This window comes from Cnephaeus nilssonii (assembly GCF_951640355.1).
Source record: "Cnephaeus nilssonii genome assembly, chromosome: X".
Classification (NCBI taxonomy): domain Eukaryota; kingdom Metazoa; phylum Chordata; class Mammalia; order Chiroptera; family Vespertilionidae; genus Cnephaeus; species Cnephaeus nilssonii.
The window spans coordinates 69,435,237-69,574,762 of record NC_137071.1 but is presented as its reverse complement, the minus strand read 5'-3'; the positions used below and the strand labels follow the sequence as shown (position 1 = coordinate 69,574,762).

The 139,526-nt window shown below is 40.1% G+C and overlaps 2 protein-coding genes across 3 annotated transcripts; both read left to right on the top strand.

Moving 5' to 3' along the window:
* Window positions 1-32,774: 32,774 nt before the first annotated feature.
* On the top strand, window positions 32,775-34,951 carry BEX5 (brain expressed X-linked 5). The gene is made up of 3 exons (XM_079765936.1): window positions 32,775-32,890; window positions 33,935-34,001; window positions 34,405-34,951. The coding sequence occupies exon 3, from the start codon at window positions 34,429-34,431 to the stop codon at window positions 34,768-34,770; it is 342 nt and encodes a 113-aa protein (XP_079622062.1). The 5' UTR covers window positions 32,775-32,890; window positions 33,935-34,001; window positions 34,405-34,428; the 3' UTR covers window positions 34,771-34,951.
* A 30,242-nt stretch (window positions 34,952-65,193) lies between these two features.
* Window positions 65,194-122,725, top strand: ZMAT1 (zinc finger matrin-type 1). 2 transcript variants are annotated; one of them, XM_079764382.1, is made up of 7 exons: window positions 65,194-65,289; window positions 103,690-103,796; window positions 108,429-108,530; window positions 108,608-108,782; window positions 111,280-111,342; window positions 119,699-119,798; window positions 120,970-122,725. In XM_079764382.1, the coding sequence occupies exons 1-7, from the start codon at window positions 65,226-65,228 to the stop codon at window positions 122,291-122,293; spliced, it is 1,935 nt and encodes a 644-aa protein (XP_079620508.1). In that variant the 5' UTR covers window positions 65,194-65,225; the 3' UTR covers window positions 122,294-122,725. The 2 variants fall into 2 exon arrangements, with proteins under 2 accessions (XP_079620508.1, XP_079620507.1); XM_079764381.1 differs by having other exon boundaries at window positions 111,277-111,342.
* The last annotated feature ends 16,801 nt before the right edge of the window (window positions 122,726-139,526 follow it).

Genomic DNA, 139,526 nt, shown 5'->3' with positions numbered 1-139,526 from the left:
GAATCCTTATTTCTTTTCAAAATAAATAGTGATGTTGCTTGTTCTGTAACTGATATTATATATTGTATGTTGTATATCCTGGATTACTCTTTCCAACCATGAGCCAACAGGACCAGGACCAAAGGCCCTGACTCACCACTCAAACTGGGGCAGTTTCTAGCAGTTACATATGTCAATGTAGTCCTAGAGAGTTGTAAATAAGACCTGATGAGTGGGAACACATGTTGTTTCTGTAGAGGAGCCTTTGAGTCAGTGTGACTAAGCCAGAGGTCATACCTGGAGGCTGGCAGAAACAGAACATACCTGACTAACAGGATTTTTTCAAGGGATTCCCACTGACTAAGGGAGGCAGTAAAAGTGAGGAAGGCAGTGTCCACATTGTTACTTCACACACTTTTTATTATTTGGATTATTTTTCAGAAAGCATGTAGTAAATATTTCTAAGATTTAAAAAATAGGAATTGAATAGGCCTTATCACATCTTTCACATACCTTTCATCAGACTTCCATCTTAAATACCTACCTACTAGGTCATTGAACGAATAAAATATTGCATTCTAGCCCTCCAAGTACATTAGAAATTTGGACACAGAGCCATATGAATAAAGAACATTAGTAGAAGTAACTACATAGATAAAAAATAAAAGTCAGCATTTTATTATAGTTTTAGTTTGTAACTCCTCTATTTTCCCTATAATTATAAACACATGTTAATGGGCAAAAAATGTATAAATATGTATTTTGTAATAATAACTACATGAGAGACTTTTCTTGGGCTGATGGGCACATGATGCAATATGCAGATGCTGTTCTATTGAGTTGTACACTTGAAACCTGTATGATTTTGTGAACCAATGTCACCCCAATAAAATCAATAAAAAAACATAAAGGGGAAGGAATGGAACTGTATAGAAGGAAAATTCATATAAACTATCAAAACTAAGTTGGTATTAATTCAAACTAGAGTGTTATCAATTAAAGATACTAATTGTACTACCCATTGTATATATATAAAACACAAAAGAAAGAACTCATGAGGAATTGAAGAAGAACAATATATGTAAGAGATATAGAAATAGATAGTGAAATGACAGAGGAAGTACAGCCCAAGTGCCCATCAATACATGAGCAGGGAAAAAAAAGATGGCGACCGGCAGGAAGGTAGGGAGAGAGAGAGTGTGAGTGAGGAACCCATAGAGGAGAGTGTAGATGTGTGTGGTGTGTGTGTGTGTATGAGATAGGGTCAGTTAGATTCTGCAGGTCTTCCAAGGGGCTCCCGAACAGGGCAGCCCTAGACGGCGGAGCCCCCCGCACAAAGCGGACACTTCTCGGCGGCTGGTGCGGACGCAGAGACCACGCCATCTTGAGAAACAGAGCTGCCTGAGACTCAGATCCTGGCTTCTGACACAAACCAGGACCCTGCAGCCACCGGGGACAGAGAACTGCTATCACAGCTTCAGACAAACAAACAACAAGAATCCAGACTTCCCGGCAGATTTCCGTGAGTCAAAGAGCCTATCCCCCTCCTCGCAGGCGCTGATAGCGCCATAGTAACTGATAGACCTGCCCCTCCCCCAAGCTGCTGAGCGCCCACAGCGCGCGGAAAGCGCCATAGTAACTGATAGACGCGCCCTTCGCCCTAGCTGCTCACAGGAGCGCGCACAGCGCGCACAGACAGCGCCATAGTAACTGATAGACCCGCCCCTGGCCCAAGCTGCCGAGCTTTGCGCAGGGACGCGCTCCCTCTTAGGGAATTTGGCGCGCCCTAGCGCACGGGACAGAAGCAGCTCCCCGTCGGGGAAATCTGTCAGTGCGCACAGAGGGCTCCCCTTCGGGGAATTTGGGGGAATTTGGCTCGCGGGTCACAGCTCCCCCTTCGGAGATTCTTAAGAGCCAGCACAGAGGGGCTTCCCTTTGGGGAATTTGGCGCGCAGGACGGACTCCGCCCCCCTTCTGGGACTTTGGGAGAGTGCACTGAGCCGGCTCACCTTCAGGTTTTTAAGAAAGTGCGCTCTAGCCGGTTTGGCTCAGCAGAGAGAGCACACACAGGACGCAGCTCCACTTCAGGGAATTTGGCACGCCGGACACAGCTGCCTGGGATCCCTGACTCACAGCGCATTCACACTAAGAGCCAGCGACCCCAATTGTTGGTGCGTGCACACACAGGGACCCTGATTCTCAACGAGAAACCGCACAAGGCAACAGAGACTTTGACAATCGAGTCTTGGTGCAGACACAGGGAAACTCTGACTCCTGGCACATGCTAAGGATCTCATTCTCGGCACATACCAACAGTGTGGTGCAGACAGGGCCCCTGATTCTAAATGTGCACACGAGACCACACAGAACACTGGGGACACTGATCCTGGGCAAGTCTGGTTCCCACCAACCAAAGACAGCCACACGTCCTAGTGTCAGAGCACTTCAGTGAAACTAGGGTGGAGCGAAGTCCCCACAGCACACGGCCCAGGTCCACGCAAACAGAAGCTTAAGCTTTCTGGTAATAGCCAGAATGGGGAAACGAAATAACTCACAGAGGAAAGAAAATGTGGAGTCGCCAAGAAAGGAAATTAGTGAAAATGAAGCTTGCAACATGACCGAAAAGGAATTCAGAGTAATGGTCATGGAATTTATACATCGGATGGATGAGAAAATCAACAACTTATGCAAGAATCAGGAAGAAATGAAAAGTGATATAGCTACAATCAAAAACACCATGGAAAGTTTCAACAGTAGACTACAAGAAGCAGAGGACCGAATTAGTGAGTTAGAAGATCAGGTACAGAAACAAGCTCAAGCTGAACAGCAATTGGAGAAAAAAATTAAAAAGCAGGAGGAAAGCCTAAGGGAGCTTCGGGACAACATGAAACGAAGTAACATGCGTATAATAGGGCTGCCAGAAGGACAAGAAGAGCAGCAGGGATTAGAAAATCTATTTGAAGAAATAATGACAGAAAACTTCCCGGATATGGGAAAGATAAAAGTTACGCAAGTAAAGAGAGTCCCAAGCAGGATCAACCCCAAAAGACCCACGCCAAGACATGTCATAATTTCAATGGCAAATATAAATGATAAAGAGAGAATCCTAAAGGCGGCAAGAGAGAGACAGAGAGTTACCTACAAAGGAACACCCATCAGATTGTCAAATGATTACTCATCAGAAACACAACAAGCTAGAAGTGAATGGAAGGAGGTATACAAAGTGTTGCAAAGCAAAGGACTGAATCCAAGAATACTATATCCAGCAAGACTATCAATCAAAATTGAAGGGGAAATCAGGAGCTTTGCAGACAAAAAAAGCCTCAGGGAGTTTATCACCACCAAACCAGCAATGCAAGAATTGCTAAAGGGAATACTGTAAAAAGAAGAAATAAACAGGTAAGAAGGAATACAGACACAAAAATAGATATGATTGCAAACAAATACCTTTCAGTAATAACTTTAAATGTAAACGGACTAAATGCTCCAATCAAAAGACATCGAGTAGCTGAATGGATAAAAAAACACGACCCATATATATGCTGTCTACAAGAGACCCACCTCAGAACAAGAGACTCACACAGATTGAAAGTGAAGGGATGGAAAAATATCTTTCAGGCAAATGGAAATGAAAAAAAAGCTGGGGTAGCAATACTTATATCTGACAAAATAGACCTCAAAGTAAATGCCATAACAAGAGATAAGGAAGGCCACTTCATAATACTAAAGGGAGAAATCCAACAAGAAGAAATAATTCTGGTAAACATATACGCTCCCAATATAGGAGCACCCAAATACATAAAAAAACTCCTGGAGGATATCAAGGGAGAGATTAATAGCAACACAATCATAGTAGGAGACTTTAATACCCCACTATCACCACTGGACAAATCCTCTAAACAAAAAATCAGCAAAGAAACAGCAATCCTAAATGACTCACTAGACCAGATGGAATTAATTGACATCTTCAGAACATTTCACCCCAAAGCCACAGAATATACATTCTTCTCAAGTGCACATGGGTCATTTTCAAAGATAGACCATATGCTGGGTCACAGGCAAAGTCTCTTCAAATTCAAGAAGATAGAAATTATATCAAGCATCTTCTCAGATCACAGTGGCATAAAACTGGAAATCAACTACAATAAATACAATCCAAAGAAATCAAACACATGGAGACTAAACAGCATGCTATTAAACAAGGACTGGGTCACCAGAGAGATCAAGGAAGAAATAAAAAACATCATGGCAACAAATGACAATGAAAACACAACAATCCAAAATCTATGGGACACAGCGAAAGCAGTCTTGAGAGGGAAGTTCATAGCTCTACAGGCCTATTGCAAAAAACAAGAAACAATGGTAATAAATTACTTAACCCTACAACTCAAAGAGCTAGAAAAAGAGCAGCAAGAAAAGCCCAGTGTAACCAGAAGGAAGGAAATAACAAAGATCAGAGCGGAGATAAATGACATAGAGACCAAAGAAACAATACATAAGATCAACAAAACCAAGAGCTGGTTCTTTGAAAGGATAAACAAGATTGATGGACCTCTAGCCAGGCTCACCAAGAAGCAAAGAGAGAGGACCCAAATAAACAAAATCAGAAATGAAAGAGGTGAAATAACAACAGACCCCGCTGAGATACAAAGGATTGTAACAAAATACTACGAACAACTCTATTCCAACAAACTGGACAACCTGGAGGAAATGGACATATTCCTAGAAAAATATAACCTTCCAAAAATCAATCAAGAAGAATCTAAACAGCTCAATAGGCCAATAACTATGGACGAAATTGAAGCAGTCATCAAAAAGCTTCCGGCAAACAAAAGCCCGGGGCCTGATGGCTTCACAGGAGAGTTTTACCAAACATTCAAGGAAGAACTAAAACCTATCCTCCTCAGACTATTCCAAAAAATTCAAGTGGAAGGAACACTTCCAAGCTCCTTCTATGAAGCCAGCATCACCCTAATACCAAAACCAGATAAAGACAACACAATGAAAGAGAATTACAGACCAATATCCCTCATGAACATAGATGCCAAAATCCTCAACAAAATTCTAGCAAATCGGCTCCAGCAGTACATCAGAAAGATCATACACCATGACCAAGTAGGATTTATCCCAGGAATGCAAGGATGGTACAATATCCGCAAATCAATAAACGTGATACATCACATAAACAAATTGAAAGATAAAAATCACATAGTCATATCAATTGATGCAGAAAAAGCATTTGACAAAATCCAACACCCTTTCTTGATAAAAACTCTCAACAAGGTGGGAATAGATGGCTCATACCTCAACATAATAAAAGCTATATATGATAAACCCACAGCAAACATCATACTCAATGGACAAAAACTAAAAACATTTCCCCTAAGAACAGGAACAAGACAGGGATGCCCACTCTCACCACTCCTGTTTGACATAGTACTGGAAGTATTAGCCATTGCAATTAGACAAGAAGAAGAAATAAAAGGCATCCAAATTGGAAAAGAACAAGTAAAGCTGTCTTTATTTGCAGACGACATGATATTGTACATAAAAAATCCGAAAGACTCCGTCAAAAAACTAATAGACTTAATAAATGAATTCGGCAATGTAGCAGGATACAAAATTAACGCCAAGAAATCTATGGCCTTTCTATACACCAATAGTGAACTTACAGACAGAGAGACTAAAAAGGCAATCCCATTTACCACCGCACCAAAAAAATTAAGATACCTAGGAATAAACTTAACTAAGGAGGTAAAAGACCTATACACGGAAAACTACAGGACACTGAAAAAAGAGATAGAGGAAGACGTAAACAGATGGAAGAACATACCATGTTCATGGATTGGTAGAATCAACATCATTAAAATGTCCATACTACCCAAAGCAATCTATAGATTCAATGCACTCCCCATTAAAATACCGACGGCATATTTCACAGACCTTGAAAGAACTCTCCAAAAATTCATCTGGAATAAAAAAAGACCCCGAATAGCCACAGCAATCCTGAGAAAGAAGAATAAAGTAGGAGGGATCTCAATACCAGATTTCAAGCTGTATTACAAAGCCACTGTTCTCAAAACAGCCTGGTACTGGCACAAGAACAGACATATAGATCAATGGAACAGAATAGAGAATCCAGATATTGACCCAAACCACTATGCTCAATTAATATTTGACAAAGGAGGCATGAACATACAATGGAATAAAGACAGTCTCTTCAATAAATGGTGTTGGGAAAATTGGACAGATACATGCAAAAAAATGAAGCTTGATCACCAACTTACGCCATACACAAAAATAAACTCAAAATGGATACAGGACTTAAACATAAGACGGGAAACCATAAAAATACTAGAGCAATCCACAGGCAGCAAAATCTCAGACATATGCCAAAAGAAATTCTTCACTGACACTGCCCCTAGGGCAATGGAAGCTAAAGAGAAAATTAACAAATGGGACTACATCAAAATAAAAAGCTTTTTCACAGCAAAAGAAACCATCAACAAAACAACAAGAAGGCCCACTGCATGGGAGAACATATTTGCAAATGGCATCACTGATAAAGGTTTAATCTCCAACATCTACAGGCAGCTTATACAACTTAATAAAAGGAAGATAAAAGATCCAATAAAAAAATGGGCAACAGACCTAAATAGAATCTTTTCAAAAGAAGACAGAAGGAAGGCCAAGAGACACATGAAAACATGCTCAACGTCACTAATTATCCGAGAGATGCAAATCAAAACAACAATGCGGTACCATCTCACACCTGTCAGAATGGCTATCATCAACAAATCAACAAACGACAAGTGTTGGCGAGGATGCGGAGAAAAAGGAACCCTCGTGCACTGCTGGTGGGATTGCAGACTGGTGCAGCCACTGTGGAGAACAGTATGGAGTTTCCTCAAAAAACTGAAAATGGAACTCCCATTTGACCCAGTAATCCCACTCCTGGGAATATATCCGAAGAAACTAGAAACACCAATTAGAAAGGATATATGCACCCCTATGTTCATAGCAGCACAATTCACCATAGCTAAGATTTGGAAACAGCCTAGGTGCCCGTCAGCAGATGACTGGATCAGAAAACTGTGGTACATCTACACAATGGAATACTATGCTGCCATAAAAAAGAAGGAATTCTCATCATTTGCAGCAACCTGGGAGGAATTGGAGAACATTATGTTAAGTGAAATAAGTCAGTCAATGAAAGAAAAATACCACATGATCTCACTCATTTATGGATAATAAAGAACATTATAATCTTGAACAAAAAGATAGATACAGAGACAGTAAAGCATCAAACAGACTGTCAAATTACAAGGGGAAGGTTAGGGAGAGGTGGGGGAGATAAGAGATCAATCAAAGGACTTGTATGCATGCATATAAGCATAACCAATGGATGCAAAACTCTGGGGGGTGGGGGCACATATGGGAGGGGGGTGTGGGGAGGGCAATGGTAAGATATGTACACATATAATACCTTAATAAAAAAATTGAAAAAAAAAATACATGAGCAGATAAAAATGCTGTGGTACATTTTCACAATGGAATATTACTTAGCCATAAAAAAGAAGGAAATCTTATATTTTTTGACAGCATGGATGGACTTGGAGATTATTATGCTAAGTGAAATAATTCAGTCAGAAAAAGACAAATGCCATATCATTTCACTTATATGTGGGATTTAATGAGCAAAATAAACTAACAAACGAAATACAAACAGACTTAAAAAAATAGAAATAGACTCATAGATACAGAAAACTGACTGACAGCTGTCAGAGGTGAGGGTTATGGGGGACTGGTAAAGGGATTAAGAAAAAAACCTTATAGACAAACAATAGTTTGGTGATTACCAGAGGGAAAGGTGGGTGGGGGAGGTAGAAGCCAGTAATGGGATAAATGGTGATGGAAGGAGACTTGACTTGGGATGGTGAACACACAATACAATATATATACGATGTATTATAGACTTGTACACTGTGAACCTATATAATTTAATTAACTAATGTCACCCCAATAAATTCAATTATAAACACACAAAAGAAAATCTTCATGCTAAACTGGTTAGTTGATAAACAAGATTGTCAAAAAGAATAAAAGAAAAAAAAGAATAAAAGCAAAGAAGAGAGTTGATCTCTAGTCATAATAATAAAGACAGTAGGTCAAACAGATATACTAGTATACAGAACACTCTACCCAACACCACCAGAATGCACATTCTTCCCAAGTGCATTGAGAAGAATTCATAGATCATTCTCCAGGACAGACCATGTTTAGGCCACATAATAACTCTTGACACATTTAAAAAGGTTAAAATCATACAAAACATCTTCAACAAGAATGGATAAAACTAAAAATCAATAACAAGAAAAACTGGAACATTTACAAATATGAAGAAATTTTTTTTCAGTTTTATTTTTTTTATTAAGGTATATGTCTACATATCTTACCATTGCCCCCCCACCCCACTCCCATATATGCCCTCACCCCCCAGAGTTTTGCTTCCATTGGTTATGCTTATATGCATGCATACAAGTCCTTTGATTGATCTCTTATCTTCCCCACCTCTCCCTAACCTTCCTGCTGTAATTTGACAGACTGTTTGATGCATTACTGCCTCTGTATCTATCTTTTTGTTCAAGTTTTTAATGTTCTTTATTATCCATAAATGAGTGAGATCATGTGGTATTTTTCTTTCATTGACTGGCTTATTTCACTTAACATAATGTTCTCCAATTCCATCCAGGTTGCTGCAAATGATAGGAATTCCTTCTTTTTTATGGCTGCATAGTATTCCATTGTGTAGATGTACCATAGTTTTCTGATCCAGTCCTCTGCTGATGGGCACCTAGGCTGTTTCCAGATCTTAGCTATTGTAAATTGTGCTGCTATGAACATAGGGGTGCATATATCCTTTCTTATTGGTGTTCCCAGTTTCTTAGGATATATTCCTAGGAGTGGGATTACTGGGTCAAATGGGAGTTCCATTTTCAGTTTTTTGAGGAAACTCCATACTGTTCTCCACAGTGGCTGCACCAGTCTGCATTCCCACCAGCAATGCACGAGGGTTCCTTTTTCTCCGCATCCTCGCCAACACTTGTCGTTTGTTGATTTGTTGATGATAGCCATTCTGACAGGTGTGAGATGGTACTGCATTGTTGTTTTGATTTGCATCTCTCGGATAATTAGTGACGTTGAGCATGTTTTCATGTGTCTCTTGGCCTTCCTTCTGTCTTCTTTGGAAAAGATTCTATTTAGGTCAGTTGCCCATTTTTTTATTGGATCATTTATCTTCCTTTTATTAAGTTGTATAAGCTGCCTGTAGATGTTGGAGATTAAACCTTTATCAGTGATGCCATTTGCAAATATGTTCTCCCATGTAGTGGGCTGTCTTGTTGTTTTGTTGATAGTTTCTTTTGCTGTAAAAAAGCTTTTTATTTTGATGTAGTCCCATTTGTTTATTTTCTCTTTAGCTTCCATTGCCCTAGGGACAGTATCGGTGAAGAAGTTCTTTTGGCATATGTCTGAGATTTTGCTGCCTGTGGATTCCTCTAGTATTTTTATGGTTTCCCGTCTTATGTTTAAGTCCTGTATCCATTTTGAGTTTATTTTTGTGTATGGCGTAAGTTGGTGATCTGGCTTCATTTTTTTGCATGTATCTGTCCAATTTTCCCAACAGCATTTATTGAAGAGACTGTCTTTATTCCATTGTATGTTCATGCCTCCTTTGTCAAATATTAATTGAGCATAGTGGTTTGGGTCAATATCTGGATTCTCTATTCTGTTCCATTGATCTATATGTCAGTTCTTGTGAAAGTACCAGGCTGTTTTGAGAATAGTGGCTTTGTAGTGCAGTTTGAAATCTGGTATTGAGATCCCTCCTACTTTATTCTTCTTTCTCAGGATTGCTGTGGCTATTCGGGGTCTTTTTTTATTCCAGATGAATTTTTGGAGAGTTCTTTCAAGGTCTGTGAAATATGCCGTTGGTATTTTAATGGGGAGTGCATTGAATCTATAGATTGCTTTGGGTAGTATGGACATTTTAATGATGTTGATTCTACCAATCCATGAACATGGTATGTTCTTCCATCTGTTAACGTCTCCCTCTATCTCTTTTTTCAGTGTCCTGTAGTTTTCTGTGTATAGGTCTTTTACCACCTTAGTTAAGTTTATTCCTAGGTATCTTAATTTTTTGTTGCAATGGTAAATGGGATTGCCTTTTTACTCTCTGTCTGTAAGTTCACTATTGGTGTATAGAAAGGCCATAGATTTCTTGGCATTAATTTTGTATCCTGCTACATTGCCGAATTCATTTATTAAGTCTATTAGTTTTTTGATGGAGTCTTTCGGATTATTTATGTACAATATCATGTCGTCTGCAAATAAAGACAGCTTTACTTGTTCTTTTCCAATTTGGATGCCTTTTATTTCTTCTTCTTGTCTAATTGCAATGGCTAATACTTCCAGTACTATGTCAAACAGGAGTGGTGAGAGTGGGCATCCCTGTCTTGTTCCTGTTCTTAGGGGAAATGTTTTTAGTTTTTGTCCATTGAGTATGATGTTTGCTGCGGGTTTATCATATATAGCTTTTATTATGTTGAGGTATGAGCCTTCTATTCCCACCTTGTTGAGAGTTTTTATCAAGAAAGGGTGTTAGATTTTGTCAAATGCTTTTTCTGCATCAATTGATATGACTATGTGATTTTTATCTCTCAATTTGTTTATGTGATGTATCACGTTTATTGATTTGCGGATATTGTACCATCCTTGCATTCCTGGGATAAATCCTACTTGGTCATGGTGTATGATCTTTCTGATGTACTGCTGGAGCCGATTTGCTAGAATTTTGTTGAGGATTTTGGCATCTATGTTCATGAGGGATATTGGTCTGTAATTCTCTTTCATTGTGTTGTCTTTATCTGGTTTTGGTATTAGGGTGATGCTGGCTTCATAGAAGTAGCTTGGAAGTGTTCCTTCCTCTTGAATTTTTTGCAATAGTCTGAGGAAGATAGTTTTTAGTTCTTCCTTCGATGTTTGGTAAAACTCTCCTGTGAAGCCATCAGGCCCCGGGCTTTTGTTTGCCAGAAGCTTTTTGATGACTGCTTCAATTTCTTCCATAGTTATTGGCCTATTGAGCTGTTTAGATTCTTCCTGATTGATTTTTGGAAGGTTATATTTTTCTAGGAATATGTTCATTTCTTCTAGGTTGTCCAGTTTGTTGGAATAGAGTTGTTCGTAGTATTTTGTAACAATCCTTTGTATCTCAGCAGGGTCTGTTGTTATTTTACCTCTTTCATTTCTGATTTTGTTTATTTGGATCCTCTCTCTTTGCTTCTTGGTGAGCCTGGCTAGAGGTCCATCAATCTTGTTTATACTTTCAAAGAACCAGCTCTTGGTTTTGTTGATCTTTTGTATTGTTTCTTTGGTCTCTATGTCATTTATCTCCGCTCTGATCTTTGTTATTTCCTTCCTTCTGGTTACACTGGGCTTTTCCTGCTGCTCTTTTTCTAGTTTTTTGAGTTGTAGGTTTAGGTAATTTATTACCATTGTTTCTTGTTTTTTGCAATAGGCTTGTAGAGCTATGAACTTCCCTCTCAAGACTGCTTTCGCTGTGTCCCATAGATTTTGAATTGTTGTGTTTTCATTGTCATTTGTTGCCATGATGCTTTTTATTTCTTCCTTGATCTCTCTGGTGACCCAGTCCTTGTTTAATAGCATGCTGTTTAGTCTCCATGTGTTTGATTTCTTTGGATTGTATTTATTGTAGTTGATTTCCAGTTTTATGCCACTGTGATTTGAGAAGATGCTTGATATAATTTCTATCTTCTTGAATTTGAAGAGACTTTGCCTGTGACCCAGCATATGGTCTATCTTTGAAAATGACCCATGTGCACTTGAGAAGAATGTATATTCTGTGGCTTTGGGGTGAAATGTTCTGAAGATGTCAATTAATTCCATCTGGTCTAGTGAGTCATTTAGGATTGCTGTTTCTTTGCTGATTTTTTGTTTAGAGGATTTGTCCAATGGTGATAGTGGGGTATTAAAGTCTCCTACTATGATTGTATTGCTATTAATCTCTCCCTTGATATCCTCCAGGAGTTTTTTTTATGTATTTGGGTGCTCCTATATTGGGAATGTATATGTTTACCAGTGTTATTTCTTCTTGTTGGATTGCTCCCTTTAGTATTATGAAGTGGCCTTCCTTATCTCTTGTTATGTCCTTCACTTTGAGATCTGATTTTCAGATATAAGTATTGCAACCCCAGCTTTTTTTTTCATTTTCATTTCCATTCGCCTGGAAAACCTTTTTCCATCCCTTCATCCTCAGTCTGTGTGTTTTTTGTTTGTTTTTTTTTCTGATGTGGGTTTCTTGTAGACAGCGGATATATGGGTCTTGTTTTCTGTTACCCTATGTCCTTTGATTGGGGCATTTAATCCCTTTACATTTAAAGTTATTATTGATAGGTACTTATTTGTCACCATTTTTATTCTTTACCCCTGTGTTCCTTCTTTGCTTCCTATTTCTGTTTTTTTTTTTTTTTTTTACAGCAGACCCTTTATCATTTCTTGCATTGCTGGTTTGGTGGTGATAAATTCCCTTAGTCCTTTTTTGTCTCTTTAGCTCCTGATTTCACCTTCAATTTTGATTGCTAGCCTTGCTGGGTACAGTATTCTTGGATTCAGACCCTTCCTTTGCATGACTTTGTATATTTCATTCCATTCCTTTCTGGTCTGATGAGTTTCTGTTGAGAAATCAGTTGCTAGTCTGATGGGGGTTCCTTTGTATGTAACTTTCTGTCTCTCTTTGGCCATTTTTAAGATTCTTACTTTGTCGTTGGTGTTTGCCAATTTAATTATAATGTGCCTTGGTGTCGGTCTTTTGGGGTTCATTTTGCTTGGGACTCTGAGCTTCTTGGATTTGTGTGGGTTTTTCTTCCCTATATCAGGGAAGTTTTCTGTCATTATTTCTTCAAACAGGTTTTCTATTCCTTGCTCAGTTTCCTTTCCTTCTGGAACCCCTATTATGCAGATGTTGTTTTATTTCATGTTGTCCCAAAGTTCCCTGAGGTTCTCCTCCTGCTTTTTAATTTTTTTTCAGAAGCTGCTTTACTTGGGTATTTTTTCCCATCTTGTCTTCTAGCTCACTGATGCGGTCTTCTGCTTCTTCTAGTCTACTCTTGATGCTTTCTATTGAGTTCTTTATAGCAGCGATGTCATTTTTCATTTCTTCTTGGTTCTTCTTCATTTCCTCTTGGTTCTTACTCATATTGTCGAATTTGTCTTTCATTCTTTTCAGCCAGCTTATGACCATTTCTCTGAATTCTTTCTCTGACAGGTTGCTTGCCTCTATTTTGTTTACTTCCGTTTCTGGTAATGCCTGCTTTTCTTTCATATGCGGGCTGTTTCTTTGTCTCCCTATAGTCTCTCTTCTCTGGATGTCTGGTTATGTACTTCTCTCTCTCCTTATCCCAGGCAAAATCTGACCTTTCTGTGGTGGAGTGAAGAGCTCCTTTGATTTTGCGTGTTTGCGCCAATTGGGGACCGGTGTTCTGGGGCTCCTAGCTGTTCAGTGGTTGCTGCAGTTGTGGATTTGCAGGCTTCTGATAAGATCCACTTTCCCTTTCAAGATGGCATGTTTTCCGCGTCTGAGCCCGTAGCTCTGGGAGGGGACACAGCTGCAGTGGGGGCTTCCAGGTCAGGGGAACCCCATCTAGCAGTCCCCCACCTTCTCCTGGAGTTTAGCTGTCCCTTAACTTGCTAACAAACACTGCCCGTGCAACCCTCAGCTGTTCTTTCTTTCTGCTCTGGGACAAGGCTTGGAACACATTTGTCTATTCTGCCGCCATTTTCTCCCCTTGTTTATCTTTTCAAAGAAGCAGTTCTTGGTTTCACTGACCTTTTGTACTTTTTAGACTCTATTTTGTTTACTTCTGCTTTGATCTTCATTTTCTTTTTTCTACTCACTTTGGGCTTTGTTTGTTGTTCTTTTCCCATTTCCTTTAAGTATAACGTTATATTTTTTATTCAAGATTTTTCTTGTTTCTTGAGATAGGCCTATAATGCTATGAATTTCCCTCTTATGACTGCTATCACTGTGTTGCATAGATTTTTGGTTGTTGTGTTCTCATTTTCACTTGTTTCAAGGCATCTTTTGATTTCTTCCTTGATCTCATAATTAACCCATTCATTGTTTAATAACATGTGATCTAACCTCCACATCTTTGTGTGAGTTTCAGTTTTTTTATTGTGATTGAGTTCTAATTTCATACCATTATGGTCAGAGAAGATGCTTGATATATTCCAATCTTCTTAAATGTATTAAGACTTGTTTTGTGTCTTCACATGTGGTCTGTCCTAGAAAATGTTCCATATGCACTTGAAAAGTATGTATATTCTTCTGCTCTGTGGTTAAATGCTCTGAAGATATCAATTAAATCTATCTGATATACTGCGGCATTTAATGAATCTGATACACCCCATAAACAAAATAAAGGATAAAAGCCACATGATCATATCAATAGATGCAGAAACAGAATTTGATAAAATCCAGGTCCCATTTATGTAAAAACTCTCAGCAAAATGGAAATAGAGGAAACATACCTCAATGTAATAAGAGCCATATATGACACATACACAGCTAACATCATACTCAATGAGTAAAAACTACAAGCATTTCCCTTAAGATTTGGAACATATCAATAAACAAGTGTTGGTGAGGATGTGGAGAAAATGCAACATTAGTAGACTGCTAGTGGGAATGCAGACTGGTTCAGCCACTGTGGAAAACTGTATGGAGCTTCCTCAAAAATTAAAAATTGATCTGCCATTTGACCCAGTGATCCCATTTCTGGAAATATAACATAAGAATCCCAAGGCACTAATAATAAAGAATATATGCACCACTATTTTCATAGCAGCATTATTTACAATAGCTAAGATCTGGAAACAGCCCCAGTGCCCATCAGTAGAGGAGTGGATAAAAAAGTTGTTGTACATTTACACTATGGAACACCATGCAGCTGTAAAAAAGAAGGATCTCTTATTCTGTGAGACAGAATGGACCTAGAGACTATTATGCTAAGCAAAATAAGCCAGTTAGAAAAAGAGAAATATCACATCATCTCACTTATAAGTGTAATATAAAGAACAAAACAAACTCATGAACAAAATATATCCAGAGGTATAGATGCATGGAACAGAATAACAGACCTTATTGGCAGCACTTAGAGGGGAGGGAACAGGAAGAGATTAAATAAAGAAGATATAGGCATATATATGCATAACCCATGGACACAGACAATAGCACGGGCAAGGCCTGGGGTGGGGCAAGGTTTGAGTGGAGGGGGGCAAAAAGGGAGAAAATTGGAGACATCTGTAATACTGTCAACAATAAAATAATTTTTTAAATGTCAGGAACAAGACAGGGATGTGTGCTTTCACCACTCTTATTCAAAATAGTACTGGAAGTTTTAGCCACAGCAAGCAGACAAGAAGAAGAAATAAAAGGCAACTAAACTGTAAAGGAAGAAGTAAAACTGTCATTATTTGCATGTGCTATCATACTGAATTAGATAACCCTAAAGATTCCACTATAAACTACTAGAACTGATAAATAAATTCAGTAAAGTAACAAAAAATGAAATAATTATCCAAAAATCAGTTGCATTTTTATACACCGATAATGAAATATCAGAAAGGGAAACTAAGAACACAATTCCATTCACAATTGCTTAAAAAATACCTAGGAATAAATTAAACCCAGGATATAAAAGAAATCTATTTAGAAAATTATAAGACAATGAAGAAATTGAAGAAGATACAAATAAGTGGAAGTATATACCATGTTCATGGATAAGAAGAATTAACATTGCCCAGTTGGTGGTTGAGCATGGACCTATGAACCAGGAGGTCACAGTTCGATTCCAGGTCAGGGCACATGCCCAGTTGTAAGCTCAATCCCCAGTAGGGGGCATTCTGGAAGCAGCTGACCAATGATTCTCTCTCATCATTAGTATCATTAGTGTTTCTATCTCGCTCCCTCTCCCTTCCTCTCTGAAATCAATAAAAATATATTTAAAAAATTAACATCATTAAAATGTCCATACTATCCAAAGCAATCTATAGATTCAACACAATTCTTATCAAGATACCAATGGCATATTTCACAGAACTAGAACAAATATTCCAAAAATTTATATGGAATCATGAAAGACTCTTAAGATCCACAGAAATTCTGAGAAAGAACAAACTGGGAGGAATCATGCTACCTGATATCAAACTATACTATAAGTCCATAGTAATCAAAACATGATGATACTGGCATAAATACAGACATATAGATCAATGGAACAGAATATAGAGCCCAGAAATGAACCTACACCTTTATAGTCAGTTCATATTTGACAAAGGAGGCAAAACATACAATGGAATAAAGATAGTCTAGTCAGTAAATGGTGTTGGGAAAATTGGTCAGGTATATACAACAATATGAAACTAGACCAGTAACTTACACCATACACAAGAATAAATTCAAGATGGATGAAAGTCTTAGATGATAGACTCAAAACCATAGAAATCCTAGAAGAAAACACAGGCAGTAAAATCTTGGACATTTCTTGTAGCAATTTTTTTTCTGATATATCTCCTTGGGTAAGGGAAACAAAAGAAATAAACAATCAGGACTACATCAAACTAAAAACTTTTTGCACAGCAAAGGAAACCACCAACAAAATGAAAAGAAAACCCATTGAATGGGAAAACATATTCCCTGATACATGTGATATGGAGTTAATATCAAAATTTTATAAAGAAATTATAAAACTCAACACCAAAAAAACCCCCAAACAATCCAATTAAAAGTAGGCAAAGGATCTGAATAGACACTTTTCCAAAGAGGACATTCAGATGGCCAATAGATATATGAAAAAATCCTCAATGTCATTAATCATCAGAGAAATGCAAATTAAAACCACAAGGAGATATTACCCTAGACCTACCAAAATGGCTATCATCAATAAATCAACAAACAATAAGTGTTTGTGAGGATATGGAGAAAAGGGAACCCTTGTGCACTGTTGGTGGGAATGCAGATGGTGCAGCCACTGTGTAAAGCCATATGACATTACCTCAAAAAATAAAAAATGGGTCTTGACTGATGTGGCTCAGTTGGTTGAGCATTGTACTGTGGACTAAGGGGTTGCCAGTTCTATTCCAGGTCAGGCACATGCCTGGGTTGCAGGCACAGGGGAGGCGGGGGGGGGGGGCATGTGGGAGGCAGCCAATAGATGTTTCACTCTCACATTGATGTTTCTCTCTATCTCTAAAAAATCAATAAACTATTTTTAAAAATTAAAAATGGATGTACCTTATGACCCAGTGATTCCACTTCTGGGAATTTATCCAAAGAAACCCGAAACATCAATTCAAAATAATATATGCACCCTTATGATCATAGCAGCATTATTTACAATAGCAAAGATTTGGGAGCAGCCCAAGTGTCCATTAGTATATGAGTGGATAAAAAAGCTGTGGTACATATACATAATGGAATACTACTCAGCCACAAAAAGAAGAAAATCTTACCTACCCTTTGCCATAGCATGGATTGAACTGGAGAGTATTATGCTAAGTGAAATAAGCCTGTCAGATAATGACAATTATCATATGATTTCATCACATGTAGAATCTAATGAACAAAATGAAGTAACAAGCAAAATAGAAACAAATTCATAGATAGAAAGCTGGCTGTCAGGTGGGAGAGTGGGGAGGGCTGGGTTGGGGGGTGGATGGAAGGACTGAGCAAGAAAGAAAAAAACTCATGGACAGGATTGGAAAAAAAAGATGGCGACCGGCAGGAAGGTAGGGAGAGAGAGAGTGTGAGTGAGGAACCCATAGAGGAGAGTGTAGATGTGTGTGGTGTGTGTGTGTGTATGAGATAGGGTCAGTTAGATTCTGCAGGTCTTCCAAGGGGCCCCCGAACAGGGCAGCCCCAGACGGCGGAGCCCCGCGCACAAAGCGGACACTTCTCGGTGGGGCGGCTGGTGCGGACGCAGAGACCACGCCATCTTGGGAAACAGAGCTGCCTGAGACTCGGATCCTGGCTTCTGACACAAACCAGGACCCTGCAGCCACTGGGGACAGAGAACTGCTATCACAGCTTCAGACAAACAACAAGAATCCAGACTTCCCGGCAGATTTCCGTGAGTCAAAGAGCCTATCCCCCTCCTCGCAGGCGCTGATAGCGCCATAGTAACTGATAGACCCGCCCCTCCCCCAAGCTGCTGAGCGCCCACAGGCGTGCAGAAAGCGCCATAGTAACTGATAGACGCGCCCCTCGCCCAAGCTGCCGAGCTTTGCGCAGGGACGCGCTCCCTCTTAGGGAATTTGGCGCGCGCTCGCGCACGGGACAGAAGCAGCTCCCCGTCGGGGAAATCTGTCAGTGCGCACAGAGGGCTCCCCTTCGGGGAATTTGGGGGAATTTGGCTCTCGGGTCACAGCTCCCCCTTCGGAGATTCTTAAGAGGGGCTTCCCTTTGGGGAATTTGGCGCACAGGACGGACTCCACCCCCCTTCTGGGACTTTGGGAGAGTGCACTGAGCCGGCTCACCTTCAGGTTTTTAAGAATGTGCGCTCTAGCCGGTTTGGCTCAGTAGAGAGAGCACACACAGGACGCAGCCCCACTTCAGGGAATTTGGCACGCCGGACACAGCTGCCTGGGATCCCTGACTCACAGCACATTCACACTAAGAGCCAGCGACCCCAATTGTTGGTGCGTGCACACACAGGGACCCTGATTCTCAACGAGAAACCGCACAAGGCAACAGAGACTTTGACACTCGAGTCTTGGTGCAGACACAGGGAAACTCTGACTCCTGGCACATGCTAAGGATCTCATTCTCGGCACATACCAACAGTGTGGTGCAGACAGGGCCCCTGATTCTAAATGTGCACACGAGACCACACGGAACACTGGGGACACTGATCCTGGGCAAGTCTGGTTCCCACCAACCAAAGACAGCCACACGTCCTAGTGTCAGAGCACTTCAGTGAAACTAGGGTGGAGCGAAGTCCCCACAGCACACGGCCCAGGTCCACGCAAACAGAAGCTTGAGCTTTCTGGTAATAGCCAGAATGGGGAAACGAAATAACTCACAGAGGAAAGAAAATGTGGAGTCGCCAAGAAAGGAAATTAGTGAAAATGAAGCTTGCAACATGACCGAAAAGGAGTTCAGAGTAATGGTCATGGAATTTATACATCGGATGGATGAGAAAATCAACAACTTATGCAAGAATCAGGAAGAAATGAAAAGTGATATAGCTACAATCAAAAACACCATGGAAAGTTTCAACAGTAGATTACAAGAAGCAGAGGACCGAATTAGTGAGTTAGAAGATCAGGTACAGAAACAAGCTCAAGCTGAACAGCAATTGGAGAAAAAAATTAAAAAGCAGGAGGAAAGCCTACGGGAGCTTCGGGACAACATGAAACGAAGTAACATGCGTATAATAGGGCTGCCAGAAGGACAAGAAGAGCAGCAGGGATTAGAATATCTATGTGAAGAAATAATGACAGAAAACTTCCCGGATATGGGAAAGATAAAAGTTACGCAAGCAAAGAGAGTCCCAAGCAGGATCAACCCCAAAAGACCCACACCAAGACATGTCATAATTTCAATGGCAAATATAAATGATAAAGAGAGAATCCTAAAGGCGGCAAGAGAGAGACAGAGAGTTACCTACAAAGGAACACCCATCAGGTTGTCAAATGATTACTCAACAGAAACACAACAAGCTAGAAGTGAATGGAAGGAGGTATACAAAGTGTTGCAAAGCAAAGGACTGAATCCAAGAATACTATATCCAGCAAGACTATCAATCAAAATTGAAGGGGAAATCAGGAGCTTTGCAGACAAAAAAAGCCTCAGGGAGTTTATCACCACCAAACCAGCAATGCAAGAATTGCTAAAGGGAATACTGTAAAAAGAAGAAATAAACAGGTAAGAAGGAATACAGACACAAAAATAGATATGACTGCAAAGAAATACCTTTCAGTAATAACTTTAAATGTAAACGGACTAAATGCTCCAATCAAAAGACATCGAGTAGCTGAATGGATAAAAAAACACGACCCATATATATGCTGTCTACAAGAGACCCACCTCAGAACAAGAGACTCACACAGATTGAAAGTGAAGGGATGGAAAAATATCTTTCAGGCAAATGGAAATGAAAAAAAAGCTGGGGTAGCAATACTTATATCTGACAAAATAGACCTCAAAGTAAATGCCATAACAAGAGATAAGGAAGGCCACTTCATAATACTAAAGGGAGAAATCCAACAAGAAGAAATAATTCTGGTAAACATATACGCTCCCAATATAGGAGCACCCAAATACATAAAAAAAACTCCTGGAGGATATCAAGGGAGAGATTAATAGCAACACAATCATAGTAGGAGACTTTAATACCCCACTATCACCACTGGACAAATCCTCTAAACAAAAAATCAGCAAAGAAACAGCAATCCTAAATGACTCACTAGACCAGATGGAATTAATTGACATCTTCAGAACATTTCACCCCAAAGCCACAGAATATACATTCTTCTCAAGTGCACATGGGTCATTTTCAAAGATAGACCATATGCTGGGTCACAGGCAAAGTCTCTTCAAATTCAAGAAGATAGAAATTATATCAAGCATCTTCTCAGATCACAGTGGCATAAAACTGGAAATCAACTGCAATAAATACAATCCAAAGAAATCAAACACATGGAGACTAAACAGCATGCTATTAAACAAGGACTGGGTCACCAGAGAGATCAAGGAAGAAATAAAAAACATCATGGCAACAAATGACAATGAAAACACAACAATCCAAAATCTATGGGACACAGCGAAAGCAGTCTTGAGAGGGAAGTTCATAGCTCTACAGGCCTATTGCAAAAAACAAGAAACAATGGTAATAAATTACTTAACCCTACAACTCAAAGAGCTAGAAAAAGAGCAGCAAGAAAAGCCCAGTGTAACCAGAAGGAAGGAAATAACAAAGATCAGAGCGGAGATAAATGACATAGAGACCAAAGAAACAATACATAAGATCAACAAAACCAAGAGCTGGTTCTTTGAAAGGATAAACAAGATTGATGGACCTCTAGCCAGACTCACCAAGAAGCAAAGAGAGAGGACCCAAATAAACAAAATCAGAAATGAAAGAGGTGAAATAACAACAGACCCTGCTGAGATACAAAGGATTGTTACAAAATACTACGAACAACTCTATTCCAACAAACTGGACAATCTGGAGGAAATGGACAGATTCCTAGAAAAATATAACCTTCCAAAAATCAATCAAGAAGAATCTAAACAGCTCAATAGGCCAATAACTATGGACGAAATTGAAGCAGTCATCAAAAAGCTTCCGGCAAACAAAAGCCCGGGGCCTGATGGCTTCACAGGAGAGTTTTACCAAACATTCAAGGAAGAACTAAAACCTATCCTCCTCAGACTATTCCAAAAAATTCAAGTGGAAGGAACACTTCCAAGCTCCTTCTATGAAGCCAGCATCACCCTAATACCAAAACCAGATAAAGACAACACAATGAAAGAGAATTACAGACCAATATCCCTCATGAACATAGATGCCAAAATCCTCAACAAAATTCTAGCAAATCGGCTCCAGCAGTACATCAGAAAGATCATACACCATGACCAAGTAGGATTTATCCCAGGAATGCAAGGATGGTACAATATCCGCAAATCAATAAACGTGATACATCACATAAACAAATTGAAAGATAAAAATCACATAGTCATATCAATTGATGCAGAAAAAGCATTTGACAAAATCCAACACCCTTTCTTGATAAAAGCTCTCAACAAGGTGGGAATAGATGGCTCATACCTCAACATAATAAAAGCTATATATGATAAACCCACAGCAAACATCATACTCAATGGACAAAAACTAAAGACATTTCCCCTAAGAACAGGAACAAGACAGGGATGCCCACTCTCACCACTCCTGTTTGACATAGTACTGGAAGTATTAGCCATTGCAATTAGACAAGAAGAAGAAATAAAAGGCATCCAGATTGGAAAAGAACAAGTAAAGCTGTCTTTATTTGCAGACGACATGATATTGTACATAAAAAATCCGAAAGACTCCGTCAAAAAACTAATAGACTTAATAAATGAATTCGGCAATGTAGCAGGATACAAAATTAACGCCAAGAAATCTATGGCCTTTCTATACACCAATAGTGAACTTACAGACAGAGACTAAAAAGGCAATCCCATTTACCATCGCACCAAAAAAATTAAGATACCTAGGAATAAACTTAACTAAGGAGGTAAAAGACCTATACACGGAAAACTACAGGACACTGAAAAAAGAGATAGAGGAAGACGTAAACAGATGGAAGAACATACCATGTTCATGGATTGGTAGAATCAACATCATTAAAATGTCCATACTACCCAAAGCAATCTATAGATTCAATGCACTCCCCATTAAAATACCAACGGCATATTTCACAGACCTTGAAAGAACTCTACAAAAATTCATCTGGAATAAAAAAAGACCCCGAATAGCCACAGCAATCCTGAGAAAGAAGAATAAAGTAGGAGGGATCTCAATACCAGATTTCAAGCTGTATTACAAAGCCACTGTTCTCAAAACAGCCTGGTACTGGCACAAGAACAGACATATAGATCAATGGAACAGAATAGAGAATCCAGATATTGACCCAAACCACTATGCTCAATTAATATTTGACAAAGGAGGCATGAACATACAATGGAATAAAGACAGTCTCTTCAATAAATGGTGTTGGGAAAATTGGACAGATACATGCAAAAAAATGAAGCTTGATCACCAACTTACGCCATACACAAAAATAAACTCAAAATGGATACAGGACTTAAACATAAGACGGGAAACCATAAAAATACTAGAGCAATCCACAGGCAGCAAAATGTCAGACATATGCCAAAAGAAATTCTTCACTGACACTGCCCCTAGGGCAATGGAAGCTAAAGAGAAAATTAACAAATGGGACTACATCAAAATAAAAAGCTTTTTCACAGCAAAAGAAACCATCAACAAAACAACAAGAAGGCCCACTGCATGGGAGAACATATTTGCAAATGGCATCACTGATAAAGGTTTAATCTCCAACATCTACAGGCAGCTTATACAACTTAATAAAAGGAAGATAAATGATCCAATAAAAAAATGGGCAACAGACCTAAATAGAATCTTTTCAAAAGAAGACAGAAGGAAGGCCAAGAGACACATGAAAACATGCTCAACGTCACTAATTATCCGAGAGATGCAAATCAAAACAACAATGCGGTACCATCTCACACCTGTCAGAATGGCTATCATCAACAAATCAACAAACGACAAGTGTTGGCGAGGATGCGGAGAAAAAGGAACCCTCGTGCACTGCTGGTGGGATTGCAGACTGGTGCAGCCACTGTGGAGAACAGTATGGAGTTTCCTCAAAAAACTGAAAATGGAACTCCCATTTGACCCAGTAATCCCACTCCTGGGAATATATCCGAAGAAACTAGAAACACCAATTAGAAAGGATATATGCACCCCTATGTTCATAGCAGCGCAATTCACCATAGCTAAGATTTGGAAACAGCCTAGGTGCCCGTCAGCAGATGACTGGATCAGAAAACTGTGGTACATCTACACAATGGAATACTATGCTGCCATAAAAAAGAAGGAATTCTCATCATTTGCAGCAACCTGGGAGGAATTGGAGAACATTATGTTAAGTGAAATAAGTCAGTCAATGAAAGAAAAATACCACATGATCTCACTCATTTATGGATAATAAAGAACATTATAAACTTGAACAAAAAGATAGATACAGAGACAGTAAAGCATCAAACAGACTGTCAAATTACAAGGGGAAGGTTAGGGAGAGGTGGGGGAGATAAGAGATCAATCAAAGGACTTGTATGCATGCATATAAGCATAACCAATGGATGCAAAACTCTGGGGGGTGGGGGCATATATGGGAGTGGGGTGTGGGGAGGGCAATGGTAAGATATGTACACATATAATACCTTAATAAAAAAATTGAAAAAAAAAACAAAAAAAAAAAAAAAAAAAAAAACTCATGGACATGGGCAACAGTGTGGTGACTGCCAGGGTAGGGGAAGTGGAGGAAGGTATAGGGGGAGATAAATGGTGATGGAAGAAGACTTGACTTGAGGTGGTGAACACATAATACTGTGTACAGATGATGTGTTGTGCAATTGCACTTGAATTTTTTAAACCAGTGTTACCCCAATAAATTTAATAAAAAGGAAAAAAAATTAAATAGACAATTTTCTCCAGCTGGAGAAGTGGAAGTTAAAGAAATTCTAAGTGTTAGAGAGATTTGAAATAAGGGCTGTTCACTCTTGCTGGGATTGAGGGGGCCAGATGTAGTTGCTAAGAGCAGTCCCTGGCTGACAGCTAGTAAGAAAACCTGGATCTTGGTCATATATCCCCACAGAATTGAATTCTGCCAATAATGAAAATGCGCTTAGAAGCAATTCCCTGGGTTTACCACCAGATGAGGACGCAAAAAGCCAAATCCTTGATTTTCTGAGCAGAGAACCCAGTCATTCTGTTCCTGATTTCTGTTCCATAGAAACTGAGATAATAATTTTTTTGTATATGCCTCTAAGTTTGTGGTAATTTGTTACATAGCAATAGAAAACAAATACAGATTTTATTTATTTACTGATATGGATATATGCTCAAATATATTGTTAAGTTAAAAAAAAGAAAGCAAATCTCAGAAAAGTATATACAGGGGTGGGCAAAACTAAGTTGTCTAGTTTTAAAATTGTCTATTTAAATTTTATTATTTTGTATGGAAAATAATACAATAATTAATAAATAATAATACAAGAATAAACTTTGTGTTTCATATATCCAAAACTGTAAACTTACTTTTGCTGGCCCCTGTATGGTTCAATTAAAATATATGCATATGTAAAGTATGTGTTATTTTTAGTAACATATTTTTATAGAGCAAACAACTTTTGTGATGTGTTTAAGATTTAGGAAAGACAGTAGAATCATCTTTATTTCTACTATAAAAGAGAGGTTTATCTTAAACCATGTTTATTAATATTATCAACAAAACCCGAGTTTTAGTAGCATTTGAACACAGAGTTTTCTGTAATAAAATCTTACTAAACTTAACAAAGGGTTGTTTTACATTTGCTGATATAATTTTTAAAACAACAAACATTTTCCCACTAATCTTTCTGTATGACCCATGTTATATTACAATGTTTCTAATGTCTTAAAGTAATTGAAATAAAAAGACAATCTTTTATTTTAAAGCATTTGAAATGAAAAAGGACAAATAATCTTTTATGACCATGAAATTGTTACAAGTTTTAGCATTAGAAAATAAGTTTTAAAAAAACTTAGTTGAGTAGCGAACAATAGTTTCTTTTGCAGAGAAATAGAAAAACTGTAGTGAGTTTAAAATGTTATTTTCTTCAAACTTTCATCTTGCTCTGAAGCATAATTTTGTACTATCCTTAAAGAAGAAATTCACATTTATTATGTAATTCTCCCCTGATTTAATAAAATTTTCCTTTACATATGTATATGCATACAAAATAAATTCCAGTAATATACACCAAACTGGATGGATTGTTTTATTTTTTTTTGAAAAACAACTCAATCACTAATGTAAAAGGTATAAAAAGAACAGAGACTGAAATAAAAACAGAAGAAATCAAAATTACATATCAATGATGGGTGTGTGTGCGTTAACACTTTTCAGGGTTTAGGAAAATAGATTGTTTGCTTGTACAGAAAACTTAAGGAAATGTATTCAGTTTGAAAATTTTCCCTTAAACTTAAAATTTTGTTCTTAAACAAAATTTAAGAACTCTGTTTAGAAGCTATGTAACATCCTAAATATTAAGAACAATTTTAAGTATTATTTCATCCTTAATACCCAATCTTTAAGGACAATAAATAAGTTTAAAAATAAGAGTCTGAACTACACTAAGAATTAAAGAAAATAAATTAGCAAATTAATAAGATGATTTTTTAAACCCATCAAAGTGTTTCCCAAACTTGCCTAATCTTATAAGTTACCTGGGGTACTTCTTAAATACAAGCTCTCATGTGTCATCCCAGATACACTATTAAAACCTCCTTAGGATGAACTTTCATATCAAGGTGTTATTTATATATCTAGGATGTCACTCAAGAATGGGCAGATTTGGGAAATCCTGGCGGATTAGGTTTACAAAAGCAAAAGAAACAAAACAAAACAAAACAAAAAACCATCAACAAAAAAACCTAAAACTTAAAAACAAAACAAATTTTATTGTTCAAGTGAGGGAAGTGCAAAGGAGCCATGCACAAGAACGTTCATTGCATCTATGCTTGTAATAGAAAAAATAGGGGGAAAAATCTAAATGTACATCAGTAAGAAAACAAAAGATGAATGACAATGCAATTGTGCAATGGAATACTATCTACACTAGTAAAAGAGAAACATGCAAATTGAGCGCCTCTCCACTACACCCACCAGCCAATCAGGAGTATGCAAATTAACCCAACAAAGATGGTGGCAGCCACAGAGCTGGAGCAAGCAGGAGGCTTGGGTTGCCCCCGGTGACTGAGGAAGCCAAGCTTCCCGCCCACCCTGGTCTCCACTCAAGGAGGGGCTGGGGGCCTGGGTTGCCAGGGGGCGTGGCCAGCCTGAAAACGGCCCTCAGCCCCTTACCCAGGCTGGCCACACCTCCATGGAGTAAGAGTCCCCACTGGGGGGGCGTGGCCAGCCTGCAAACAGCCCTCAGTCCCTCACCCAGGCTGGCCAGGCACCCCAGTGTAACCCCCACCCTGAAGGGGCTGTGGCCAGCCTGAAAACGGCCCTCAGCCCCTTACCCAGGCTGGCCATGCCCCCATGGGGTGAGGGTCCCTGCTGGGGGGCATGGCCAGCCTGCAAACAGCCATCAGCCCCTCACCCAGGCTGGCCAGGCACCCCAGTGGGAACCCCCACCCTGAAGGGAGTGTGGCCATCTTGAAAACAGCCCTCAGCCCCTCACCCAGGCTGGCCATGCCCCCCCAGTGGGGACCCTCACCCCATGGGGGCATGGCTGGCCTGCAAACCACCACAGGCCCCTCGCCCAGGCTGCCCCACGCCCCAAGGGAACCCCTACCCCGATCTGGGACACCCTTCAGGGAAAACTAGCCGGCCCCCACCTGTGCACCAGGCCTCTATCTATACTAATAAAAGGGTAATATGCTAATTAGACTGGGAGACCTTCCAGGAGACCTTCCAGATGTTCTTCTGGACAAAGCCATGGTGGCGGGGCCGAGGTAGATGTGGTTAGAGGCCAAGAGGGGAGGGCAGTTGTGGGTGATCAGGCCAGCGGGGGGGGGCAGTTGGGGGTGATCAGAACCGTGGGGGGGCAGTTGGGAGTGAGCAGGCTAGCAGGGGGGCAGTTGGGGGAGAGCAGGCCAGTGGGGAGGGAAGGTGGGGGCGAGCAGGCCAGCAGGGGGGCCACACTGGCACGAGGGGCAATTGGGGGTGATCAGGCTGGCGGGGGAGCAGTTGGGGGCGAGCAGGCCGGCAGGCAGAGTGGTTCGGGGCAATCAGGCAGACAGGCAGTTGAGCGGTTAGGAACCAGCAGTCTCGGATTGCGAGAGGGATGTCCGACTACTGGTTTAGGCCCGATCCTTGTAAACTGGCAGTAGGACATCCTTCGAGGGGCCCCAGATTGGAGAGGGTGCAGACAGGGCTGAGGGACCACCCCCTCAGTGCACAAATTTCGTGCACTGGGCCACTAGTACTTCTATAAAAATAAATCACCTACATCTATATACAGTAGTTCTTCATCATTTGCGGTTTCAGTTATCCATGGTCAGCCAAGGTATGAAAATATTAAATGGAAAATTCCAGAAATAAACAATTCATAAATTTTAAATTTTAAGCCATTCTGGGTTGCGTGGTGAAATCTTGTACCATCCCACTCTGCCCAGCCCCACTCCCAGGGATGAGAATCATCCTTTTTCCAGGGAATCCACACTGTAGACACTACCTGCCAATTAGTCACTTAGTAGCTGTATGGGCTAGCTATCAGATCAACTACCTAGATATATCAGTGTTTGTGTTCAAGTAACCATTACTTTACTTAATAATGGCCCAAAACACAAGACTAATATGCTGACAATTCTGATATGACAAAGACAAGCCATAAGGTACTTCCTTCAAATGAAAAGATGAGTATAGTACAATGAGATATTTTGGGAGAGATACCACATTTACATAACTTTTATTACAGCATATTATTATAATTTTTCTATTTTATTATTAGTTATTGTTGTTAATCTCTTACTGTGTCTAAATTTTAAATTAAACTTTATCATAGGTATGAATGTATAGAAAAAATATAGTATAGGGTTTGGTACTATCTACTGTTTCAGGCATCCACTGGGGGATAAAGTACATAAAATATGTACATAAAATATATAAAATACTTGTACATAAAATAACTAAAGTACATAAAATAACTATGTATGTGTTAATATGTATATATATATGTGTGTGTGTGTTTATATGTTTTTTCAAACTATATACAGAATAAAACAATAGATCTATGCTAGTATAAAATAATGGATGATTGATTACAACCTGTGTTGGTGATGGTGCAAACAAATAATTTTGGAGGGTAATCTGCATATGTAAATTTATTTAAACAATATTGGTAACTATATATATATAAAATGCTAATATGGATTAATTGGGGATTGTTCAAATAAATTATGATAATTTAAACACTCTTGAGACATTAAAAACAGGTGGAGTCCTTAAACTGCTACTAACCTGAAAATACTTTTAAACAAATAAAAAAGCATGTAGCAGAATAGTTCATGGTATATTATTCCATTAAAGTATATACATAAATAAATTATGTGAGTATAATAGTGACTACTGAACATTTAGACAATACACTAAAATATTTATCTTTAGACATTACGTGTTAGATGTATTTTTAAAATTTTGTATAAGAAACCCAAGATAAAAATAGACTAATATTTAAGAAAATGTTATATAGAATGAGGAAGTTGAGGGGAGGTGGAAGAAGGCAAAGGGGGTCCTGGCTGCATGGTTCAGTGCTTAGAGCGTTGGTCTGGTTCCTGGGTTGCAGGTTCCATCCCTGGCCCCAGGGCTGAGTGGGGGAGGCAACCAAATCAATGTGTCTCTCTCACATCAATGTTTCTTCTCTCTCACCCTCTCTCAACCTCTTCCACTCTCTCTGAAAAATCAATGGAAAAAATATACTTGGGTGAGGACTAAAAAGAGAAGAAGACAAAGGGAGATAAATGTGAACAAAATTGGGAGATGGGTGCACAATGCAGTATGCAGATGATGTCTTGTTGAGTTGTATACTTGAAACCTGTGTGGTTTTGTTAACCAATGTTGCCCCAGTAAACTCAATAAAAAAGACCAAATACTCAAAAAACTTCAGGGTTTAATAAAGTAGAATTTATTTTTTTAAAGTAGAATTCATTTTTTAATGTTTTATATGAAATGAATTAAACTAAATATTTTTAAATGGCCAGTTAGTATTCAACTGAGGACATGTGAAGTACTTTGTGCTATTTTCAGAATCATTCTGTAACTGTGAAATGATTTCATAATAATGTGTGTTTTTTTTGGTAAAAAGACCATTTACATAACAATGGGAGATTTTCTTTGTTTTGTTTTTGAGGTTTCTTGTTTGTTTGTTTGTTTTTGCCTGGGACATGGATTTCCAACCCTATCCAATATTAAGAATTGCATAAGGTGAAAGATTTATAGGATCTGAAAAGGAACCCTCATTCACTGCTGCAGGAATGTAAACTGGTATAGCCACTATGGAAAGTAGTATAGAGGCTCCTCCAAAAATTAAAAATTAGAGTTACTTTATGACCCAGCAACTTCTCTTCTGGGTATCTACCTGAAAATTTTGAAAACATTTGTTTGCAAAGATATATGCACCCCATATATTCATTGCAACACTATTCCCAGTGGCCAAAACATGGAAACAATCAAAGTGTCCTTAGCTAAATGACTGGATAAAGAAGATGTGGTACATATATACAATGGAATACTACTCAGCTATAAGAAAAGATGAAATAATTGCCATTTGCTACAACACAGATGGATCTTGAGAGTATCATGCTAAGTGAAATAAGTCAGACAGAAAAAGTAAAGAACCATATGATTTCACTCATATGTGGTATATAAAACTGAAAGCAACAAATGAACAAGCCTGAAAAACAAATAAATCTCATAGACACAGAAAACAGTATGGTGGTTATCAGAGGGAAAGGGATGGGAAATAATAAAGGGTAATGGGGGCCAAATATATGGTGATGAAAGATTTCACTTTGGGTGGTGGGCACACAGTGCAATATATAGGTGATATATTGTAGAATTGTACACTTGAAATCTATATAATTTTATTAACCAATGTCATCCCAATAAATTTAATTTTTAAAAAATAACTGCATAAGGAACTTAAATGCAGATTCTCAGATATGACTCCAATTTACTGAACTGGAATCTTCAGAGTCTGGAAATATTAATGTTAAGTGTCTGTGATGATGTGGAAAGTTTAGAAAATATTGACTGATAACCTTGACAACAAATTTTTAGAAATAAATGAAATAAGACAAAAGAAACAAAAATAAAATAAAAACTACAATAAACAAAGTAATAGTCAGTGTTTGTGGACACATGAAAAAACAGGAATGCTCATTCATTATAGAACCAAATTGGAACAATATTTTTCAAGGTCAATTTCTATGACAATTAAAAGCATCCAAAATATATGCATAGCCTATGGACACAGACAACAGTGTGGTGATGGCCAGAGGGAGGGGGGTAGGGGCTGGGTGGAGATGGGTAAATGGGGGGGGGGATAGGGGACATCTGTAATAATATCAACAATAAGAAAATAAAAACATCCATAGTAATATACAGCAATGACAGTTCTAGAAATTTAATACTCTCATATTATTATTTAAAAAACTATGTACAAAGAGTTTCGATCAGCACTGTCTCTCATAAATAAAACTACAAACATCCCAAAGTTCATAAATATGGGAATAAATGTGTGTGTGTGTGTGTTGTCTTTATTTTGAAGGAAAATATTTGGACTGATTTACAGTAAAATCTGGATAGTATATTTCTTGAGGCAAGGATGAAAGCAAATATTTTCCTTTTACCTTTTCTGTATTTTCTAATTTTACTGAGGTATTTTTCTGGCACCTTGGGAGTTTGCTCAACCTAGGCAAAGGACAACTCAGAAGTGCCAGAGATTTTAGCATTCTCAGGGTAACATGCACCTGCATCTGTGGATAAACACTCCAGATTTGCAACACTGATTGGGATAGTTCTGAGGAGCATTCTACATGGTTCCTTAGACTTAAGCAAAATTGAGCCAGTTGTGTTTTGGCCATGTCTGTCTCTGGTGTTATATTTCTAACAACTTTTTCATCCTAATATTACATGCAAAATTATTTTTCCTATATATTATTTTCAATGGTTTTATGTCTTTTTATCTAAACATTTAGTGTCTGTATGTAAGTGTATAACAAGAATATGGCACTTCATTTATTTTTTCCAAATAGATAACCAATTATCCCATCACCATTTCTTCAACAATACAGTATAACCTCTCCCCACTGATTCAAAATATTTCAATCAGATTACTAATATTTCTCTTTATTTGAGTTGGACAATTGGCTTTCTTTTCTGTTTCATTTTTTCTATATTTAGTCTGGCATAATATTTTTAATATTGTAGCTTCACAATACTTTTTAACTGTCAGTATAACTTTCCCAAATAATTGTTTGAAAGACCTCACTCAGTGTTGCTCTAATTTAGAGGCCATGTTAGAGGCTTGTTGCAAAGTTGTACTAATATAATTTAGAGGAGACCATAAGTTTGTCATAGGCTCTCAAGATCTGAAGATCCACCAACAAGAATCTATTAGAAAAAAAAGGACTCTATTACTCACTTGCCTCATCTCATAGAAAGACCACACAGAGATCCTTCATAAGAGGAACCACTAGCTTAGCTTTATATTTCAAAGTCCTTAAAAGGGGAAGGGGATGCTGTCTGAAGGGTCTATATTTATAGAATATTTCAGCGGCATATACAGGTTGCCAAGATTTTACAACTTGAATCCTATTTTTCAACTGAAAATAATAGTATTGTCTAATTATAACAACTAAAAGATTAATGCATACCAATGGAAAATAAAAACAACCACCCCCTTTAAAAAATCAACAGAAAGGGAAAAATTAAGGTGAAAAAAATGTTAATGTTACTTCCTACCTGTTTTCCAGACTTCCTAGCCTCACCCCCCTTCCCTGCTCTGGTTTCAGTCTGGGACAAAACTATCAAGTCCTGGTGAGTGGAGGGAAGAGAAGTTGGCTTTTAATGATATAGAAGAGAAAGAAGCAATTCTTTAAAAGCTCCAGCAGAAATCAGGAAAAGGGGCAAATACAAACTACAAAATATTATGGCCCGCTTGGTCTCAAAGATTGCTAAATAGAGGGAAATATAATAAGGCATGGGCAGTAGCCTGCGGTAGGGATGGGGAGATGGTGAAATGAGGAAAAAGGTAGCCCCGCCATTCCCCTGCCCCCCACCCTCCTGCCGTACTGCAGGTAAGATCCCTAATTCCGGATCTGAGCTCACAGTGACGTGATTCTTACGAGACGTAATGCTGACGCGAGGGTTAGTTTCTCCTCCTACTTGCGGTGTGAGTCCTTTGTAGCTGTGTGTCTGCTCACTATTGCCTTCAAAGCGAGCCTGTAGCCCACGGAAGGAGGAGGTCATAGAAGCTGACCTCGATCCACTGCAGGTTGGTGGGCGCTGACTGGGGGAGGGGTGGCAGAGGGCAAAAACCAGATTGGGTCCAGGACTAGATCTTCTTTACCCCTCCCCCGATGCCCACCCATTTGGTGTAAGAAATGGATGATATAGGGAGGGGCCAAGAGTCGACATTGTGTACCAGTTCGAATCTTCTAGGAGATGGGTGATTGGGCGACATCTGGGAGGGAAGAATCAGAGAAGGGGTTATCGAGGAATGGGCCGGGCAACGGGAGGGGGGCATAACCATGAAATCGGGTTGGGGATGACGGGCTCTCCACCCGGTTTAGGCCTCCGTTACCGGCATCTCTTCACCCTTCGTCCATATTTGGTGTCTGAAATGGTGGGCTGCGGGAACGGCGCGGGATGGCGGTTGATGCCAAGAATATAGGGAAAGGGATTAGGCCTGGGAAACAGGTCCCTTCTGCAGAGGAGGCGGTCGAGTGGGCAGGTTTTTAACTGGGGGATCTAGGCAGAGAGCGAGAAACTGTTTCAGGTCTTTGCGGGTCGGTGTAATCGTGGTCGCTGAGTGTGCACCCTAGGGTAGGCGTGACAAAGCGCTGAGACTGAAGCGGGTCCAGGTTTGCATGCCCTCACTATTCTGCTCCCTTCGTCCATCTTGGTACATAAAATGATGGGCAATGAAAGGCCACTGGGTCTCAGAAGGTCCTGGCTGATACCCAGATTGAAATTCTTTATGAATAAACCACGTTGCCGTGCAGAAAGCTCTTCTGACTACCCGCCTGGAAAGTTGTCCATTTGCGTTCAAGAAATTGTAAATAGGTGACGGGAGGGGCAAGACAGTGGGGTAAGGGACCTAAAGAATATGTAAAACTGGTTTGGAAATAATCATTGATTATAACACCTATTTCTGGAAGGCGTGTTAGGGCATCACAGGAAGGGAAAAGAAGCCGTGAGACCGAATGAAGGAAAAAAAGATGGTGGCAATACTCGACTAGCAGAGTCCCAAATAAGCAATGAAGCTGTCCTTTAATCAAGTGATCAGTCCTGGCCATTGTCATATTTCTGTCTGCAGGTCTTTAGGTCCTTTGGTGCAGCAGATATCAAGGCTAAGAGAGGAAACCTGCTTCTGATCCCTGAAGGTAGGGGAGTGCCTGGGATCCCAAAATGTAGGGGTATCAGGGATTAGAACAGAAACTAGGGGACTCAGCCTTCTGTGCCCGAATTAAGAGCAGGAAAACTTGTGTAAGTCTTTAGAAACTGGGTCTGTGGCTGGTGAGGAAAGAAAAAGGTGGAGGGGCAAAGGGCGCCCCTGGAAGGCTTATCAGGATTCCTGGTCTCTCAACCACTGTCCCACCCACCACTTGTCCTGCGTTTTTGTGTGAGGGAAGGATTTGCAGGGAAGGTGGTGGGCTTTGTGGGGCAGGGCTGGGTCTGGGGCGACCCCTAGAGGGCGCGCGAAGTCTCTCAGATGGGGAAACTTGCCTACAGGGTTCTGAATCAGGTTGTTACAACGCATTGAATCCTTGCTTTTTAATCTCCTAGAAAGAAGCAGAAACTAAACTCAACATGGAAAATATCCCCAAGGAATGCAAAGGAGGTGAGCAGGCTCCAGTGCAGAATGAAGAAGAAGCCCGCCCTTTGGGAGGTGATGAAGTCCAGGAGCCTGGAGGAAATATTAGAGAGGGTTGGGCTCCACCTGCCCAGGATATTAGAGAGGATATGCCCAATAGGCTTGTCAATAACATTGATATGATAGATGGAGATGCAGATGATATGGAACGGTTCATGGAGGAGATGAGAGAGCTAAGGAGGAAAATTAGAGAGCTTCAGTTGAGGTACAGTCTGCGCATTCTTATAGGAGATCCCCCTCACCATGACCATCATGATGAGTTTTGCCTTATGCCCTGAATGCTGAGGTTAAGAAATAATAAACCCCCTGCTTCCCACACTTGCATTTTTTGATGTACCCATTATGGTGAATCTTTGGTGTTCTTTTATTTTTCTGATTGGACATTTCATTTTGACTTAGTCTGTAACTTTTTTTGTTAGCAGGGGAGTTTCATTAACTTGCATGGAAAAATGCTTAATAAATATCACAAAGTTAATAAAGCAGTTTAAAAAGCAGTTTATAGATTTACTATCTCATTTAAAAGCATGCATATTTTATATATATCAGAGTGTGTTTTTTATTTTCTTGTTTTTCTCATTTTTTTCAAAATGAATACACATGTATTATATGTATCGGAAAACAAGTAAGAAGCAAAGAACTTGTCAATGATCTTATGAAAGGAATGCAGACAATGACATACTTGCGACACAATTTAAAGACATTAATTTTATATTACCTCTGTATCTCTTAGGATGTCTGGTCTAATTAGCATATCATGCTTTTATTATTATAGATACATTTCTTTAAAGTCAGCCTATTTATGATGAAGATACAGCAATACATGCCTTACAGGGCTATTGTGGGAATCAATAAGGTAATAACTGAACTCTGGCTGGCTCTATCCATACATGCAAGGCCCCAACCCTCTAGTTGCCATTCATATTTAGGGAAGGGCCCAAGGAGTATGCTTACCAGCAAATACAGTTGACTGCCAGGTGGGTAACAGCTTTGTATACTTAGGCCACTGGAATATGCCATGACTGATTGGCACCCCTTCCCTGTAAAATGCCATGACTGCTACGTTCTCCTTCCCCTTCTGCTCAGTTTTGTTTTTCTCAACTTGTACCAACCACTGCTGATGTGCTGGAGTGCTAAAGGTGAAAAAGACCCATTAATTTCTCTGGAGCCGTCAGTGGTCTGACTCCCCATTTTTGCCTTTCAGAAATGTGGAATATGCCCCCTTCCTGCTTTAAAATAATAATCAGGTGCATACCCTTTATGGTTTTTCTCAGACTTTTTCTCACCCCTGTTCCCTAGATAAGTGAATGACACTAATGATAGTGTGCTCAGAATTGGACTATCCCTTTTATCTTTGGATGAATATAGCCCAGTTTTCTTGACTCACCATTTCCTGTGTATACACTGCTGTAGGTTTCACTCTGAGAATATACAGGTGTTTTGAGGGAGGCTTTATGTCCCTAAGACTGTTCTGGTTCACACCACTCTCACGCACCCCAGGAATTCATAGTAGTCTCTACTTACACTAGCCTACATGGACCCAGAGTAGTTTCCTTCTTCCTTTGCTTTGATTTTTGCTGTGCCAAATAAACCTGTAATCACAAATCATTGGGAAACTGGCTGGGATTGGGGACCTGGTAGATGGACCATTGATTTAGAACATATCCCACCACCCAGTCATCACTGCTCCCAAATTGATTGTGCGCTTCTATCAGTAACTATATTGTCTCATTTGTTCTTATACTCTCAGTACCTAGCACATAGTCTGATAGGTTGTAGGGCACAATAGTTAATTATAGCTGAGTCAAGAGTCCTGCAATCTGGGCCCAGGTTTCCTTTGATCATTTATGGGCAAGTAACATCTTTTCCCTATAGACTAGCTTGTAATTGGAAAAAGTATCACAACAGAGAAAGCATAGTACACCAGTGTTAACACACGGACTTACTATAATGTTACATACATACCAGTATTTATCAACAAATGCTGTGCAGACCACCTACACAGAATCACCTGAGAAATTGGATAAATATTCAGGAAACTATGTTTTAATCCACACCCACTGCATCCTACAAGTTCATCTTTGGACTTAGATAAATTAAAATGGAGACCCCAGTTTTAATTCAAGTTATATGTGTGTGTGTGTGTGTGTGTGTGTGTGTGTGTGTGTGTGTGTGTGTGTGCTAGAGGCCCGGTGCACGAAATTCGTGCACGGCGGGGAGGTGGGGTAGCGGGGGGTGTTGTCCCTCAGCCCAGCCTGCAGTCTCTCCAATCTGGGACCCCTCAAGGGACCTTCATTTTTTCCTTCAAGGGTGTGGTGGAAAAACCCTAGATTACCTTCTTGGATTCTTATAACCCAAATTACCAAGAACACTGCAATTGGTGGCCTACAGGGAGCTTAGCCAATGAGTTGTCAGAAAAGGTATTTACTCTCAAAATGGTTTGGCTCAGTGGATAGACCGTGGGCCTGCAGACTGAAAGGTCCCAGGTTTGATTCCTCTTAAGGGCATGTACCTTGGTTGGAGGCATATCCCCAGTGGGGAGTGTGCAGGAGGCAGCTAATGGATGTTTCTCTCTCATTGATATTTCTGACTATCTATCTCTCTCTCCTCTTCTCTGTAAAAAAAATAAAAATAAAATTTTTTTTTTTTAAAAGGTGTATCCTCTGCAGCTCATGCAGCCCCTGGGTTGTGTCCACTGGGCTAGGGACGTGCCCCTGCCACCCGGTGGTGGCTGCCGGGGTCTCTGCACACCCCAGAGGCCAGCAGCCATCACCCTGTGGAGGGCGCTAGGCTTGGGGCATGGACACAATCTGCCACTTGGTGCTGGAGCTTGGAAAGCCTCTGGGGCGGGGCGGGAACATCCCCGTCTCCAAACACCCCAAGGCCAGCAGCCAGCCCCCCCATGGGCCCCAGGCTCGAGGCTTGCAGGGACCCTGGGAGGCACACAGCGGTGGCCGCCAGGGTCTCGGCAAACGCAGGAGGCCAGCAGCATCCCCTGGTCCTGGGCGCCTGGCTGGGGGCGTGGCCCCAAACCGCCGCTTTGTGCAGGAGCCTTTGCAAGAGGCTTGGGGAGGCCAGCAGCCAGCCTGACCATGGGCCTCAGGCTCGGGGCTTGCAGGGACCCCGGGCAGCACACAGCAGTGGCCGCCAGGGTCTTGGCACACCCCAGAGGCCAGCGGCAGCCCCCGGTCCTGGGCGCCTGGCTGGGGGCGTGGCCCCAAACCGCTGCTTTGTGCAGGAGCCTTTGCAAGCTGCTGGGTGCAGGGCGGAACATCCCCGCATCGCCCCCGCCAGGTTGCTTGGCACCTACACCCATAGGCTCTGAGTGGCCAGGGGGCGTTCTGGGACCCCTGCCGCTCAGGACCTAAGCACGGGCCTACAGGCTAGGAGCGGCCTTGGTCCGGAGGATGTTTCCTGGACCCAGGCCACTCAGCGCCCGCATATGCAAATTAACCGCCATCTTGTTCGCTCTGATTGGCTGTGGGCATAGCGGAGGTGCGGTCAATTTGCATGTTTCTCTATTATAAGGTAGGATATGTATATAATTTTAAGTGCCTTAATTGACCTATATACATCAGGCTTTATGTTCCCACTAGACTACCATGTTTAGAGACAACTGTCTTGTTTTATACTGTTATGTTCAGTGCATAGGTTCTCAACCTTGGCTACAAGTTTCATTTATTTGAGATTTTAAAGTGTAGCTCAGAACCTACTCCCAACCAATTGAATCAGACTCATGAGAAGTGAGACCTAGGCATTCTCACATTGTAAAAGCTCTCCCATTGATTCTGATGTACATGCAGAGTTGAGAACAATTGGGTATAATTTGTGACTAAAATATCTTTGGTTCATTTTATCTGCACTACCCTTGGTTGACTGTGTGAACCTAACCAAGTCATGTCATTTGTGTAGAATATATATCTTGTTAAAGAATAAAAAAAGGAGGAATTATACCCCCAAACCAATACATCAGACCCTTTTAAGATGGTATATGTCAGGATTCCTCCAAATTTGATAGCCTATCAAATACTTCAGAATCACATGTGGAGCTTGATTAAAATACAGAATCCCAAGAACCACTCTTTGGTAATTGTGCCCAGGTAACTGTATTGGTAACAACCTCCCAGGTGATTCTGCTGCACACTAGAGTTTGAGAATTACCCATCCATACATTTTTATCTCAAGTATATTAAAGACAAACCAGTCAAATAACTAGAAGAAAATATAGATATATGTTAATCTGAAAAGAACCTAGGAAGGCCTATTTGAGCATTAAAAAAATAAGAAAAGATGAAATCATAAAGGGGAAGATTTATATTTACTATATAAAAATATTAAATATTATCTAAAGTAAAGCAAGACTAAATAAACGTTCAAGGGGAAAGATTATATGTCTTAATAAGATGTACTTCCCCAACTAAAGACCATATAATGCCTTTCACTTTTTCATTCCAATGTGGGTAATAGATAAACAATAACATGAATAGATATTACATTCCTCTTGCCCATTTAAAACCTTGATTGGGAGAATCTGTTTTAGCCATTTTCAACTTGTAGAATAACTAGGGAGTGTTTATCTGCTTGTCTCAGGGAAGATGAAAATAGTGATAAATACTCATTTGCAACAGATCGTGCCACTCACTATTAGTATTGGTGTCCTGTGGCTGCTGTAAAAATCACCACAACAGAAATTTATATTCTCACAGTTCTGAAGTCAGAAATCGACATGTGGACAGGGCCATGCACCTACTAGAAGCTCTACAAGAGACTGTTCATTGCAATGCAACCCTTATCGAAACTATTCTCAATAAATCAACAAACAACAAGTACTGGTGAGGATGTGGAGAAAAGGGAACCCTAGTGTACTGTTGGTGGGAATGTAGATTGGTGCAGCCACTGTGGAAAGCAGTATGGAGATACTTTAAAAAATTAAAAATGGAACTGCCTTATGACCCAGAGATTCCACTTCTGGGAACTTATCCAAATGAACCAAAACACTAATTCGAAAGAGTATATGTATCCCTATGTTCATTACAGCATTATTTACAATAGCCAAGATTTTAGAAGCAGCCCAAGGGTCCATCAGTAGATGAGTGGATTAAACAGCTATGGTACATGTACACAATAGAATAGTATGGTACATGGCCATAAAAAAGAAGGAAATTTTACCCTTTGCAACAGCATGGATAGGCCTGGACACCATTATTCTAAGTGAAATAAGCCAGTCAGAGAAAGACAAGTACCATATGATTTCACTCATATGTGAAATCTAATGAACAAAATAAACTAATAAGCAAAGTAGAGACAGATTCATAGATAAAGAGCAGACTGACAGCTCAGTGTGTGTGTGGGGATTATGGAGGGTGGAAAGATTAAGAAAAAAAGAAAAAAAATTGGAAAGGACCCATGGACAAGGACAACAGTGTAGCGGTTGGGGTTGGGTGGGTAGAGGTGGAGGAGGGGGGAGTAGAGGTAGGGGGGATAAATGGGGATGGGAAAAATACAATAAAGAAAAAAAATGCCATATGAGGATATAGTGAGAAGACAGCTGTATTCGAGACAAGGGGAGAGGCCTCAGGAGAAACCAAACCTGCTGATTACTTGATTTTGGAATTTCAATTTTCAGAACTATGAGAAATTTCTGTTGTTTAAGTCACTCAACCTGTGATATTTTGTTATGGCAGTCCTAGAAGACCAATACAAGATATAACAGATTGGTGGTTGCCAGGGACTATGGGAAAATCTAAAGAAGGGAAACTGCTTAGTGAGTAAGGTGTTTTACTTTGAGGTAAATGGAAGTGTTTTGAAACTAGATAGAGGTAGTGGTTGCACAATATTGTGAATGTACTAAATACCACTGAATTGTTCACTTTGAAATGGTCCTTTCTTGGGCTTTTTATTGTGGAAAAATATACATAACACAAAACATACATTTACATATACATATACACACATTTATAAGTATAATTCAGTGGCATTAAGCACATTCACATTGTTGTGGAATCATCACCACTACCCATCTCCAGAAAATTTTCATCATTCCAAAATAAAACTCTCTAGCCATTAAATAATAACTTCTAGTTTTCCCCTCTCAACAGCCCCTGGTAACCACTATTCTACTTTCTGTCTATAGAATTTGATTATTCTAGGTACCTTATCTAAGTGAAATAAGACAATATTTGTCTTTTGTGTCTGGCTTATTTAACTTAGCTTAATGTTTTCAAGGTTCACCGATATTATAGTGTATAGCAGAATTTTATTCTTTTTTAAGTCTGAATCATATTCTATGGACTGTATATACCACATATTATTTACCCATTCATCTCTTAGTGGACACTTGGGTTGCTTCTCCCTATTGTGAATAATGTTATTGTGAACATGGAAGTACAAATATCTGTTTAAGCCTCTGTTCTCAATTCTTTTGGACATAAACACAGAAGTGAAGTTGCTGGAACATATGGTAATTATACAGATCTTGTTTTGAGGAAACACTACACTGGTTTCCACAGCAGCTGCACCATTTCACATCCCCACCAGCAGTGTACAATTGTTCTCATTTACCCACATTATTTCCTGAGTGTTTTTTTAAATAATAACTACCCTAATGGGTGTGAAGTCATATCTCACAGTGGTTTTTATGAGCATTTCCCTAATGTTTAGTGATGTTGAGCATCTTTTCATATAATTTATATATATTATTTGATTAAATGTCTATTCAAGTTATTTGTCCATTTTTTATTTGGGTTCTTTTGGTTGTTTTCGTTGAGTTGTAGGAGTCCTTCATATAGTCTCAATATCAACCCTTTATCAGATACATAACTTGCAAATATTTTTTCTAGTTCTGTAAGTTGCCTTTTCATTTTCTTGATAGTGTTCCTTGGTGCACAAAATATTTCATTTTGATAAATTACAATTGCCTTAGTAAGTTCTGACTACTATTTTTAAAAATCATAAACTGGGTGAATTAAACAACAAACATTTTTTCCCCTCACAGTTCTGGAGGCTATGCCGCCATTTTGGTTTCTCCATCTCCTCTTCCATTTCTGATTATATTTATTTAGGTCTTCTCTCTTTTTTTCTTGATGAGTCTAACTAAAGGGGATAGAAAAAGAACAGCCAACAAAGCCATTTTTATATTTTTAAAGAACCAGCTCATGGTTTCATTGATTTTTTTGTATTGTTTATATACTCTAATTTGTTTATTTCTGCTCTGATATTTATTTTTTTCCTTTCTTTTTACTCACTCTTGGCTTTGTTGGCTGTTCTTTTTCTATCTCCTTTAAGTGTAAAGTTAGATTATTTATTTGAGATTTTCTAGTTCATTGAGATAGGCCTGTAATGCTATGACTTTCCCTCTTAGTACAGCTTTCACAATGTCCCATGGGTTTTTGGTTGTTGTGGTGTATTTTCATTTGTTTCAAGGTAACTTTTGATTTCTTTCTTGATCTCATTGTTAATTGATTTATTGTTTAACAACATGTGATTTATCCTACATGTCTGTGTATTTTTCAGTTTTTTTCTTGTGATTGATTTCTAGTTTCACACCGTTTTGGCCAGAGAAGATGCTTGATATGATTCAAATCTTAAATTTATTGAGACGTGTTTTGTGTACTAACATGTGATTTATCCTAGGAAATGTTCCATTTGCACTTGAAAATAAGGTATATTCTGCTACTTTGGGGTGAAATGCTTTGGAGATATCAATTAAATCCATCTGATATAGTGTGGTATTTAAGGCCACCATTTTCTTTTTTTTAAATTTAATAAATCTTTATTGTTCAGATTATTACAATTGTTTCTCCTCCCCCCCCCATATCTCCCCACCACCCGGTTCCCACCCTCTCTCTGCCCTTACCTCCCCCCCACTGTCCTTATCCATACGTGTATGATTTTTTCCCAGTCTCTTCCCGTACCCCCCATACAGACACCGCTTTCCCCCTGAGAATTATCAATCCACTCCCATTTTATGCCTCTGATTCTATTATGTTCACCAGTTTATTCTGTTCCTCAGATTTTTAATTCACTTGACTTTTAGAATCACTTGTTGATAGATATGTATTTGTTGTTTATAATTTTTATCTTTACTTTTTTCTTCTTCTTAAAGAATACCTTTCAGCATTTCATATAATATTGGTTTGGTGGTAATTAACTCTTTTAGCTTTTTTTTTTTTATCTGTGAAGCTCTTTATCTGCCCTTCAATTCTGAATGATAACTTTGAAGGGTAGAGTAGTCTTGGTTGTAGGTTCTTGCTATTCATCACTTTCAATATTTCTTGCCACTCCCATCTGGCCTGCATAGTTTCTGTTGAGAAATCAGCTGATAATCGTATGGGTGCTCCCTTGTAGGTAGCTAACTGTTTTTCTCTTGCTGCTTATAAGATTCTCTCTTTGTCTTTTGCCCTTGGCATTTTAATTATGATGTGTCTTGGTGTGGTCCTCTTTGGATTCCTTTTGTTTGGGGTTCTGTGCGCTTCCTGGACTTGTAAGTCTGTTTCTTTCATCAGGTGGGGGCAGTTTTCTGTCATTATTTCTTCAAATAGGTTTTCAGTATCTTGCTCTCTCTCTTCTTCTGGCACCCCCATAATTCTGATGTTGGTACGCTTGAAGTTGTCCCAGAGGCTTCTTACACTATCTTCAACTTTCTGAATTCTCTTCTCTTCTTGCTTCTCTGGAGGAGTGTCCTTTGCCTCTTTGTATTCCAAATCTTTGAGATGATTCTTGTGTTCCTCTAGTCTGCTGTTGGGTCTCTGTATAATATTTTTTTATTTCAGTCAGTGTATGTTTAATTTCTAGTTGGTCCTTTTTCATATCCTTGAGAGTCTCATTAAATTTATCTGCCTTTTCCATAAAATTCTTGAAAAACCTTATAACCGTGGTTTTGAACTCTGTATCCATTCGTTTGTTCTCCTCCATTTCTTTCGTTTGGGATGTTTCCTTGCCTCCTCATTTTTGCTGCTTCCCTGAGTTGGGTAGCTTTGTGTACTAGGTGTCCTATTGGTTCAACGGGTCAGCCTCCCAGTTATCTGAGGTGGACACTCTTGGTGTACCCCTTTGTGGACTGTGTGTACAGCCTTGTTGTAGTTAAGTCTTGATTGTTGTTGGTGTCACTGGGAGGAATTGACCTCCAGGCCAATTGGCTGTGAGGACCCGCTGTGTCTATAATGGAAGAATTGCTGTACTGGAGACACAGTAGGGCTTTGGTGCTCACTGAGTCTGCCTCTTGAATGTGTCCCTTATGAGAGTGGTTGAATTCTGGCGTCGTCTCACACCGACCACTAGATACACTAGCTTCTGGATCTCCAATGGGGTGCAGGTCAGCTACTGTATGAGGCCCCCCAGCAGGAGCTACAGCAAGAACTACAGTTTTCTCCTTTTTGCTTGGGCGGTTTTGGAGCAGTCTGATTGGAGCTGCAGTTAATTTGGTTAAGCTGCCACAGAACAGGCCATTTATATCCAAAAGCCGCTGTGTGGAGCCTGGGTGGGTTTGTAGGATGTGCAGGGCAGGGTCTCAGGGCGTCACTAGGCTAGGGCATCACTAGGCTAGGGCGTGGCGAATGGTGATGGCTGCCATCAACTGTCTCTGCCTTTCTGTGTTTCCAAGTCCCCGTGTCCTGCACTACAGTGCAGTAAACACTGATTGCTGGGCGCACCTCTGCAAAAAAGTCACTCTCACTTTCCGACCCAATGGCCGAGTGTCCAGCTTCTCCCTGTAGGCGTCTGGGTCCCCCGCGTGTCCCCAGAAACTGGATTTCAGAGTGATCAGGAGCTTGTCTCCCTTCGGGTTGAAGAAATGCCGTGCGCCCAGTCGCCTACCACCAGCCCGATTCACGTGCCTCCGTACCTCAGCTTTTCAGTGTTTGTGCTCCTTTCTCTTCTTAGTTCTAAATCATTCACTCAGCCAGCTTTCCCGTGGTTCTGGGTGGTAGACGTTTTGTCTTTTAGTTATATTTTTGAAATTGTTGTGAGAGGCAGCAGTTTAGTTGTTTAACTTTGCCGCCATCTTGGTTCTTCCCATAAGGCCACCATTTTCTTGTTGATTTTCTGTCTGAAGATCTATCCATTGATGTCAATGGGATGTTAAAATCCCCTACTATGACTGTATTACTGTCAGTATTTCCCTTTTAAATCCATCAATATTTTCTTTACATGTTTAGGTGCTCCTATTTTGGATGCATAAATATTTACAACACTTATGTCCTCTTGTTGGGGGAATCATGCTACATGATATCAAACTATACTACATGGCCACAGTAATCAAAACAACATGGTACTAGCATAAAAGCAGACACTCAGATCAATAGAACAGAATGGAGATCCAGGAATAAATCCACATCTTCAAAGTCAATTAATATATGACAAAGGATGCAAAAGCATACAATGGTGTAAAGATAGCCTATGCAATAAATGGTGTTAGGGAAATTGGACAGATACATGCAAAAAATGAAATGAGATCACTTTCTTACCTTAAACCATATACAAGTATAAACTCAAAATGGATTGAGGACTTAAATGTAAGTTGTGAAACCATAAAAATACTAGAAGCAAACATAGGCCATACAATATTGGACATTTCTCATATCAATATTTTTTTCTGATATATTGTCTCAGGTAAGGGGAATAAAATAAAAAAAATGGGATTAAAATAAAAAAGTTTTTGCACAGAAAAGTAAACTATCGACAAAATGATAAGATAATTCACTGGATGGGAGAACATATTTGCCAATTATACATCTGATAAGGGGTTAATATCCAAACATTTTAATGAACTTATAAAACTCAACACCAAAAACCAAAGAAGTCAATAAAGAAATGGGCAATAGACCAGGATAGATACTTCTCCAAAGAGGACATACAGATTGCCATTAGACATATGAAAAGATGCTTAACATCACTAATCATCAGAGAAATGCAAATTAAAAGCACAATGAGATATCACTTTTTGACCTATCAGAATGGCTATCATCAATAAATCAAAACAAGTATTGGTGAGGATGTGGAGAAAAGGGAACTCTTGTACACTATTAGTAGAAATGCAGATTGGTGCAGCCACTCTGTAAAGTAGTATGGCATTGCCTCAAAAATTGAAAAATGGAACTGCCTTATGACCCCTAGTGATCCACTTCTGGGAATATATCCAAATATATCCAAATACACCCAATACACTCATTTGAGAGAATATATACACCCCTATGATCATTGCAGCATTATTTACAGTAACAAAGATTTGGAAACAACCCAAGTGCCCATCAGTACCTGAATGAATAAACAAGATGTGGTATATTTACAATATGGAATACTACTCGGCCATAAAAAAGAATAAAGCCTTATCCTTTGTGACAGCATGGATGGGCCTGGAGAGTATTATGCTAAGTGAAATAAGTCAGTCAGAGAAAGATAAATACTATATGATCTCACTTATATATGGAATGTAATGAACAACATAAACAAATAAAAACTGACTCCATGCCATCATGAGAAAAAGAGCTACTTGAGACTAGAATCCTGGCCTCAGACACAAACCAGGACCCTGCAGCCACTGGGGACAGAGAACTGTGACCACACCTTCAGACCAACAGACAACAAGAATCCAGACTTCCAGGCAGCTGATTTCTGTGAGTTAAAGAGCCTATCCCCCTCTCCGCAGGCTCGCAGATAGCACCATAGTAACTGATAGACCCGCCCCTTGCTCAAGCTGCAAGCCCCTTTGGGGAATTTGGCACATGAGACTCATCTTCCCTTCGGGAATTTGAGCGTACACACAGGATGCAGCTCCCCTTTGGGGAATTTGAGTGCTCACACAGGACGCAGCTCCCCTTTGGGGAATATGAGAGTGCGCGAAGCCATAGCTGGTTTGGCTCAGTAGAGAGAGTGCACGTGGTCCCCAGTGCTGCTACTGGAATTTGAGAGACTGGAATCTGCTCCCCGCAATGCAATCAGGCTACCAAAACCAAAGCCCACACAGGGCAGCAGTGCCACCTGACTTTGGTTCTGGACAAGTGCACACGGAAGTCAGGTTTTCGCAGCGCAGGCATGCCACAGAGCTATTGTGCAACCCAGTCACCCATGGTAACCTGGACACAAATTCTCCTGGTAAGAGGCAGGACTGAGCACCACCGACTTGACTCTGTCTCTTACTGTGTGCGCCTGGGATCCCTGACTCACAGTGCATTCACACTAAGTGACTCCAATTCTTAGTGCTTGCACACACAGGGACCCTGATTCTCAGCGAGAAGCAGCACGAGGCAACAGAGACTCCGACACTCGATTCTTGGTGCAGACACAGGGAAACTCTGACTCCTGGCATGCGCTAAGGGACTCATTTTCGGCACATACCAACAGTGTGGTGCAGGCAGGGTCCCTGATTCTAAGTGAGCACATGAGACCACACACTGGGAACACTGACCCTGGGCAAGCCTGGTTCCCATCAACCCATGGCAGCCACACGTCCTAGTGTCAGAGCACTTCAGTGAAACTCGGGTGGTGCGAAGTCCCCACAGCACACAGCCCAGGTCCATGCAAATTGAAGCTTGAACCTTCTGGTGATAGTCAGAATGGGGAAACGACACAATCCACAGAGGAAAGAAAATGAGGTGTAGCCAAGAAAGGAAATTAGTGAAATTGAAGCATGCAACATGACCGGAAAAGAGTTCAGAGTAATGGTCGTGGAATTTATACATCGGAGGGATGAGAAAATCAACAACTTATGCAAGAATCAGGAAGAAATGGAAAGTGATATAGCTACAATCAAAAATACCATGGAAAGTTTCAACAGTAGACTAGAAGAAGCAGAGGACCGAATAAGTGAGTTAGAAGATCAGGTACAGAAACAAGCTCAATCTGAACAGCAATTGGAGAAAAAAATTAAAAAGCAGGAGGAAAGCCTAAGGGAGCTTTGGGACAACATGAAATGAAGTAACATATGTATAACAGGGCTGCCAGGAGGACAAGAAGAGCAGCAAGGATTAGAAAATTTATTTGAAGAAATAATAACAAAATTTCCCGGATATGGGGAAGAAAAAAGTTACACAAGTACAGAGAATTCCAAGCAAGATGAATCCCAAAAGACCCAAACCAACACACGTAATAATTTCAATGGCAAATATAAATGACAAAGAGAGAAAAAGGCGGCAAGAGAGAGACAGAGAGTTACCTACAAAGGAACACCCATCAGATTATCAAATGATTACTCAACAAAAACACATCAAGCTAAAAGGGAATGGAATGAAGTATACAAAGTGTTGCAAAGCAAAGAACTGAATCCAAGAATACTCTATCCAGCAAGACTATCAATCAAAATTTAAGGGGGAAATCAGGAGCTTTGCAGACAAAAAAAGGCTAAGGGAGTTTATCACCTCCAAACCAGCAATACAAGAAATGCTAAAGGGAATACTGTAAAAAGAAGAAATAAACAGGTTAGAAGGAAAACAGACACAAAAATAGATATGACTACAAACAAATACCTTTCAGTAATAACTTTAAACGTAAATGGACTAAATGCTCCAATCAAAAGGCATCGAGTGGCTGAGTGGATAAAAAAACATGACCCATATATACGCTGTCTACATGAGACCCACCTCAGAACAAGAGACTCACACAGATTGAAAGTGAAGGGATGGAAAAATATCTTTCAGGCAAATGGAAATGAAAAAAAAAGCTGGGGTAACAATATTTATATCTGACAAAATAGACCTCAAAGTAAATGCCATAACAAGAGATAAGGAAGGCCACTTCGTAATACTAAAGGGATCGATACAACAAGAGGATATAACCCTGACAAACATATATGCACCCAACACAGGAGCACCCAAATATATAACCAAACTACTGGAGGATATCAAGGGAGAGATTGACAACAATACAATCATAGTAGGGGACTTTAATACTCCACTGACATCACTGGATAAATCCTCTAGACAAAAAAATCAGCAAAGACACAGCAATCCTAAATGACTCACTAGATCAGATGGACTTAACTGACATCTTCAGAACATTTCACCCCAAAGCCACTGAATATACATTCTTCTCAAGTGCACATGAGACATTTTCAAAAATAGACCACATATTGGGTCACAAGCAAAGTCTCCCCAAATTCAAGAAGATTGAAATCATATCAAGCATCTTCTCAGACCACAATGCCATAAAATTAGAAATAAAATGCAATAAAAACAACCCAAAATCTCAAACACTTGGAAGCTGAATAGCATGCTACTAAACAATGATTGGGTTATCAATGAGATCAAAGAAGAAATTAAAAGCATCCTGGAAACTAATGACAACAAAAACACAACAATCCAAAATCTATGGGACACAGCGAAAGCAGTCCTGAGAGGGAAGTTCATAGCTCTACAAGCCTATTGCAAAAAACAAGAAACAATGGTAATAAATTACTTAACCCTACAACTCAAAGAGCTAGAAAAAGAGCAGCAAGAAAAGCCCAGAGCTAGTAGAAGGAAGGAAATAACAAAGATCAGAGCGGAGATAAATGACATAGAGACCAAAGAAACAATACATAAGATCAACAAAACCAAGAGTTGGTTCTTTGAAAGGATAAACAAGATTGATGGACCTCTAGCCAGGCTCACCAAGAAGCAAAGAGAGTGGACCCAAATAAACAAAATCAGAAATGAAAGAGGTGAAATAACAACAGAGCCCGCTGAGATACAAAGGATTGTTACAAAATACTACGAACAACTCTGTTCCAACAAACTGGACAACCTGGAGGAAATGGACAGATTCCTAGAAAAATATAACCTTCCAAAAATCAATCAAGAAGAATCTAAACAGCTCAATAGGCCAATAACTATGGACGAAATTGAAGCAGTCATCAAAAAGCTTCCGGCAAACAAAAGCCCGGGGCCTGATGGCTTCACAGGAGAGTTTTACCAAACATTCAAGGAAGAACTAAAACCTATCCTCCTCATACTATTCCAAAAAATTCAAGTGGAAGGAACACTTCCAAGCTCCTTCTATGAAGCCAGCATCACCCTAATACCAAAACCAGATAAAGACAACACAATGAAAGAGAATTACAGACCAATATCCCTCATGAACATAGATGCCAAAATCCTCAACAAAATTCTAGCAAATCGGCTCCAGCAGTACATCAGAAAGATCATACACCATGACCAAGTAGGATTTATCCCAGGAATGCAAGGATGGTACAATATCCGCAAATCAATAAACGTGATACATCACATAAACAAATTGAAAGATAAAAATCACATAGTCATACCAATTTATGCAGAAAAAGCATTTGACACAATCCAACACCCTTTCTTGATAAAAACTCTCAACAAGGTGGGAATAGAAGGCTCATACCTCAACATAATAAAAGCTATATATGATAAACCCACAGCAAACATCATACTCAATGGACAAAAACTAAAAACATTTCCTCTAAGAACAGGAAGAAGACAGGGATGCCCACTCTCACCACTCCTGTTTGACATAGTACTGGAAGTATTAGCCATTGCAATTAGACAAGAAGAAGAAATAAAAGGCATCCAAATTGGAAAAGAACAAGTAAAGCTGTCTTTATTTGCAGACGACATGATATTGTACATAAAAAATCCGAAAGACTCCGTCAAAAAACTAATAGACTTAATAAATGAATTCGGCAATGTAGCAGGATACAAAATTAACACCAAGAAATCTATGGCCTTTCTATACACCAATAGTGAACTTACAGACAGAGAGACTAAAAAGGCAATCCCATTTACCATCACACCAAAAAAATTAAGATACCTAGGAATAAACTTAACTAAGGAGGTAAAAGACCTATACACGGAAAACTACAGGACACTGAAAAAAGAGATAGAGGAAGACGTAAACAGATGGAAGAACATACCATGTTCATGGATTGGTAGAATCAACATCATTAAAATGTCCATACTACCCAAAGCAATCTATAGATTCAATGCACTCCCCATTAAAATACCAACGGCATATTTCACAGACCTTGAAAGAACTCTCCAAAAATTCATCTGGAATAAAAAAAGACCCCGAATAGCCACAGCAATCCTGAGAAAGAAGAATAAAGTAGGAGGGATCTCAATACCAGACCTCAAGATGTATTACAAAGCCACTGTTCTCAAAACAGCCTGGTACTGGCACAAGAACAGACATATAGATCAATGGAACAGAATAGAGAATCCAGATATTGACCCAAACCACTATGCTCAATTAATATTTGACAAAGGAGGCATGAACATACAATGGAATAAAGACAGTCTCTTCAATAAATGGTGTTGGGAAAATTGGACAGATACATGCAAAAAAATGAAGCTTGATCACCAACTTACGCCATACACAAAAATAAACTCAAAATTGATACAGGACTTAAACATAAGATTGGAAACCATAAAAATACTAGAGCAATCCACAGACAGCAAAATGTCAGACATATGCCAAAAGAAATTCTTCACTGACACTGCCCCTAGGGCAATGGAAGCTAAAGAGAAAATTAACAAATGGGACTACATCAAAATAAAAAGCTTTTTCACAGCAAAAGAAACCATCAACAAAACAAGAAGGCCCACTGCATGGGAGAACATATTTGCAAATGGCATCACTGATAAAGGTTTAATCTCCAACATCGACAGACAGCTTATACAACTTAATAAAAGGAAGATAAATGATCCAATAAAAAAATGGGCAACAGACCTAAATAGAATCTTTTCAAAAGAAGACAGAAGGAAGGCCAAGAGACACATGAAAACATGCTCAAAGTCACTAATTATCCGAGAGATGCAAATCAAAACAACAATGCAGTACCATCTCACACCTGTCAGAATGGCTATCATCAACAAATCAACAAACGACAAGTGTTGGCGAGGATGCGGAGAAAAAGGAACCCTCGTGCACTGCTGGTGGGAATGCAGACTGGTGCAGCCACTGTGGAGAACAGTATGGAGTTTCCTCAAAAAACTGAAAATGGAACTCCCATTTGACCCAGTAATCCCACTCCTGGGAATATATCCGAAGAAACTAGAAACACCAATTAGAAAGGATATATGCACCCCTATGTTCATAGCAGCACAATTCACCATAGCTAAGATTTGGAAACAGCCTAGGTGCCCGTCAGCAGATGACTGGATCAGAAAACTGTGGTACATCTACACAATGGAATACTATGCTGCCATAAAAAAGAAGGAATTCTCATCATTTGCAGCAACCTGGGAGGAATTGGAGAACATTATGTTAAGTGAAATAAGTCAGTCAATGAAAGAAAAATACCACATGATCTCACTCATTTATGGATGATAAAGAACATTATAAACTTGAACAAAAAGATAGATACAGAGACAGTAAAGCATCAAACAGACTGTCAAATTACAAGGGGAAGGTTAGGGAGAGGTGGGGGAGATAAGAGATCAATCAAAGGACTTGTATGCATGCATATAAGCATAACCAATGGATGCAAAACTCTGGGGGTTGGGGGCATGTATGGGAGTGGGGTGTGGGGGGGGGCAATGGTAAGATATGTACACATATAATACCTTAATAAAAAAATTGAAAATAAATAAAAATAAATAAAAAGCTTTTGCACAGCAAAAGAAACCATCAACAAAATAACAAGAAAGCCCACTACATGGGAGAACATATCTGCCAACAATATCACCGATAAGGGTTTAATCTCCAACATTTACAGGGATCTCATACAACTTAACAAAAGGAAGATAAACAATCCAATCATGAAATGGCCAATGGACCTAAATAGACACTTTTCGAAAGAGGACAGAAGGAAGGCTAAGAGACATATGAAAACATGCTCAAAGTCACTAATTATCCGAGAGATGCAAATCAAACAACAATGTGGTATCATCTCACACCCGTGAGAATGGCTATCATCAACAAATCAACAAACAACAAATGTTGGCGAGGATACGGAGAAAAAGGAACTCTTTTGCACTGCTGGTGGGAATGCAGACTGGTGCAGCCACTGTGGAGAGCAGTATGGAGTTTCCTCAAAAAACTAAAAATGTAACTCCAATTTGACCCAATGATCCCACTTCTAGGAATATATCCCAAGAATCTAGAAACACCAATCAGAAAGGATATATGCACCCCTATGTTCAGAGCAGCACAATTCACCATAGCTAAGATTTGGAAACAGCCTAAGTGCCCATCAGCAGATGAGTGGATTAAAAAAAAACGGTGGTACATCTACACAAGGGAATACTACGCTGCAGTAAAAACGAAGGAATTCTTACCATTTGCAACACCATGGTTGGAACTGGAGAGCATTATGCTAAGTGAAATATGCCAGTCAGAGAAAGACAAATACCACATGATCTCACTCATTTATGGAATATAATGAACAACATAAACTGATGAACAGGGACAGAACCAGATGCAGAAAGCATCAATCAGATTGCCAACCTTCAGAAGGAAACTAGAGGAGGGTGGGCGAAAGGAGGAGAGATCAACCAAAGGACCTGTATGCATGCAGATAAGCCTAACCAATGGACATGAATACCAGGGGGGTGAGAACATGAGGGGGGTGCGTTGGGGGGTTAATGGAGGGATGAGGACACATATGCAATACCTCAATCAATAAAGAAATCAAAATAAAAACATAAAAATAAAAACTGACTCATAGATATAGAGAACAGACTGACAATTGTCAGAGGGGAGGGGATGTGGGGGCTAGGTGAAAAAAACTGAAGGGATTAAAAAGAAAAAAAAAACAACCCTCATAGAGAGACAGCCATATGGTGACTATCAGTGGGACAGAGCTATTGGGGGAGGTAGGAGAGGGTAAAGGGGAGATAAGGTGATGAAAAGAGACTTGACTTATTGCACACACAATAAACAGAAAATGTATTATAGAATTATACCTCTGAAATCTGTATAATTTTATTAACCAGTGTAACCCCAATAAATTCAATAAAAAAGACACTACCTTTTAAAATGTACAAAAGGGAGAACTTTCCAGGCCCGGGGGTGCGCTCCAGGCCAAGGACCAAGGACAGGGGACTGGCCATAGTATATATCTCGGAAGACGGAGAAAATGGCAGCTGAATAGAGACGTGTTCTAAGCCTGATACTGGGGCGGAGAGTAAGAACAGCTGAGATTCGCATGGGGAGTGTCTGTTGGCAAGCTAAGGGACAGCTAAACTCCAGGAGAAGGTGGAGGAGTGCTAGTCAGGGTTCCCCTGACCGTGCAGCACCCACAGCGGCTGGGTTCCCTCCCGGAGCTGCGGGCTCAGAGGAGGAAACCTCGCCATCTTGCAAGGGAAGGAGGGTTTTATTGGAGGCCTGACTTTATGCGACAACGGTGAACACTGAACAGCTGTGAGCACCAGAACACCGGTCCCTAATCTGCGCAAACACGCGGATTCAAAGGAACTCTTCACTACACCAAGAAAAGGAGAGAGAGAACTATATAACCAGACATCGGGAGAAGAGAGACCATGGGGAGACAAAGAAACAACCCCATAGGAAAGAAAAGCAGGCATCACCAGAAAAGGAAGTAAATGAATTCAAGGCAAGCAACCTATCAGAGAAAGAATTCAGAGAAATGGTCATAAGATGGCTGAAAAGAATGGAAGACAAATTCGACAATATGAGTAAGAACCAAGAGGAAATGAAGAAGAACCAAGAAGAAATGAGAAATGACATCGCTGCGGTAAAGAACTCAATAGAAAGCATCAAGAGTAGACTAGAAGAAGCAGAGGACCGGATAAGTGAGCTAGAAGACAAGATGGAAAAAAACACCCAAATAGAACAGCTTCTAGAAAAAAAAAAAATTAGAAAGCAAGAGGAGAGCCTAAGGGAACTTCGGGACAACACGAAACAAAACAACATCCGAATAACAGGGGTACCAGAAGGAATGGAAACTGAGCAAGGAATAGAAAACGTGTTTGAAGAAATAATAACAGAAAACTTCCCTGATATAGGGAAGAAAAAACCCACACAAATCCAAGAAGCTCACAGAGTCCCAAGCAAAAAGAACCCCAAAAGACTGACGCCAAGGCACATTATAATTAAATTGGCAAACACCAACGACAAAATAAGAATCTTAAAAGCAGCCGGAGAGAGACAGAAAGTTACATACAAAGGAACCCCCATCAGACTAGCAACTGATTTCTCAACAGAAACTCGTCAGGCCAGAAGGGAATGGAATGAAATATACAAAGTCATGCAAAGGAAGGGTCTGAATCCAAGAATACTGTACCCAGAAAGGCTATCAATCAAAATTGAAGGTGAAATCAGGAGCTTCACAGACAAAAAAGGACTAAGGGAGTTTATCACCACCAAACCAGCAATGCAAGAAATGCTAAAGGATCTGCTGTAAAAAAAGAAAAAAGAAATAGGAAGCAAAGAAGGAACACGGGTATAGAATAAAAATGGCGACAAATAAGTACCTATCAATAATAACTTTAAATGTAAATGGATTGAATGCCCCAATCAAAAGACACAGGGTAACTGATTGGATAAGAAAACAAAACCCATATATCTGCTGTCTACAGGAAACCCACCTCAGAAAATAAAACGCATACAGACTGAGTATGAAGGGATGGAAAAAGGTTTTCCAGGCGAATGGAAATGAAAAAAAAGCTGGGGTAGCAATACTTATATCAGAAAAATTAGACCTCAAAGTGAAGGACGTAACAAGAGATAATGAAGGCCACTTCATAATACTAAAGGGAGCAACCAACAAGAAGAAATAACTCTTGTAAACATATACGCACCCAATACAGGAGCACCCAAATACATAAAAAACTCCTGGAAGATATCAAAGGAGAGATGGACAGCAATACTTCATAGTAGGAGAATTTAATACCCCACTATCACCATTGGACAAATCCTCTAAACAAAAAATCAGCAAAGAAACATCAATCCTAAATGACTCACTAGACCAGATGGAATTAATCGACAACTTCAGAACATTTCACCCCAAAGCCACAGAATATACATTCCTCTCAAGTGCACATGGGTCATTTTCAAAGATAGACCATATGTTAGGACATAGGCAAAGTCTCTCCAAATTTAAGAAGATAGAAATCATATCAAGTATCTTCTCAGATCACAGCGGCATAAAACTGGAAATCAACTACAATAAAAACAATCCAAAGAAATCAAACACATGGAGACTAAACAGCATCCTATTAAACAATGACTGGGTTACCAAAGACATCAAGGAAGAAATAAAAAAAATCATGGCAACAAATGACAATGAAAACACAACAATCCAAAATCTAAGGGACACAGCGAAAGCAGTCCTGAGAGGGAAGTTCATAGCTCTACAAGGCTACTGCAAAAAACACGAAACAATGGTAATAAATTACCTAACCCAACAACTCAAAGAGTTAGAGAGAGAGCAACAAGACAAGCCCAGTGTAAGCAGAAGGAAGGAAATAATAAAGATCAGAGCGGAGATAAACGACATAGAGTCCAAAGAAACAATACAAAAGATCAACAAAACCAAGAGCTGGTTCTTTGAAAGGATAAACAAGATTGATGAACCTCTAGCCAGGCTCACCAAGAAGCAAAGAGAGAGGACCCAAATAAACAAAATCGGAAATGAAAGTGGTGAAATAACAACAGACCCCACAGAAATACAAAGGATTGTTGCAAAATACTAAGAACAACTCTATTCCAACAAACTGGACAACCTGGAGAAAATAGACATATTCCTAGAAAAATATTACCTTCCAAAACTCAATCAGGAAGAATCTAAACAGCTCAACAGGCCAGTAACTATGGAAGAAATTGAAGCAGTCATCAAAAATTTTCCGGCAAACAAAAGCCCGGGGCCAGACGGCTTCACAGGAGAGTTTTACCAAACATTCAAGGAAGAACTAAAACCTCTCCTCCTCAGACTATTCCAAAAAATTCAAGAGGAAGGAATACTTCCAGGCTCCTTCTATGAAGCCAGCATCACCCTAATACCAAAACCAGATAAAGACAACACAATGAAACGGAATTACAGGCCAATATCCCTCATGAACATAGATGCCAAAATCCTCAACAAAATTCTAGCAAATCGGCTCCAGCAGTACATCAGAAAGATCATACACCATGAACAAGTAGGATTTATCCCAGTAATGCAATGATGGTACAATATTCGCAAATCAATAAACGTGATACATCACATAAACGAGTTGAGAGAAAAAAATCACATAGTCATATCAATAGATGCAGAAAAAGCATTTTACAAAATCCAACACCCTTTCTTGATAAAAACTCTCAACAAGGTGGGAATAGAAGGATCATACCTCAACATAATAAAAGCTTTATATGATAAACCCACTGCAAACATCATACTCAATGGGCAAAAACTAAAACCATTTCCCCTAAGAACAGGAACAAGACAGGGATGCCCACTCTCACCACTCCTGTTTGACATAGTACTGGAAGTATTAGCCATTGCAATTAGACAAGAAGAAGAAATAAAAGGCATCCAAATTGGAAAAGAACAAGTAAAGCTGTCTTTATTTGCAGACGACATGATATTGTACATAAAAAATCCGAAAGACTCCGTCAAAAAACTAATAGACTTAATAAATGAATTCGGCAATGTAGCAGGATACAAAATTAATGCCAAGAAATCTATGACATTTCTATACACCAATAGTGAACTTACAGAAAGAGAGACTAAAAAAGCAATCCCATTTACCATCACACCAAAAAAAACAAGATACCCAGGAATAAACTTAACTAAGGAGGTAAAAGACGTATACACAGAAAACTACAGGACACTGAAAAAAGAGATAGAGGAAGACGTAAACAGATGGAAGAACATACCATGTTCATGGATTGGTAGAATCAACATAGTTAAAATGTCCATACTACCCAAAGCAATCTACAGATTCAATGCACTCCCCATCAAAATACCAACAGCATATTTCACAGACCTAGAAGGAACTCTCCAAAAATTCATCTGGAATAAAAAAAGACCCTGAATAGCCACAGAAATCCTGAAAAAGAAGAATAAAGTAGGAGGGATCTCAATACCAGACCTCAAGATGTATTACAAAGCCACAGTTCTCAAAACAGCCTGGTACTGGCACAAGAACAGACATATAGATTAATGGAACAGAATAGAGAATCCAGATATCGACCTAAACCACTATGCTCAATTAATATTTGACAAAGGAGGCATGAACATACAATAGAGTCAAGACTGTCTTTTCAATAAATGGTGTTGGGAAAATTGGATAGATACATGCAAAAAAATGAAACTAGATCATCAACTTATACCATACACAAAAATCAACTCAAAATGGATACAGGACTTAAGCATAAGACGGGAAACCATAAAAATACTAGAGGAATCCACAGGCAACAAAATCTCAGACATATGCCAAAGAAACTTCTTCACTCTCACTGCCCCTAGGACAATGGAAGCTAAAGAGAAAATTAACAAATGGGACTACATCAAAATAAAATGCTTTTTTACAGCAAAAGAAACCATCAACAAAACAACAAGAAAGCCCACTTTATGGGAGAACATATTTGCAAATGCTATCACTGATAAAGTTTTAATCTCCAACATCGACAGGCAGCTTATGCAACTTAATAAAAGGAAGATAAATGATCCAATAAAAAAATGGGCAACGGACCTAAATAGAATCTTGTCAAAAGAAGACAGAAGGAAGGCCAAGAGACACATGAAAACATGCTCAAAGTCACTGGTTATCCAAGAGATGCAAATCAAAACAACAATGCAGTACCATCTCACACCTGTCAGAATGGCTATCATCAACAAATCAACAAACGACAAGTGTTGGCGAGGATGCGGAGAAAAAGGAACCCTCGTGCACTGCTGGTGGGAATGCAGACTGGTGCAGCCACTGTGGAGAACAGTATGGAGTTTCCTCAAAAAACTGAAAATGGAACTCCCATTTGACCCAGTAATCCCACTCCTGGGAATATATCCGAAGAAACTAGAAACACCAATCAGAAAGGATATATGCACCCCTATGTTCATAGCAGCACAATTTACAATAGCTAAGATTTGGAAACAACTTAGGTGCCCGTCAGCAGATGACTGAATCAGAAAACTGTGGTACATCTACACAATGGAATACTATGCTGCCATAAAAAAGAAGGAATTCTCATCATTTGCAGCAACCTGGATGGTATTGGAGAACATTATGCTAAGTGAAATAAGCCAGTCAATGAAAGAAAAATACCACATGATGTCACTCATTTATGGATAATAAAGAACATTATAAACTAATGAACAAAAATATAGATACAGAGATAATAAAGCATCAAACAGAATGTCAAATTATAAGGGGAAGGTTAGGGAGAGGCAGGGGAGATAAGAGATCAACCAATGGACTTGAATGCATGCATATAAGCATAACCAATGGACACAAAACTCTGGGGGGTGAGGGCATGTATGGGTGTGGGGTTGTGGGGGGGACAATGGTAAGATATGTACACATATAATACCTTAATAAAAAAGTGTGGAAAAAAAATAAAAATAAAAAAATAAAGGAAGGAAATGAAGCTGCAAAAAAAAATAAAAATAAACATATGTTTGCACATGCTGTGCATTGATAGATTAACATATAAAATTACAGCATTGCATTTGTAACACTGTAGTTAAGGTTGTCTTCATGTTTCTATATCTGAGGTTTTATGTCTGAATCATAAACATCTCTGGGCTGAAACTTGGTGCAAAGTGAGAAGTGTGTTCAGCTTTGTCCTGAACATGAGGCGACTTTGACAGGAATTCTGAGAGCCTTTTAAATGTCATTTTTAGTTAACCTAATAAAACATTTAAAAAATAACCTGTAAAAATATTTAAGTTAAAATTCCTAAAAATGATTCAAAACAGAAAAGGAACAGAAAGTTTATATTTTCTCATTATGGAGAATGGAACATGTGGTTAATCTAATTATACTTTAAATTTGTTAGATCATTTGACTAAGTATAAGTATATTAATGACTTCAAATTAAACAAGTTTTAAAAAACACAACATAACATAAGCAACCTACTTAGCTCTTGAGCAGATATGTATTATATGTGACATAACTGACTTAAATTTGTTTCCAAAGTGATGTTCACAAGATAATTATGAATGCTGTGAAAGTCTGTATCTAAATGTTTTAAAATATTATTTTAGAAAAAGTTAATTGAGTTTAGTAAAGTGTTGACAAAATTGAATGAGTTCAACATTCTGCTTTAAAATAATTTTTTCAAAATATTTATAAATTTGGAACAAAAATAAACTTTAAAAGTCAAAAAAATAAATAAAATAAAAATAAAGTATATATCTCATACAAAAATATAAAATGTACAAAAAGTGAGGGAAACTTTAATTACAAAAAGAAAGTCAAATTTATCTAATGAGAACCTAGAATTAATAAAAATTAGCAAATACACATAAAATATACACATAGTAGCAATATACAGTATATTGACTAAACAAAGAAAAAGTGAGCAACATCAGAGAAATGGCAGCATGAGAGGTCCCCTTTTTCTCTTCCCTTGAAGCTTCAACAATTTGAACAGCTATAATTCAACAAAGGATTCCCTGTTTAACGTACAAACAGATCTGTGCATTAAAACATCTGAAGTTGGGCAAGTGGGAGCAAACCCAGGAGGTGGGAAGGGAGTTTAGATGGTGTCAAGGACACACGCTAAGGCTCGCAGGCTTGAACTCATATCTTGAAACTCATATCTTGGGTCTCAGTCCAGATAGGAAAGGAATCAGGTTGCCACTGGTACTATCTTCTGTCCGGAGGTGCAGAGAGATATAGTGAGCAACCTTGTAGCTCAGTATGCAATGCAGCTGAACTCAGTGACCTTGGCAGAGACAAAACTCCAAGTTGTAGCCATGGCTGTCTGGATATTGCCATTCCAGACAGAAAAACAAAGTTACAGAGCCTGGCTGCCTTCCCGTCCCCTCCCCAGAGTTCTTCTCCCCTCACCTTCCCAGAGCTAACAGCAGGCCCTAGGAGAAACTATAGCAGTGAGTGTTGTGTTGCATGACACATTATCTGAAAACCTGAGAAATGCTATTACAGAAACATTTTTCCCCTGGAGCAACAGGCACATTCTTCAACTAATCCAAGGGTCATGCAGAGATACAGAGGGGAAGCCTCTGAAGTCTTTCAGTCACCAATACTGGGAGAACAAAACAACAAAGGCAGCAACCACTTTTCCCTAGGTAATTTCAAGTCCACCCATCAAGGCTGCACTGAAGCAGTGTCTGGCTGCAGAGGACAGCACTGATATTTTATGGATTTGGGACCCTATCACCCACCACATTCCCCCTCAGGATTGATCCCCTGAGATGGAGGTGTCCTGAACACAGAGGAGATAGCCACCTTCCTAGGGAACACCAGGCATTCTCTGTTGGAAGCTACCCATTGTCTTCACTATCAGGGAAGAGTAAACAAGGAGCCTGGAATGCTGGTGAACCTTGAGCCCTGGCAAGGGTCAGAGCTATGCACCTATTGTTTAGTTGAGACAATGGTAGCTCAAGCAAGTTCCTGACCAAATAGTCTTAGAGTAAATCTTTCTATTATTTACTGACCTTTAAGATAGTCTGTCTGTTACTAAAATTGCCTGCCTGACTAGGGGCTATATGTGTATCCAAAATTGAATAAAAGGTTGGCAAGGCCTGGGCACCAGTGAAGTCCTTCCCCTTAAGTTGGACTTTCACCTGGCCCCCAATATTTCCAAGTTATTATTTCTTGCCTCGTCTCTGTCATTTGCGTGTGGCCCTTCTCTAGATCTCGAACCCTGAACCACGTGGGATGTGGCTCACACATATGGCACTTCAATGAGGGACATCTGGAGGAGATTTCACCTACAGCAGAAAAACAAAGTTTCACCAGCAAGGTGGGGAAGGATTCACTGTGTGAAAGCCCACAGCCAGCTGCAGAAGTCGCGATCTGTGAGTAGGGTGGGAACATCTTTTTTTAGCCAGACTAATGGGGCAGAATTTGGTTAAAAAGTAAGAAACTTTATTGTAGACTTTTGGTTTGCATGCTTAAGGATAAAGGAATTAAAGTGTCAGAAGGTATTCTCTTACAGTTTTTGCATGTTATTATAGAACATAACCCTTGGTTTCCTGAAGAAGGTACATTAGATATTGAATGTTGGGAAAGAGTGGGTCAAAACTTGAAAAAAGCTCAGCATCAGGAGACATTTTAATTCAGCAATTAGCTTATGAAAATGCCAATGCTGATTGTAAGAAATGCCTGACGCCTCTGAGAAAAAATAGTACCATTATAGAAATGATTCAAGCATGTCAGAATGTGGGGTCAGGCACTTTTCAAGCAAATTTACTCGCTGCTGCTGTAATAGTGGGGAATAAAAGGTGTTATAATTGTGGAAGAACAGGACATTTTAAAAAAGAATGTAGGCAACCAACAAGGACACAAGGTGGTGCTTCAGGGAAAGGCGCGAGCATTCCACTTCCCGATTCAATCAATACAGATTCAACTTCTTTTATGTCCTAGATATTAAAAATAAAATTATTGGGTACCTACCTATTAATTATTGTTTTATCTGTTTTTGTTGTTTATTGTTAGTTTATTAAGCATGACTTTAATTTAACTTAATAAGAAAGAAATGATAGATGGCCAGGCCATTGCTGTTTCCCCAGAACAAACAGAATGCGAGAATGGGGAGAGAGAGAATATGAGCGGTACCCATGGTCAATAATACAGGTTCTAGGGAAATTCCCTAGACAAAGGGGAGTAATTAAAAAATTACTAGGTTTTTTGGTGATACTGTAAAATGGATGCCCACTCTCGAGCGTGTTCTTAAAAGTCTCATTTTTGCCATGATTTTATTTCACAGTCCATCATTTAAAATTTAGACAAATGAAACATTTTCTCAGAATTTAGGGATGCATCTGGGATTTCTGTATCCGTGAATAGAAAAGCAAGCTTAAGAAAATGCGTGTGCTCCGCCCCATTTTGGGTGACTTCTTGAGCCCCAATCTCTTCATGGATGCTACAGAATAAACCAGACTGTTTTTTCTTTAGAAAGATGGCAAAAATTACACAAGAAAAATATACAGGCTGTATTTAGGCAATAGGATTAATATTTCCATAATAATAGGTAATTTTAAAATAATAATATACCACATTCCAAGTTTGCCTCCCAAATCTTGGGAACACTACTGTTTTAATAAATGATGCTGTGAAATTTGGACAGATACATAAAAAAATGAAACTAGATCACCAAATTACACCATACACAAAAACAACTCAAAATGGCTAAAGGACTTAAATGTAAGACAGGAAACCATAAAAATCCTACAAGACTCAATGAGCAGCAAAATAGCAGACATATGTTGTAGCAATATCTTTACAGACACAGCTCCTAGGGCAAGAGAGACGAAGGAGAAAATAAACAAATGGGACTACATAAAAATAAAAAGCTTCTGCACAGCAAAAGAAACCATCCACAAAACAACAAGAAAGCCCACTGCATGGGAGAACATATTTGCCAATGATATTTCCGATAACGGTTTAATCCCCCAAATTTACAGAGAACTCATACAACTTAACAAAAGGAAGATAAACAACCCAATCAAAAAATGGGCAGTGGACCTAAATAGATACTTTCCAAAGAGGACATAAGGGAGGCCAAGAGACATATGAAAACATGCTCAAAGTCACTAATCATCTGAGAGATGCCAATCAAAATGACAATGCGGTACCATCTCACACCTGTCAGAATGGCTATTATCAACAAATCAACAAACAACAAGTGCTGGTGAGGATGCAGAGAAAAAGGAACCCTCGTGCACTGCTGGTGGGAATGCAGACTGGTGCAGCCACTGTGGAGAACAGTATGGAGTTTCCTCAAAAAACTAAAAATGGAACTCCCATTTGACCCAGTCATCCCACTCCTGGGAATATATCCAAAGAAACTAGAAACACCAATCAGAAAGGATATATGCACCCCTATGTTCATAGCAGCACAATTTACAATAGCTAAGATTTGGAAACAGCCTAAGTGCCCATCAGCAGATGAGTGGATTAAAAACCTGTGCTACATCTACACAATGGAATATTATGCTGCTTTTACCATTTGCAACAGCATGGATGGAACTGGAGAGCATTATGCTAAGAGCAATAAGCCAGTCAGAGAAAGATAAATATCACATGATCTCACTCATATGTGGGATATAATGATCAACATAGTTTGATGAAGAAGAATAGATTGATTTAGAGACAAATGGTAGGGGAGGGGCGTTAGAGAGCAACCAAAGGACTTGTATGCATGCATATTAGCATAACCAATGGACACAGACACTGGGGCGGTGGGGGCTTGCCTGGGTGGGAAGGGATGTGGGAGGGGGTCAATTGGGGAAAAAGGAGACATATGCGAAATTTTAGACAAAAAAAAAAGTGAGTCTGGAGGGCATACCTAAAAGAAACTTTGCACAGATGCACCAGGACACATATACATCAACAGAAATGGATGGGATATTGTACAGCACTGACAATGAATAAACTAGTTACATGGCTAATCTCAGGAACAAAATGTTTAGTGAAAGAAGCTAGTCCCTAAATGCTACATAGAAAAGATACACATTTTCGTGAAATTTGAAAACAATAAAAACTAAACAATACTATTTAGGCATATATCCATGTGGTAAGAATATATGTAAAAAGAACATAGACATAATTGATATAAATCAAGATATTTGTTTCTCTGGGAGGAAAGTTTGGGAAAAGATGGTGAGGATATTTAAATTATCAGCAATATTCTAGTTCTTTGGTTGGGTACTGGATTCACAGGTTTTTAATTTAGATGGGTCATTTGATAGACACGCAGTTGTTCATGGGGACGTAATGAAAATATGTCATGACCAAGGATGCTGCCTATTTCTGTACTCTGTACGATGTTTTCAACTGGACCCCTGCCTTGTCTGCCCGTGTTAAGCTAACTCCTCTCACTGACAGCTATAAGAAAGACAGGAGATGTATTTTAGGGGTGGGATCAATCGGTTTTTTCAGACATTATTTTTCCCCTTGAATTGGTTTTAGATGACTCTGTAAGGCCCAGGTAATTTCATATCCCTCGCTTTTTGCCCTTGGTTATCTTCGCTTCTCCACGGGTCTAAAGCGTTTTGTTTTTGTTTTTTTAAAAATATATTTTAACGATTTTTCACAGAGAGGAAGGGAGAGGGATAGAGAGTTAGAAACATGGATCAGCTGCCTCTTGCACACCCCCTACTGGGGATGTGCCCGCAACCAAGGTACATGCCCTTGACCGGAATCGAACCTGGAACCTTTCAGTCCGCAGGCCGACGCTCTATCCACTGAGCCAAACCGGTTTCGGCTCTAAAGCGTTTTTATTGGCAGAGAGAAGAAGCTAGGACTAGGCAGAAGCTGAAGAGAGAGAAAGAGGGGAAAGGGGGCGGGGTTAAGAGGGAGGCGGGGTTAAGGGATTTAATGGGAGCGAGGCGCCAGTGCAATTGTCCACGCTTTGCCGCGCTGGAGGCGCCCAGCACAGTCACACCTTTGGTGGCAGAGTCTTCCCCTGAGGAAGCTACTTTCTCTGCAGCCTCCTCCTCCCCCTCCTCCCTCCTCCTCCTCCTCCTGCTCCTCCTCCTGCTCCTCCTCCTCCTCCTGCTCCCCCTCCTCCTCCTGCTCCTCCTCCTCCGGCTCTTCCTCCTACACCGCCTTCGCGGCTGTGGGGGCAGCAGTGATTGAGTCTGCCTCCTCCGCCACCTCCACCCCTGCCAGCTCGCCAGTAGGTGGCTGTGGCGACTGCGGCAGCGGAGGCTTTGGCGGCTCCACTATGGCGGCGGCGGGGAGGGGGGACAGTAGTTTTAAAGTAGACACCCGCCCTTGCCTCAGAGAAGGTGAGTTCCCGTCCCGGGGTGTGGGGGCGGCCCCATCTCCTTTGCTGCCTCTCTTCAGCCCGTCCAAGATCTGAAGGGGCGCGGTTCGCCACCGCCCCAACCCTCCCCCCCACCCCCCCACCCCCCCACCCCCCCACCCCCCCACCCCCCCACCCCCCCACCCCCCCACCCCCCCCACCCCCCCACCCCCACCTGCTGTGGCGCAGTAAAAGGCCAAGCTCATCCCGCCCCGCCCCGCCTCGCAGAAGTAGCCCGGAGAGTGCAAGACAGACCAAAGCAGAGTGGCTTCCCTAATTCTCCGCGCCCCCGCACCCCGAAAAGAATGGGGCTCCCAGGAAAAGGAACCTCAGGTATTCACGAGGCAGGAGTTTGAAAGGGAAAAAAGCCCCTAATTTCTTTCCCAGTCAGGCCACCTTAGTATGCTCTAGGAAGCTGAGGTGTGATTTGGTAAGAGGTAGGAGGCGCGGTAAAGAAGCGCTGTGGAAACTATAGGATCAGGGAAAGGGAAGAGAGACTGACGGACGAAAAAGGGGGCAGAGATCCGAAGAGTAAAGGTCAAAGAAATCAGAGAGAAGAACCCCCCTTTGGTTAGGAATTTGGGGGTATTAGAGTGTATACTTTAGCTTTCAAGTAGGATCTGTTTGATTTTAGAATCCTAGGGTCTGGTGGAGGAGGGAGTTGTATTGAAAGGAGAGGAAGACAGTGTGGCAGAAGCTCCGATTTCAGGAGTCACTTTGGAGAGTTTTCTTTGGCTATTTGAGAATGAAACCTTGTACAGCAAGGTTTATGGACCCATCTTTAAGGTGGTTTTGGTTTTAATAAGTGCTGTTGTACCTACAACACATATTCCTAACAGAAAAAAAATGTATATTTCGTGACTATTTCAGTATATGGTATTTAGTTCACACAAAGTACTATATACTTATAAGCAGCCTGCTAGTAGCAAACTGTAAAATTTGCTATTGTTTTGAAGCATCTTTTGGAAATGTTTCTTAGGTGGTTGAAACGGATTCCAACTGGAGACCTCTAAAGCATTTTGCCAACACATTCTTTGTATTAATTTTCATTATTTGCTGTGTTACCTTATGTTGCTAACTTGCCTCCAAAGTGAAAAGTCATGGACTCCAAAATAGAGTAGAATAATGTAAGTTCCTTTTTCTTAGGAGCACACCTCATTAAAATTACCCCATAAAATGATTTTTCTCTTCACATTCTTAAATGACACATCCCTGTGTGCTATTCCATATCTGTTCGCACCTTTCACTTTGGAGGAAAAGCAAAGCAGTAAAAAAATACCTTACAATATTTCTCATAGGCTCATTACATACATGCCACTTACTAAATATAGAAATTAGAAATGCACTGTGATGTGATGTTTTTATTAACTCACTTACTGAAGGCAACCTTTGAAATCCTCTATTTAATGTCTTCAGTCAGCCGGGATTTGTACAGTTGTTCTGGGATGAAAATATGAAATCTCCTGGATTTTTGTTTTTATACCAAACTTTCTGTCTATAACCAGCAAGGAGGAGAGAACAGTGTTATAGGTGGTCATGACCACAATTCAGTTTGGCTCTCATGGCCTTTGCATAGTAAGGTTTAGAGCTAGTATTTCATGGAGAAAATGGCTTTTTGCCTGGCTTGGTTGCAATGTCTTTTAATATATGCAGGTTTTAACAGCTTTAAGAGATAAAATTCATAAAGTAGCTGCAATACCATATCTATAGTATTGCTAGCTGGTAAAATGAGGAGAGCCCTAGTGTATGAGTCTGGTGCATTGACCATAGGTTCTGTTGTTAATCTACTAAAATGTGTTGCCCTGAACAGATCCCAAGCTTCCTGGATTTGAGTTTTGACATTTCTGAAGTACAGGTTTTGGACTATCCAGAGTCCGAGGTTGTTTTCAGATCTGAACATATGAACCATGATTTTGCAGTTCTGTATTAATATTCTTTCAATGGCATTTCCATGGCTGTGCACTAGAAACCATAAGAAACCTTGCCCAAATAATATCACCTGATATTCAGTGAGTAATAAAATCTGTGTTGTTAGTGTTGAGACAATTTACTAGGATATGAAAATCCAAATATAATTGCTACCCAAAAACTATCATTTTATTTTAGGTAAATATCCTTCATTAACTTCAGTCCAAATAAAACTCTCTTACCTTTTCATATAGAACACTGTCTAAAACACTATTAGGTCTCAAAATATTTTTGTTTAGATCTTTATAAAGGCCATAAATGATTGTCATTTATGATAGTGGATAAAGGAGAAGAGAGAAAAATGTTGTTTGGTGGTGTGCCAATATCTTGTGTTTTCTTAAGCCCTAGTTAGGAGATTCTCTTAAAGGTGGCAAAGAATTGTCAAGATTTCAATTATTACAAGTCTACTTCAAATAGGACCATTGAAAGTGTCTTGCTATAAACTATTTGCAGATCCATTTTCAATGATAGCTAACATTCCTGAGGATCTCATCTGTCTTGGGTTGGTAATGAGCAAATGGCAGTGGAGATTAGAAATTGCAAAGCAGGGAAGATTAGAAACTTTCAAGGTTCCAAAGGGGAAGGCAATCAGCCTAAAAATAAAAACAACAAGCAAAAGTGCCCAGTGAACAGACATATGAAAAACACATACCCAGAATCCATGGTAAAGGGAGTAATGAGATTTTGTAGGGCACTTCATGTTTTAGTCACTGAAGTTTTTAAAAATAAACACATTCAATGGCTCAAAAATGAATTTTCACCCAGTATTGATATCCCTGATGTAATCAGAGTAAAAATCAAAACAAAATTAAACAAAAACCCTCTTTAAGAAAAATAAATTATTAAATGGATTCTGTTTTAGACTGGAGGGCATTCTGGATTTGTATTTAGTTACTAATTAATTTGCATAGAAATTACCTAACAAGACTTCCCTTTGTCTCTGTATTATTCAGTAAAGTTTCAGGTTCACCATAAGAAACCTAGTTAATAGCCTTTCCTTTATTCATTCAGGAATCATTTATTGAACACCTGTGTGTGTGTGTGTGTGTGTGTGTGTGTGTGTACAAGTATGTGCACACCACACACTGTGCTGAGTGCTGAGGATATACAGATGAATTAGACACAGTTATATTAAAGAACTTGATAGTAAAATTATAAAATGAATAAGATCATTGGGGAAATGCAGTTTTAAATATAACTAGTTGCACTCCTAAACTATAGGACTTTTCCATTTTTTTTAAATTATAAATCTGTACTCTTCTCATGGTGGCTTATCTATATATATAAGAGGCTAATATGCAAAGTGTCTCCTTGGGAGTTTGACCTGGAGACTTGGAGTTTGATCACTTGCTATGATGTGCGCTGACCACCAGGGGGCAGTGCGGAATGAAGGAAGGCCCCTGCTGGCTGCTGGCAGCTGGCAGCCGGAGAAGGGAGGCCCCAGCCGGCAGCCGGAAGGCCCTGAGTGGCCCTGATGCTGGCCAGGCCTAGGGACCCTACCTGTGCACAAATTTCATGCACCAGGCCTCTATAAAAACAATGCAACACATTATATTGTTAATCTAATGTTGGTATCTAGGAAGAATAATTAGAAAATTGTTAGAATTAATTTTTAATCCTCTGCATTTGGCATGGTAGGGATGTCTGGAGAAAGGTTAATGACCATTTGTTAGTTTCTGACCCTCTGTCTTGATTAGGTGTCAATATGTGAAGATATTGACTAAGCATGTCCCCTACTGTATTCATCACCTATCTGTTAGGATTATTTTCTACCTGAAACCAGTCTTGCAGATCCATCCACATTTACTAACCTGTTGGAATGAATGGCATGGTGGCTTTCTCATGCAAAGTAACTATCATGGGATCAAGTAAATTAATGGATTTAAATAGGATTTAAACTCAGTTTTTCACAATCATATCTTCTGAACTAGTTAGCCACAGAGTGCTTATGATTATAAAGTTCAAGACTTAGTAAACATTAAACATATAACTAGTATTCCCAATTAATTTTGTTAATTTCATTATATTTTGTAACTGTTAATATGACATGGGAAAACCTTTACCAAAACTTGCCAAACTCACATGTCATATTTATCTTCTAGCCTGAGAAAATAAGGATACTAGATAGCATTACAGTTAAGAGTGTTCAACAGGTTTTTATTTCTGGCAAAGTTAATATCTCTGAAAACTCCTGAAATGGGGTGTGGACTTTAGGGAAAAAAGAGAGTTAAAACATCTTGGCAAGGATAGCATAGGCACTTCCCCAGTCTCCTATAATTTAGTGTTGAGTTCTTCTCATTCTTTCTTAAAATTATGATGGTATTAAAATATTGCAAATGTCAAGTCAGCTATTTTTAAAAATCATTTTTTTAAATAAAAAATGTTTGAGGAAGGTTATCTCTAAAAGTGTAATCAAGGAGACTATATAGCACATATGCTCTTTGTAGAATTAATATGATTATTTCTCGGATTTATTAATGCCTGGCTTTAAACCTGTGACTAAGAATGAGATTTGTGTATAGTATTACAGTCAACCCTTCTGAGGTTTGCTCAATTCTTTTCACTATATTAAAATAGGATATGCAGAGTTCTTTACAATTTTCTATATTTATATCTATCTATATCTATATTATTTATATGTATATGTATATTATTTATGTTTATGTTTAGCTTCAAGATCAGTTGGACTGTAAAATTCCCACTTCAGCAAAGCATTAAAACAATTAATAGCTGCCCTGGCTAGGTGACTCAATTGGTTGGAGTATCATCAAGGTTGTGTGAGTTTGATTCCTGGTCAGGACACATAACTAGCTTTTGAGTTTGCTCCCTGATTGAGGCGTGTCCAGGAGGCAACCGATTGATATTTCTCTCTCACATTGATGCTTTTCTCTCTCTCCCAGTCTCTTTCTCTAAAGATCAACAAAAATATATCCTTCGGTGAGGATTAAAAATTAAAAAAACAACAGTTAATAGCTATTATTGCCATAAACAACTGATGGGTTATCTTAAGAAAGAAGTGTGGGGTTTTGTACAACTAAATCTGTCATATAACAAATGAAAGTAGTATTCAATTTATTAAATATAGCCAATTTTATATAAAGTAGAGTCACCTAATTTGAATAAGCTCAATTTCTTAGCAGGGTAACTGACGAACATTTAATTGGAGTGAAGAGAGAAAGTTCTCTTACCTAGAATTGATGAGATGTGATAATCTTCTGATTCCTTCCTTTGAGATCTTATAAGGTTTTTTTATTTTTATTTTTTTCATTTTTTAATTAAGGTATTATATGTGTACATATCTTACCATTGCCCCCCCCACCACACTCCCATATATGCTCTCACCCCCCAGAGTTTTGCGTCCATTGGTTATGCTTATATGCATGCATACAAGTCTTTTGGTTGATCTCTTATCTTCCCCACCTCTCCCTAACCTTCCTGCTGTAATTTGAACGACTGTTTGATGCTTTACTGTCTCTGTATCTATCTTTTTGTTCAACAGTTTATAATGTTCTTTATTATCCATAAATGAGTGAGATCATGTGGTATTTTTCTTTCATTGACTGGCTTATTTCACTCAGCTTAATGTTCTCCAATTCCATACAGGTTGCTGCAAATGGTAAGAATTCCTTCTTTTTTATGGCAGCATAGTATTCCATTGTGTATATGTACCATAGTTTTCTGATCCAGTCATCTGCTGACGGGCACCTAGGCTGTTTCCAGATCTTAGCTATTGTAAATTGTGCTGCTAAGAACATAGGGGTGCATATATCCTTTCTTATTGGTGTTCCCAGTTTCTTTTTTTAAAAATTTCTTTATTGATTAAGGTGTCACATATTTGTCCTCATCCCCCCATTCCCATCCCCCACCCTTCCCCACGGATGCCCCCACCCCCCTGTTGTCCTTAACCATTGGTTAGGCTCATATGCATGCACACAAGTCCTTTGGTTGATCTCTCTCCCCTACTCCCACCCTCCCCTACCCTCCCTCTGAGGCCCGGCAGTCCGATCGATGCCTCCTTGTTTCTGGGTCTATATGTCTGTTCTTATGCCAGTACCAGGCTGTTTTGAGAATAGTGGCTTTGTAATACAGCTTGAAATCTGGTATTGAGATCCCTCCTACTTTATTCTTCTTTCTCAGGATTGCTGTGTCTATTCGGGGTCTTTTTTTATTCCAGATGAATTTTTGGAGAGTTCTTTCAAGGTCTGTGAAATATGCCGTTGGTATTTTAATGGGGAGTGCACTGAATCTGTAGATTGCTTTGGGTAGTATGGACATTTTAATGATGTTGATTCTACCAATCCATGAACATGGTATGTTCTTCCATCTGTTTACATCTTCCTCTATCTGTTTTTTCAGTGTCCTGTAGTTTTCCCCGTATAGGTCTTTTACCTCCTTAGTTAAGTTTATTATTAGGTATCTTAATTTTTTTGGTGTGATGGTAAATGGGATTGCCTTTTTAGTCTCTCTGTCTGTAAGTTCACTATTGGTGTATAGAAAGGCCATAGATTTCTTGGCATTAATTTTGTATCCTGCTACATTGCCGAATTCATTTATTAAGTCTATTAGTTTTTTGACAGAGTCTTTCGGATTTTTTATTTACAATATCATGTCGTCTGCAAATAAAGACAGCTTTACTTGTTCTTTTCCAATTTGGATGCCTTTTATTTCTTCTTCTTGTCTAATTGCAATGGCTAATACTGAAAATAAACCAAATTGTAGGCATAGATTCATTATTCTTTTCTGACTCAAGCCATAAATGTTATTCTTTTGTCACAAAAATCTATTTTATCGTAAATTGTCTGGTGTTATATACCAGTATTAATTAGAAGAAAGTTTCAATTACGATCATTTAGATGCCACACTCAATTGCATTTTTGGATAAAGAAGTTAAAGCTATTTTACTCTAGTATAATACAGTAATACAACTATTTGGAGTAGGCACATCCCAACAAGGTCCCTAAAACGTGAGTTTCTGGCAAGTAAATCAATCCTCTTTGCTTTTTATATTATCAAAGGCAAATATTCTGGTACAAGCTGAATTGCATATTTTTATATCAACATAGGGGATTTCAGTAATGCCCAAGTCCATAGAATGTGAAGTATTAGTACTCACATTTGTATTTAACTGACTTAAGAACCTTCCCCTGCTATTACTAATGTCTCCCCCAGATTACAGAAATTTTTTTCATGGTTCAAGTCCACCTGAGTATAGAATCATATCTTTTAAAGTTTAGCTTCCCAAGTCCTTTATTTCCTACTAGAGGCCCAGTGCACGAAATTCATGCACAGGTAGGGTCCCTAGGCCTGGCCGGCAATCAGGGCCGAACTGCAGGGCAACTGGCAGGGTGATTGGGGGGGGGGGGGGTGCGGGCGCTCACACCTGCCTTGGCTAGCCTGGGGCCTGCGGGCTGGGGGAAGCTCCTGCATTGAGCATCTGCCCCCTGGTGGTCAGTGCATGTCATAGTGGCTGATCATTCCACCAGTCATTCTGTCGTTCAGTTGATTTGCATATTAGGCTTTTATTTTATTTTATTTTTCACTGTGAATTTAAAAAAGCCAGAGAAATATTCCCAAAGCTTTTCAATGAAGAGGTGAAATGAAAGTGTAAAAATGAATTTTTTTTTACATTATAATGCCAGGAGTTATAAATTGAAGTTTAAGAAAACATATTGGAGGTTCCTAATTGATGCCATTTGGGACTATTAATCAAATTCAGTATTTTAATAACTATGCAAAATGAACAGTTTATTACAGGCACTCAGTAAATATTTGCTGAATGAATATGAGTTCTATTAATTATTACTTTTCTTTTAGATACTCATAATTTTCATAAAAGTAATGGAAATAGTAACAAACACCTGATAATAGAATAGCTTTCAAAACAATGGCTATCTTCAAAATGATAATGAAAATACTTATAATTACAATAAGGTAATGTACATTTCTAGAGTTGAAATTTAATTTCTATGTCTGTGGTATGCCAGGAAAGAGAATGAAAGCAACGTGGAAACAAAGGAAAGAAAATTATGATTATAGCATGTAACTGAAATATACAGTTGTTAACTCAGTACCTCATATAATATTATTGCATATATTAAAAACATATCAGATAAATGTGGTGGTTAATTTATTGTCAAAAAAGAGCTAACACACCAACCACTACATTGCCCTCTATATATTAAAACTCATATATTTCTTTCTTTTTTCTTTTTTTAAATAAATCTTTATTGTTCAGATTATTACAGGTGTTCCTCTCCCCCCCTCCCCCATAGCTCCACTCCACCTGATTCCCCACCTCACCCCATACCCTTACCCCCCCGCCACTGTCTTCATCCATAGGTGTAAGATTTTTGTCCAATCTCTTCCTGCACCCCTCAGACCCCCTTCCCCCTGAGAATTGTCTGTCTCCTCCCTTTCTATGTCCCTGATTCTATTATATTCACCAGTCCATTCTGTTCTTCAGATTTTTTTATTCACTTGATTTTTAGATTCACTTGTTGGTAGGTATGTATTTGATGTCTTTTTGTTGTTCATAATTTTTACCTTTACCTTTTTTTTCTTCTTCCTCTTCTTAAAGAATATCCTTTAGCATTTCATGTAATCCTGGTTTGGTGGTGATGAACTCCTGTAGCTTTTTCTTGTCTGTGAAGCTCTTCGTCTGACCTTCAATTCTGAATGATAGCTTTGCTGGGTAGAGTAATCTTGGTTGTAGGTTCTTGCTGTTCATCACTTTGAACATTTCTTGCCACTCCCATCTGGCCTGCATAGTTTCTGTTGAGAAATCAGCTGACAGTCGTATGGGTACTCCCTTGTAGATAACTAACTGTTTTTCTCTTGCTGCTTTCAAGATTCTCTCTTTGTCTTTTGCCCTTGGCATTTTAATTATGATGTGTCTTGGTGTGGTCCTCTTTGGATTCCTTTTGTTTGGGGTTCTGTGTGCTTCCTGGACTTGTAAGTCTATTTCACCAGGTGGGGGAAGTTTTCTGTCATTATTTCTTCAAATAGGTTTTCAGTATCTTGCTCTCTCTCTTCTTCTGGCACCCCAAAAATTCGGATGTTGATACGCTTAAAGCCGTCCCAGAGGCTCCTTATGCTATCCTCACACTTTTGGATTCTTCTTACTTTCCGCCTCTCTGGTTGGGTGTTTTTTGCTTCCTCATGTTCCAGATCTTTGGTTTGACTCTTGGGGTATGGTGATCTACAGTTGAGTTTCTGTATATTCTTTATTTCAGACAGTGTATGCATAATTTCTGACTGGTCCTTTTCCATTTTTTTGGTATTCTCATTAAGGTCCTTGAAGGTCTCTTCAAGTTTATCAGCGGTTTTTAGAAGATTCTTGAGTAACCTTATAAATGTGGTTCTGAACACTGTGTCGTCCATTAGTTTACTTTCCTCCATCTCTTCTATTCATGACCTGCTTCGGTGTCTCCACATTTTGGTTGCCTCCCTGTGTTGATGGAGTGGCTTTGTGCGGTCAGTGACCTATAGGGGCCGGTAGCTCAGCTTCCCCAATCTCCTTAGGTGGTTGCTCTTGGTACCCCCCTTTGTGGGCTGAGTGCAAAGTCTTGGTGTTGTTAAGCCTTGATTGCTGTTGGTACACTGGGAGGATTTGACCTCCAGTCCAATTGGCTGTGAGGATCAGCTGTGTCTATGCCGGGAGACAGCCTTATTCAACTAGACTTGCAAAATTGTAAAAGCCTCTGTGCTCAGCTTGGATGGGGCGGAGTTTCAGGGTGGAGCCTACAGCCTTGGCTTCCTGTCAGCCCCGCCCTATGAGGTTCCTGGGTCTCAGTGTCCCTCAGTGTCCCTCTGTACTCCCTGCAAGCACCTCTGAGAGAAAGGCATCCTGGAGTTTCGCCTGCTGCCAAACAGTCTAGTCTCTCCCCCAATGAATCTGGATTCCCAGATTCTCGCCCGGAACTGGGTTTCAGTGCAGTCGGAACTGGGGTTCAGTGCAGTTGGAGCTGGGGTTCAGTGCAGTCCAGAGCTTTTGTCTCCTTCCCGCTAGGGCAATTCAGCAGCACAGTCAACAGTCCGTCCTCTGCACGCATTCATGTGCGTGTCTTTGGAGCCCTGCCTTTCGCCGCTCCCCTGAGTTTCCACCTTACAGCCCAGATTCCCCCAGTATGAGCCTGGCTTCCCAGGGTTTCGCCCGGAACTGGGGTTTAGTGCAGTCGGAGCTGGGGTTCAGCGCAATGTGGAGCTTTTATCTCCTTCCCACTAGAGAACGCCTGCCAGGCACTCAGCCACCCCGTCCTCTCTGGCCCCGTCCTCCCCACACGTGCACTCGCCCGTGTCTCTGCCCGTGTCTCCGTACCTCAGTCTTTTACGGCTCCACTGATTTTCCTTGTGGTTTTCTCTTTCCTTCTAGTAGTGGGCGTTTCAGTCAGCCAGCTTTCCTGTGGTTCTGGATGGTGTCTGTTTTGACTTTTAGTTGTATTTTTGAAATTGTTGTGCGAGGCTGCAGGTTAGGTGTTTACCTATGCCGCCATCTTGGTTTTCTCCTGCATATTAGGCTTTTATTATATAGGATAAGCTATCTGGGCCTTAGCTTTCTCATCCTATATAATAAAAGCCTAAAATGCTAAGTGTCCAGTCATCCATTCAACCAATCAACGTGTAATATGCTAATGATATGCTAAGGCCTATCAACCACTCACTATGACATGCACTGACCACCAGGGGGCAGAAACTCCAACTGGTAGGTTAGCTTGCTGCTGGGGTCCGGCTGATCAGAACTGAGCAAGACAGGCCAGACACGCCCTGGAGCCCTCCCATGGTCCCTCCCCACTGAGCGGTAAGGAGCAGTGAGCAGGTGGGCAGTAAGGAGTGAAGGATCCCAAACTGTGAGAGGGATGTCCGACTGCCAGGGATCAGGCCTAAGCCCACAGGTGGACATCCCTTGAGGGTCTTGGACTGTGAGAGGGCACAGGCCGGGCTTAGGGACTTCCCCCCCAGTGCATGAATTTCATGCACCGGGCCTCTAGTTTTGAAATAAAGACATTAGGCTTAATAATTTATAAACTGGAGGCAATTTTGCCTCACAAGGGACATGTGGCAATGTCTAAAGATATGTTTGGTTGTCATACCTGGGGAATGCTATCAATTTCTAGTTAGTAGAGGCTGGGGATTCTGCTAAACATCCTACAATGCATAAAACCGCCCCTCACAAAAACAAATTATTTGGCCCAAAGTAACAGTAGTACCAAGATTGAGACACCCTGGACTAGATTATCTCTAAAAGGATTCTGATCTTGCCGGACCAGTGTGGCTCAGTGGTTGAGTGTCAACCTATAAACCAGGAGGTCAAAAGTTGCAGGCTCTATCCCCAGTAAGAGGCGTGCAGGAGGCAGCTGATCAATGATTTTCTCTCATCATTGATGTTTCTATCTCTCCCTCTCCCTTCCTCTCTAAAATAAAAAATATATATATATATATTAAAAATTTTTAAAGTGTTCTGATCTGAAATAAAATTATTATGTATAATATTAACTAAAAATTTTAAAGCTTCTGGATTCATCACAAGCATATTTTGCCAAGTGCCTACATATGTTAATCATTTAAATTTTTTTCCTGTATTTAGTATTCATCATATGCTGGGACAAACATTGTATTTCTGTACTCTTTAGATGAAAAAATGAACTCAAAGTAGTTAAATGATTTGCTCAGGGTTATATAATTACAGATAGAGATAGGATTTCAATCTGTTTGACCAGCTCAAAATCTTATTTTTTTCCCTGCTACCTAGTGCTGTAGGTCATAATTTTCCCCATTTCAAATTATTATGAAAGTTTTTATTTTCTGAAGTCATGTAAACATTACTTGTAGGAAGAAAATAAATTAAAGAAAATTAATTTCATTAATAAAAAGTTGGTTGATTCATTCTCTTACCAAAGGTTAAAGCCACATGTAAATATAATCAAATTGTAGGAGCATTGAATACATGAATTTCTTATCAGATCCCATTTATAATTTGTCACAAACCCCTATTTCATTTGCAATAATCCTCAAAAATGTTATTCAGGAGAGGATGGCTAGGTCTTGGTAGCAAAACAAAGATTTATTACTCGTTCATGCAGTTTCCTCTGCATGATGGATTGATGTGGGGCAATTGTCCTTCATGCTGTGGTTCAGGGAGAAGAAGGTGCTTTCATGCTCCCCCCCCATATATATGTATATTTAATATGTTTTTATTTCTTTCAGAGAGAGGAAGGGAGAGGGAGAGAAAGATAGAAACATCAATGATAACAGAGAATCATCGATCAGCTCCTTCCTGTATGCCCTCAACTGGAGATCCAGCCTACAACCTGGGCATGTGCCCCAACTGAGACTCGAACTGTTACCTTCTGGTTCATAGGTCAACGCTCAACCACACCAGCCGGGTATTCCCAATATGTTTTTAACTATGATAGAATATACATAACAAAAATTGCCATTTTAAACATTTTAAGTATGCAATTCAGTAATTAAACTCAACATTAAGTACATTCACGTTATGCAACAACCATTACCACTATCCATCTCCAGAAATTTTTCATCATCCAACACTGCAACTCTGTACCTGTAGGTCATAGTTTTGTTATATGACCATATTCCTCCACTCACAAGAACTTTACTGATATGTCTAATTTCTGGAAAACAACAGATATTTAAAAGTTATATGTAAGCCCTGGCTGGTGTGGCTCAGTTGATTGCACTGCATCATGTACTGAAATGTTGCTGGTTCAATTCCAGGTCAGGGCACAGGCTTGGCTTGCTGCTTGATCCCTGGTAGGGGGCATGCAGGAGGCAGCTGATCAATGTTTCATTCTCATATCAATGTTTCTCTCTCCCTCTCCCTTCTCTCTCTAAAAATAAATAAAAAACCTTTAAAAATAAAAAACATATATGTTATATTTAATTTTTTAACATTTGACAACCTTAGAAAGTACAATTTATTGTGACTACAGATCATAGGACAATGCATTGAATATTGGTTTTATTTTATCTTTTCCAGATCCTACTTGTTTAAGCCCTTATTCCATTATCAAACTTAGGTTCTCTTCCCATTTTGAACCTAGTTTTTGACAGTACTTTTTTATTCCCCACTGGTTTTATTTTATGATGAAACACAAAGTAATTGTATCAGCACCAGAAACTCCTGTATATTTCAAAGGCATTTTTTTCCAATCCACATTTGAGAGGTCACTGTTGTATCATTAAGATCTCACTACCAAGTTGCACTAAAGTGGGCTTTGATTCAGAGTATAAAATCTTGATTCCCATCCTTATCTTTTTTCCAAATTCCTGATAGCATACAAAATTCAAATATGTCAGGGAATGAAGAACACTTGAGAAGTGCTATGCTAGGAATAGTAAAACAACATTCCTGAGATTAACCAGTAGTTAATTACCTTCCCATGTTCAAAGAAGTCCATTTGCTACAGATGAGAGATGAGGTCACACTTCACAGCATTCAGTAATTTGTCATTGGATATTCTTTTCTGTATTTCTAAAATTTAATTTACTTTTGATTACAGTTAATATTCAATATTATTTTAAACTAGAGACCCGGTGCATGAAATTCGCGCATTGGGGGGGGGGTGTCCCTCAGTCCAGCCTGCACGCTCTCCAATCTGGGACCCCTTGGGGGATGTCCGACTCCCAGGGATCAGGCCTAAACCGGCAGTCAGACATCCCTCTCATAATCCACAACTGCTGGCTCCCAACCGCTTGCCTGCCTGCCTGCCTGATTGCTCCTAACCACTTCTGCCTGACAGCCTGATCACCCCTAACCACTACCCTGCCAGCCTGATCAATGTCTAACTGCTCCCCTGCCAGCCCGATCGCCCCCAACTTCCCTCCCCAGGCGGCCTGATCACCAACTGCCCTACCCTGCCGGCCTGGTGGCCCCCAACTGCCCTCCCCTGTAGGCCTGGTCACCCCTAACTGCCCTCCCCTGCAGGCTCGGTCTCCCCCTACCGCTCTCCCTACCCTGCAGGCCCTATCATCCCCAACTGCCCTCCCCTACTGGCCTGATCGCCCCTAACTGCCCTCCCTTGCTGGCCTGATCACTCACAACTGCCCTTCCCTGCTGGCCATCTTGTGGCAGCCATCTTGTGTGAGGGTTTGATGGTCAATTTGCATATTACCTCTTTATTATATACGAGGATTAGTTTCAGGTTTACAGCATAGTGGTTAAACATTTATATAATTACAAAGTGATCCCCCAATAAGTTTAGTATGCACCTGGCACCATACACAGTTATTACAATATTATTGACTATAGTTACTATGTTGTACTTTTTTGTTGTTAATCCTCACCCAATGATATTTTTCCATTGATTTTTTTTATGAATCTTTATTGTTCAGATTATAATTGTTTCTCCTTTTTCCCCCCATATCTCCCCACCACCCAGTTCCCACCCCCCTTCTGCGCTTACCTCCCCCCCCGCTGTCCTTATCCATAGGTGTATGATTTTTGTCCAGTCTCTTCCAGTACTCCCCACACAGACACCCCTTTCCCCCTGAGAATTATCAGTCCACTCCCATTCTATGCCTCTGATTCTATTAAGTTCACCAGTTTATTCTGTTCCTCAGATTTTTAATTCACTTGACTTTTAGATTAACTTGTTGATAGATATGTATTTGTTGTTCATAATTTTTATCTTTCTTCTTCTTTTTCCTCTTTTTAAAGAAAACCTTTCAGCATTTCATATAATACTGGTTTGGTGGTGATGAACTCCTTTACCTTTTTCTCCCATCCAAGTTTTAGCTTTTTCTTATCTGTGAAGCTCTTTATCTGCCCTTCAATTCTGAATGATAACTTTGCTGGGTAGAGTAGTCTTGGTTGTAGGTTCCTGCTATTCATCACTTTGAATATTTCTTGCCACTCCCGTCTGGCCTGTATGGTTTCTGTTGAGAAATTAGCTGATAATCGTATGGGTGCTCCCTTGTAGGTAACTAACTGCTTTTCTCTTGCTGCTTGTAAGATTCTCTCTTTGTCTTTTGCCCTTGGCATTTTAATTATGATGTGTCTTGGTGTGGTCCTCTTTGGATTCCTTTTGTTTGGGGTTCTGTGTGCTTCCTGGACTTGTAGGTCTATTTCTTTCATCAGGTGGGGGAAGTTTTCGTTCATTATTTCTTCAAATAGGTTTTCAGCATCTTGCTCTCTCTTCTTCTGGTACCCCCATAATTCTGATGTTGGTTCGCTTGAAGTTGTCCCAGAGGCTTCTTACACTATCTTCAACTTTCTGAATTCTCTTCTCTTCTTGCTTCTCTGGAGGAGTGTCCTTTGCCTCTTTGTATTCCAAATCTTTGAGTTCATTCTTGCGATCCTCTAGTCTGCTGTTGTGTCTCTGTATATTTTTTATCTCAGTCAGTGTATGTTTAATTTCTAGTTGGTCCTTTTTCATATCCTCGAGGGTCTCATTGAATTTATCAGCCTTTTCCAGGAAATTCTTGAAAAACGTTATAACCGTGGTTTTGAACTCTATGTCCAGTCGCTTGTTCTCCTCCATTTCTTTGGTTTGTGATGTTTCCTTGCCTCCTCATTTTCGCTGCTTCCCTGAGTTGGTAGGGTAGCTTTGTGCACTAGATGTCCTATTGGTTCAATGGGTCAGTCTCCCAGTTACTTGAGGTGGACACTCTTGGTGTACCCTTGTGTACTGTGTGTCCCCCAGCAGGAGCTACAGCAAGAACTAGTTTTCTCCTCCTTTGCTTGGGCGGTTTTGGAGCAGTCTGACTGGAGCTGCAGTTAATTTGGTTAAGCTGCCACAGGACAGGCCGTTTATATGCAAAAGCCACTGGGTCAGGGCTGGGTGGGGTCTCAGGGAGTCACTAGGCTGGGGCGTGGCAAATGGCAATGGCTGGCGTCAGTCGTCTCTGCCTTTCCGCGTTTCCAAGTCTTTGCACCCCGCGCTCCAGAGCAGTAAAACAATGATTGCTGGGCACACCTCTGCAAAAAAGTCACTCTCACTTTCCGACCCGATGGCCGAGAGTCCAGCTTCTCCCCGTAGGTGTCTGGGTCCCCCGCGTGTCCCCAGAAACTGGATTTCAGAGTGATCAGGAGCTTGTCTCCCTGTGGGTTGAAGAAAAGCCGCGCGCCCAGTCGCCCGCCGCCAGCCCAATTCACGTGCCTTCCTACCTCAGCTTTTCAGCATTTGTGCTCCTTTCTCTCCTTAGTTGTAAATCTACCACTCAGCCAGCTTTCCCGTGGTTCTGGGTGGTAGACGTTTTGTCTTTTAGTTGTATTTTTGAAATTGTTGTGCAAGGCAGCAGATTAGTTGTATAACTTTGCCGCCATCTTTCTCCATTGATTTTTAAAAAAGAGAGTGGAAGGAAGGAAGGAAGGGCGAGGGAGGGAGGGAGGGAGGGAGAGAGAGAGAAACATCGATGTGAGAGAGACATGTCAATTGGTTTGCCTCCCACACGCAAGGACCTGTGGTTCAAACCTGCAACCCAGGTATGTGCCCTTGACTGAGATTCAAACCCTGACCCTTCAGTGCGAGGGCTGATGCTCTAACCCCTTAGCTACACCGGCCAGGGCCCTATGCTGTACTTTACATCCCCATGACTATTCTAATGTATAATCTACGTATTTAGATATTTTAACCCTAGCTCTCTTAATTTCTAATTAAAGTAGATTGAAAGATGCAGAGCCATCTGCCATGAATTTGGTAGTCATTGTCAAGAAAGAAAAGTAAGGCACTTATACCTAAATTATAACCAAAATAATATTTTTTTTTCTTTTTGACACTATCTATAATGACTAAAACATTGTACTTTCTAATAGAAATGCTGTGTCTGTTTTTGCAAAGAAGTATTTTGGAGAAAACCATCTTTAGGATTAGGACATAGACAATGAAATGCAGACAATGGAGAAATAGGGGAAAATATTGGGATCTTTCTAATATTAGGACCTTAAAGTCTGTATGAACTGTATAGCTGCTTAAAACTTCAAATCATCTCTTGTGTTTCCCAATAGACTTATTATTTGGAAGCAGTTAAGATATTTGCATCCTTCTGTAAGGACCCCACCAAAATTTTGCTTCTGTGTATGTATTCCTATCTAAAATACGTTATTCCATAGATGTCGATGAACTTATAGTCAAGTACAAAAAAAGCTTAAATGGAAATCTGAAACGTTGTTACATGTTCTTAGTCATACAGCTAGTTAATAGAAGCATAAAGACTATAATGTAATTTCAGTGTAGTGCTTTTTACAACTCTTAAGAACCAATATAAGCCTATATTTAGCAATCAAACTATAAAAATACATTTGTTTCTTATTCTAATCAGTTAAGGGAGAGAAAAACATGGAGAGAGTATAAAGAAAAGAAAGAATGGAACAAAGATACAAACCCCCAATTTTCTTCAGCTATTTCCTGGTCCCCATGTCTACTAGAATGAACTCCTAAGTCTCAGTTCTTTGTGAGAACACTTACTTTAGTTCCTGGCATGTAGTGAGTGCTCAGTAAACATTAGTTACTGTCCCAGCCATCTTCCTAACAGCCAATGTCATTTGCTCACCTGACCCTTAATTTAACATCTCCCTGAGGTTGGCCTGCCCTCTAGCTCTTCTCCTTGAGACAGGATGAAAAACATCTGTACAATCAACAGTTTCCTGTCCCATTTTCAGAATTGGTGATAGGCTATTTATTTCTGGGAGTCCAAACATCATGTCTCAAATATTGGTGATGGGGGTAGAGTGGGGTCTTCTTTAGCATCTCTTGGGAAGCAGACATATATTTCTTACATGTGCCAAACCTAGAGAGGAAGTTGTTCACACAAGACTTTTGCCTTTTTAAGAACCAGTTCTCAGGGATATTTTGGGCAGACAGATTTGAATCGGACATGTACTAGCAGTGTGACTTTGGGAAAATTGCTTAATCTATTCAAGCCTTAGGTATCATCATTAGAAAGTATAAATCATTACAATAATGTTAAACTTAGGATAAATGCATCTTGAGGAGAAGTTGACAGTGTGAAGTGGCCTCTGACAAACAATACCCCATCATATATAATTGTTCTTAGTAAAAAGCCACCATCCACAAACCTCCTGTTGACAGATTTAGGATTTAAAAGATTTTGAGAGGCTGGAATAATTGGTAGAATCCAACAAGATAAATGTTTAATGAGACAAATATAAGTTTATATTGGGTCTGAAAATTTTTTAACTATATAACTATGTTCTAGATAGAGAGATAAAGTTTAACTAGCTTAGGTGAAAAAGAAGCTTATATTTTAGTCAAAAGTTGGCATAGCATGAGTCAACAGTATGATGTGACCACCAAAAAATGGTGAAAGTATCTTAGGCTATATTGCCTTAAAGTTTTTTTAAATTTTTAATTTAATTTTTCAATGACAGTTCACTTTCAACATGTTATTGGCTTCAGGTGTACATTATAGTGGCCAGACAATCATACACTTTACAAAGTGTTCCCCCTGATATTTTTAGCACCCATCTGGCAACCATAAAGTCATTGCAACATTATTGTCTACTGGTATATTCCCTATGCTGTACTTTACATCCCTGTGACTATTATGTAACTACCAATTTATACTTCTTAATACCTTCACTTCTTTCACCCAGTCCCCCAAACCCCCTCATCTCTGGCAACCACCAGTCTGCTCTCTGTATCCATGAGTATGTTTCAATTTTATTTTGTTTTTTAGATTCCACATATAAGTGAAATCATGATATTTGTCTTTCTTGGAACTTATTTCACTTAGCATAATACCCTCTAGGTCCATCCATACTGTCTCAAATGGTAAGATTTGAATTTTTTTATGGTCGAGTAATATTCCATTGTATATATGGACCACTTCTTCTTTATGCACTTGTATATTGATAGGCACTTGGGTGGTTTCCATATATTGGCTATTGTAAATAATGCTGCAATGAGCATAGGGGTGCATATATTCTTTCAAATTAGTGCTTTGGGTTTCTTCAGGTAAATCTCCAGAAGTGGAATCGCTTGGTCACAAGGCAGTTCCATTTTTAATTTTGGAAGGGAACTCCATACTATTTTCCATAGTGGTTGCACCAATCTTCATTCCCATCAACTGTGCACAAGGGTGGGCGTTTCATTTTCTCCACATACTAGCCAGAACTTGTTGTTTGTGGATGTATTGATGATAACCATTCTGACAGGTGTGAGGTGGTATCGTCTTGTGGTTTTAATTTGATGTTGAGCATCTTTTCATATGTCTCTGGGTGATCTGTATGTCCTCTCTTTTAAAAAATATTTTTTATTGATTTCAGAGAGGAAGGACGAGGGAGAGAGAGAGAGAGACAGAAACATCAAAGATGAGAGAGAATCATTGATCAGCTGCCTCCCACATGCCCCACACTGGCGACCAAGCCCTCAACACGGGCATGTGCCCTGATTGGGAATCAAACCTCCACCTCCTGGTTCATAGGTTGATGCTCAACCACCAGGCTTAACCACCAAGCCATGCCAGCCAGGCTATATGTCCTCTTTAGAGAAGTCCTCTGCCCATTCTTTTAAATCCTCACCTGAGGATATGTTTTTATTGATTTTAGAGAGAGAGTAAGGGAGAGAAGAAGAGAGAGAGAGAGAGAGAGAGAGAGAGAGAGAGAGAGAGAGAGAGAGAGAAGCATCAATGTGAGAGAGAAACATTGATCAGCTGCCTCCCTCATGAGCCCCGACCAGGTAAAAACCCAAAACCTAGATATGTGCCTTGTCCTGGAATTGAATCTGCAACCTTTTGGTGTACAGGACAATGCTCTAACCCAGTGGTCGGCAAACTCATTAGTCAACAGAGCCAAATATCAACAGTACAACAATTGAAATTTCTTTTGAGAGCCAAATTTTTAAAACTTAGACTTCTTCTAACACCACTTCTTCAAAATAGACTGGCCCAGGCCGTGGTATTTTGTGGAAGAGCCACACTCAAGGGGCCAAAGTGCCGCATATAGCTCACGAGCTGCAGTTTGCCAACCACGGCTCTAACCAACTGAGCCACCCAGCCAGGGCCCTCTGCCATTTTTTAATTGGATTGTTTGGTTGTTGTTTTTTTGCTATTGAGTAGTATGAATTCTTTATAAATTTTGGATATTAACCCCTTATAAGATGTATCATTGGTGAGTATCTTCCCCTTTCAGTAGGTTGTATTTTTATTTTGTTTATGGTTTCCTTTGCTATGCAAAATCTTTTAAGTTTGATGTAGTCCCATCCTATCTAATAAAGGAGTAATATGCAAATTGACCATACCCCCGCTACACCAATAAGCCATGCCCACCAGCCAATCAGGAGCGAGTATGCACATTAACCCAACAAAGATGGCTGCGGCCATGGAGAGAGCAGGAGGCTTGGGTTTCCCCGGCAATGGAGGAAGCCAAGCTTTCCACCTGCCCTGGCCTGCCTTGGCCTTTGCTTAAGGCTACATAGTTTCAATTATAGAAGATAAGTAAATCCCAACAAAAATGGCTGCAGCCACAGAGCGAGCAGGAGGCTTAGCTCCGCTCAAGGCTACAAAGTTTTAATTATAGAAGATAAATAAATCCCAGATACCAGGGCCTCTGTTTAGGTTGCTGCGGGGCATGGCCGGCCTGCAAACCACCACAGGCCCCTCACCCAGACCGCCCGATGCCCCAAGGGAACCCCCACCTTGATCCGGGACACCCTTCAGGGCAAACCAGCCAGCCCCCACCTGTGCACCAGGCCTCTATCCTATCTAATCCTCCTATCTAATGAAAGAATAATATGCACATTGACTGTCACTCCAACACACAAGATGGCTGCACCATGTGGACACAAGATGGCCAATAGGGGAGGGCAGTTGGGAGGGACCAGATCTGAAAGGGAGGGCAGTTGTGGGCGATCAGGCTAGCAGGGGAGGGCAGTTGGGAGGGGCCAGGCCTGCAAGGGAGGGCAGTTGGGGGCGATCAAGCCTGCAGGGGAGGGCAATTAGGGGTGACCAGGCCGGCAGAGGAGGGAAGGGCAGTTGGGGGGGGGGACCCAGGCCTGCAGGGGAGAGCAGTTGGGGGGGACCAGGCCTCTAGGGAAGGGCAGTTAGGGGTTACCAGGCCTGCAGAGGAGGGCAGTTAGGGGTGACCAGGCCTGCAGGGGAGGGCAGTTAGGGGCAAACAGACTGGCAGGGGAGCAGTTAGGCATCAATCAGGCTGGCAGGGGGGTGGTTAGGGGGTGATCAGGCTGGCAGGGAGAAGCTGTTAGGGGCAATCAGGAAGGCAGGCAGGTGAGCAGTTGGGAGCCAGTAGTCCTGGATTGTAAGAGGGATGTCTGACTGCCCATTTAGGTCTGATCCTACCTGGGCAGTCGGACATCCCTTGAAGGGTCCCAGATTGGAGAGGGTGAGGCTGCGCTGAGGGATACACCTTCCCCGTGCATGAATTTCGTGCACCAGGCCTCTAGTTTGTATATATTTTCTTTTGTTTTCCTTGCCCAAGGAAGTATATCAGAAAAAAATATATTGGTAAAGAGAAATGTCAGGGATTTCACTGCCTGTATTTTCTTCTAGGATTTTTATGGTTCTAAGCAAGTACATTTAAGTCTAATCCTTTTTTTAAAACCTCAATCTTTTTTTAATAGTTTATTGAATTTTAGAGAGAAGAAGGTAGAGAGAGAGGAACATTAATGGGAGAGAGAAATGTCAATGGGAGAGCACAATATGTATTGGCTATCTCCTGCATGTCCCTTACCAGGGATGGAGCTCAAGGCCCAGGCATGTGCCCTGACCGGGAATCAAATCGGCAGCCCTTCACTTCATGGGACAACACACAGCCAATTCAACCACACCGTCCAGGGCTGTCTTTAATCCATTTTGAATATATCATGTAAGAAGGTGGACTAATTGCATTTTCTTAGGCTATATAAATAGAAATGTTCAAAATAAATAGGTGAATATACTTAACACTATGCAACAATACACTTCAAAATGGTTAAGATGGTAAATTTCGTGGTTTTTTTTTTTTTTTACCACAATTTAAATAATGAGGTGATGATCTCATTTTACATTTTTTGTTTATTTTTTATTTATTTATTTTTTTGTTCTAGTGACCTATTAGGGTGATTGTGTTTATGTTGCACTTTATGAATGGCAGGGATTTCAGAAAACTAGTAGGAGGACTCAAAATCATGCTGCATGATGGAACTGGGGTCAATTCACAAAAAGGCTAAAGATGGAGGGAAGGAATAAAGCTGTAATGGTTCTCTTAAAATATTTCAGGATTTCCATATTAGAAGAGGAATTATACTTACCACAATTCAAGGAATAGAACTAGGATCAATGGAAGCTTTAAAACAGTGATTCTCAATGTGTGGCTCCCTGGATCAGCAGCATCAACCTCATCAGAGAACTTTAAAAAAATATATTAATGCCCTAGCCCAGTGGTTGGCAAACTCATTAGTCAACAGAGCCAAATATCAACAGTACAACGATTGAAATTTCTTTTGAGAGCCGAAAACCGACTTCTGCACATGGGCCACGAAGTTTCAATCGCACTGTACGTGCGTGCCCACACGTGGTATTTTGTGGAAGAGCCACACTCAAGGGGCCAAAGAGCCGCATGTGGCTTGCGAGCCGCAGTTTGCCGACCACTTCCCTAGCCTGTTTGACTCAGTGGATATAGCATCGGCTTGCAGACTGAAAGGTTCCGGGTTTGATTCCAGTCATGGGCATGTACCTCGGTTGCAGGCTCCTCCCCAGCCTGGGCCCCGATCAGGGCGGGTGCAGGAGGCAGCCATTCAATGTGTTTCTCTTACATTGATATTTCTCTCTGTCTTTCCCTCTCTCTTCCACTCTCTCTAAAAAATCAATGGAAAAATATCCTTGGGTGAGAATTTTTTTTTTTTTAAAAGCACCTCCTTGGCCCCCATCGCAGAACTACTGAATTAGAAATTCTGGGGGTTGATCCAGCAATCTCTTTTAACATGCTCTCCAGTGATTCTGATGTACAATAAGGCTCGAGACCCTCTACTCTAGGAAATCAGATTATCTATGTATATAACCCTAATATGCAAATAGACCAAATGGCAGAATAACCGGACAACCATTCACTATGACGTGTGCTGACCACCAGGGGGCATGTGTGGAACATGGCAGGCTTCGGCAGCAGGCAGCAGAGCACAGAATATGGCAGGCCACGGAAAGATGGTGGAGCAGGTGAGTGGGGGTGCCAGAGCAAGGCAGGGCACCAGTCGCTGTTATCGGGGCAAGCCTCTGGTGTTTAACACATTAAGCGCCCAGCCTGTTTTGTCTTCCGGACAGAAAGTATAGTGTTAGTCACCAGTGACTGACTGGGCACTTGATGTGCTAATGAAAATTCTTTGCTCCTGTGCTCTGCAGTCCTGATGGGCGCTTGCACCCACTGCCAGTGATGGTCCTGCTTGCACCCGTAGCTGGCACTGGAGCTGCCACTCGCACCCACTGCTGGTGTCCGGTGCCAGTCCTGATTGCTCAGCGCTGTCAGCAGGTGCTAGCGGTGAGTGCTGGCTCCAATCACCCCTGAGGGCTTCTCCACCTCCCCCTGCTCCTGAGGGGTAATCAGGGCCAGCACTCGCAGCTTGCACCTGCTGACAGCGCCAGCCCTGCTCGCACCCACTGTTGGTGCTGGCCCCAAAAGCTCTGTGCCATCAGTGGGTGGAAGTAGCAATGGTGGGAGCAGGGCCGCTGTCAGATAGGGGACCAGGGGCATGGTGGGAGAGGCCAGGCAGGGGTGCAGAGGATGGTCTGAGACCTGCCTCTGTGCCCACCGCAGCCACGTGACCCACAGTTCCTTTCAAGGTGCACGAATTCGTGCACTGGGCCCCTAGTAGTTCAATAAAAACACATGAAAATTTGATTTCTAAAAAGATGCTAGTGCTTCTCAGTCTTCACTGTGCAACATAATCACTTGGAAAGCTTTAAAAAACAAATACAAGTCAACACCAGGAAGACAAACATTCAATTAAAAAAAGAGCAAAGGACCTTAACCTTTTGCACTCGATGGTTAGCATTAGAATAAAGGAATCGAGAAAAAAGCAAGCGAGTGCAAAGGGTTAATAGGCACTTCTCCAAAGAGCACATACAGATGTCCAAGAGACATGAAAAAATGCTCCTCATCTCTAATCATCAGAGAGATGCAAATTAAAACCACAATGAGGTATCACTTCACACCTGTCAAAAAGGCTCCCATCAATAAATAAAGAACAAGTACTGGTGAGGATGTGAGGAAAAGGGAACACTTGTGCACTGTTGGTAGGAATGTAGACTGATGCAGTCACTGTGGAAAACAGTATGGAGTTTCCTCAAAAAATTCTAGGAATATCCTATGAATTCTGAAACACCAATCAGAAAGAATATATGCACGCCTATGTTCATAGTAGAATTTACAATTTAAAAACAACCCAGGTGATTTTAATATGCAGCCAGGGTTGAGAACTTCCTTGGTGGAAGGTTTAACTAGGATCACTTGGTTGGCAGTTTTTAAGGGATAACTTGGGGACCCTATTTAAAAACACAGATTCTTGGGCCATAATCCTGGAGATTTAAATAGATTTGAGGTAGTGGCAAAGATTATTTTCTTCCTGCCGAAACCGGTTTGGCTCAGTGGATAGAGCGTCGGCCTGCGGACTGAAAGGTCCCAGGTTCGATTCCGGTCAAGGGCATGTACCTTGGTTGTGGGCACATCCCCAGCTGGGGTGTGCAGGAGGCAGCTGATTGATGTTTCTCTCTCATCGATGTTTCTAGCTCTCTATCCCTCTCCCTTCCTCTCTGTAAAAAAATCAATAAAATATATTTTAAAAAAAAGATTATTTTCTTCTTTTTAAAAATAAAATTCTTCTGGTTACACTAAAATACATTTAGCTTGATAACTATCTTTCTAGGTCATAAGACCTTTATATCAACTTGCTGAGTCACCAAATAGCTATTGGATAGCCATTATGTGTCAGGATCTGAGCCTATCCTGTAGGGCAGTGATTCCCAATGTGGTTGATCATCAGAATTACTTCTGGATATATTAAGTTACCTGCAGAGATTTTGTTTTTAGATTTTTAATTTACTTTATTTTAAGAACATACATAGCTGGGAATCATTTTACTTCTACTGTGGTAGATATAACATATCTTTGAAAATCTAAAGAAACTTACTGACTGCTGAATCTTTCACATTAACTGTGCTTGTCACATTTTTATTGTAATTCAGCATGTATGATTTTGAAAATCTGTGCATGTGAATTTGATGTGAAACTCTGGGTAAGAATGACATTTACATGGAGATTTGTTCCTGAAATTTTGAATGTAAATGTAATCATATTTGAATTGATTAGGTAAGAATGCTCGTTAAAGAAAATTAGGGTAAATCCTTTTAAAGTAAATTTTAATATGTATCATCACTCTATCTTCTTTCTTAATTTCAGGTTTTTATGTATTACTTTTTGATATACTGAAGTCAAACATCAACATATTCATTATAGTACACCCACAAAGAATTTGCCATTGACAAGTAATTGTAGGTGAATTTATTGCACCTAAGGTCAAAGTTCCACTTCTTGCATCAGGAACAACATTGCTTAATGTTAAATGCATTAATAGCAAGTTCTAAGCTCAGGCTTTAACACCCTCTAGTTTTGATAGATGTGCCTCCTATATTCACTCGTGTGTGTGTGTGTATGTGTGTGTGTGTGTGTGGTATGTAGTGTGTGTGTGTATGTGCAGGCACCTTCTGTCCTAGTCTGATTCAAATCTCATGACTGCTTGCCTAAAACTGGTTCCTAAACCATATCTCCATTTTAAGTTTCTTTCTTTGTTGAGTGCAGAATTAAATTCAGATGCCCTCATGAAGCTGATTATAGTTTGGCCACATTCAAAGATTTCAGTTATTGTCCTTCATACTCTTGTTTCCCCCCTCAAAAAAATGAGCATTTATTGAAGTCCTTCTATATGCCAAGCAAGGTAACTGTTATATCTTTAGCCCTTTAAACCAATCTGCAAAGTAGATTCTATTCTTTATTTTTCTGAATTTTACACATCTTTAAAAACTTAGTTCAAAACATGTTCTCTTCTAGAAAGCATTTCTCAAACTCCTCAACAGGAAAATACTGTACTTTATGTTTTATAGCACTTAAGACATTTTGATCTTGGAATCATAGTTATTTCTATACACATATTATCTTCCTTACTAATTTTTAAATTCCTTGAAATTAGGAATTATGTACTTGTATTATCATTTCCACCATATGGAACTATTATGTGTACATAATGGAAAAGTCGAGATAAAACAAAGTTTTAGGTGCCAGCTCCACCAAATAATACATGTGACAAATTATTTTGATTTCCCATTTCCTTACTTTCACAATGTGGGAAATACCTTACCTTGCAGATTTGTTTTAAAGATATAACAGTTACCTTGTTTGGCATATAGAAGGCCTTCAATAAGTGCTCATTCTTTTTTCTTGTCTCTTTCTAAAATGTCTACCATAGTACTTCTAAACTTACCTCAGTAAAAATCAACAAAGCTAAATGATGCCCAAAGGCATGGAGGGCCTGAACTAGGGTAGTGTTATGGAAAATGAAAAGGTTGAGATGAATATGAAATGACATTATAAGTTAGAATTGACATGAAACTGATTTGCTGGGGAGAAGAATGTCTGTGATTTTGAGCCTGGAATATTACACCATTTAATAAAGAAAAAGAGATCCAGAACTTGTTTGAAAAATTAGTCAAAGGCAATAAGTCTAGGCCATACTATTTCAAAGGAAAAATTAACGGGCCACCAGTAACTTCATGGGCTTCATGGAAATGACCTGGAGCACCAGTAATGAAAGGCTGGATTAAAATACTCAGCCTTGGTATTTTCCAAATCGAGTATCAGTTTCAAACTTTTTTAAAATTGTTATTATTGTCTAAAGTTTTACATATGTCTCCTTTTTCCCCAATTGACCTCCCCCCCCCCATCCATTCCCACCGCGGGCAAGCCTCCACTGACCCAGTGTCTGTGTCCATTGATTATGCTAATATTCATGGATACAAGTCCTTTGGTTGCTCTCTAACCCCCCTCCCCTACCATTTGTCTCTAGATCTATCTATTCTTGTTCATCAAACTATGTTGATCATTATATCCCACATATGAGTGAGATCATGTGGTATTATCTTTCTCCGACTGGCTTATTTCACTTAGCATAATGCTTTCCAGTTCTATCTATGTTGTTGGAAATGGTAAAAGCTTCTTCTTTTTTATAGTGGCATAGTATTCCATTGGGTAGATGTACCACAGGGTTTTCAAAAATTATTTTGTAATTGATTAAGGTATTACATATGTGTCCTTATCTCCCCACTGCCCACCAACCCGCGCCCCCACTCATGCCCTCACCCCCCTGTTGTCTGTGTCCATTGGTTAGGCTCATATGCATGCATACAAGTCCTTTGGTTGATCTTTCCCCCTTACCCCCACCTTCCCCTACCTTCCCTCTGAGGTTTGATGGTCTGAAAGATGCTTCTCTGTCTCTGGGTCTGTTTTTGTTCATCAGTTTATGTTGTTCATTATTTTCCATAAATGAGCAACATCATGAGATATTTATCTTTCTCTGACTGTATTATTTGGCTTGGCATAATGCTCTCCAGTTCCATCCATGCTGTTGCAAATGATAAGAATTCATGCTTTTTTAACACAGTGTAGTATTCCATTGTGTAGATGTACCACAGGTTTTTAATCCACTCATCTACTGATGGACACTTAGGCAGTTTCCAAATGTTAGCTATGGTAAGTTGTGCTGCTATGAACATAGGGGTGCATATATCCTTTCTGATTGGTGTTTCTAGATTCTTGGGATATATTCCTAGAAGTGGGATCACTGGGTCAAATGGGAGTTCCATTTTTACTTTTTTGAGGAAACTCCATACTGTTCTCCACAGTGGCTGCACCAATCTCCATTCCCACCAGCAGTGCATGAGGGTTCCTTTTTCTCTGCATCCTTGCCAACACTTGTCATTTGTTGATTTGTTGATGATAGCCATTCTGACAGGTGTGAGATGGTACCTCATTGTTGTTTTGATTTGCATCCCTGGGATGATTAGTGACTTGAGCATGTTTTCATATGTCTCTTGGCCTTCCTTATGTCCTCTTTTGAAAAGTATCTATTTAGGTCCATTGCCCATTTTTTGATTGGGTTGTTTATCTTCCTTTTGTTAAGTTGTATGAGTTCTCTGTAAATTTGGGGGATTAAACCGTTACGGGAAATATCATTGGCAAATATGTTCTCCCATGCAGTGGGCTTTCTTGTTGTTTTGTGGATGGTTTCTTTTGCTGTGCAGAAGCTTTTTATTTTTATGTAGTCCCATTTGTTTATTTTCTCCTTAGTCTCCATTGCCCTAGGAGCTGTGTCTGTAAAGATATTGCTACAACATATGTCTGCTATTTTGCTGCTTATGGAGTCTTGTAGGATTTTTATGCTTTCCTGTCTTACATTTAAGTCCTTTAGCCATTTTGAGTTGTTTTTGTGTATGGTTTAATTTGGTGATCTAGTTTCATTTTTTTCATGTATCTGTCCAAATTTCACAGCATCATTTATTAAAGAGACTGTTTTGACTCCATTGTATGCTCCTGCCTCCTTTGTCAAATATTAATTGAGCATAATGGCTTGGGTCGATTTCTGGGTTCTCTGTTCCGTTCCATTGGTCTATATGTCTGTTCTTGTGCCAATACCAGGCAGTATTGAGAACCATGACTTGGTAATATAGCTTGATATCTGGTAATGTGATCCCTCCAACTTTGTTCTTCTTTCTCAGAATTGCTGTGGCTATTCGGGGTCTTTTTTTTTTTTAATTTTTTATCCCAGATGAATTTTTGGAGAGTTTGTTCTAGAACTTTGAAATATGCCATTGGTATTTTAATGGGGATTTCATTAAATCTGTAGATTGCTTTGGGTAGTATGGACATTTTAATGATGTTGATTCTACCAATCCATGAACATGGTATGTTCTTGCATTTGTTTATGTCTTCCTCTATCTCTTTTAACAATGTCCTGAAGTTTTCCGAGTACAGGTCTTGTACATCCTTAGTTAAGTTTATTCCTAGGTATCTTAATTTTCTGGTGCAATGGTAAATGGGATTTTTTTTGTTTCTCTTTCTGTGAGTTCATTATTGGTGTATAAAAAGGCCATAGATTTCTGGGTGTTAATTTTGTATCCTGCTAAATTGCCAAATTCATTTATTAGGTCTAGTAGTTTTTTGATGGAGTCTTGGGGGTTTTCTATGTATAGTATCATATCATCTGTGAATAAGGACAGTTTTACTTCTTCTTTTCCAATTTGTATGCCTTTTAATTCTTCTCCTTGTCTGATCACTATGGCTAGCACTTCTAGTACTATGTCAAACAAGAGTGGTGAAAGTGGGCATCCCTGTCTTGTTCCTGTTCTTAGGGGAAATGAATTTAGTTTTTGCCCATTGAGTATGATGTTGGCTGTAGGTTTGTCATATAAGGCTTTTATTATGTTGAGGTATGATCCCTCTATCCCCACTTTGCTGAGATATTTTATCAAGACAGGGTGTTGGATTTTGTCAAATGCTTTTTCTGCATCAATTGATATGATTATGTGATTTTTATCTCTCAGTTTGTTTATGTGATCTATCACATTTATTGATTTGCGGATATTGTACCATCCTTGCATCCCCAGAATAAATCGCACTTGGTCATGTGTATGATCTTTCTAATGTACTGCTAAATCCAATTTACTAGAATTTTGTTGAGGATTTTAACATCTATGCTAATCAAGGATATTGGCCTGTAGTTCTTTTTTTATGGTGTCTTTAACTGGGTTTGGGTTTAGGGTAATGCTGGCTTCGTAGAAAGAGCTTGGAAGGGTGCCTACCTCTTGCATTTTTTGGAATAGCTGAGGAGGATGGGTTTTAGTTCTTTGAATGTTTGTTAGAACTCCCTTGTAAAGTCTGGACCAGGGCTTTTGTTTGCTGGAAGATTTTTGATTGCTGCTTCAATTTCTTCAGTAGTTATCAGCTTATTCAGGTTTTGTTATTCTTCCTTTTTGAGTTTTGGGAGCTTTATTTTTCTAGGAATATGTCCATTTCATCTAGGTTGTTCATTTTGTTTGAATAGAGTTGTTCATAGTATTTTTTTCATAATCATTTGTATTTCTGTGGGATCAGTTGTTACTTCACCTCTTTCAGTTCTGATTTTGTTTATTTGTGTCCTCTCTCTTTGCTTCTTGGTGAGCCTGGCTAGAGGTTCATCAATCTTGTTTATCCTTTCAAAGAACCAATCTTGGTTTTGTTGATCTTTTGTATTTTTTTTTGGTCTCTGTGTCATTGATCTCCGCTCTGATCTTTATTATTTCCTTCTTTCTGCTTACACTGGGCTTTTCTTGTTGCTCTCTTTCTAACTCTTTGAGTTGTATGGTGAGATAATTTATTACCATTATTTCTTGTTTTTTGAGATAGGCCTGTAGAGCTATGAACTTCCCTCTCAAGACTGCTTTCACTGTGTACCATAGATTATGGATTGTTGTGTTTTCATTGTGATTTGTTGCCATGATGCTTTTTATTTATTCTTTGATCTCTTTGGTAACCCAATCATTGTTGAATAGCATGGGATTTAGCCTCCAGGTGTTTGATTTTTTTATTGTTTTTATTATGGTTGATTTCTAGTTTTATGCCATTGTGATCTGAGAAGATGCTTGATATGATTTCTGTCTTCTTGAATTTGAAGAAGCTTTGCCTGTGACCCAATATGTGGTCTGTCTTTGAAAATGACCCATGTGCACTTGAGAAGAATATATATTCTGTGGCTTTGGGGTGAAATGTTCTGAAGATGTCAGTTAAGTCCATCTGATTTAGTGAGTCATTTATGATTGATGTTTCTTTGCTGATTTTTTGTTTAGACTATTTGTCCAGTGGTGTCAGTGGGGTATTAAAGTCCCCTACTAAGATTGTATTGCTGTCAATCTCTCCCTTGGTATCCTCCAGAATTTTTTTTAATGTATTTGGGTGCTCCTGTATTGGGTGCATATATGTTTACCAGAGTTATATCTTTTTGTTGAGTTGCTCCCTTTAGTATTATGAAGTGGCGTTCCTTATATCTTGTTATGGCCTTCACTTTGAGGTCTAATTTGTCAGGTATAAGTATTGCTACCCCAGCTTTTTTTCATTCACCATAAATACCTTTTTCCATCCCTTCACCATCAGTCTGTGTGAGTCCTTTGTTCTGAGGTGATTTTCCTGTAGACAGCAGATATATGGGTCATGTTTTCTTATCCACTCAGCTACCCTATTTCTTTTGATTGGGGCATTTAATCCATTTACATTTAAAGTTATTATTGATAGGTACTTGTTCATCACCATTTTTATTCTTTATGCCTGTGTTCCTTCTTCCCTTCCTATTTCTTCTTTTTACAGCAGACCCTTTATCATTTTTTGCATTGCTGATTTGATGGTAATAAACTACTTTAGTCCTTTTTTTTTCTGTGAAGCTCCTGATTTTCCCCTTAAGTTTGATTGATAGCCTTGCTGGATACAGTATTCTTGGATTCAGACCCTTCCTTTGCATGACTTTGTATATTTCATTCCATTCCCTTCTGGCCTGATGTGTTTCTGTTGAGAAATCAGTCACTAGTCTGATGGGGGATCCTATGTAGGCAACTTTCTTTCTCTCTCTGGCAGCCTTTAAAATTCTTACTTTGTAGTTGGTGTTGCCAACTTAATTATATTGTGTCTTGGTGTCGGTCTTTTTGGGTTCATTTTGTTTGGGACTCTGTGAGCTTCTTGGACTTGTGTGAATTTTTTCTTTTCTGTATAAGGGAAGTTTCTGTCATTATTTCTTCAAACAGGTTTTCTATTCCTTGATCAGTTTCCTCTTCTTCTGGCACCCCTATTATGCTGATGTTTAATTTCGTGTTGTCTCAAGTTTCCCTTAGACTATCCTCCTGTTTTCTAAGTATTTTTTTTTTTTGGATGCTGCTCTGCTTGGGTATTTTTTCCTGCCTTGTCTTCTAGCTCACTGATATGGTCCTCTGCTTTTTCTAGTCTACTCTTGATGCTTTCTATTGTGTTCTTTATTGCAGCGATGTCATTTTTCATTTCTTCTTGGTTCTTCTTCATTTCCTCTTGGTTCTTACACACATTGTTGAATTTGTCTTCCATCCTTTTCAGCGACCTTATGACCATTGCTCTGAATTCTTTCTCTGACATATTGCTTGCCTCCATTTAGTTTACTTTCTTTTTTGGTGATTCCTCCTTTTCTTTTGTATTTGGGCTGTTTCTTTGTCTTCCCATGATCCCTCCTCTCTGGATGTCTGGTTATGTACCTCTCTCTGTCCTTTCCCTAGACAATATCTGACCTTTCTGTCCATGGATTGCCTCACTAGATGTGTTTAATTTGCCATTCCAGTGGATGTAATCGATTCAGCTGTTCCTTCTAGCTGCTCTGTGAGAAGGCGCAGGGCTCATCTGCTTATTCACGTCACTTTGTCTCCTCCTGGACCAACTTTCTAGGTGCCCGCGGTTGGAGAGGCTGGAGTCTTGGTATTCCTGTGTTCGCAGCTGAGGCAGCTTGTCCCTGGGGTTGTCGTTGTAGGGTCCCAGGAGGTATCTGAGATCTCCCCAGTGGAAGGTAATGCTAGGCTTCAGATCACTGCCACTCTCCTCTTCAAGATGGCATGGTCTCTGGGGCAGTGCTGGCCACTCCAGGAGAGATTTAAGCAGCAGTAGAGGTTGCCTGGCCAGGGAATCCCCATCCAGCAGTCCCTGGGAAATAGCTGTCCCTCACTTACAAGTATAGACACTTCCTACATATCCACGCACTCTCCTTTCATTCTCTCACTCACATTCTATCTTGCAGCCTGCTCTCCCATTGGCAGCCATCTTGGATCTTGCAGTTTCAAACTTTGATTATCAGAAGTGGGGAAATCTGGAATTAAAGGTTAATGTACAAAAGAAATGAGTGTTAAATTTTATGAATTTTTAAACACCTGTTGTCTTCTTAAAGGAAACTTTGCCTCTGTAGTAAGTTATATTGCCACCAAGTGATAATATTTACTTATTAAAGATTTTAATGGCAAGTTCAAGATCCTACCACTATGCTCAGATTGCATATAATACTTAAATCTAAAATGAAGTCTTGATATACATTTTAAACACTCTGCCTTACTGATTTTAGAGTCAAAGTTAGATAAATCATATATTTCAAAAACAATTTAAAATATAATTCAGAAGTGATAATATATATTATAGAGATTCATTTGTAACTGTTCATCAAGTCATTTCTTTTTTTGTTATTGATTTCAGAGAGAAAGGGAGATGGAGAGAGAGGACATCAACGATGAGAGAGAACCTTTAATCAGCTGCCTCCTACATGTTCCCTACTGGGGATCGAGCCCGAAACTTGGGCATGTGCCCCGACTGGGAATCAACTGGGAATCAAACAGTGACCTCCTGGTTCATAGGATGACACTCAACCACTGAGCCATGCTGGCTGGGCTATCAAGTCATTTCTGACATGTTCCTAATTATATAAAGTGTCCCCAACAATGTATATACACACTTTGAATAATTAATAAGGCAGTGTTTATTAAAATACATTTCATTTTCAAAATTGAGCTATCAGCTGTTTAAGTGTATACATATATATGTTTGGGGATACCCTATAGTTATTATTGAACACTGAAATTTTTAAACTAAGCTTTTTTTTTAGTTCTTACATTGATATTGAAATTTAAGTTTAATTGAAGATATCCAACATAGCTTTTAAAATAAATATATTTATTTTAAAATAGAAAGTCCTACATATTTTTACAAAAATTTAAAGAATATGTATATATATATATATATATATATATATATGTGTGTGTGTGTGTGTGTGTGTATGTATATATATATGTGTGTGTGTGTATATATATATATATATATACACACACACACACACATATATATACATACACAGACACACACACACAGGGGGCGTGTCCAGCCTGCAAACCACCATACACACACACACACACACACACACACACACACACACATATCTATCTATCTATCTATCTATCTATCTATCTATATATATATATATACTAGAGGCCCGGTGCATGAAATTCGTGCACAGAGGGGGGTTGTTCCTCAGCCCAGCCTGTACCCTCTCCAATATGGGACCCCTCAAGGGATGTCCGACTGCCCGTTTAGGCCCGATCCCAGGATCGGGCCTAAACGGGCAGTCGGACATCCCTCTCACAATCCAGGACTGCTGGCTCCCAACTGCTTGCCTGCCTGCCTTCCTGATTGCCCCTAACTGCTTCTGCCTGCCAGCCTGATCACCCCTAACCACTCTGCTGCCAGCCTGTTTGCCCCCAACTTCCTTCCTCTGCCAGCCTGGTCACCCCTAACTGCCCTCTCCTGCAGGGTTGATCACCTCCAACTGCCCTCCCTTGCAGGCCTGGTCCTTCTCAACTGCACTCCCTTGCAGGCCAGGTGCCTCCCAACTGCCCTCTCCTGCTGGCCATCTTGTGTCCACATGGGGGCAGGATCTTTGACCACATGGGGGCAGCTATATTGTGTGTTGCAGTGATGATCAATCTGTATATTACTCTTTTATTAGATAGGATAGAGGCCTGGTACAGGGGTGGGGGCCAGCTGGTTTGCCCTGAAGGGTGTCCCGGATCAGGTGGGGGTTTCCTTGGGGCATGGGGCGGCCTGAGCGAGGGGCCTGTGGTGGTTTGCAGGCTGGCCACGCCCCCTGGCAACCCAAGCAGAGGCCCTGGTATCTGGAATTTCTTTTCTTTCTACAATTGAAACTTTGTAGCCTGGAGCGGAGCCAAGCCTGGGGCTCCCTCCGAGGCCGGCAGCCATTTGTGTTGGGGTTATAATTGAAACTTTGTTGCCTTAAGCGGGTGAGCCTGGCCAGGGTGTGCGGAAAGCTTTGCTTCCCCTATTGCCGGCGGCAACCCTGGCCTGCTCTCTCAAGCTCCATTCTGCCGCCATTTGTTTGAATTTGTTTACCTTCTATAATTGAAACTTTGTAGCTTGAGTGGAGGCTTAGGCCTGGCAAGGGCAGGCAGAAAGCTTGGCTTCCTCTGTTACCTAGGAAACCTTGCTCTCTGTGGCTGTAGCCATCTTGGTTTGGGTTAATTTGCATGCTCGCTCTGATGGGATGGTGGGCGTGGCTTGTGGGTGTGTAGGAGGTATGGTCAATTTGCATATTTGTCTATTATTAGGTAGGATATATATATTAATGCTGTTGCAAAAGATTTCCTTCTCTTTCACAGCTGAGTAGTATTCCATTGTATAAATGTACCACAGCTTTTTTATCCATTCATGTACTGATGGACACTTAGGCTGCTTCCAAATCTTGGTTTTTGTAATTAACACTGCAGTGAATATAGTGGTGCGTATATGTTTTTGAATTAGTGTTTTGGATATATATAATGCAAAAAAATATATTCATTGTTCTATAACTTTTTGTCCATTTAATATATCATTGTAATTTTTCCATAAAAGTATATGTGGTCTAATCTTTTTAAAGAATATATGTTTTTATTGATTTCAGAGAGAGGAAGGGAGAGGGAGAGAGAGAGATAGAAATATCAATGATTAGAGAGAATCATTGATGGGCTGCCTCCTGCATGCCCCCTACTGGGGATTGAGCCTGCAACTTGGGCATGTGCCCTGACCCGAAATCAAATCGGGACCTCCTTGTTCATAGGTTGATGCTTAACCACTGAACCACACTGGCCCTACTCTGGTATAAACTTTTCAATTAAAATAGACAAATAGCAAGCAAAGTTTGATGTTTTGTGATTTATACCCTATAGATCTATATTAATAAAAGCATAATTTGCAAATTGATCAAATGGCCGAACAGCGGAACGACCCGTTCGGATGACCTTCCGGGTGAAGCTGGAGATGCGAGGCCCTACACTTGCACGGATTTTGTGCATTGGGCCTATAGTAAACTAATAAGCTTTGACAGAATACATTGCAGCTGTTCAGAACTTTAGATAGAAGTATGGATCTCAAATGTAAATGCAGAAAGTTTTGGTATGTTTTATTTATCACAATGAGAAACACTATAGCATAATTTCTAGATGTTATTATATCAACACTAGAGGCCCAGTGCACAGATTCGTGCACCGGTGGGGTCCCTCGGCCTGGCCTGCAGGGATCAGGCCGAAACTGGCTCTCTGACATTCTCTGAGGGGCCCCGGATTGTGAGAGGGCAGTTCTCGGGTGATGATGCATCCCAGAATCAGGCTCACTCCTCTCTGGTTCCTGGTGCATCACCCAAGAACTGCAGCTGCCAAGTCACTGCAACTTGGCAGCTCCTGTGTTGAGCATCTGCCCCATGGCTGTCAGTGCAAGTCATAGCTATTGGTTGGAGCACCTGACCCCTGGTGGTCATTGCATGTCATAGCTGCTGGTCAATAGTTGGATGGTTGCTTAGGCTTTTATATATATAGATTATTTTATAGCTTTGGGGGCTGTGTGAGAGTTGTTTGGCCAAATGAATGTGTTAGTGTTTGTACAACAATGGAGGATCTTTGCCTACCATGTACAAAGTTTGTTGGTGGTTCCATGTGATTTTTATTTATTTATGTTTTTAATACTCATCTGAGGATATGTTTTTATGGATTTTAGAGAGTGAGAGGGAGGAATGGAGAGCTCGAGGGATGGAGAGAGATGGAGAGAGAGAGAAAAAGAGAGAGAAATATCGATTAGTTGCCTCCCATACCCACCCTGACTGGGGATTGAAACCATAACCTAGGTATGTGCCCTGACCAGGAATCAAACCTGAGACCTTTTGGTATATGGGAGGACGCTCCTATCAACTGAGCCACCTGGACAGGACTCCACGTGATTTTTACATAGTACTGGGGCAATGGGTCCAAATAAATGGCAGTCTTAAAACAATGCCTTTTTTGGATTGTCTGCTGTAAAACACAGAATTCCAGGGATGGGTGTTTTAATCCTGCCTGTCATTATTGGTGCCCTAAATCATTCCATGAAGCTCATGAAGTCACTGATACTCCTATAACTTTTCCTTTGGAATGGTAGTGCCTAGACTTACCATCTACACTAATAAAAGAGAAACATGCAAATTGACTATACCTCTGCTACGCCCACAAGCCACGCCCACAAGCCAATCAGGAGATAGTATGCAAATTAACCAAACCAAGATGGCTGCAGCCACAGATTGAGCAGGAGGCTTGGGTTTCCCTGGCAATGGAGGAAGCCAAGCTTCCCACCCGCTCTGGCCTGCCCTGGCCTCCTCTCAAGGCTACAAAATTTCAATTATAGAAGATAAATAAATCCCAACAAAAATGGCTGCAGCCATAGAGTTGGAGAGAGCAGGAGGCTTGGGTTGCCCCCGGCGATGGAGGAAGTCAATCTTACTGGCTGGCCCTGGCCTCCGCTTAAGGCTACAAAATTTTAATTATAGACGATAAATAAATCCCAGATACCAGGGCCTCCGCTTGGGTCACTGGTGGGCATGGCCAGCCTGCAAACCACCACAGGCCCCTCGCCCAGGCCGCCCCATGCCCCAAGGGAACCCCCACTCTGATCTGGACACCCTTCAGGGCAAACCAGCCAGCCCCCACCCATGCACCAGGACTCTATTCTATCTAATAAAAGAGTAATATGCAAATTGACTGTCACTCCGACACACAAGATGGCTGCCCCATGTGGTCAAAGATGGCTGACCCCATGTGGACACAAGATGGCTGCCACAAGATGGCCAGCAGGGGAGGGCAGTTGGGAGGGACCAGGCCTGCAAGGGAGGGCAGTTGGAGGTGATCAAGCCTGCACAGGAGGGCAGTTGGGGGTGACCCGTCCAGCAGAGGAAGGAAGTTGGGGGCAACCGGGCCTGCATGGGAGGGCAGTTGGGGGGGGCCCAGGTCTGCAAGGGAGGGCAGTTAAGGGTGACCAGGACTGCAGGGGAGGGTAGTTAGTGGCAATCAGGCTGGCAGGGGAGTAGTTTTGCATCAGTCAGGCTGGCAAGGGAGTAGTCAGGGGTGATCAGGCTGGCAGGCAGAAGCAGTTAGGGGCAATCAGGAAGGCAGGCAGGCAAGCAGTTGGGAGCCAACAGTCCTGGATTGTGAGAGGGATGTCTGACTGCCCGTTTAGGCCTGATCCTACTGTAATCGGGCCTAAATGGGCAGTCGGATATCCCTCGAGGGGTCCCAGATTAGAGAGGGTGCAGGCTGGGCTGAGGGACACCCCCCCCGTGCACGAATTTTGTGCACCAGGCCTCTAGTACTAAATAAATAACTCTTGCCATATCAGACATTAAAGGCAGACTTAATATACCCATATTAAATTACATACTTAGTAAGCAAAAAGCTATTACTGTAGTCCAAAAACATACAATTTGAGGTGGCATATGAAATAATATATGGTTGGAGAATAAAAATGATACTTGTAAATATTCATTAATGGGATATATAGTCTCACCTCCCTTTATTTTGTTCATAGATACAACTTTGAATGTACAGGAAAAGGCTGAACTTTTTACAGATAACTTTTGTAATGTATGCAGAGTGGTGCTACCATTTGAATCACAAAGGATTTCACATTATGAGGTAGGTTAAAAATAAGGCCTGGGAATGGGACTGGAGTGGGGAGGGAGGCAATGGGGAAAAGGACGGACATCTGTAATATTTAAACAATAAGGATAAATTGAAAAAAAATGGGAATAGAGTCTAAAATGGGTTTTTAAATGTAGCAGATAAACTTCCTATGTTATATTTTTTTGATTATGTAGAGCAGATGATTTTATTTCCCTTTGATGGATAAAGAGATTATCTCAGAGAGGGACAGTAATTTACTAGCTTAAATTTGGGGAATTAGAGCTTAAACTTGGTCTATTTTTTTACTACAAAAATTGCTTTATTTTCTTCACACCGTTCTGTATCTCTTTGTATTCATCAAGCCACTACTATATCCTTTATGTCTTTGTAATAAATGTAAGGAAAACTGTTCCTGTAAATCAAGGAATATTATAGAACTCCAGTGTTCCTTTATAGTAAACTAGAGGCCCAGTGTACAAATTCGTGCATCAGTGGGGTCCCTTGGCCTGGCCTGCAGGATCTGGCTGAAATCAGCTCTCCAATATCCCCTGAGGGGTTCTGGGTTGTGAGAGGGTGCAGGTCAGGCCGAGGGAACCCACCGGTGCATGATCGGGGCTGAGGAGGGAAACAGCAGGTTGGCCAGCCAGGGAGGGACCAGAGGAGGGCTCCAAGGCGTGTCTGGCCCATCTCGTTCAGTCCTGACCAGCCAGACCCCAGCAGCAAGCTGACCTACCAGTTGGAGCGTCTGACCCCTGGAGGTCAGTGCACATCATAGCGAGTGGTTGAGGAGCCTTAGCATATCATTAGCATATTACTCTTTGATTGGTTGAACGGATGACCAGACGCTTAGCATATTAGGCTTTTATTATATAGGATGAAGGCTATAAAAACCAAATGAGCCAGTCTTGCACTTGACTTAACCACATGTTTTTAGGAACGAAACCATAGAATTCTAGAGCTAGAACATGGAAAATTTAATGTTCTTACTCTTTTAGTTTATTGATCAGAAAATTGAGACCCAGAGGGATAGTGATTCTCCATAGCTAGTATTGGTATGGCTAAGCTTAAAAATGATTTCTTGTGATTTCATATCCAGTGTTCTTTAATCTGCTATTGCCTTTCATTTCTACATCATATAATGAGCTATTGGATTTTTTTTTCATATCTGGTATCTGGATTACTAAAAGTAATAGAAACATTTACTTAAAAGAAATAGAATGCCAGCTGTACTTTTTAAAACACCTTATCTCATTTTGCCCATTGCAAATCTTATTGGCAACTATATTTAAGTCCTTATCTTCATTGGGATTCAATTAATATAGTTACAGATAGGGAAACTGTGTTGGCTGTGGATTGAAAGGACTTAGGATCGAGTCTTAACTCCATCATTGTTGTGTAACCCTGAGGAAGTCACTTTACCTCTCTGACCATATTTCTTGAACCTATAAAATGGGGCTGGTAAAATCCCTCTTACTATACTTGTGAGAATTAAATGAAATCAAATATGTGAGTGTGCCTACCTCATTCTTAGACTCCATAGCTCAAAGATTTAGAGTTAGTAAAGAGAAACACACAATCCAGGGCTCGGTGATAATTGTGGTTGGAACCATTTGAATTTAAATTTGAAAAGTAGCTTTTTATGGGCTTATGGAGTGCTATTCAGTGGGGAAAATATCTATACAAATAAAGAGGTAATATGTTAATTGCCCATTACGGTGTTCCAGTAACAACCAATTTGCATATTGACGTGTGCGCAGCAAGGGTGGGCGGCCAGAGCCAAGTTCCCGGGGGTCTGAGGAGAGTGCCTGACAGGAGCCTGGACTGCAAAGAAGGAAGAGGAAGCGGCCATGGGGAGCTCTTCCAATTCCCCTGCACGGCCACCCTACCCCCACCCTTGCACCCCCTTGGGGGGTGGAGAGGCTGACTGGACAGGGAGAAGACCCAGCTTGGGGGGCAGCTGCAGCCTGCACTTCTGACTCCCGATGTCTTCCCCCGCCACCCCCGCCAGGGGCACCCACAACAATAGCAAGCCAGCGACCACCCATCAGTGCCCCTGAGGCACCGGGGGCTTGCAGCCCGCCACTGCTGGGCCCCCTCCTCCTCTCCTTCCTACAACTCCAGACCTGAGTGGAGGCAGACTTGAGAGGCCCCCCAGGGTCAGATCCTTCCCCTGACAGCAGCAGAAGGGTGGTGAACCTCTCTGGGGGCCCGGCTAAACCTGCCCTCCTAGCCTGCCTGGCTCCAACCTTGCCTGGACCCCACCCCACTCCATATTGGAACCCCACCTTGAGCAGGTACAGCTGTGAAACAGCCACATACAATTTAAAGAATGGTGCCAAGTGGGAAGATTTGACAGTTACTCCCCTTCGGCCTCGCCGCCCCCCTAGCACCCCCTAACTACCTTGCCCCCTACCAGCACCTCCAGGGATGACCACCATTACAGGGCTGCTGGCCAGAGCCCACCCCTCTGAGGCCTGTGGAACCCTCTGCAAAGCTTCCATAGCTACAGTCCCAGGAAATAATCATGCCTTCCTCCCCTAATCAGCACCTGCTACCTGTGAGGGTACACGTGGGCTTAAAAATAACAATCCCTTCCCATTTAGACATCACTTACTTGATGAAACATTTCTAGGTTTATTAGCTCAGAACCTGCTCATGACAACCCAGTGAGGTAGGTGGAGAAGAGATTTCAGTTCCCATTGTATATGCATATGTATTCAGAAATGAAGCTCAGAGAGGAAAAGTGTCAAGCCCACTGGTTCCCAAGGTGCAGCACACACCCCATGGGGGCGGGCAATTTTATTTTAAGTGGGGGCAATTTGAGAATGAGTTAACAGTGAATTTTTTGCCTTTCTTATAGTTCTAGGGGGCCTCATCTACAGCATATCCTACATAATAAAAGGCTAATATGAAAATGACCGAATGGTGGAATGACCGGTCATTATGATGCGTGCTGACCACCAGGGGGCAGACACTCAATGCAGGATCTGCCCCCTGGTGGTCAGTGTGCTAACACAGGGGGAGTGCCGCTCAGCCAGAAGCCGGGCTCATGGCTGGCGAGCACAGCAGCAGTGGTGGGGGCCTCTCCCATCTCCGTGGCAATACTAAGGATGTCTGACTGACAGCATAGGCCCACTAAGCCATCAGTCGGACATCCCCCCAGGGCTCCTGGACTGCGAGAGGGTGCAGGCCAGGCTGAGAGACCCCCCAAGTGCACGAATTTTGTGCACTGGGCCTCTAGTACTAAAAATCCTATCTAATAAAGAGGGAATATGCTAATTGACCCTCACACTGTCGCAAAGATGGCGGTGCCCACAGCCAATAAGGAGGGAATATACTAATTGACTTCCACACCCTCAAAGATGGCGGCACCCACAGCCAATAAGGAGGGAATATGCTAATTGACTGCCACGCCCTCAAAGATGGCGGCACCCACAGCCACAAGATGGTGGTACCGAGTCTCTTCAGCCCTGCCAGGGTGGCAGGTGCACAGCAAGGCAGAGCCTGCCCCTAGGCAGGCCCAGCTGCTCCACACGCCTGCCTCCAGAGTCCCCCAGTCCCCTCAGCCCCCCAGCCACCCAGGGCTGGCCCGAGGCACAGGCAAGCCTTGGATGGCGGCTGCCCAGCTTCCCAGGGCTGCCCAAGTCTCAGGTAACCAGGGCTGGCTGAGGCTTGTGCTGCTGGCAGTGGCAGCAGCAGAGGTGTGATGGGGCATCGCCTTTCCCTGATTGCTTGGTCACCTCCCGCCCCTGAGGGCTCCTGGGCTGTGAGAGGAGGCAGGCCGGGCTGAGGGACCACCCCCTCCAGTGCATGAATTTTCATGCACCGGGCCTCTAGTGAGAAAATAAAAATCAATCATAATTATGTTGACCAATGTCACCCCAATAAAATTTAATAAAAATAAATAAATAAATAAAATCATAATTATATCACTCACATCATTTAACTTCTCTTTTGCTTATATGATTTCAGTATGCTTTCTGAACACACATGCACACATGCACACATTTTTATAAAAGAAAATTGTATATGTTGTGTTGTACTTGTTTTTTCATATGAGACCATATTCTGGACACTTTGTCTTATTATTACACCTTTTTCTTCTTTTATAATATTGTAATGGCTATAAAGCACATAATGTAATGTAGCATATTTTAAAATTTAAATTTCAGTGCCATCTGTAAGTTTGGTGCTTAAGCTTATTAAATCGTCAAATCAAAATTGTACATGACTTTCCATGCATTCTGAAAAGGTGATTTTTTTCTCTTTGGTATATAGCTTGGTTAATACTTTTAGACTATCTCAGTATAGTATTTATTGTAAAATAGAACTGTTCTGCAGGAGTTTTGAATTTTGATGAGGTTGTACTTATACATGTTTAATAAACCATTCGCTGCACTTTTGTCATATAGATTTCTCCTATATTTTATGGTTCTGTACCAAAATGTTATTGGCTTCTTGAGTTGTGGCATAATTTTCATTTCATTGAGATTTAGAGATTTGAAAGCATGTGAATCTCTTTTATAAACTTGGTAAACACCAAATAAATTACAGCTCACAAATTCTGTCCTCAAATTCAACGAGGTATAAATTTGAAGTGTCTCTGTTATTGAATAAACAAAGTCATATTACATCTTTTTACAGAGTGAAAAACATGCTCAAAATGTTAGGTTTTATTTTCATATGTATGGAAAACAAAATGAAGTGCCTAGTAAAAAAATGACGATGGATGTTAGAAATTTTCAGGTGAGTGGTCTATGTTGATGTTGTAATTCTAAATTTTGAGTTATTGAATCTTTCTAATAAGATTGTGCTTATTTCAGGTGCATAAGACTGAAATAGTGGACAGAAACACATTTTGTGATCTCTGCAATATGATTTTTAGCTCTCCAGTTGTTGCTCAGTCTCACTATGTGGGGAAAGTCCATACTAAAAAATTGAAGCAATTAATGGAGGAGCATGATCAGGTATCTAGATCAGGATTTCAGCCAAAGATGGGTAAGATTACATTTACTTATTTAGCTTCAATACAGGATGTCTCATTTTCTCCCAACTCTGCCATCCATTTTCTTTTTCAGAGAAACTTTCACTCCAGGGCAATATATTGATTCTCCTTTTCTCCTTCTCCTTCTCCTTCTCCTTCTCCTTCTCCTTCTCCTTCTCCTTCTCCTTCTCCTTCTCCTTCTCCTTCTCCTTCTCCTTCTCCTTCTCCTTCTCCTTCTCCTTCTCCTTCTCCTTCTCCTTCTCCTTCTCCTTCTCCTTCTCCTTCTCCTTCTCCTTCTCCTTCTCCTTCTCCTTCTCCTTCTCCTTCTCCTTCTCCTTCTCCTTCTCCTTCTCCTTCTCCTTCTCCTTCTCCTTCTCCTTCTCCTTCTCCTTCTCCTTCTCCTTCTCCTTCTCCTTCTCCTTCTCCTTCTCCTTCTCCTTCTCCTTCTCCTTCTCCTTCTCCTTCTCCTTCTCCTTCTCCTTCTCCTTCTCCTTCTCCTTCTCCTTCTCCTTCTCCTTCTCCTTCTCCTTCTCCTTCTCCTTCTCCTTCTCCTTCTCCTTCTCCTTCTCCTTCTCCTTCTCCTTCTCCTTCTCCTTCTCCTTCTCCTTCTCCTTCTCCTTCTCCTTCTCCTTCTCCTTCTCCTTCTCCTTCTCCTTCTCCTTCTCCTTCTCCTTCTCCTTCTCCTTCTCCTTCTCCTTCTCCTTCTCCTTCTCCTTCTCCTTCTCCTTCTCCTTCTCCTTCTCCTCCTCCTCCTCCTCCTCCTCCTCCTCCTCCTCCTCCTCCTCCTCCTCCTCCTCCTCCTCCTCCTCCTCCTCCTCCTCCTCCTCCTCCTCCTCCCCCTCCCCCTCCCCCTCCCCCTCCCCCTCCCCCTCCCCCTCCCCCTCCCCCTCCCCCTCCCCCTCCCCCTCCCCCTCCCCCTCCCCCTCCCCCTCCCCCTCCCCCTCCCCCCTCCCCCCTCCCCCTCCCCCTCCCCCTCCCCCTCCCCCTCCCCCTTCCCCCTTCCCCCTTCCCCCTTCCCCCTTCTTTCTTTCTTCTTTCTTCTTTCTTCTTTCTTTCTTTCTTCTTTCTTCTTTCTTTTCTTTCTTTCTTCTTCTCAGTTAATCACTTTCTGTGTTCTTATAATTTACTATACAGATTATAATTGTTAGCTGAGTTTTAGGAAATATTATGACCTCTTCTTTTCAGTTTATTAAATTCAAAAGCAGGTGATTTGCTATGCCTGCTATAAAGAAACAATAACCAGCATGAATTCTTCACTTTCTAATCAAATCATAAAATCCTAGCTTCTTACTTCTTCCCCTTGGCATCTGTCTCATTCTTTTTTTAAATTTAGTACTTTTCAGAACGTCATCTTATGTGTGGGTTCAGACTCCATAGTATAGCTATGATTCAGCATGTCCTGACTACAACTGTAGGCAAAAAAATAAGTAAGTTATAGAATCTCCTTTTACCCTGATAGCTCATTTCTTTCTTTCTAAGAATATAAAGAAAAAAGTATCATCAATCAATAGTTATTAAGTACCTATTTTTATGCTAGACCCTAAAGATATAGTGAACTATAAAACATTGCCTCTTTCTTCCTTCCAGTGATGTTGGGTCACAAGCATATGAGAGATATCACCCAAACTTCTCATTTCTGGCCTGAGGTGGCAGAGTACACCCTGGAAAATCTAACTAGTACTTCAAAAAATTTGTGTGCTAGAACGGAAAATGAGATGATTAATCCTCTGAATAAATAATTTACCACATTTTCACTAGCTTCAACATTTTAAGGATATGGCATGCCTGGCATGGAAAATTTACCAACATTAATTTCCAATTGATAGTGTAGGCCTCATCCAGCATTAAAACATATTGTCTTAATAAATTAAGTCAGAATTATTTTAAAATTTATTTTAGTCTCTTGAATTTTTGTTTTTCTGTCTGTCAGCCTAAAAGGGCCAAAATCAGTGTGCCCTACAAAAGAAAGCATCTTGTAAAGCTTTATCTTCAGTTCCCCAAACGCATCAATTTGGTCTCAGAGAGGAGACCAAATGAAAGAGCTCTGAAATAACAATAATTGTGAAAGTATATAATTTTATAGCCTTAAACACCTGCATACATTTTATTTTGATACAGATACAGCAAATCTGGACTGAATAGATGACTTACTCTGCTACTCAGGGACCCCAACTTAGTATTTGGTATCATCTGTTTTACCCTCACCAATTTCAAGAATCATCCTAAAACAGCTCTCATGCTTTCATTGATTTTTTCCAATTAGTATAATTAGTCAATGCCTGATGTCAAATATCCTTTCCTGTATCTTTATTGGAGAAACTTGGTGACTGATTTGTATTCAACTTTCCTTTCCTTTCTCACAGAAGGCAATTATTTTTAATCTGAATGTGAAAAAAAATAAAAAGATAGTGGGTTTTAAAAGCATTCTAAATTTCCCTAATACTTTATAATCAATGTAGCTCTGATAGCTGAACACATGTTGATCCCTTCTCATTATGACTATTTCAGCAGGTGTGCCTATTACTTCTGCAGAATCAACTTTTCTGAAGCCCCTTGCAGTCAAGCCTCCTTCAGGTGGGATTAAAGACAAGACTATGCCTACTCTTCCAGCACTGCTTTGGATTTGAATAATCCAAACAAGTATTGCAAACTCTGCTTTGCTTCTTTTAATAGCCTATTAATGGCCCAACAACATTATGTTGGGACAAAACACAAAAGAAATGAAGCTAGAAACAAGTATGTAGAAAAGATAAAAGAGAAACCTTTTCTATCAAAATCAGATGCAAATGGTAAACAGTAAAAATATCACAAAAATTTCATAGGAAGTTTGTATTTTTAAACACAAACTAACCCTAACCCTAACTTCCACCCATTCTTGCATATCTAGTTATCTCTTCATGTATCTTTAGCTCCCATTAGAATGTAAGGTATTTGAGGGAAGGGACATCACTTAACTAATTTCTATTTCCAGTGGCAGAGTATGTCTACCTAAATAGAGATTAGTCTAATATACGAACCAATGAACTATTTATTTTTATATATTGAGTGCTAACCCTGTGTTTATACTACTTAAGTTTCTTAATGTGATTCAAATTATCTCCCAAAGTTACACAGAGATCTGTGTTTTTATGTAGGATTTTAAAGAATGTTTATTTAGGCAAGTGTAGAAATAGAAGTCATAGGGCTTCTGAAAGTAGTAGATGTTTGGAGAAATCACAAACTTCCACTTGGTAGAGGTTTTTTATTTTTTTAGTTTTTGGTATTGTTGAGCTGAGGGTATCTGAAATAACTGGCTTCTAGTTTAATGGCATTAGGTAAAGTTGGAACTGAGTCAGCTATGAGAAGTGTGTGTACTCTGAAGGGGGGTCATTTTAGTACTCTGAGGTCTCAGGGTTATTAGAATAAGAGAAAAAAAGTTTTGGATAATATTATCATCTGCCTGGGGAAGGGTTGCTGATTATCAGCAGAATTCAATCCAATAATTGAAGTCATTTTACACAAGCTTCTAAAGCTAGAGCTCAAAGAAGAGATTATCAACCTTGCCTTGACTATTCCATTTTTTAGAACAGTAACCATTTGAGGATTAAAAAGTAGCTGGAGAATTTAATTTAGCAAATGAGAATTTCAAAGAACAGTAACAGCAGAAGCCTACATTATATATGAGCAAGTGGTAAGACAAAAAGTGTTTAACACGTGCCACCTTAAATATGTCACTCTCCAACCACTTTCTCCCTTCTTACTCTCCCTGCCTTCTTTTCCATCTGCTATTGTTTATATGTTTCTACCATATCTAATCTCCCTCTTTCTTCATCATTTTCATTGTTTCTTTATGTTCTTTACCAGCCCAGATCTTATTAGCACAGGAATGGCTACCATAACAATATGGAACTAAAGTATGTATGTATTATTTATTTATTTGTTTTGCATATCTTACTAATTTCTAGCCCCATTATTGCACATAGTTGTCTCATTTTCACCTGTAACTCAACATATCTTACATTGAAATAATAATCTCCTTTAAAACCAACTTGAATTTCCCAAGTTGTCTCTCTTTGCCAGCAGTACCACTCTTTGTCACCTACACTTGAATCTTTGAGGGCTTTGAATACTTAATTCTCTCTATCCTGTCCATCAGTCAGTCTTACTAAGTCTTCTTAGCACTATTTCTCTTTACTGTACCCTTCCATTACATTCCCACTACCATCACCTCACACTTTAATGCTGCAACAACTTTCTGAAAGGCTTTACTTATATCTCATTGTTATTCTCTCTCTCTCTCTCTCTCTCTCTCTCTCTATATATATATATATATATATATATATATATATATATTATTGATTTTATTACAGAGAGGAAGAGAGAGGGATAGAGAGTTAGAAACATCGATGATAGAGAAACATCGATCAGCTGCCTCTTGCACACCCCCTACTGGGGATGTGCCCGCAACCAAGGTACATGCCCTTGACCGGAATCGAACCTGGGACCTTTCAGTCCGCAGGCCAACGCTCTATCCACTGAGCCAAACCGGTTTCGGCTCATTGTTATTCTCTCATTACCTAGTAGCAGCAGGGCTGGGATGAGCGGGAGCAGCAGGTGGAGTTGGACTGCCGGTTTCAACCCGATCCCCGCAGGCCACACCGCGGGACCCCACCAGTGTGGAAATCTGTGCACCAGGCCTCTAGTATTTACATAACTGTGGTCTCCTTACTTCCAGGCTTTCTCCTCTCAAATTCATCCTTCCTATTGTAGGAAGAGGAGAGATTTCTGCTTAAACCACTTCAATGCACAAAATAAAAAGTCTAGGCTCCTTAGCATAGCATATAAGTCTCTCTTTGATATGACAGCCTTTTGCCTCTCCCATCTCATACCCTTATATTTATTTCTACAACAATTCAAATTTTAAAAAACAATTTGAAAATTTAAGAAGTTCCTGCAGACATTCCAGTGCTTTCCCCCCTCTTTTTAAAAAGGAGTTTATTGGGGTGACATTGGTTTCAAGTGTACAATTCTATGCTATATCATCTGTATATTGCATTGTGTGTCCACCACCCAAATTCAAATCTCCTTCTCTCGCCGTATATTTGATGTCCTTTACCCTTTACCACTCCCAACCCCTTTCCTCGGGTAAACACCATACTGTTGTCTGTGTCTATGAGATTTTGTTTGTTTGTCTTGTTTGTTCATTAGTTGCTTCTAGTTTTATATCCCACATATGAGTGAAATTATATGGTTCTTGACTTTTATTGCCTGACTTATTTTGCTTAGCATGATATTCTCAAGATCTATCCATGTTGTTGCAATGGCAGTATTTCATCTTATGGTTGAGTAGTATTCCATTGTGTGTGTATGTGTGTGTGTGCGTGCGTGCGTGCGTGTGTGTGTGTGTATCTCACATCTTCTTCTTTTTTAATGCTATTTCCTCTGCCTGCGGTACTCAACTCTTTTCATCACGTTAACTATTTTTCATCCTTCCAAGTTTAACTAAGGCATCATTTCTTCCAGGAGACCTCTTCAGACCCCCATATTGTTCTCATTGCCTCTGATTCTTTGAGCTCCTGTACACATTAAGCATACCTCTCTTACCTTTTACCAAATGAAGTTGAACTCTGTTCATGCATCTGTTTTTCACTTGGATTTGTGAGCAACCTGCCCATTTTATTCATCTTGTACCCTTAGCATCTAGCATGATGTTTGGTCCCACATTGATGCTTGTTGAACAGATTATTTGAATTAAACACATCATGATAATTTCTGTCTCTGCCATACCTGATATTGTTTTTATCCCCTGGAATGCCCTTATCTGTTTTCTTTTACATTTCAAATCCTTCTTCTCCTCCAAGATCCATCACGACTTTCCTCACTGCTCTAGCTGTTGGTATTATCCTCTTCCTCTGATTTTTCATAGGCTTTACTGTTCATTGACAATTGCATTAACTATAGCCCCTTAATTGAATTAGCCTCCTTGAGACAACGGATTATATTTTATTCTTTAATATCCTTCTCAGTGCTTTATATGGCAATGACTATATAATTTTTCCTCAATTAATATTTGCTAGTAGTTTATGGAGAGGAAGTGTTGTGTAGAGGGATAAACATAGATTCAGAGACATGTTTAAAGTCACTTGCCCAGTTGCAATTCAGATTCTTCAACTATAAAATGAAAATAAGGCTACTTCACAGGATTGAAAAAGGATGAAATAAAGCAGTATATACAGTATCCACAGAATAGGTCCTCAACAAATGTTAGTTTTTAAAAAATGCTTTGTTCTCCTGTCATAAAAAATTTTTAAAAAGGTAAACTGGACATTTTTTCTTCATAAGTTAAATCCCATATTAAGTTGCATTTTTGCTTACACATAGCTATTAATTGCTTTATCCCCATTTAAGATATTAGACCTATGTTTCTCATCCTTGACTACATATTAGAATAACTCAGGGAGCTGTTAGAAATTCCAGTGCTCAGGCCTTCCCTCAAATCAATTATATAAGAATCCCTGGGACCTACATATTAATGTTTTGTTTTCTTTTTCAACTCTCCAATTGATTATAATATAGAGCCAAGATTGAGGACCACAATGTTAGACTATGAAGACATGCACTTCCCTAATCTATGCTTTGAAAACAAAGACCTTAATGAAGGGATTTATGAGATTGGGCTATGATTAGGAGAAATGTGGGCCCCACAAGTGGTTATGGAAGATTCTGAAAGGTACAAGGTGGAAGGAATCTTGAGTTTCTGGGTGAAGTCAGAAACAAGGAATCCTAGGAGAGCTAAGGGCAGCAAAGCTGGACAGGACCAAGGAGCAGATTCAGATAGGGGGTTAGAGAGCATAAGAAACATATTGAGGCAGATTCCAGGAGTATTAGACCAGGAATTTTTATCTCAGGGCCAATAAATATATTTTATATCTTCACAGAAAGGGTTTACACTGTATTTATACATTATTTTCTGAAATGTGGATATCTTACAAAAAGATAAGGATTATCAGTGTGTGAAAAAGACAATGGCTAAGTTAATAGTAATGAGACCACAGTTTCAGAACTGACTCTAGACCTTTCATGTGTGACCTGCAGTTCCTCTAAACTCTTGTATTATCCTATATAAAACCTTATATTATCCTATATAATAAAAGCCTAATATGCTAAGTGTGCGGTCGTCCAGTTGGCCATTCAACCAATCAAAGTGTAATATATTAAGACCACTCAGTGGTTCACTATGATGTGCACTGACCACCAGGGGGCAGACAGTTGACTGGTTGACCAGTCACTATGATGTGCACTGACCACCAGGGGGCAGATGCTCCAACTGGTAGGTTAGCTTGCTGCTGGGGTCCGGCTGATTGGGACTAGGCGAGATGGGCTGAACATGCCCGGGAGCCCTTCTGTGATCCCTCCCTATCTGGCCAACCTCCCGCGTCCCTCCCTGGCCCCGATCATGCACTGGTGGGGTCTCTTGCCTGGCCTGTGCCCTCTCGCAATCCAGGACCCCTTGGGGGATGTAGGAGAGCTGGTTTCAGCCAGATGGTGGAATGACCAGTAGCTATCATGTGCACTGATCACCAGGGGGCAGACACTCAATGCAGGAGCTGCCCCCTGGTGGTCAGTGTGCTCCCACAGGAGGAGCGCCGCTCAGCCAGAAGCCAGGCTCTGTGGCAGTGCTAATGATGTCTGGGGGGAGCGGGCCTAAGTCGTCAGTCAGACATCCCACGAGGGCTCCTGGACTGCAAGAGGGCACAGGCTGGGCTGAGGGACCCCCCTGAGTGCAATAATTTTGTGCACCGGGCCTCTAGTCCTATATAAAACCCTTATATGCAAATAGACCGAACAGTGAATGACCAGTTGCTATGATGCGTACTGACCACCAGAGGGCAGCTCCTGTGTTAATTGCCTGCCCCTCAAGAGGGAGGTAACCAGTAGGCGGCGCCAGGCCCCCAGCCAAGGCAGGTGCCAGCAGGGGGTCCCCTGATTTCCCCGCCCACTGGTCGCCCCACAGATTGGCCCTGATTGCCGGTCAGGCCTCAGGACCCTACCCTATATATTGGGAATCGTCTCTTAGATTTAAAAATTAAAACCTGGCAAGGCTACTCTAACACTGAAAAAAACAGGATGATGCAGTGATGACATGCATGGACTCTGGCTTGCACATTTTGTGGTCAGCTCTGATTCTGACACTTATAACTATGTGACAAAGCCAATTACTTAACTTGTCTCTGCTTCAGTTTTTCCACCCATAAGATGGGGAAAATGGCACTACTGCCTCAGAAAGATCATCTTATGTACTACTTTTTATAATCAGGGCAAAAAAATGTGGGTGCCCATACAACAGCAAGGTGCCTTTCACCTGTATGAAAAGTATGGTCACTGGTGCATGCAGCATCCCAGATTGCGAGAGGGATGTCCAACTGCCAGGGATGGGGCCTAAACCAGCAGTTGGACATCCCCTGAGGGCACAGGCTGGACTGAGGGACACCCCCCCGCCATGCACGAATTTCGTGCATCGGGCCTGTAGTCTATATTATAATCTTATGTGATTTTTGAAGAAACAAAGGAGGAACTGAGAGAGACATTATATACCATTTATTTTATACACACTAAAGAAATATATAAAACCTCTGAAATACAATCTGAGTTTATAATCATAATGAAAATCATTGGCTTGATAATCTAGAGAAGTGGTGCTCAACAGTGGCTGTACAGAAAAATCATCTAGAACACTTTTAAAAAGTCAGAAAGCTTGGTTCCACTCTCAGAGATTCTGATTTAATGGCTCTGATGTGAGCTGTAACATGAAAAGTTTTAAAGTTCTCCACGTGGTTCTAATGTGTAACTAGCATTGAGAAACACTAATTTAGAGGAAACCAGGACTCCTGCTTATCTTGCATAACTTGAATGCCCTCAAAATGTATGGTATTGGCCAAGTGAATCTGAGCCTTAATTTCCATATCTGTTAAATAAAGATAGTAATAATTTACTGAAAAACATTGTTGTGAGCATGAAGAGACCTCAATTTAGTCCTTAGCTTTGAAAGACGTCCAGAATCTTCTGAGTTCATCTGCCTCAAATCAGGTACTCACCAAACCACAGACAGACTTGGAAGATGCTGATAAATAAGGAGCTGGAAAGTATTCCCTCAGTGCATTTCTCACACATTCTCTGATAACCACAGCTTTGGGTATTATTAAAATACAAATGCCCTGCCCCAGACACAGAAAAGCATGTTCTCCAAAGGAAGAGCCTGAAGATCTGTATTTTTCATTAACTTCCCAGTTTTTCCTATGGAAAATAATATAATAATTAATAAATAATAATACAAGAATAAACTGTGTCTTGCATACTCATAACTGTAAACCTACTTTTGCCCCACCATGTATATATTTCAGTTCCCAGGGTTTAAAAAAATAATCATCCAGGGTATCCTTTTTTTTTTTTGGTATCAAATAATATGGGAAGCCAAATTATAATCAGAATATAACTTTGCAAGCACAAAATCAGAGCACAGGGAGAGAGGATAGTTTTGAGGAATCACTCATTCAAACTTTGTCATAATCTGCTAAGTTTTCCTGGCTCCAAATAGCGTGTGTGTCAAGAGTGAGCAGAGTTCTCATGTTCTTCAAAGTCAACATCTCTCTTTCCCTTTGGCAGTAGTTTCCTGTTTCTATGAATAATCTTTGCTTTGGAAAGGTCAATATACTTGGTAATGATTATTTTAGCATAATTTAAATGATTAAGTTGTTACTTTATTTCGAAGATGACCTTTCTTGACACTAAAATCTCAGCAGCCACCAATTTATTGCCTTTTAAGGGTGGGATTGTTTTTTATTTTTGGCTTATGAAATTTATTGTTTCTTCTGACCAAAAAGATAATGGAAGGATGATGAGATTAAGAAAATAAAAATTAATTTATCCCCTGTTTACAATTCTACCTAAATAGCAGAATAGAGAGGTAGCTAGTGTACCTATTCTGTAGCTGTTAACTCTTTTGAAGTGGTAACTCAAAATAGTTTTGTTTTAGAATTTTGCTTTCAGCTTTTGTCCTGAGAGTGGTTCTCACTAAACCTCTCTCCTTTCTAAAATCTGTCTGTGGAAAGTACTTTTGATAAACTAATGTACTACAGTAATTTCAGGTAAGAGAGTAAAAATTTGCTTTTGTTTGCTTTTAATCTTTTAGGATGTTTCAGGTTTTGGTTGGGTGTAAAGAATAAGGGGCAAACAAAAAGAGGTTGGTTGAGGGGTTAAGAGGCAAAGGTTCATTGGGCCTACAGCACTCACACGTAGAAACAATAAGCAGGCAGATAGCAGATTTTTTAGGAAGGAGGCCAAGGCTAGAGAAGCAGTGTGATGTTGTATAAAGAATTCTGGGCTTTAAATTAAGAGACATGAGCTCTGAGAGGCTATCTATATTACTAACTGGTTCTGTGACTTTGACTAAGTCACTTGACCTCTCTAGGCCTTATCTTTAAACTAGAGGCCCGGTGCATGAAATTTGTGTACTGGGGGGGGGGGGAGGTTTCCCTCAGCCCAACCTTCACCCTCTTACAGTCTGGGACCCCTTGGGGGATGTCCATCTGCTGACTTAGGCCCACTCCCCAGGGACATCCCTCTTGCAGTCCAGGACCCCTTGCTCCTTACTGCTTAACTGCTCACTTCTCCTTACCACTTGGCTAGCTGTTCCTTAGCGCAGATGCTGCAAGCCTGGCCTCTGCGGGAGAACACTGAACACCAGGAGGCAGCTCCTGCATTGAGCGTCTGCCCCCTGGTGGTCAGTGCATGTCATAGTGACCGGTTGTTCTGCCAGTCATTCCGCAGTTCAAGGTTTTTATTATATAGGATTGCGTAAGTTCAAGTAGATGGTGTCTAGTAAATTCCTGTCCAGTTATGTGATTCTAAGTGTATCCATATTGACCTTCTTAATTTGAACTGTTTTTTTCAGCATTTAGTATGAGAACCTACTTTTGTCATATTTGTAATATCACCTTTACATCATTAGAAATGTTCCAGTTCCATGTGCAAGGAAGTGAACATCAAATCAAGTAAGTATTTTTTGCCAAAATGCTCCTGTGACACCAAAGACAAGTACACTTGCATGTATTTTACAAATTTTCTAAGCATTTATTTCCTTATGAGTTAATCCTGTATGTGATTTGTGGTATTTGTAACATATTTCATGCTTGTAACATCTCCCAGGAAGTTCTCTAACAGCATTATTTTTCTTTGGAGAGATGTTAAAGGATCATTCTCTGGCTAACCATACAAATTCAAATAATACCTGGTAGGTTGGCTTAGTTCCAGATTCAGTGATCTGGTTATCATTCTTCCAGTGAAGTATAGTGGTTAATAACAAAAGTCTTGCTGGTTGAGAGACCTGGATTGGAATACCAGATCTATCTTTCTATCAATTATGTAACTTTGGACAGTTCTGATATAAAGTGGTTATAATGAAATATAAAAATATGGGTAAGGTGCCTGGCCTGGAACATAGTAGGATCTCAATAAATGTTTATTCCATTCTATTCTATTATTTTAAGGAGGAGAAGATTGAGTGGACATTAAGGGGCTAGATAAGTCAGGTAGCAGGACAGACGGGTACTTACTGGTAGCTATTGTATATTGGTTTGTTGCTTTTAAAATCAAAGCATAACATTACATTTTTTTTATTCTAGTAGAAAAGATTTATACTATTGAGTCTGAATACATAGGAGCTAAATTGTCTGACTCACCAAATTAACCTTCATTTAGACTTCTAAAAAAATCTCAGGGTTCCAGAATAAATAGCAATCACATTTAAAATATTTATACAAGGAACTAACTAACCAAAACTTTTAAAACAATGTGATATTCAGATGAGATCATCTTCTGATGGTCTTTAAATATTATTGGTCCTTTCCCACACATCCAAGCATGTCTTACATTGTAAGTACTACAATAGTATCAGATATGTCTGCTTCTTTGTACCCATCTTCCCAGGCCTGAAAATGTTTTTATATGTAAAATATTGAGAAGTACCTGGGACATATCTGACCATTCTTGCTGCTTCTGTGTTGGCATAAAAGATCATGATTTATAGCTTTTATTTTAGGTAGGTTTTAAAAATTTGTTTGGGATTTTGTGGGATTTTTTTAGACTAATCTTTTCAAAGGTACAGAAAAATATTCAGAATAAAATAATCTAGTAACAAGAACTTCCTACTGTTTTTTGTTGCAGTGAATCCATTATTATTAGTCTAGTGAATAATTCAAAGAAGACACAAGACTCTTACCAAGTTGAAAGTGCAGATTACATCAAAGCGCAGAAAGTTAGAGAACCAGAGCCCAAGATTTGTTTCAGAAAGATGGAAGATAATTCTTTGGAAACCCGTGGATACAGAAAAGTGGTTGATTCCCAATCCAGACATAGAGTATATGAACAAAGACACCCATATGAGACTTTCCAGACATACCCAGAATCATACAAAATTTCGCAAACAGTGGAAAACCACTTACCTCATTACTTACCAGCTTATTCAAAGAAGACATATGACTCTTTCCAAGATGAACTGGAAGATTACATCAAAGTGCAAAAAGCCAGAGGATTACACCCAAAGACTTGTTTCAGAAAGATAAGAGGGAATTCTATGGAAACCCATGGGTACAGAGAAGTTGATTCTGGATCCAGACAAAGAATCAATGAGCAAAAATTTTCAGTTCAGACTTCCCATACCTTCCAACGACCATACAATATTTCACCAGTGGAAAGCCAGTTACATCATTGGTTACCACCAACTTATTTAAAGAGGACATACGATTCTTTCCAAAATGAACTTGAAGATTACATCGAAGTACAGAAAGCCAGAGGACTACATCCGAAGACTTGTTTCAGAAAGATAAGTGATAGTTCTACAGAAACCAATAAGTACAGAGAAATGTTTGATTCCAAATCCAGACATAGAATGTCTGAGCCAAGACTCCCATTTGAGACTTTCCAGATCTACCCAGAATCACAAAATATTTCACAAGTAGTGAAAAATCAGTTACCTCATTGCTTACCAGCTCATGACAACAAACAGAAACTAGACTCTATGACCTATTGTCAGCCCACCAGAGACTATTTCCCAGAAAAACCAGTACCCCTAAGCCTTAGTCAGCAAGAAAATAACTCTGGCTTGTACAGTGTAGAATCTGAATTTTACAAGCACCTCTCCTTAGAAAACAACACCAGTGACCCTCAAGTAGGTCATAAACGGAGACATCAGAAGAGAAGGCATCTGGAGGAACGTAAAGAAAAGCCAGAGAAAGAGCAGTCCAAGCATAAAAAGAAAAAGAGTGATGGGGATATGGATCTAAATATGGACAAGAGCATCCGACAAAAGAAAAGAGAGGGAGATAAAGTTAGTGTCAGTTCAGGCAAGCTTAAACACCAAAAAAAGAAAAAAAGTAATGGTATACCCACTACAAAAGAAGAACGTAAGCACAGGAAAGAGAAAAAGAAATCTGTTGAAGAAAAGACAGAAGAGGAAATGCTTTGGGATCAGTCTATTCTTGGATTTTGAACTTTTAGGTTAATTTACCCGAAGATGCATTGAAGAAATCTTATAAGAATATGGATTTAGGCAAAGAAACATTCAGTGAAGAAAAAGAGAGGTGGATACAGTCAGTGTCTGTTCAGTAAAGCTTTTTGTGTGTGTGTAAAAATTGAAATTGAATTAAAAGAAGAAACAAACAACCCTAAACCTAGCCTTTGAGAAAGAACATAAGAACAAAACAAGAACATAAGACAAAAGTATACCTGTTGAAGAAAAGATAGAAGTCATTCTTTGGGATGAGTCTACTCTTGGATTTTGAATGTTTTAGTTTTATTTTAAGTTTGAATTGAAGAAATAAGTTAAACAGTTTCATTTTATGAGATACATGCTATTTGAATTTGCCTAAGTGGATAGTGACTTTAACCTCTAACAAAAGCCAAGTGAAGTAAAAGTATTTAATATGCCTTTTTGTCGATTTATTCTTCCTTGTTTTCTTTTTTTTTTACTTTTATAATATTTATTTAATATGATATGATATTCCTTTTGTGTGTGGCTTATTTCACTTAGCATAATGTTTTCAAGGGTTATCCATGTTGTAGCATGTATCAGAATTTCACTTTTTTCCTTTTTTTAAAATTTAATAAATCTTTATTGTTCAGATTATTACTATTGTTCCTCTTCCCGCCCCCCCACCCCCATAGCTCCCCTCCACCCGGTTCCCACCTCACCCTCTGCCCTTACTTCCCCTGCACTGTCCTCATCCATAGGTGTACGATTTTTGTCCAGTCTCTTCCCGCACCCCCCACACCTCTTTCCCCCTGAGAATTTTCAGTCCACTCCCTTTCTATGCCCCTGATTCTATTATATTCAACAGTTTATTCTGTTCATCAGATTTTTAATTCACTTGATTTTTAGATTCACTTGTTGATAGATATGCACTTGTTGTTCATGATTTTTATCTTTACCTTTTTCTTCTTCTTCTTCCTCTTAAAGAATACCTTTCAGCATTTCATATAATACTGGTTTGGTGGCGATGAACTCCTTTAGCTTTTTCTTATCTGTAAAGCTCTTTATCTGACCTTCAATTCTGAATGATAACTTTGCTGGGTAGAGTAATCTTGGTTGTAGGTTCTTGCTATTCATCACTTTCAATATTTCTTGCCATTCCCATCTGGCCTGCATAGTTTCTGTTGAGAAATCAGCTGACAATCGTATGGGTGCTCCCTTGTAGGTAACTAACTATTTTTCTCTTGCTGTTTTTAATATTCTCTCTTTGTCTTTTGCTCTTGACATTTTAATTATGATGTGTCTTGGTGTGGTCCTCTTTGGATTCCTTTTTTTGGGGGGTTCTGTGCTCTTCCTGGACTTGTAAATCTATTTCTTTCACCAGGTGGGGGAAGTTTTCTGTCTTTATTTCTTCAAATAGGTTTTCAATACCTTTCTCTCTCTCTTCTTCTGGCACCTCCATAATTTGGATGTTGGTACGCTTGAAGTTGTCCCAGAGGCTTCTTACACTATCTTCAACTTTTTGGATTCTTTTTTCTTTTTGCTTTTCCAGTTGAGTTTTTTGCTTCTTTGTATTTCAAATCTTTGACTTGATTCTTGCGATCCTCTAGTCTGCTGTTGGGTCTCTGTATAATATTTTTTATTCCAGTCAGTGTATGTTTAATTTCTAGTTGGTCCTTTTTTCATATCCTCGAGGGTCTCACTAAATTTATTGGCCTTTTCTAGGAAATTCTTGAAAAACCTTATAACCGTGGTTTTGAACTCTATATCCAGTTGTTTGTTTTCCTCTATTTCTTTTGTTTGTGATCTGTTTCTTTGTCTCTGCATTTTCACTGCTTCCCTGAGTTGGTAGGGTAGCTTTGTGTGCTAGGTGTCCTATAGGTCCCAGTGGCTCGGCCTCCCCAGTTACCTGAGGTGGACACTCTTGGTGCACCCCTTTGTGTACTGTGTGTACAGTCTTGTTGTAGTTAAGTCTTGATTGTTGTTGGTATCACTAGGAGAAATTGACCTCCAGGCCAATTGGCTGTTAGTATCAGCTGTGTCTACACCGAGAGAACTTCTGTGATGGAGACAGTCTTATGAGAAAAGACTTGCAAAATTGCAAAAGCCTCTGTGCTCAGCTTGGATGGGGCAGAGTCTCAGGGCTGAGCAGACAGTCTTGGCTTCCCATCAGCCCTGCCCTATGATGCCCCTGGGTCTCAGTGTCCCTCGGTAATAGCTGCAAGCACCTCTAAGAGTAAGCTGCCCTTGAGTTTCACCCGCTGACAGACAGTCCAGTTTCTCCCCCAATGAATCTGGATTCCCAGATTTTCGCCTGCAACTGGAGTTCAGCGTAGTGGGAGAGCTTCCATTCCCCACCAGCTAGAGAAAGCCAGTGGCATTCAGCAGTCAGTCCTCTCTTCGCGCACTTGCGCGTGCGCGCCTCCAAACCTCTGCCTTTCATGGCTCCCCTGAGTTTCCGCCTGACAGTCTATATTCCCCCCGTATAAGCCTGGGTCCCCAGGGTCTCGCCCGGAACTGGGGTTCAGGGCAGTCGGAACTGGGGTTCAGTGCAGTCGGGAGCTTTTGTCTCCTTCCTGCTAGAGAAAGCCAGCCAGGCACTCAGCCGCCCACGTATGTGTCTCCGTACCTCAGCCTTTTGCAGTTCCTCTGATTCTCTGTGTGTTTTCCTCTTTCCTTCTAATTGTAGAATTTCCACTCAGCCAGCTTTCCTGTGGTTCTGGATGATGTTTGTTTTGTCTTTTAGTTGTAGTTTTGAAATTGTTGTGTGAGGCAGCAGTTTAGGTGTTTACCTATGCCGCCATCTTGGTTTTCTCCTCCTCGTTTTCTTTTAAGAGAGAGAGATTACATATTTCTTACATATAATGTAATTTCCCTTAATGAGGTTGTCTCTCTTTCTACTCATCAAATCGCTGTGATAATGAGTTATTTACCCATGGGAGATAATTTATTTTAAGTGAAAGAATTACTAGGCATTACAAAATCCATTCTTTGTTTGGGTTTGTGTTAGTGTTGATGGTATTTTATTGTTGTTGTGTGTTTGTTTACGTTTCTTGATTTTCTCTAAGAAAAATGTATGAAGAGATTTAGACTACTTTTTTGTTCAATTTAATTTGCAGTGTATTTTTGTATTTTATAGTTCTGAAAGTGGAAAATGGAACAGTCTATAATAATCTTAGATGATATATAGTTTTAAAAGTACTGATACAAAGTCAGTCTATATTCTGGAAATGTTTATATTATATTAAAGTGTTTTAATTTCTACATATTGTTTTATGTAAATGGTCATTTCCCAGCCAAAGATAATTTTATTTTGGGAATAAGAGAGGAAATAATTAAACAAGACTGTACCTCTGGGGAGATCACATTATAAAGTGGTAATAATTTTATTCCTTCTACAGCTTGCTTAGAAGCTGATATTCATATGAGCTCAGTTTTAAGTTAGAGAAATATACTTGCAAATGAAGAAGGGATAATTTATATGTGGAAGAAGGCTGTGAGGGTACATTACCTTTAAAGGGCTTTATCTTGATTATTTTTTTACTCCTTTTATATAGTAAGCACCTCTTGTAAGCATTTGAGCATCACCATAGTATAGAGGGAGTAATAGCTAGGGAATCTAAATCTCAGGATTCTGGCTTCAGTTGTAACATCAAGTTTCTGTGTGACACAGAATTCATTCAACATGGCCCTAGATGGTTTGGCTTAGTGGATAGAGCATCAGCCTATGGACTGAAAGGTCCCAGGTTTGATTCCTGTTAAGGGCACATGCCCAGCTTGTGGGCTTGATCCCTAGTGGGAGGAGTGCAGGAAGCAGCCAATCAAAAATTCGCTCTCATCATTGATGTTTCTATCTCTCTCTCTCCCTTGCCCTTCCTCTCTGAAATCTAAAAAATAAAAATAAAAATAAAATGTAAAATAAAAAGAATTCAACATGGAGTCATCAGGAACAGGAAAAAAAATAGGCTACAGTATTTCCTTGATGTGTTAATCCTATCAAAAAGCACATAAAATTAGATGGTGATGTATTTTCACTTAGGAAAGGCATTTAATACTTGGGTTTTCTTGAGATTTGAATAAAATGGTAAATATGAGCAGAAGCATATGATTGGTTGGGTTTGTAGCTGGTAGAATGAATAGTCCAAAAGGGATTTAGATGGTCCACAAATTAACTTGTATTCCACAAGACTGTTGGTATAAGATTATTTGGTGATATAATATTACTTTCCCTATTTAAACATATCTGGTGTACTGGAGATATGGGGAAAGAAGAACCACAGTCAAGCAAAGAGGGTGTCAATTAGCCACACACACAAAAAGACAACTTCTCTTTTCTGAACATGCCAAAAAGGCAACTTTTTTTCCCCACAAAAAATGTGAGACAAGATAAATTGAATTGTAAGCATTTTTAGAACTGACAAATTATTTTTTAAAATTTTATTTTACTTTTATTAATTCTTTATTGTTTAAAGTATCATATATGTCTCTTTTTCCCCTCCATTGACCTCTCCCTGGTCATTCCCACTTCCTCAGCACCTGCCCTCACCCCCCTTCTGTCTGTGTCCATGGGTTATGCTTATATGCATGCATACATGTTTAATGAACAACATAAATTTATGAACTAAAATAGATCCATAGACAGAAGCATCGAACAGACCATCCAACCTCAGAGGGAAGGCAGGGGTGGGGGTGAGAAATCAACCAAAGAACTGAAAAATTCTTTTGCATGAAGTCCACTTTGTGTTTAAAGCTGGGGGATGGGAATTCAAAACTTATAAGAATATTCACTAAGATACCAAATTACTGTGATCTTTTCAAAATAACTTAAATAGATAGATGATTCATTAAAATTAGCCACACATTTTTAATTAATAATGGGTAAATCATACAAATTTTAAACATTAAAACCATTTTAATTTGGTGGTGGTGGCAACTTGGGGAGGGATAAGGGTGTGGTGTTGACTACATTATTGATGAAGTCACCACTGACTTGCTGTAGACAGTGGCTTTTAAAAGTTACCCAAAATAAACTTTATGTTTAGCCACCATAAAATAAAATTTCTGTTAACCAGAAAGCGTTGTTTTCTGGTTGAAGCTGGGGAGAAGGACCTGACACCCGACTTTGACATCTGAACACTTAGAGGTAAAAGTGTAAGTCAAGATATTTAAATATATATATATATATATATATATATATATATATATATATATATATATATATATAAAATCCAAAATGATCTCCACTTCTGGAATTAAGTGCTGAATCTCTAGTAAAATGAAATTGAATAGTATGTATTTAATCCTGAATTTGGCTATGGAAGACAATACAAAACATATTTGAGAAGACATACTTTAAGATATTACATACAAAAACAGTGTTAGGATTTTTATTGCATGCCTGGTTTGAAAGAGTAGTATACTCATCCAGATATATGATCTAAGGCAAATTATTGAAGTCAGTATTCAGACAAGTAAATTAATAGCATCTGGCTTCATAGGAATAGAAGATAAATGAAGGCAAATTTTAACTGAATTTGGAAAATGAGTTTCAATAATTGGAGCTATAGAAAAAATTGAGTTGACTACCTTGTTATATGCATGCATTGAACAAATAAGAAGAGATGACTGTCAGCATTGAGCCAGGAAAGAACCTGAGAAAAACATGAGAACATAGGTTCTGTTCCACAAACAACTCACAGTCATTAGTTTAAAAAAATAGAACAATTTTTACTAACAGAGAAAATGGACCAATAGAAAGGAAATTGCAATGTAAATTTGATAAAATCTATACTAGAAGTGATGATGGATGCTATGAGTAGCAAGGGTAACAATCTTAAAGGGATGGGAAGTGGGCATTCAGGAAAGGCTTCCTAAAGTGACATCTAAACAGACCTTTTCCTTTCAGTTCAAAGACTTTCTTTGATATATATCCACATGCTATCTTTTATGTACTTCAAACTTAATATAGCCAAATAGAGTGCCTGCTTCTGTCATTGTCAATCATTCTTCTCCCACTTTCCCCCATTTCTGTAAAATGTTCATCCAATTGCTCAAGCCAAACACCATTTTGAGCACCTCTTCACTACTATATTAGACCATAAACAATTCCCCTTGATTACCTCACCAAAATATTTCTCTTAATGTTCAATTATTTTTGTCACTGCCAGCACCCTAATCTGAAATATTATTTTTTAATCAAACTGGTAAAATAGATTTGAAAGTAACTGAAAATTTTGGCAAAATCATCACAGGTTCTGAATTACAGGTCAGTAGAAAAAAACTGCACAAAATTAGCAACAGATCAGAATACTGTGGTGAACTAAGCACTTGAGGATTTCAGAACTATCAAGCATATAGTTTCTTTCAGAACAACAAATAGAATGTTAGTTTCAGAAATCAAATTGGACAGACTCATTGTGGGTAAGGTGAAGGGGAAAGAATCCAGAGATAGTGAATGGAGGAAGAATCCAGAGAAAGCTGATCTTAGGCAGTATTATGACAGCAAAATAAACTTCTAAAGGAAAGAGTAATACCTTGGAAGGCAAGACCTGTAGGATGCGAACACACCAGAAAAACACAGGCACAAAGTAAATGGAAACTCTACTATGTGGATGGTATGGATATGTATGCGCCTATGGTCACATGTCAGGCTCAGCCATCTCAATCCTGTGAAGACTGTGGGCTCCGGAACTGCGCAGATTTAACTCAGCAGTTCCGTGGCTTCTACCTTCACAGCACAGGCAAAGCCGGGCACTCGGGTGAACCCTGCCGCTACCCAATCACTGTGGGTCGTGTTTAGCCTAGGGTCACGCTATGAACACGCACCACGCTATGATCACGCACCACGCTATGATCACGCACCACGCTATGATCACGCACCACGTTATGATCACGCACCACGCTATGATCACGCACCACGTTATGATCACGCACCACGCTATGATCACGCACCACGCTATGATCACGTACCACGCTGTCATACATATGATCACGCGAGAGTCCGTTCTCAGGCGAGGATCGAGAGTTCTAGAACCCTGAGTGTCTTCGTCTTGTGACTCTTGTCAGGAGAGGTCTTGGAAGTCAGGTGAGGCCCCACAGCTGGGGTGACGTGGATCCCGCAGTTTTGTGACCCCCCCTATGGTCATGTCTACCATTTAAGTGTGTGGTAACTCCTCAACTGTAGCTCCGCTTACCTTTCTGAGGAGTCAGACCTGCCGGTAGGTTCAGAAAACCGTTAAAACTGTGGTCCGCGCTGGCTGAGGGGGGTTTTGATGAGACCGGCTCACACCCTATCGTCCCCCCCCCCCGTTCCTATCCTGCCTCCCTGGGCGGTGGGCCGTACTCGGTAGAGGGGCGCCACCCACCCGCTAGGAGGGTCCCGAGTCTGTACTAGATTTTTTTTTTCAGAGAATTGGCGGCGGGAGAGGGCGAGGCAGGGGTTTATGGACTTCTCTCAGGGCCCAGGCTCAGGAAATAAGGTAAGACCCTCTTCCCATTTCCCTTCACTGCCACATCAAAGCCCTGCTCTTCGGGCAGACAGTTCTGGTGTGTGTGGGGGTGTTAGAAGAGGTGTTGGGGGGGATGGAGGGATTGAGCAAAAAATAAAAAAGCGAACTCATGGACATGGACAGCAGTGTGGTGATTTTGGGGCGGGGGTCATAGGAGGAGGTGGAAGAGGTCATAGAACGGGTAAATGGGAAAATTTTAATTAAAAAAGCAAAATAATATAAAATAAAATGGGCAGGATGTTTTAGCTGTGGCAGGGTCATTATCATTAGCTACTGCCATGGCCTATGTATCAATTTGCCAAATTTCTTGAGGGGAGGCCAGTAAACCAGCCCTGTTGCCCCTTTCCCGCTTTTTCTCAATGGTCGTTCTACACCCCTTCCTTCTTCTCCCCATAGTGACTGGAAGCATTTTGGGCAACAAAAAGTAGCTCCCCCAGCCGGCCCAGTGGTATAGCGTTGACCTGTGAACCAGAAGTCAGAATTCCCAGTCGGGCACATGTTGCAGGCTAGATCCCCAGTATGGGTCCTGCAGGAGGCAGCTGATCAGTGATTCTCTCTCATCATTGATGTTTACATATCTCTCTCCCTCTCCTTTCCTCTCTGAAATTAATAAAAATACATATTTTTAAAAAGTAGCTCCCTCATGGTGAAGGACTGGAGCAGGCTGGGGACCTGGTGGAGGGGGGCTGTGGGGGAAAAACGGGACATCTGTAATACTCTCACAATAAAGATTTTTAAAAAGTAGCTCCCCCCTAAAAGAAAAAAAAACCCAGCTGAGGAATACTCTGCTTGGGAGTGCATATAAAACCTAGGAATTAGGGTTTTTAGAAGTAGGTGGCCATTTGCTCCACCCTCATTATTTATACAGCAGAAACATATTCTTGGTGATTAAGTGTTAACCAGACTTGTGTTTCAGTCTTCTTGACTCTGCCACTTACCAGATGTGCAACTTCAGGTAAATAATTTACCTCTTTGTACTCATTTTCTCATCTTCAAAATGGGAATAATAATGGTACCTGCCTTATAAAGTTCATGTGAAGATTAAATGAGGTGATCTCTGGTTCAAAGAGAACTTCTGATAAACACACACACACACACACACACACACACACACACACACACACACACCAAAACAAAAAAAACTAACTCTGATCTTGCTTACCACCCTCCCATATTCACTGTCTGTGCAGTGTGATGGCTTACTCTGGTTATTAAGGTCACCAGAGACCTCTCAGATGCCAATTTGTATAACCGATTCCGAATCTGATTTTAATTTCTGTTCCGTATTGGCTTCTAGAGAAAGAGAGAGGGAAGGAAAGATAAATAATTTTTTAAAGCAATTTGATTTTTTTTCAATAAAAGTGTGAAAGTACCATCTAGTGAAGAATCAGAATTTCTTATATTTACTTTGCTGCTCAATAGTTTCTTTAAAATTCATGTGAGGCCTGGCCAGGTGGCTCAGTTGGTTGGAGCATTGTCCCATACATTATAAGGTTCCTGGTTCAATTCCCGGTCAGGGCACATATCTAAGCTGCAGGTTCGATCCCTAGTCAGGGCGTATATCCTCGGGTGAGAATAGATAGATAGATAGATAGATAGATAAATAAATAAATAAATAAATAAATAAATAAATAAAGGCAGGCATATGGGGTGGGTTGCCATAATCTTTTTCTGCTTGGGTTCCCTAAATGGTTTAAACTAGTCTAACCAAACACTATTAGCTTTTGATTTTCTAACCATTGCTTCTTAGACTCCTTTAAAACTTGCTGCTTTTCTTCAAGTGGAAAACTAACTTTTTAAGGAAAAACATTAAGTGAAATTATATGTGATACTTGCATTTAATAAACATGTAGATGATACTGAATGAGTAAAATTCATCAAGTAAGGGATATGTTTACATTTATGGGTATTTAAATATTGTATGAAGGATGGTTAAGGAATATTATCACTTATGCTATAATTTTATTATATCCACTTTATTTTTCTCTCATTTCAGCACTTCCAGGTTTGTTAAAAGAGACACTATGTCTAAGAGACAGCAACAACAAAAATGTGGTCCTCTATTAAAGGACTATGGGACATACAGAAATGAAGGTAAAAGGGTTTCCATATCGTATTTTTAAGATATGCTAATATCTCAAGGAGAAGGTAGTGTCTTAGTTGGCTCATGCTGCTAAAACAGGACATCGTGGTTTGGGTGGTTTATAAACAGAAGACATTTATTTCTCACAGATCTGGAGGCTGAGGAGTCCAAAATCAAGGAACTGGCAGGGTCAGTGTCTCATGAGGGTCCACTTCCTGGTTCAAAAATGGCTGTCTTCTTCCTGTGTCCTCACATGGCAGAAAGGGCAAGAGAGCTCTCTGGATCTCTTATAATGACACTAATTCCATTCATGAGTGCACCTCCGCTGTGACCTAATAACCTCCTAAAATCACATCTTCAGATCAAATTAGAAATTAGGTTGAAATGTAAACATTCAGTCTAAAGTAGGTAGTTTCCTCAACTTATATGGGAATGTAACACTTTTCCACAGACCATTTGAGGTACTAGTGTGCTATGGAAAACATTTAGGAGACACTGTTCAAACTAATTCTCTTGTACAACACTAATACTGTGTACCTATGTATACCTACAATGTAATGTATGTTTACTAATATGTATAACTTATGCCACTCATTAAGAAACTACTTATTTCTCCTTAACTCATTTTATCTTATTTCTCTCTCATGCTTAATCTTTCCACTTGTTCATTCTTTACATAACCCCAATTTATATGTTTCTAATATCATGATGGCAAGAAATAAGTGTATAAGTGCAAGTCATTAGGAAGTCATCCTATATAATAAAAGCCCAGTGACCAAACAGAACGACCAGAATGACCACAGCCCCTCGCCCCTGCTAGCCCCGTGCCCCAGCGGGCCTCCCCACTCCGATCGGGGGTGGGGCTGGCCGGCAAACCGCCTTCAGCCCCTCGTCCCAGTGGAGTGATCGCTAGACCCCACCAGTGTACGAATTTGTGTACCGGGCCTCTAGTATATAATACAAGTACAGTGTCCCACTCATAGAGCAAGATACAACTTACCTGTAAAGATGAGCAGATGCAGAATCATTTTATACCAATTTCCCACACTTTTTAAAAACCAGCTATTATCACTTAACTAGAGGCCTGATGCACAAAACTTGTGCATGGGTAGGGTCCCAAGGCCTGGCTGGTGATCAGGGCCAATCTGTGGGGAGAGGGTGATGGGTGGGTCTCCCGCTGGCACCTGCTTTGGCAGCCTGGCACCGCTTGCTCACCGGCCCTTCCCTCCACCGCCGCTGGTTGCCTTCCTCTGTGGGGCAACCAGTGGGGCAATCGGGGGCCCTGCTGACACCCGCCTTGGCTGGCCTTGGGCCTGTAGGCTGAGGGAAGCTCCTGCATTGAGCTATTGTCAGTGCATGTTATAGTGACCAGTCATTCCACTGTTCGGTCTATTTGTATATTAGGCTTTTATTATATAGGACTAGAGGCCTGGTACACAAAAATTCGTGCACTCAGGGGGGGTCCCTCAGCCCGGCCTGCACCCTCTTGTAGTCCAGGACCCCTTGGGGGATGTCTGACTGATGGCTTAGGCCCACTCCCTAGGGGACAGGGCCTAAGCTGGTAGTCGGACATCCCTCTTGCAGTCCGGGGCTCTCACAGTCCAGGACCCCTCACTCTTTACTGCCTGCCTGCAGTGGAGGTGGGAGAGGCTCCCACCACTGCCACTGCACTCGCCAGCCATGAGCCCAGCTTCTGGCTGAGCAGCGCTTCCCCTGTGAGAGCACACTGACCACCAGGGGGCAGCTCCTGCATTGAGCATCTGCCCCCTGGTGGTCAGTGGGCATCATAGCCACTGGCCGGTCCACCATTTAGTTGATTTGCATATTATGCTTTTATTATATAGGATAGGATTATAGCTGCCATTTTTAAAATTTCTATTTTATGTAAAGCACTGTGATAATCTCATCATATAAATTATTCAGTTTTCAGAAAAATCCTGAGAGGGTGTTATTTTACTTTAAAGATGAAGTATATGAGACAGAAAAGGCTGGTTTATGCCATGGTAATAGAAAATCCCCAAATGTCAGTGGCTTATTCTTCACTTGTACTACATATCCATGGCAGGTGCATGTCCATCACAGGATGGTGGATGTTGGAGGTCTGAGCATTTCTTATTGGAATGACTTGGAGACCCAAATTGATGAGGAGCCGCCATTTAAAAAATTGCCTCTCACTGTGCCTAAGGGGAAGAGTGCCCTGAAGTGATTCAAACCAACAACCATAGGTTCTCACATGGAAATAACACGTTATTCAGTTACTCACAAACCATTATCCTTAACTAGTCACATACACCACCACACTCATAAAAAGGGTGTCAAGAAGTGCAGTTCTACCAGGTACCTGGAACGGGAGAAATGGAAACACTTGGCAAACAGCACAATTGACAACCATATAATTGAATTGAAGCTCAGAGATGTTGGGTATTGCCTAAAATCACATAGGTAGTAAGTGACAGACCATATTTCAGATAAACATATATATTTCAAATCCACACTCTTACTACTCCTACTTCTTTGTACATTTACGCTGTCCTCTTAAATGAAGTTCATATATACTTACAATAGAAATTCCTTTACTACAATGCTGCAGGTCTATCTTCCTTAATTGTCTGATTTTCCAACAATGAAATTGAATAGACAATATGGATTTAAATCCCCTGGACTGGTAAGCCACACGTCATTACATATTTGAATATCCATGAAAACCTGATGGTAGATGAGAGACTGTTCATTTGCTTCATACTTAATAAAAATACTCTCATGTCTTTCCGTATTGTCAAGGAAAAATAATAAATATGAGAGCAATAATAAATGAGATTGATAATATATGAAAAAGTTGAATAAAGTGCTAGATGTTAGTGCTTTTAAAATATAAGAAAATAAATTTCTCGTGTAATGGGTCAAGAAAATTAGAAGGCACAAATAAGTAACTTTTGAATGAAAAAGGTATCATGTTTGCACTTACAGTAAAGATGTAAAATATAAGACAGTCTAATAATTTGAAAATTTATATGGATAAATTCTAGGAAAAATTTTTTATATTGAAGAAATAAAAATATGAATATTAACTGTATTCTTGCCAAACAGTGATGAGAAGACACAATTACTGGTCAATATTAGTTATAGAACTATAAAAAATAGAAATAAAATAATAACAAACTAAATGCAGCAATGGCTAAAACAGATACTACACCATGCCACAGTTGTGTTTATCCCAAACTTGCAATGTTGGTTTAACATTAGGAGATCCATAATGTAATTTAACACATTAATAAGATAAGGGAGTAAGAAAAGGGAGATTACCACAAAGAGTCTAGGGCGGGGGTGGGGGAGGGAAGGCATACCATAAAATTCAACAACCAATGAAGTTTGAACAAGAACACCAATAACTCTCTCAGCTAACTGGGAATACAAAAATATACTTCTTTAAACTGATAACAGGTATTTAAAAAAAAACTACAATGAATGCCATACATAACAGTGAAACATCCAAAGCATTCCATTTAAATTTTTGAAGCATTTTTGCTAACTCTATCTATTTTAACTTTTTTTTCATTAAGGATCCCTAGTAGTTTAGTGGCTGTTGCTTTTTTATTGTGTTTATTGGAGTGATATTAATTAATAAAATTATATAGGTTTCAGGCATACAAGTGAATTAACATAAGCCAGCCAGAGAAAGACAAAGCATTTCCATTTTAAAATCAGAATCAGCAAAAATGACTCACAAATAATCACTTCTGTTCAAGATCTAAACTGAGACTCTGAGGCGTTACTATAAAGCAAAATAAATAAATATATACATAAATTAATAATTGTATAAATGTTAAAAGAAACAAAACTATAAGTATAATTGTCTTTATATAAACCTCAAGAGAATTTACAAAAATATAGTAAAAGCAATTAATAAGTTTATTGGATATAAGACTAATGTATACAACATAATTGCAGCAAATAGAAAATAACATTTTCACTGTGAATATACTATTTACAATAGCAAAAAAAAATTGGTTCTGTGAAATACACTATGAATTGGCAGACTTGGAAAATATTTCAACACTCATAAACATTCTTTATATATATTATTGATTTCAGAGAGGGCGAGACAGAGAGAGAGAGAGAGAGAGAGAGAGAGAGAGAGAGAGAGAGAGAGACTACCTTCTGCACACCCTCAACTTGGATCAAGCCCACAACCTGGGCATGTGCCCTGTCCAGGAATTAAACCTTGACCACTTGATTCATTGGTCAATGCGCAACCACCAGCTGGGCTGTAAACATTCTTATATGCTTTCCTGTACTATAGAGACTGGAAAGCTTAAAACAAAAATGGAGGCTTATGTGAGTGTGTGTGTGTGTGTGTGTGTGCATGTGTGTGTGTGTGTGTATACTAGAGCTCCTTGCATATAGAGTCCCAAACAGATCTCTGTGTATCAAACATATGCATCATCCTGAGACTTGGAGGTGTAACTGAATGACATGGGAGCCACATATGGCTCAATGATGTGGTAAGCTCTGTATGGTGAAAGAAATCTATGTTTTTTATGGGACAACTATAGGAGAGTTTCTAGAATTCAGTCTCTGTTATACATGTAAAGTAGCAGTCAGGGGGCAGTGGTATTTCACCTATAACAGTCCCATGGCATGAGCAGGTCTCCCCTAACGGTGCAGCATCTAAGCCCACTTTCCTGACTATCACAGAGTTTCTGTATGCTATGTAATATATTTTATTAAAGATGTCTTATTTTTATGAAGTAGCTAGAATAAACTCTGTCATAGGTAAGTGGGTACATTGATTAACAGAGTAGGTGACATCAAAATTGGTTGCAATTAAAGGACCCCAAAGAAAATGGGGATTTGAAACAGGTTATCTGGCCTAGGAGGATGTGAAGATAGTAAAGATCCAATTGACATTAGATGATATATTGGTGTTCCATAGCATGCAGTGATTAAACAGTTGCAAAAGTTATCACTTATAGTCACTTGAATTGAAATGCCTTTAAGGCCAGTGTGTTGGTAAACCAAATAGCTGCTGTTAGAAACTCAGGAGGACACTCCTTTCCCCACAGCATTGAGAAACATATTGATGAGGACATCGTCATCTTTGAAGTGTTCTGAAGTGGCTGACTTGTGTAGGCTACAGAGGAAATGGGAATGGGGGGTACTGCCATTGTCATGGTCCCCTTATTTCAGTGGGGATGTTGGAATTCTAAAGACACAGGCTAAGTAGAAACACTTAACCTCCTGGGTGAAGGAGAATGCTCTTTACCTTAATAGGCAATAAGTATGGAAGGGTACTGACATTGGTTTGAGCTATAGCAACCTTTGAAGATGGCTTATTGATAAACAGATCCCTTGGATCTTGAAATATCTGGAAATTCTCAAATGTTGCATTTGATCAATGTAAAGATAAATAAAATATAATTATAATAAAAGATAAGAAAACAAAATGTATATAAACTCTAGATCTGGGGACTTGAGCCATCTTGATGGCAAATGATGGTCCTTTACTCAATTCCCACACCTGACCCATAAAACCATGAACAAATAGACTACTGAGGAAATACCCTACAATGAAGTCACAAGTAACATAAATCTTCCTGAGCTTTTCCAGAGAGACTGTCAGTGATTCACCAGAGTTACTGTGCACTTGCTTGAAGGACACTTGTTCTAAGCTAGAGCTCAACAAACTTCTGGAAAGGGCCAGATCATAAATATTTGAGGGTCGTTTGATCTCTGTTGTGACCATTCAACTCTGCTATTGTAGAGTGAAAGCTGCAATAGAAACAATATGGCTGTGTTGCAATAAAACTCGATGTATGGATACTGACGTCAGAATTTCAAATAATTTTCTCTTCTCGGGAAATATTATTTTGATTTTGCAAACATTCAAATATGTAAAAATAATTCTTATCTTAAAGGCTCCACAAAATTTTTCACAAGCCAGGTTTGGCCCATGGGCTATAGTTTGCCAGCGCCTGATCTAAGCATATGGAATCACTAGCACCCCAAAACAACATTGAAGAAGAAAATTAGTAAAATAAGATGGAAGCCATTCCTAGGAACTTATGGCAAGCATACATCAAAAGCTGATATTTTAACACAGTGGTTTTCAACTTCAGTGGCACACTGCAGTCACATGGAAAGTTTAAATATATATTTGCCTGGGTTTCACCCCAATTGTGCTTTAAGTGTTGTGGGTGTGGAGTGGTGCTAGCGATTATTTCAATCTCCTCATGTGGCTGAATTGTTTAAACAAGTTTGAGAACCACCTTAAAAATTTCAATGTTGACCTCAAGGGAAGGGAAGTAAAGGCCAAAACAAGTGAATGGGGACTATATCCAACTAAAAAGCATCTGCACAGCAAAAGAAATCAACAACAAAACAAAAAGGCAACCAAAAGAACGGTCAATGATATTTGCAAATAACTCTGACAAGGAGTTGATATCTAAAATATATAAAGAAATACAACTCAACACTAAACAAACAAATGATCCTATTAAAAAATGGGCAGAGGAGCTGAACAGAGACCTCTCCCCAGAACACATACAAATGGCCAACAGATACATTAAAAGATGTTCAACCACACTATTAGGGAAATGCAAATCAAAACTGCAATGAGATACCACCTCATTAACAGAGTAGGTGACATGTTCCTACTGGAGTGTGGGAAACAGTTCCCATGGAGTGTGGGAAAAAGACGTAAGTACAGGGGAACTGTGTGTAATGATGAGTCTCTTCAACAGACAGCTGGAGGCTGGAGTTCTAGGCATCTTAGTCCGGGACAATGTACCCATCACTGCCTAACAGCCTTTGAGTGAGTCCCATCCAGGGCTCACTTCAGCCCTAACAGAGTCACACATTATTGGTTCTGCGCATAGGATTTGAGGTGGCTTGGTCAGGATTTGAATGCTAATAATAAATTATATTATCTGGGTCAAGTATCTTTGACCTCATAGTGACTCACATAAGTTTTTATCCTTAAACTGAGGAGAGTAACAGTCTCTCTGTCATGAGGTAATTGCAGGCATTGAGTTACTATATGGAACTACACTGAAAGTACCTGGAGAAATGCCTGTGACTTAAACCTCTTAAGTGTCTCAGCTTTACTAGGTCAGGAACGTAGCACAATGTCTGGTGTTTAGCAAGGGAAGAATGTGTGTTATTTATATACATTGTTACAAGTCCCCTAAAAAATGAGAAAGAGAATAGATGGGTATATGGAAGAAGATTCTGGTGTCAGCTGTTAACATTTCACACGAGTCAATACCCTTTCATAAGTTAAAAAAAACCAACACCCCACAAACAAGTAATAGAAGGAAACATCTCTAACCAACAGAGAAATGCAAATAAAAATCACAATGTGTGTCCTAGTCAGGTGGCTCATTGGTTGCAGTGTCATACCATACACCAAAAGTTTGTGCATTCGATTCCCAGTCAGGTCACATACCTTGGTTGCAGGTTTGATCCCCAGTTGGGGTGTGTGTGGAGGCAACCAATCAATGTTTCTCTTTCACATCCATGTTTCTTTTTTCTCTCATCCCCCTCTTTAAAAAAATCAATTAAATATATTTTTTAAATCAGCAAGAATATAAGAGATCAGAATGTCATAATTTCATTATCAGTGCCACACATGGAAGGTCTAAAAAGCTGTGAATTACAGGATTGT

Coding starts and splice junctions, on each gene's coding strand:
- BEX5 (XM_079765936.1), top strand. CDS start 34,429: ATGGAAAATATCCCCAAGGAATGCAAAGGAGGTGAGCAGGCTCCAGTG.
- ZMAT1 (XM_079764381.1), top strand. CDS start 65,226: ATGGCGGCGGCGGGGAGGGGGGACAGTAGTTTTAAAGTAGACACCCGC. Junction 103,797..108,428: donor AAAGGATTTCACATTATGAG/GTAGGTTAAAAA, acceptor ATCTTTTTACAG/AGTGAAAAACATGCTCAAAA. Junction 108,531..108,607: donor TGGATGTTAGAAATTTTCAG/GTGAGTGGTCTA, acceptor TGCTTATTTCAG/GTGCATAAGACTGAAATAGT.